Source organism: Myotis lucifugus, unplaced genomic scaffold (genome assembly GCF_000147115.1).
Source record: "Myotis lucifugus unplaced genomic scaffold, Myoluc2.0 scaffold_171, whole genome shotgun sequence".
NCBI classification, from domain to species: domain Eukaryota; kingdom Metazoa; phylum Chordata; class Mammalia; order Chiroptera; family Vespertilionidae; genus Myotis; species Myotis lucifugus.
In genome coordinates, this window is record NW_005871219.1 from 65,766 (window position 1) to 183,382 (window position 117,617).

General features: G+C 42.1%; 3 protein-coding genes and 2 pseudogenes across 6 annotated transcripts in view; 1 reads left to right on the plus strand and 4 right to left on the minus strand.

The window, feature by feature from the left end:
• LOC102425570 overlaps positions 1-1,605 on the minus strand; it is a 13,579-nt pseudogene extending 11,974 nt beyond the window's left edge.
• An 8,900-nt stretch (positions 1,606-10,505) lies between these two features.
• Positions 10,506-53,163, minus strand: LOC102425884 (annotated as a pseudogene).
• On the minus strand, positions 53,008-70,624 carry LOC102419318 (cytochrome c oxidase assembly factor 1 homolog). Its single transcript, XM_006096213.3, has 6 exons — positions 70,563-70,624; positions 66,412-66,464; positions 64,363-64,465; positions 58,105-58,253; positions 54,377-54,453; positions 53,008-53,289 (listed from the first exon to the last, which is right to left on the minus strand). Exons 3-6 carry the CDS (start codon positions 64,448-64,450, stop codon positions 53,190-53,192), a joined length of 414 nt encoding a protein of 137 aa, XP_006096275.1. The 5' UTR covers positions 64,451-64,465; positions 66,412-66,464; positions 70,563-70,624; the 3' UTR covers positions 53,008-53,189.
• Positions 70,625-90,198: 19,574 nt separating this feature from the next.
• The window catches only part of BLVRA (biliverdin reductase A), a 50,269-nt gene continuing 22,850 nt past the window's right edge, over positions 90,199-117,617 (plus strand). The window contains exons 1-5 of one of the 4 annotated variants that reach the window (XM_014462156.2): positions 90,243-90,337; positions 96,000-96,065; positions 102,460-102,491; positions 108,967-109,088; positions 111,749-111,868. In XM_014462156.2, coding sequence (XP_014317642.1) covers positions 96,062-96,065; positions 102,460-102,491; positions 108,967-109,088; positions 111,749-111,868 — 278 coding nt within the window. In that variant the 5' untranslated portion in view covers positions 90,243-90,337; positions 96,000-96,061. Of the gene's footprint in view, positions 90,338-95,999; positions 96,066-102,459; positions 102,492-108,966; positions 109,089-111,748; positions 111,869-117,617 lie in introns of all 4 variants that reach the window. The other 3 variants (XM_006096218.3, XM_006096219.3, XM_014462157.2) reach the window with 3 other exon arrangements.
• Positions 103,860-104,743, minus strand: LOC102420045 (small ubiquitin-related modifier 2). The gene has a single exon (XM_006096216.3). The coding sequence runs from the start codon at positions 104,728-104,730 to the stop codon at positions 104,344-104,346; it is 387 nt and encodes a 128-aa protein (XP_006096278.2). The 5' UTR covers positions 104,731-104,743; the 3' UTR covers positions 103,860-104,343.

A 117,617-nucleotide genomic window follows, 5' to 3' on the forward strand; every position in this document is an offset into this window, starting at 1 on the left:
TTGTGTGAACTAATATAAATTCAAAGTAAACATCATTACATAAAAGGGTACGGTCTTTTTTTTTTTAGTTTTATTCATTTCAAACGGGCCAGATCCGGCCCGCGGCCGGTAGTTTGCCCACGGTTGTCCTAGAGCCACATATGTGCAGAGACTAGAACAGCGCCTCTCTGCCAGGGGGTTTAACCCGGGGTTGTTCCTTTGGTATTTTTCCTGTTACTACCATCAGTCTGAATACTGAGTACTGACTAAAGTCCCAGCTCTGTGATCAGCTCATCTGTGTTTAGGTCAAACTTACTTTCGGGCTAATTACTCAAAATCACTACCTGTTCAAACAAACGAATGGTTGCTAAATGGGAGGACATTGGGGAGATGGGTGAAAAGGGTGAAGGGATTAAAAAGTGCAAATTGGCACCCAGCTGGTGTGGCTCAGTGGTGAAGCATCGAACTATGAACCAGGAGGTCACGGTTCAATTCCCTGTCAGTTCAATCCCCAGTAGGGAGCATGCAGGAGGCAGCCAATCAATGATTCTCTCTCATCATTGATGTTTCTATCTCTCTGTCCCTCTCCCTTCCTCTCTGAAATCAATAAAAATGTATTTTAAAATAAATATATATGGAGGAGAACCAAGATGGCGGCATAGGTAAACACCGGAGACTGCTGCCGCAAACAACCACTTCAAAAATACAACTAAAAGACGGAACAGACATCACCCAGAACCACAGGAAAGCTGGCTGAGGAGAGACTCTTCAACTAGAAGGAAAGAGAACAGCAAACCGAGGCTCAGAGGAGGCGCAGTGTGGAAAATACAAAGGTGTGGTGGGCTGTTTCTGTTTCCCGCGACCCGCACGGGAAAATGACAGGTTCTTGAGCGGAGGAGCTGGGGATTAAGAAATTAAAGAAAAAACGAGATGCAGAAATAGATTTTAAGCTGGGGCCAGGTGGGCGCCATCCTCTCTGATGGAGAGGCGGCAAAGCGGCCTGAGACACACAGCAGGTTTATTTTAAAGGCCTAGATTTACATATCTAGTTCCGCCCCTGCCTGATTAACATGTCCAGCCTTATTGGGGAAGCATGTTCCCAGGGTGTGGCTCTGCCTAAGCTCTGAGTTCAGCTGATAATAATTATAAGAAAATGCCTAGGTGCCTCCCAGGCGGCCCTCTACATCTCCCCCGTTTTTGTTTTTTAAGCTACTATGATAAAAGTAAAATTTTAAACATTAATAGTAGGGCTCTAGAATTAAAACAATTGTAAACAATGCAAATGCAAAAACTAAACTACATACATGTTATCATTTTCAAAATTTGAACGTTAAGAACAAAACTGGCTATTAAATAACAAAACAATGCCAATGCAAAACAACAATATGAGAAATCAGAACTATGGACATATTAACATTTTTGCTACTAAATGAATAAAAAGTCTGTTTTGCTGCTGGTGTATATTTACTCAGAGTCCTTGGACTTGGCCGCGCAAGGCTTTGCAGAAGACTGGCAGATAACAGATGCTAGCATGAGCAGGAACATGGTTGAAGAAGTAGCTTCAACTTCTTGCTTTTCCACAATCTGTTGTGCTTCAGTCGTTAACTTCTTCAGATGACTCCACATTGGCACAACAGTCCCTTGCGTCTTTCAGTTTTCTTCTTCCCCTTTGCTGTCATTAGGGCAGTACTTAGTCCTTTCGAGTGAATGGACACAGGAGCTTGTCTGAGTCCATTGTGGTGACGGATGTAACGCTCTGGTACCCGAATTGGCTGCATTTCTCCTTCTTCCTTGCTCTTGGTCCTGGGCAACCTGCAGCAATGCACAGGGGCTGACTGCTATCATGACAAGGCGTCTTCACCACTTCCATCTTTGAACTGTCTCTCCTGTCTTTGTGGCTGGAGCAATCTGGTCAGTTGGGATCTGTTGTTGCAGGAATCCACATGGTCTGGGAGCTGTTCTTCTAAAAATATACAAACATATTCTCGACCAAAGGTTAAAGGGAAAAACTTACTTGGGGTCTTTTCTTTAAAATGATCTTCTCCTGGCTTTCCCTGACATCATGTGTTTTTTCTGGGTGTCTCGCTGTTAGCATTAAATGAAAAATTTTATCTAAATGTAATTTAGTTATAGGATATTTTTCTTTACATGGTATTTTTCCACTATCCCCCCTTTTTTATTTAATTATTAGGAGGATTTTTGGAAAATTTACAATGCAGTCTAGATAACTTTAAATTCCAACTTTTTGCACAAAAATATGACTGCTTTAGGTTCATAGCATGTTAAGCAATTTTATCACGAAATGAAAATTTTGGTTAATACCTTTTGAATAATTACTTATTTCAAATTAGCCAAATTTAATTTGAAAACTTGACAACTATTTTACTGTCAAATTTAATATTTTAACAATAATCTTAATTTGCACTGTGAATATAATTGAAAGGATCACTTTACGTCTTTGAGGAGGCTTAAGCATTCCTGTTGTTAGGCTAGATTTAAATTTAGAGTCTGTTAACTAAGCCTTCGTTTTTCTGGATACCATTTTCAGCTGGACCAAGTCTCTTCTGTTATTTGGTTCCTGATCTGGGCTGGGCATGGGAAGCAAGAAGCAGCCATGGGGACAGGAGACCTTCCTCAGAAGGGGCGAGTGTTCAAGCCCCTACACCATTGGGGGGGTGAGGATCTGTGCCCCACCTCTGTTGAACCCCAAGTTTTCTCCTACTGGCCCCCTGACTGTGCCTGTCTTAGGTCGCCCCACCCTGTGGGGTCTTACCCGTCTTTGACTACCAGCCGTACTCTCTGGGCCAAGTAGGGTTATGTGAGGTTCAGTTCTGTCTCCTTGTTAACCTATGTCCCTCTGGCCTCCATGCCCAGCTACTGCCTTTGGATCCCCTTGCCTGCTGGCGGGGCCCCGGCATTGATCATAGGGAACCCAGGTTTCTTCTCCAGAGAGGGCCCAGCTTACACCATTGGGCAAGAGACAGATCCATGGTACCAGCTTTTCATGATCTCAGCTTGAATGGAGAGCTCAGATAACAGCTGTAGACAATTGGAATCCTCTTGGCAAAAAAAAATTCAAGAGAGGTCAATACAGAATGTTTAAGTGCCTTCCCAGGAGGGAATAAATCCTTTCATGTAGAATTGATTTGTAAGTTTGTTTGGGATAAATGCACAATATACTGTTTTAAAGCATCAAAATTATTAATGAAACTTGTAGAATAATACCATGTAAGAATATTCTTTGCTCTAGGTCATGACAACTTTAATTTTCTAAACTGGCTGTCTCAAGGTTTGGAATGAGGAACCTAGTTTTGCAAAAAAAAGGGCAATTTACAGCCAAATTACAGTTTTGGGTAAACACATTATCTAGAGTCCTTGGGTAACTTAGGTTAAACTTAGGCATGTTATCTAAATTACAGTTTTGGGTCTAGAACCCTTGGGTGACCTGGGTTAAACTTAGGCATGTTATCTAAATTACAGTTTTGGGTCTCCAGAACACTGTTGACACGTTAACTGGAGCCCTCTGACCTTGGGGTAGCTGTGCTGTCCTTCCCAGGTAAAGGAAAAATGTACCTTTTACTAGGATTCAATTGCTTACAAGGATAGTAATTTAAGTATTATTTTTTTAAAGGCAAAGCAAGTACATTTAGTGTTTAGTATACTTCTGAGTCACAAGGGGCAAATGCTGCCCCACCTCCAGCCTAATTTTAAAATGCAGTAGCAAGGAGCTTTTGTTATTGCAAATTACATCTTAAAATTCCACTGCTGTATTTTAAGAAATATTAAACAAAATAACTTGTTTTGCCCTTTCTCAGAGGCAAAAACTTAAAATATATATTTATTAATTTTTATTTGATAAAGCTTTCCATGTGATTTCAAGTATATTAAATTTGGTTAAATTAAAAAATCCTTTAAAAAGAGAGAATAAACTTTTGAAAACATTTCAGGGCCAGTGAAATTTCTTAAAGTCATTCCTTGGTTATAGTTTTGAAATCCAACTTAAAAAGACCATCAAATATATATATATATATACTTCTTATAATTATTAAGAGATATCAATTAAATTTAAACTGGTTTTAAAATTTCGGTTGGGATCACAGAAATTGGATTACTGCTATCAGTCCCTTTGAAATACTTTGACATAAGCTATTTAACTTTTGTTTAGGGAGGGAACGTATAACCTTTAATTGTCCTTAGTTTAAGGAAAGTAGGGTTTTCTAGATTTAAGAGATTAGAAAAATGACTTAGCCTTTTAAAGGAATACAAGCTCTATAGTCCGCCCTTATAGAGTCAACTGCTTAAAACATTGGTCTATCATATCACTTAAATTATATTAAGACCGTGATTGCTAACTTTATTAAGCATTAAAAATATCTTCTTAAAAATAGTATTAAATAAATCCGAGAGGCAAGCAGACTTTCTTCCCCATCCACATTTCTGTAGTAAAACTCCACCCCTGAAATCCCATCCTGCTTCAGTGAGCAGACACTCCTTCTGTGATTGACTAAATCAGAGGGAGGGGCCTTTGCTGTTTCAAGATGGCGGCCCCCAGGGGAGCGAGCGGCAGGCCATGTGGCTGACATGGCAGCTGCAAAGTCATGCAGCCCAAAATGGTGGCTGTCTACACTGTTCTTTGACAGAGCAAACCAAAATCCCTAAAAGATAGATGACCAACATTATATTGTAGACAAACAGAAATCTCATTAGCTGTTTATACCCTTTATAATTATCTTAAAAAATATCAATCAAATTTAAACTGGTTTTTGTATTAAAAATTTTCAGTTGAGATTATAAAATTAATCTTTTTTAAATCAGACCAAGAAGTAACATATTTTGAATTTCTAATTATTTAAGAGAATACACGTTTTATTTTTTCAAAAACAAGTTATACTTTAGATATTTAATTAATTTCTCCCAATTCAATTTGCACTTTAAACTTTCAGAGCTTACAAGTCAAATATTAGCAGTTCTTTGATTAACTGCACTTTTATATTTTTAAGAATAAATTTTAAAATCTAATAATTAACTTTAAACCATGTTTTTTCTGCCCAGGGAAACTGAGAAGCAAACTTGTATTAAAAAATGACTACTGGTGGAAAGCTGATTTCAAAGGTACCAACTTTTGGCCGCTTGACCTTTGCTGGGAAGGTCTGATAGCAAAAGTTGTAGCCATTGAAATGCAAATTTAGCATTCCTAAAGATGGCTGCTGGTGGGAATTGTATTACCTGCATGCTAAAGGAAGGGCGTGTCTACCCCTCCCTCCACCAAAAAAGGGTGTAGCTTTAAACTTTTTTAATGGCAAGAGACCTTAAACTTTCAGAGCTTTAAATCTTAGGTAGCAAATTAAATACTTAGCATTTTTCAGATCAATACTTTTACATTTAAGGATACATTTCAAATAAAATATAAGGCATTTTCAATTAATAGATTAACTTCTATCATTTAGACTTCATACTAGGCATACTCAGATCAACATTTCAGTATTATAAATCTCAATACTTTTAGATGATTTAAACTTAAAAGTTTTTAAGTTTCCAGCCAATAAGCCTGGCATAACTGCTAAGTTTCAAAATGGTCACAATTTTCCTGCTGGGGAAGTCAAGAAGTAAATCCAAAAGGTGTAGCCATTGAAATGCAAATTTAGCATTCCTAAAGATGGCTGCTGGCGGGAATTGGATTACCTGAATCGCCTTGGGAAACCAGCCTGTATTTCTCAGGTTCATCTCCGCCATTTTTAAGGCCAAAACAGTCTCGGTTTTTATTCTGTACACAGCAAAAGTTCAAGTTCAGCTCAAAACTATGCGCACTCGTTTTTAAACTGGCCTTTTCCCTTTACATGTGCACAGAAATCCCAGAAGCATTTATGAATTTGTAAAAGCTTTAAGTCATTAGCTGGAAAAAAAGATAAAGATGGCAAAGATGAAGAGAAGAAGTGGCTTTCTTGGGGAGTGGCGTCCATATTGGATGGCCACGTGGCTTCCCCCACCTCCTTGTTTCTTAGGGGGAAGATTCAGTAATGGTCTGGCATTTACTCTTTTTATTTTATTTATTTTTCAATTTTTATTTATTTTTAAAGGAAAGAAAAGATTTTTAAAGATAAAGAATCATTGGCAGTTGCTGAGAAATTCCTTTAATCCTTTTCTACTTGGTTACAAGTAGTTTACACGTGGAGGCAGAGGAGGTGCAGATGGTATTCTTAGAGACTCGCACCCTTCCACTCCAGGCTGTAAGGCCGTGGCTGCACCCCACTTAGACATTCATAAACTCTCCTGTGCTGAATCAAGGCCATCGCCAATTAAAATAGGAATTTTCTCTGGACTTTTTGCTGAGTATTGGTCACACAACTGCTTTCTAACCTTTTCCCAGGTTTCATCAACAAAGCTTAAGAAAGAAATCAAGAATATGACTACAATTAACAGAGCATAGTTTAAAGCATACTTATAAGTATTTGAGAGTAGAGATCTCTTTCCCGAGACTCTGAATTACCCATATTTTACACCCGGTTGATTCAATTCACACAATACACTCCTTACCTTCAATCTGTCGCGTGCGCACTTCTAGGAGCGATCCCCTCGCTTTCTTCTCTTGCCTCCTTAAACAATCCCTGTTCGGCGCGCCAAATGTGGTGGGCTGTTTCTGTTTCCCGCGACCCGCATGGGAAAACGACAGGTTCTTGAGCGGAGGAGCTGGGGATTAAGAAATTAAAGAAAGATCAAGATGCAGAAATAGATTTTAAGCTGGGGCCAGGTGGGCGCCATCCTCTCTGATGGAGAGGTGGCAAAGCGGCTGAGCCACACAGCAGGTTTATTTTAAAGGCCTAGATTTACATATCTAGTTCCGCCCCTGCCTGATTAACATGTCCAGCCTTATTGGGGAAGCATGTTCCCAGGGCGTGGCTGCCTATGCTCTGAGTTCAGCTGACAATAATAAGAAAATGCCTAGGTGCCTCCCAGGCAGCCCTCTACAATATATATATACACTAGTGGCCCAGTGCATGAAATTCATGCACAGGAGGGGTGGGGGAAAGGTGTACCTCAGTCTGGTCTGCACCCTCTCCTATCTGGGACCCCTCGAGGGATGTCTGACTAAACCAGCAATCAGACATCCCTCTCGCAATCTGGGACTGCTGGCTCCTAACCACTCACCTGCCTGCCTGCCTGATTGCTCCTAACCACTCTGCATGCCAGCCTGCTTGCACCCAACTGGCCCCGCACTGGCCTGATTACCCCAAACTGCCCTCTGTGCCAGCCTGATCACCCCCAACTGCCCCCCTGCTGGCCTGCTCACCCTAACTGCCCCTCACCCTCGCTGGCCTGATCACCCACAACTGCCATCCCATCCTGGTCTGATCACCCACAACTGCCCTCCCCTTGTGGCCCCTAAGCACCTCTACCTCGGCCCCGCCACCATGGCTTTGTCCAGAAGGTCTCCTGGAAGGTCTCCCAGTCTAATTAGCATATTACCCTTTTATTAGTATAGCTAGAGGCTTGGTGCATGGGTGAGGGCCGACTGGTTTTCCCTGAAGGGTGTCCCGGATCATGGTGGGGGGTTCCCTTTGGGGGAAAGCGGCCTGGGAAGAGGGGCTGTTGTGGTTTGCAGGCCAGCAACGCCCCCATTGGGGTGGGGGTCCCCACTGGGGCTGGTGCTAGCCTGGGTGAGGGGCTGAGGGCTGTTTTCAATCTGGCGACACCCCACAGCAGGGACCCTCATCCCATGGGGGTGTGGCCAGCCTGGGTAAGGGGCTGGGGGCCATTTTCAGTCTGGCCACACACCCTTCAGGGTGGAGTGTCTGCTGGGGTGCCTGGCTAGCCTGGGTGAGGGGCTGATGGCTGTTTGCAGGCTAGCCATGCCCCCCAGCAGGGACCCTCACCCCATGGGAATGTGGCCAGCCTGGGTAAGGGGCTAAGGACCTTTTTCAGTCTTTCCATGCCCCCCAGAAGGGACCCTTACTTTGATGGTGGCATGGCCAGCCTGTGTGAGGGCTGAGGGCCGGTCACAGGCCCCTCCCTCAGCAGCCTGCCCTGATGACCCAAGCCTCCCAGGCCCACAGGTCCCTCATTAAGCCTCCAGCCAGGGCAGGAGGGAAGCTTGGGTTGCCCCTGGCAACCCAGGCCTCCCTGAACTCTGGTCTGCTCCGTGGATGCTGCCTAGACGCCCCTCCTTAGGTGCCAGCCCAGGCAAGTGGGAAGCTTGGCTTCCTTTGTCGCTGGGGTGACCCAAGCCTCCTGCCTGCTCTGGCTGGCTCCTTGGACTCAGCCATCCTTGTCTCATTAATTTCCATACTCACTCCTGATTGGCTGGTGGGTGAGGCTTGTGGGCATCAGGGGGCAATAGTTAATTTGCATGTTTCTCTTTTATTAGTGTAGAGATAGAGATAGAGATAGAGATAGAGATAGAGATAGAGATAGATAGAGATAGAGATAGAGATAGATAGAGATGGAGATAGAGATAGATACATTGTTAAGTCCACACTGAGAGAAAATTTGCCAGGAGGTTTAAGAAATAGATACTGGGGAGAATTCCTCTCAACACCAAACCCCACATATCCCTGAATCTCCCCACAACATACATACAAACACCCATCTTCCTTTACATGGAAAATCTGGGTCCTATTCCCTTCTGTAAATGTGAAGTCAATGCTAAGCTGAGGATATTGAGGAAGAAAAGGAAAGAGGAAGTTAGGGGAGAAGCTGCACAAACTTGCTCATGTAAGAGATGGGTCCACCTTACTATCTAAAACAAATTTCTTTTTGTTGACCTTCGCCCAGACTTTGTGCTGGTGGATTCCATCATTTGTGCACAGCTTGGCCCCTTCCACACATACTCAGGCCAAGTAGAGCCAGTAAAAAACTAGTTTGTTTCATAGTTCCAAACAGGTGGCCCAGGATTGGTCACAGTCAGGTAATGATATTGGCCTATACCAAAGTGCCCCCCCTTCAATAAGTCTGAGAGCTCACACACCTGGTTGTGAGATTTACAACATATCAGAGTATGACCCAATGAACCCACAAGCAATACACCCAGAGGGAGATCTTGGTAGGCACCAGACCATGATGGGGGAAATTCTGCTTTATTGGGTCAGACCCCTCATAGCAGCTTGTACACTGTGGTTGATGTTTATTCTCATAGCCAGCATGAGGGTGAACTCCACCCATGGATGGGACAATATCAATCAAGACTCAACTACAATAGGATGGCTCACATATTCCACACATGGAATATTCCTGGGACACCTAGATCAAGTGACCAGGGAGATTGTGTGACTGAACCACAAAGGTATGCTGACCTAATATTCAGGCAAGTATACCAAGACTGGAGACATTGCAGATCTGCCTAATACACAGACACAAATATAAGGAGGCAGCCACACTGGGGAGACAAAGAAACAAGCTCCAAACAAAAGAACAGGAGAAATCACAAGAAAAAGGAGTAAATGAAATGGAGGCAAGCCATCTAACTGATACAAAGTTCAAAACAACGATTATAAGGATGATGAAGGAACTTAGTGAGAACTTCAACAGAGAGATAGCAAGCATAAAAAAGGACATACTGGTAGAAACCATAAAGAAGAACCAGTCAGAAATGAAGAATACAATATCTGTGATGAAGAATACACCAGGATGAACCAACAGGAGATTTGGTGAAGCAAATAATCAAATCAGCAATTTAGAAGACATGATAGTGGAAATCATCAAATCAAAGCAGCAAAAAGAAAAAATAATTTTTAAAAGTGAGAATAATCTTAGGTATTTCTGGAACAATATGAAGCATAAAAACATTCCCATCATAAGGACACCAGGAGAAAAGAGAGAGCAAGAGATTAATAACCTATTTTTAAAAATAATGACTGAAAACTTTTCTAATTTGGTGAAGAAAAAAGACACACAAGTCCAGGAAGTGCAGAGAGTCCCTGACAAGATGAACCCCAAATGGCCCACACCAATGTGCATCATCATTTAAATGGCAAAGCATAGAAACGAAGAGTGGATCTTAAAAAATAGCAACAAAAAGACCTATAAGGGAGCTCCCATAACACTACCAGTTAATTTCTCAATAGAAACTTTCAAGGCCCGAAGAGATTGGTATGAATTATGCAACTCCGTGAAAAGTAAGGCCCTACAAGCATGATTACTCTACCTAGAAAAGTTATCATTTAAAATTGAAGGAGAGATAAAAGGCTTCCAAGGCAAGAAAAAGCTCAAGGAGATCATCACCACTAAACTAGTGTTAGAAGAAAAATTTAAGGAACTTCTCAAAGAAGCAACAATTAAATAAAGGAACATAGGTGTAAATTTAAAAAATGTCAATAAATACATCCTTATCAATAATCAATTTAAATGTATGAAATTGATAAATGGATGAACGGCTCCAATCAAAGGGCATAAGGTAGCTGAATAGATGACAAAACAAGACTGATATATATTCTGTATACAAGACACTCCCCACAGAATGAAAGACAGACAGAGACTGAAAGTAAATGGATGAAAAATATATTTCATGAAATGAAAATGAAAAAAGAGAAAAGCTAAGATAGCACATTTATATCAGGCAAAATACACTTTTTAACTCTGTGCACTGCCTTGAATGCCCAGTGACTCCCAGTCTCCTTCAGGTCTTGCTTTTGCTCTTCAATGTGCTCTTGAACTGTGGCCAAGTAGCACCTGTGCTCTTCTACTAGGGTGCTGTCCCCTCCCTGGGGCACCTGTGCATTGCAGAAGAGGTCATTTGTGTAGTAGTTACCTTGGTTATCCCTCTCCAAGTTCTCAACCACAGCCATCAGCTTCTCCAGCTGCTCCCTCTGCTCCTCCCCTGTGGCCTGGTTGTTGAGGCCACAGTATCTATTTTCACACTCATGGACCAGGATCTGCAGGTTGTGGTTGTCTGTTTTGACTACATACTCATCCAAGGACATGTCCCCTAAGTCCTCCTTGTGGGTGAAGAGGACCACCACATGTCTCATGGCTCCTTCCCCAATGACCTCCTTCACCCGACTCACTGCCACTGTGTCCCGGGCAGTGAAGCGCCCCAGCTGTGTCACCAGCAGAAGCACATGGGGCCCCTGGGGCTGAGAGCACATAGCAGTCCCCGATGTGCTTGTACATCTCTTGGTCCTGGGTCTTGGGTCAAAGATGGAGGGCATGTCAACCACTAGGATGTTCCTTCCATTCCACATGCCTGTGGCCAACTGGCACGTCCCAGCCACGGCCTGGGCCCCCAGCCTGGACACAAACACAGGCTGACAGAGTATGCTGTTCCCAGTGGCACTTTTTCCACAACCAGATTTGCCCACCAGGATGAGTCTCAGTGAGGAAGATGATGCAAACTGGTTATCTTCTACACTGCCTGAATAAGAAAAAAAAATTGTGTGTCTTATTAAGCTAGGGTTGCTTCCGATTTTTCAGTCATGGACACTCATGGGATCTCATTAAAGCTGTTAATCTCCCTCCCAGGAATCTATCATATCTAAATACATACACAAATTTCCAACAACTTTAGGAGGTTCTCAGGTCATAGGAAGTCTACATAGGAAGTCGACTTTGGACCCATAGCCAACAGTATGAACTACTACACTGAGGAGGTTGCTCCAAGTCCTTCATCAAGTCCAGGGGAAGACAGTTTTTCTGAAAGAAAAGTGGTCCCTGTGTTTCTGCAGGGATGGTGCCTGGCCCAGTTTCATGTTAAATAAATGTGAGATTAGAAGGATACAAAGGGTGAGAAGTCACAAGTGGGAAAATATTACTACCTCTTTTCACTCAAAAAATAACCAGAAACACTTGTGTAGAAGTAAGTGCTCAACATATTTATTCACCTAAACCTTGGGAGAAAAGGAAGTGTCAGCTTTGACCTTCCACCAAGGACGAGCTGAGGTCCCTGGGTCTCTGTTCTTTGGGTGGGGAGTTCTCTGCTTGAAATTGAAACAACAGAAAGGTCATAGATACTGTCAAAGGCAAAGCCTGAGAGATGACTCAGGATGGGTGGTTGAAGAGGATGGAAGTTAAAACCATTAGTAGTACATGGGATGGAAAGGTCACCTACTTGGCTGATTGATTACAGGAAGTTAACAAAAGTGGTGTTGGAGAGGGTGACACTGAGCCAGGAGCTAAAACCTTCAAGGGACCAAGAAGGCTGAGAACCTGAGGAGTTCTAGAATTCTATGAGCCCAAATGGATTCCAAGTTCATTGCAGTGTTTTAAAATCTATTATTTTATTTCTTCTACTCTGTGTTGGCTCTTCCTTTTCTGCAGTGTTCTGGGATGTTTTGTAGCATGCATGATTAGTAAATCTTTCTGGGAGATATTTCCGTTTTCTGCTCAAAGTGGACAAGGAAAGAGAACATTTATTCACAATTCAGTTCAAAACCCTGCAACTTCTGACCTGAAGTTTCATTTCCACATTTTCCACACATCATGTGCACAGAGAGCATTATACTGAAGGGGTCAGGTGGAGATGAGGGTGAAGGTGGTTGGGAAGGTAAAGAAGAAATGAGGACCTACTTTTTCTTCTTCAGTTTAAAACACTGGGTTTCTGTCACTGTGTTTGAGGTGAGGAAACAGTGCCTCTTGCAGGCTTTCTTACCTTCAGCCTTAGTTCCATATCTGCTCTTCGGAAGTCGTTCCATCCTCTTCCAGAATAAAAACAGGAAAAGAATAAAAAGTAAGTGTCCACATTGAGCTGGTAAGGCCTGAAGTCACCTCAAGTTCAGACTCCAAAGAATAATTCTCCATCGAGGAACCATTTCCATTGCTAGTTTCCTAACTCAAATTATGCCCTCAAAAGTCTACACATAACTTTAAGCGAACCTGGTGATGCTAACACAATGCACTGTGAACACAATGCTTGGTCCCTTTTTTTTCTTCTGTCTCAGCTTACAGGAAAGCAGGAAGTATTTTAAAACCAATCCATGGCTTACGTCCCTCCAACTGGAAAAGGCATGAAGTGAAAAAGGCATTCCTTATGGAAGAAGGAGGGGAACATTATCTTATTTTGTGTTTTGGAATCCTAATAGGCTTTCTGGAAACAGTACTCCCTCTCATGTCAGTCCTTGAAGGACTCATGTCCCAGATCCAACCGTCTCCAGGGAAGGTGCACTGTACTTTTCCTGTTGGCCACTGCATACCCATGTGACACAAAGCATGTTGGGCACTGGAAATTCTCATTACTTCAAACAAGCCAATGTCATTTACAGCATGGTAATTTTTTTCCTCTGTTATAGTAAGTTTGTTGTTAGCCCCCTGAGCAGCTGGTGGAGAGAATGGGGTGCCATATCCAAAGAGAAAGAATCAGCACTGAGCACAAATTTAAGAAAAACTCACTTCTTGCTCAGTGTTTAATCAAATGTTTTTCCTGGCTGGCTCTGAGGTCCTTGTCTCCCAGTGATCACCATTTTGTGTCCCAGTAGATTTAAACAGAAATTGGCACAACCATTGGCATGAATTGGCATAAATGTCTCATTCAAATGAGGCATAATATTGCGTCACTCATTTTTGTGTTAGAAAAGACAAGATGTTACATACCTAAGATGAGGTTATATTTACTTATTCAGTTTTAAGTATTAAGCAGTTGTGAAACAAGTTTTTAAGTGAACTTATGAAAAAATAAAACCACAATTTGCAATGAACAAATGTAAGTACTTTGGCAGTTTTACTGCAGATATTCTATTTGATTAAAAAGTTAACACATTACACATGAATTTCATTTATGTTTTTCTCCCTCCCTCTGCCCTTCAGAGGCAACCAATATTCTGAGCTTTTTGTGTATCATCTCATGTGAGTATTTACACTCCTACATTCACATGTATCTGTAGATAATATCTAATACTGATTTTGTATCTTAAGCTTTTACATAAAAGATGTTATTTGTATAAAATTGTATCCAATTTTTTATTAACAAACTTTTAATCTGTTCCAAAATATATGCTTCCTGCAAAAATAATCCCCACATACTGCATATCTCTGTGCAACAATTGATGGATGGCTTTCATCTGACTAGATATTGTCAATATGACTTGAGACCCCTATGCCAATTCTCATTGACACAAGCCATGTGTGAGAAGTCCCCAAATCTGCACTTGCACTTGGTGATATTCCACTGTTAATTTTTTATCACCTTACGGACATACATAATGATGTCTTCGTCCATTTACAAATCCATTTTACTGATTACCATTGAATTTAAAAGTGGTTTTCATAGTTTGTTTGCTATTCAGGTTGCTTCTGTTATATAGAAATGTTTGCACACTTTTCTATTAATTTAGTGGGATTTTTTTTTTTGGCCCTCCATAGGTAAACCTCAGATGGGTTCTGGCAGCTGGAATCTGTCAGCTAACTGCAAACTTAATTTTCTTTTCTTCTCTTGCTTTTTTATGCTGTACATTAGATTGCTAGAACGACACAAACTACTGAAGGTGACTCAAGCCAAAATAAAATTGAAAAGAGGTTAAATTAAAATAAAAACCTACAACCGAAGAAAAGCCCAGTACCAGATGGCTTCACTAGTGAATTCATTAAACATTTAAAGAATTAACACCAATACATTACAGACACTTTCAAAAACCAGGAGAGGAGGAAGTACTTCATCATTCACTCCATGAGGTCAGTATCCTTCAAAGATACTGCAAGAAAAAAAACTACACACCAATATCCTTTATGAATATAGACATAAGAATCCTCACCAAAATAGTAGCAAATTGAATGAGGCAACTTACAAATACAAGTACATATGTGAGAAGTATGTACTATATATAAGTATAGATATCTGGGATTTATACTATAGTTTACTTATTGAATTACACCCCAATATCCACTATGTCCAAGGCCCTCAACTATTTGTTAGTCATATGTCAGTTGAGTGTCCCCCACTCCTTGATGACTTGGTGAAATTGGTCCAAACTACCATTACACAGCATGGAAGACTTCACAGTCCTCCCCTCTGTTTCTAAGAGTTCCCCTTTGTTTTCTTCAGCCTCTCCTGTTGCCTCATTCCTATGACATTGTACCCTGTTTTTACTTCAGGCTGTGACTCTGAAGACCCCACGTGCACCATTTTTACTGTTTCTTAAAACACACTAGTATTTATGCAGAACTATTCATATTCAGCTATTTCGTTTTTAGTTTTAGAAACTTTACTGGAAATGCTACAGAATACAAGATTCAGCACACATTCTTTCTCATTCTGATGACTCTCTTCTCTTTGCTCTTCCCTCTTTTTCCCCCTCTAATTTTTAAGACGCTTTTATTTGTGTATATGAGATTCTGTCCCTTAGTGGATAAAAATCATGTCTCTTTTAGACACTCCAGCTTTGGTTTAGAGAGCAACAAACCAAAACACCTCCCCTCCCTGCTCCCCACTTTATGTTGAAAGGCAGGAATTAGTCAATTTAACAAACATTTTTAAATCTTCCACATATTCAAAATACTGGATAAATTATAGGCAAATATCAAGTGTGGACCAAACGACATTCAGGTTACTCCCATCCCATTTAAAAGAAGACATGTGTGTGATTATTTCTGGTATCCATTTGTTTTCTTGGACTTTTAAGACTCCTTTCAAATCTCCTAGCTGCTGGAAAAGGGCTGTCTGCTTTTGAATTTTCCCCAACTGGTTTTCCTATCAGTTTGCTGGCTGCTGCTAGTTATTTTAGTTGTTTGGTTGCTTTCTCTTTCTTTTTCATTCTTGATTTTCTTTACAGTCTCAAGATGTTGGCTGAGAAAAGCGGTTTTGTGCTGTGCTTCCTGTTTTGCAATTCTGGCCTCATTGTCCTTTGTTTTCTAGGTGACTGGGTTTGAGATTGGCTTATACTTTGCTCTTGTGGTTTCACACTCTGGGTGGCTTCTGGTGCAGCTTGAGACCAGGCACTTGTTTTTTGCTCAGAGCTGGAGTTCTAAAGGTCCTTAAAATATGGGTTCCTCGCTGGGCACTTCACTAACATCTGCCGGATAAGTCACCAAGTCCATTGGAAATACTTGGTCTGAAAATTTCTGCAGGGAAAAGCCACCATAATGCAGAACCTTGTGCCCATTATTCACACATATTCTGGCTCCACCTGTAACAGTTACATTGAGCTCCTCCAATCTGGACACCAAGAAAAGTATGTAAAATTAGAGGCCACTGTTTTGGAAATAAATTGGTGTTTTTTAACACTTCACCCCAACCTTTGTCTTAAATTTAGGATCACATAGCAAAAAGCAACAAGCAAGATGTTACTTTGAGAAGAGTTTGGCTACAAGGCCAAACTCATCATAAAGGGGTCATTTTAGTCATTGAACTATAGCATTTTCTTCATTTGTTGCAAGTAGAAGAGTGTTTGTTTTCCACAGCAGGAAACTATTGTTTGGTTGACATCTGTACTAGTTATTGTTAACTGACCAGCAACTCTTAGATCCTATATCTTCTAACCTGTCTTGGACTTAGTCACTTTGTGGCTAAATTTTCCTGATGTTACTCAAGGCTTTCATGCTTGGATCCTCTATTTAAGCACAAAACATGGTTTAAGCAAGGTAGTTTTATTTTCTTCATCAAGTAAAGGAGATGGAGGATTCACAGACAAAGCTCTGTCTCCCCAAAAGGAGTGCTTTTATACACTATCTGGTTAATTAAACATTGATTTCTTTCCTTTTTTTATTTTTTTTTATTGATTAAAGTATTACATATGTGTCCTTATCGGCCGATTGCCCACTGCCCCTCCCACTCATGCCCTCACCCCCCTGTTGTCTGTGTCCATTGGTTAGGCTTATATGCAAGTATACAAGTCCTTTGGTTGATCTCTCCCTTTACCCCCATCTTCCCCTAACTTCCCTCTGAGATTTGACAGTCTGATCGATGCTTCTTTGTCTCTGGATCCGTTTTTGTTCATCAGTTTATGTTGTACATTATATTCCATAAATGAGTGAGATCATGTGATATTTATCTTTCTCTGACTGGCTTATTTTGCTTAGCATGATGCTCTCCAGTTCCAACCATGCTGTTGCAAATGGTAAGAACTCCTCCTTTTTTACCGAAGTGTAGTATTCCATCGTGTAGATATACCACAGTTTTTTAATCCACTCATCTGCTGATGGGCACTTAGGCTGTTTCCAAATCTTAGCTATGGTGAATTGTGCTGCTATGAACATAGTGGTGCATATATCCTTTCTGATTGGTGTTTCTAGTTTCTTGGGATACATACCTAGAAGTGGGATTACTGGGTCAAATGGGAGTTCCATTTTTTGTTTTTTGAGAAAACTCCATACTGTTCTTACCTGCATATCAACTTACACCACACACAAAAATAAACTCAAAATGGATAAGTACTTAAACATAAGACGAAAAACCATAAAAATACTAGAGGAGTCCATAGGCAGCAAAATCTCAGACATATGACAAAGCAATTTCTTCACCAATACAGCTCCCAGGGCAATGGAAACTAAAGAGAAAATAAACAAATGGGTCCACATCAAAATAAAAACCTGTTGCACAGCAAAAGAGACTATCAGCAAAACAACAAGAAAGCTCTCTGCATGGGAGAACATATTTGCCAATGTTATCACCAATAAGGGTTTAATTTCCAACATGTACAGGGAACTCACACAACTTAACAAAAGGAAGATAAATAACCCAATCAAAAAAATGTGCAACAGACCTAAATAGACACTTTTCAAATGACGATTAAAGAAGGCCAAGAGACATATGAAAACATGCTCAAAGTCACAAATCATCCATGAGATGCAAATCTAAACATTGATTTCTTCTTTGCGGTTGGCTACAATTGTGGGATTGGGTTGGGTTTCTGTCAAGCTCATCTTGCTTCCCGCTATGCCTACAAAATACTGTGCTACATTTAAACACTTGGCAAGATGCTTTTAGTAAGAGCTTCCATACCTTAAGATTCTTGTCCTAACTAACAATGATATCCACCATAGCATGGTACAGGTTTACTCTAATAACAGGAAATTCACCCTTATTGAAATCCCACTTGAGGGTAGCCTATGATCCTTTTAATGTGCCCTTGATTTCTGTTTGATAATCTTTTGTGGAGGGTTTTTGCATTTATATTTATCAGGGAGATTGGCCTGTAGTTTTTGTGGGGTTTTTTTCTCATGTAGTGCCCTTGTCTGGTTTTGATATCATAGTTATTCTGGCCTCATAAAATGAGTTTGGAAGTTTTCCTTCCTCTGCCTTTTTGGGAGAGTTTGCAAAGGATGTGTAATAATTGTCCTTCAAATGTTTGCTACAATTCACTTGTGAAACTGTTTGGTGTGGGCTTTTCTTTGTAGGGAGATGTTTTATTCCTGCTTCAATCTCCTTACTCATTACTTGCCTGTTCATATTTTTCGTTTCTTTATGACTCAGTCTTGGTAGGTTTTATGCTTCTAGGAATTTTATCCATTTCCTCTAGTTTATCCATTTCTTGGCACATGACTATTCACAGTAGTCTCTTATGATCCTTGAAATTTTTTATATCAATTGTAATGTCTCCTTTTTCATTTATGATTTTATTTATTTGAGCCTTCTTTATTTGAAAATTTTAGTCTAGTTAAATGTTTGTACATTTTGATTATCTTTTTAAAATACAGCTCCTAGGGTTTTTTTGTTGTTGTTGTTTGATTGTTTTTTAATCTTTTCTATTGTTTTTCTTATCTCTGTTTCCTTCCTCTGTTGACTTTAGGTTGGTTTGTTCTCTTTTCTTCTGAGTCCTCAAGGTAAAGTTAAGTTGTTTATTTGAGATCTTTCTTCTTTCTTAATGTTGCGTCTATCATTACACCTTCCTCTTAGAATTGTTTCTGCTGAATTTCATGTTTTTATATGTGTGTTTCCATTTTTATTTCAAAATATTTTTATTTCCTTTCTGACTTCTTTCTTGTATCCATGGGTTGTTCAGGAGTGTATTGTTCAATTTTCATGTTTTTGTGAGTTTTTCCATTTTTCTCCTGTTAGTGACTTCTCTAGTTGAATAATAGTGTAGTCAGAAAAGATATTTAGTGTTTTTTCAATACTCTTAAATTTGCTAAGACTCATTTATAAATATACTATGTCAAGTCACTGAAAAACTGGCTGCTCAGGACTGATTCAAACATTGGTCAGGTATGTAGAAAATAAAAATGGGTGACAACTGGCACCTCAACAAAGGATGGAGCCACCTAAAATCGTGAATAGGTGGATAAACTGAAAATATTTTTATCAATTAAAAATGTCTGCAAAAGCCAATTGATTGTTGAAAGCAAAATAATAATATATGGTTGAGTTTATATTTTCTGTAAATATATAATGTATAACAATAATGCAGAAGGTGGGAAGAGACCTTACAACATATATGATGTGATATAACATTCGCTGAAAGTAGAATATGGTAAGTTAAAGTTGTATATTGTAAACTGTGGAGCAATGAATAAGAAAATCAAATGAGATATAGAATAACGCGAGAGTTGAAATAAAACAGAATTTGAAAAATTCACAAAAAAGCAGAAAAAGGCAAATAAAGGATAGATGGGACAAGCTGAAACAAATAGCAAGAGGATGAATTTAAACACAACCTTATCAATAATCATATTAGATGTAAATTATCCCAATGCTCTAATTGGACAGTCAGATTGGATTTTGAAAAAGCAAGACCCAAATGAATGCTGTCTAAAGGAAATCCCACTTTAAATATAGGGACACAGACAGAGTAAAGGAAAAGAATTCAAAAAGATATACCATGAAAGGGATACACCATGCCCAGATTAGGCACATGAAACCTGCAGGGTCTGTATTAATATCAGACAAAGCAGGCTTCAGAATGATACCATATTTATACCCTGGATACAGAAGGACATTTCATAATGATAAATAGGTTACTTCATCAATAAGACAATAATACTGAATTTTCATGTACCTCATAAATAACTGAGCTTCAAAAAAAATAAAAAGAGAGAGAGCTTCAAAATTCAAGAAGTAAATGCTGACAAAAACAAATGGAGAAATAGTCAAATGCACATTTACAGTTGGAGATTTCAACACTCCTCTGAATTATTTTCCTTTTTTCCTAAATTGAGCACAGACAAGGGAAGAGAAACTGGGTTTTCTAGTTCAGATATCTCCCCACCCAACTCTGACTTGTGGTTTCATTACCACATTTTCCACAGTCTTATCTGAAGAGTTACCTGAGGGACAGAGGAACTCTAAGACTTAGATTTGCTTCCTGATCTCTGGGCAGTGTGTGCCTTGGTGTGTGCCATCTACTCTTTCTAGGCTGCTTTTTCCTCCTTTGTCAGAAATAGACAGCAGCCTCTCCAGTTTAAAGATCTCCTGAAACCACTGTGAGTGGACTGAGGAGGAGACTGTTCACAGTGGTGGTGTTGACAGTGTTCTGTGAGGATGATTGTCAACTCAGCTGGGAACATGTCTTCCCTGACCAGGCTGCTGCTCTCAGAACCTGTATGAAGAGGCTAAATTACACCAGGCCGATCATGCTCACAGAGCTAGCATACCATAAATGATGGGGAAGGGCTGTCCAAGGGTGAGCAGAGACTGAAGTTGTCCCTTCTTGAGCAAGGTCATCTGTCCTCTTAGTGTAAAGGGGGTGAGTGAGTTTTGGGACCAGGAAATGGACTTGGGGTGGAGAACATCAACCGCTGTTTTCAACAAGGGAGATTTGCTTCAGCAAAAACTGGGGGAAATGACTATTTATCCCTTACGTTCCATCCTTCAGTGATAGTGTGGTGTGTGTCTTCCAAGCTCAGAAAACTCCATATTCAGAGGTAGAAATTGACCTTGTAGGACCATCATCAAGGTCTTTTTCTAGATTCTGATGACCATTGAGATTCATGACACTGCTGATAGGGCAGTGAAGAAAATATTTCTGCTACCTTTCCATTATGGAGTTCCAGCTCAATTCCATTGTGGTCTGAGAACATATTCCATATGATTTCAATTCTCTTCAACATTGTGAGATTTTTTATGGCACAGGATATGGCCTGTCTTGGTATATGTTCCATGTGCACCTGAAAAAATATGTCCTCAGCAAATATAAACTTCTACAAACCTCAATAGATGCATTCATTGGGGGTGTTATGGAATTCTTCTAATCCTGGTTCTATGTAGCTCTTCTGTCAATTGTTGAGGGGGTGGTGGAGTTTCTAACTATAATTGTGGATTTGTCTGTTTCTCCTTTCAGTTGTCAGTTTCTGCTGCACATATTTCACATCTCTGTTGTTTGGGAAATACATTTAGGATTGCTCTGTCTTCTTGGAGGAATCGCCTATTTATCATTATATAATGTTCCCCTCTGTTTCTGGTAATTTTCTTTGTTCTGAGGTCTAATTTATTTGCTATCAACACAGCCATTCCTTCTTCCTTTTACATGAGTAATACTTCCACCACTGATCTTTTCCATCCTTTAATTTTCAGCCTGTTTCTATGATAATATTCGAATGGACTTTTCTGCAAGCAGCATATGGTTGAGTCATGAGTTTTAAATCTCTGTCTTTTCATTGATGTGTAGACAGCAAAAATGCTCTCTTCCCCAGTGGCCTGGATTACAGCCATAGTGGGTGTGCACGTCCCCTGTAACTTCTGGGTGCCCCTTCCTAGATTTCCACCAGCTCAATCAATGCTCCTTGGGGACTCTCTGAGCTCCACTCCTCCCAACCAAACAGCAATAATCAAGTATTTCATCACACTGGACATTTGCCATTATTTTTTTCTCTTTTATTTTCATCAGTGACCATCTCCTTCCTCAGCAAAGTGACAATGGTAGAATTTTCTTGCAAAAGGATATTAACAAGTGGACAAGACCAAACTCAAGATTCCTATCAGTGCTTCTGCTGGGATCTGTGCACAACCCTTGAACCGCAATACCCTTTGGCAGCAGAGGGAATAACAAGTCTCAGCATTTGGCACGGATGGTTTCATTCTTGTTCCCAATAGTTTCCAGGGCTTGTGGGTCTTGCTCCAATATTCATTCAACTGTTGCAGATAATTTTCTGTTTTTACATGTTTCTTTAGTGATGTAAGGATATCAGTGACCTGGGAATCTCTGTCGATGAAGGCACCAGGTGGAGGATGCTGTGACGAAGTGTCCTAAAATTACCCAACAGTATTAGAGGTGGCATTGAGTTTGTGTGTGGAGGTGGAAATGCTGGGGACAGAGCAAGTGTGGGTGGCCAGATGAGCCAAGGTCTCAGTGGCTCCTAGAGACTCAAGTCTCTGGTTAAAATTTTCTTGGACTTGTACAAGCCCTACATTCAAGCTGCTAAGGAGTCTGAATAGAGACCCGGAGGAGGCTTAACACCTTTTGTCTTTAATCTTTTTCTACAAAATGGCCTCTTGAGAGCCACCTTCCCTGGGACAGTGCCACCAAGGTGGTCCTGGTGCCAGGAATCATCTGCAAAGTCTCCTGGTTCTCAAAGGAAATGAAGGCCTTTTCACTATTAAAAATGGGAGAACAGGGAGAGGATGAACACTTTCCTTCAGGGCTTACTCTAGGCATCTCTGTAGGGCTCTCCCACCAGAGGGTCATGAGAAATGTAAGGAAAATAGTCAGTCAGTGCCTGGAGGGAGGGAGGGGGGCTACAACAGGATTATGCTGATAGGGGACCTGACCTGGTTAGGTCATTAACAAGGATGTGGCCATGCCTAACTCACTCACACTCTATGGAGTTGACTTTGCCCATATATAGTGAGGGGTTTCACTTAATGTGACTAATGGGCTGGGGTCTGATTTTCACCCATTCATGCCAGCTCCTTATCTCTAGTGAAGAACGCAATTGCCACTAGCTCCACCTAGTTTTCCCCCAGCTTTATTGAGAGGTAATTGACATTTAACTTTGTGAAAATTTAAAGTATACGATATGTTGATTTGACACACTTATATATTGGAAAAAATGATCACCAACTTAGCATTTGCTAACACCTGCATCATGTTCCATATTTGCTATACTTGTATCTTTTCTGTGGTGAGAACATTTAAACCAGCCAAAGGAACAACACTTCACTTTTTCATTTTTATTTTATTATGTTTTATTATTATTTTGTTATCTCTTTTTTCTTTTTTTCTTTTCCTTTTTTAATTTGTTTATTTTTATTTCTTTTCACATTATTTTTCATCCTTCTAAATTGTTTATTTTTATTTGTTTTATCCTATTTTTAATCAATTTTAAAAAAATTTTAATTATTACTATTTTCTTCTCTTTCTCTTTCTTCTTATCCACTCATCCACTTTCTACTTCCACTATACTGAACTGAGGTCTTCTCACATTCATCCAATTCTTAACCTTACTTTCTGTATATAAGATTCTGCCCCCACCCTCTTTACTGGGAATTTGGTGTTTGTATGGTTTGCTTTACCTGTTTGCTCTCTGGTGTTTTCTCCATATAGATCCGTTCCTATGGTGCGACGTAACAAGATTTTTGCCGTCAGAACCCACCTACATATGTACCTACATCACTCACATGGAGCACATACACAGCAGTACGTAGTGAAGCAGAAAAAAAAATTTAAAAGAAAGATAATGATTCCTGACCTTTACTTGTGGTAAATAAATAATAAAAAACATAAAGCACATATGTTTCAACATATGTACATACATTGAAATAATGGAACTTATTTTTTATAAATAAACTAGTGGCCCAGTGCACGAAATTCATGCACGGGGGTCGGGGGGCAGATGTCCCTCAGCCCGGCCTGCACTCTCTCCAATCTGGGACCCCTGGAAGGATGTCCTACTGCTGGTTTACAGGGATTGGGCCTAAACTGGCAGTCAGACATCCCTCTCACAATCCAGGACTGCTGGCTCCTAACTGCTTACCTGCCTGCCTGCCCAATTGCCCCTAACCACTCTGCCTGCCAGCAGCTCGCCCCCAACTGTCCCTCACCGCTGGACTGCTCACCCCCAACTGACCCCTGCCAGCCTGCTAACCCCAAACTGGGCCCCCTGCTAGTCTGCTCACCCCTAACTTCCCCCCCCCCACTGGCCTGATCACCCTCAATGGTCCCCCCCACCAGCCTAATCACCCACAACTGCCATCCCATCCTGGCCTGATCACCCACAACTGCCCTCCCCTCTTGGCCTCTAACCGCCTCTACCTCGGCCCCGCCACCATGGCTTTGTCCAGAAGAAAGTCCAGAAGGTCTCCTGAAATGTCTCCCAGTCTAATTAGCATATTACCCTTTTATTAGTATAGAGGCCTGGTGCACGGGTGGGGGCCGGCTGGTTTGCCCTGAAGGGTGTCTCGGATCAGGGTGGGGTTCCCTTGGGGCATGGGGTGGCTGGGGCAAGGGGCCTGTGGTGGTTTGCAGGCCAGCCACACCCCCATGGGGTGAGGGTCCCCGCTGGGGGGGGTGTGGCCAGCCTGGGTGAGGGGCGAGGGCTTTTTTCAAGCTGGCCACACCCCCTTCAGGGTGGGGGTTTCCGCTGGGGAGCCTGGCCAGCCTGGGTGAGGGGCTGATGGCTGTTTGCAGGCAGGCCATGCCCCCCAGCAGGGACCCTCACCCCATGGGGGCATGGACAACCTGGGTGAGGGGCTGAGGGCTGTTTTCAGGCTGGCCATACTCCCTTCAGGGTGGGGGTCCCTGCTGGGGTGCCTGGCCAGCCTGGGTGAGCAGATTATGGCTGTTTGCAGGCTGGCCAAGCCCCCCAACGGGGAGTCTTACTCCATGGGGGTGTGGCCAAACCTGGGTAAGGAGCTGAGGGCCATTTTCAGGCTGGCCAGAGACCCTTCAGGTTGGGGAGTCCCACTGGGGTGCCTGGCCAGCCTGGGTGAGGAGCTCAGGGCCGTTTTCAGGCTGGCCACCACCCCCGGCAACCCAGGCTCCCAGCCACTCCTTCAGTGGCAGCCAGGGAGGGCAGGAAGCTTGGCTTCCTCCATTGCCAGGGGCAACCCAAGCCTCCAGCTCCATGGATGCCACCATCTTTGTTGGGTCAATTTGCATACTCACCCTGATTGGCTGGTGGGCATAGCGGAGGGATTGTCAATTTGCATGTTTCCCTTTTATTAGTGTAGATGGGAGATGGTGATGTAACCACAAAACGACGTACGTCAAGTCCAATGTAACCCGAGGTCTGCCTGTATATGTTTGTGTGTGTGTGGGTGTGTGTGTGTGTATACACATATACATATATATATATACATATATATATATGTATATATATATATACATATATATATGTATATATATATATGTGTATATATATATATCCTATATAATAAAAGCCTAATATGCTAAGTGTCCAGTCAACCAATCAAATCGTAAAATGCTAATGATATGCTAAGGCCACTCAATAGCTCGCTAAGACATGCACTGACCACCAGGGGGCATAACAGTCGACGAGTCAAACAGTTGCTATGACATGCACTGACCACAAGGGGGCAGACAGTCGACCAGTTGACCAGTCGCTATTATGTGCACTGACCACCAGGGGGCAGATGCTCCAACCGGTAGGTTAGCTTGCTGCTGTGGTCCAGCCCATTAGGACTGAGTGGGACAGGCCAGACAAGCCCTGGAGCCTTCCCCAGCTGGCCAACCTCCTGCATCCCTCCCCAGCCCCGATTGTGCACTGGTGGTGTCCCTCAGCCTGGCTTGCACCCTCTCGCAATCCAGGCTGAGGGAGCCCCCCCCCCCACCCAGAATGCATGAATTTCATGCATCAGGTCTCTAATATATATATATATATATATAATTTTCCTTTTTCTTTCTTTTTCTTGTTTCTTTTCTTTCATACCATTTTTTCTCTCTTTGATATCATTTGTGCTCTCTTTTCTCTCCCCTAATTCTCTTTTCTCTGGTGGTCACTTATATTAGGGTTATCAGTGTTACGAGTACATTTGTGTTTTGTTCTCATGTCGTGTCTTGTCGAGGTGTATTTTATCCTATTTGGCCAGTGTTCTAGAGAACCAGCTACATTACCAGACACCCGGAGAGGAGATTCCATCCACGAATGGATCAATAACACTCCAGACCCAACTACAGAAGCAGGAAGAAGGCAGCAGTGAGGGAGAGAAAGTGAGTGAATGAGGGAGCAAATGAAGAATGTGTGGTCATATGGTGTGTGTGTGTGTGTGTGTGTGTGTGTGTGTGTGTGTGTGTGTCACACTTAGATCCCGCAGGACCCTCAGGGGCAGGCTTACCTAACTAGCCAGCCGCTGCTATCATTGCAAACACCCCCAGAGCAGCCAGTTCTTCCTCAGAGGCCTCACCTTTTTGAAGGGGAGAGCTGCTGTGACTGGAAGCTAAGCCTCACCTCCACCCAGGGTGCCCGCAGATAACACCTGGGACTCTACAGCTACCCCCGCCAGGGACCTACTGCCTCAGCTGTGGTCCCACAGTCACCAAGACTCCAGCCACCCCGGGTGTAGGCTCCTGTGAGTTCTGGAGAGCATTCCCTTCTGACTGGCCCAACACTTTAGCCCAGGGCATGGAGACCACACAAGCCGCAGACATGTGAGCAGCCGCTCCTGTCTGAGGAAAAGCAACCCCAAGAGCAGCCCACCCCAGGCCAAGAAGTGGCAGCCTCACATGGCCTGCCCCCGTTCAAGGAGCAGCAGCAGTGCGAGCGACCCACCCCCCATCCTAGGAGCAGCAGCCGTGCAAGCAGCCTGCCCTCGTCAAAGGAGTAGCAGCCGTGTGCACAGCCCACTGCCATACGAGAAGCAGCAGCTGCTTGAGCAGCCTACCCTGGTCCAAGGAGCAGCCCATCCCCGCTCAAGGAGCAACAGCCACTTGCAGCCCAGACCCACCTGAGGAGTAGCAGCTGCACGAGCAGCTTGCCCCCATTTGAGGAGCAGCAGCTGTGCGAGTGCCCCTCCCCACTATGAGGAGCACCAGCCTCGTGCGCAGCTCACCCCCATCCAAAGAGCAGCAACCTTACGAGCAGCCCACCCCTGTCTGAGGAGCAACAGCTGCACGAGCAGCCTGCCCCCATCACAGGAGCAGTAGCCACACACAGCACGCCCCTGTGTGAGGAGCAGCAGCCTCATGAGCAGCCCACCTCATCTGAGGAGCACCAGCTGCACAAGCAGCCTCCCGCCACCAACCAGAGGAACTGCTGCGAACAGCACCCACCAGAGGAGCTTCTGCCAACTAAGGAGCAGTCTCTGTTTGTGACCACCTGAGAAGCAGCCGCCACCTGAGGAGGCATTGCCACCCAAGGAGCAGCCCCTGCACAACTCTACACCTAGGTCCGCTGGTGAGAGCAAAAATGGGTAGTCAAAGAAACCCCCAAAGGAAAGAAAAGGAGGACTCGCCAGAAAAGCAGCTAAGTGAAATGGAGGCATGCAATATGTCAGAAAAAGAATTCAGAATAAGGGTCATACAGTTCATAAACTGGATGGGTGAAAAAATCAACAAATTATGTAAAAATCAAGAAGAAATAAAGACTGATGTAGCTGCAATAAAAAACACCATGGAAAGTGTCAACAGCAGACTAGGAGAAGCAAAGGATCAAATTAGCGAATTAGATGTCAGGGAAGCAAAACACACCCAAATTGAACTGCATTTGGAGAAAACAATTAAAAGACTGGAAGAGAGTCTAAGGGAGCTTTGGGACAACATGACATGAAGCAACATATGAATAATAGGGGTGCCAGAACAACAGAAAGAAGAACAAGGGTTAGAAAACCTATGTGAAGAAATAATATCATAAAACTTCCCCGATGTGTGGAAGAAAAAAGTCAGACAAGCACAGAGTCCCAAACAAGATGAACTGAAAAGACCCACACCAAGACATGTCATAATTATGATGGTAAATGTTCAAGACAAAGAGAAAATCTTAAAGGCTATAAGAGAGAGACAGAAAGTTACGTACAAGGGATCTCCCATTAGACTATCAAATGATTTCTCAACAGAAACACATCAGGTCAGAAAATAATGGACGGAAATTTACAAAGTGATGCAAAGCAAGGGACTTAATCCAAGAATACTCTGTCTAGCAAGGCTATCATTCAAAATTGAAGGGGAAGAAACCAAGATGGCAGCATAGGTAAACACCGAAGATTGCTGCCTCGCACAACCACTTCAAAAATACAACTACAGAAAGGCTGGCTGAGGGGAAATTCTACAACTAGAAGGAAAGAGAAAAGCATACCGAGACTCAGAGGAGGCGCAGTGCGGAAAATACAAAGGTGCGGAGGTGCATGCGGAGGAGGCTGGTGGCTGAGGGCGCGGTTGTCTATTTCAATCCGGAGGCAGTCTCAGGCTCTGAGCTCCAGTTCCGGGCGAGTCTCTGAGGACCCAGACTCAAATGGGAGAAGCGGGACTGTCTGGCATCGGTCGGAACTCGAGGGCAGCTTTCTCTCTGAGGTTTGCAGCGGTTGCTGGGACTCTGAGAGGCAGAGCCTCTGGGGACAGGACTGAGAGCAGCCATAACTGCTCGCTCGACTCCACCCACCCTGTTGGTCCCCTAGGACCCGCCCTGCCCAAGCCTTGCACAGAGGCATTTGCGGGATAGCCTTAGGCAAAGGCTAGATTAGCACCTCCCTAGAGGACAGAAGTTCTCCCACTGCAGACACAGCTGATTCTTACAGCAACTTGGCCTGGAGGTCAAATCCCCCCCAGTGTTACCTACAACAAACAAGGCTTAAATATAACAACACTGTGCACAAAGACCACAAGGGGGTGCATCAAGAAAGGATAAAAAATGCGGAGACAAGAGAAAAAAAATGGCGGAGGCTTAGAGGGACGTGTTGGTGCTTTGTCCCGGAGCAGATAGGGGCGAGCAGCTGAAACGGGTAACAATCAGCCCGATCAAGCTGGGGAGGTTCAGCTGAGAGACAGTCTGCAGCCAGGAAAGACAGAGAACTCCTAAAAAATGCGGATGGTTAGAGATTGAGGCTGAAACCTCCCCCTGGGTGCCAGCGCAGCGGCGAGACCGCGCCATCTTAGGTAGCTGTTACCGGCATCCAGAGATCGGCTACTAACCCGGCGGCTACTAACCCGGAGGCAACGACTCGCAAGCAACGCGACTGTAAGAGCCCAGAAGAGACCTGCACCCCTCCACGGAAAGCAGATTCAAGCAACAGCGGCCTCCTGATCACCACACGCTCTGCCTGGGGAAGAGTTGCTGTGTGTGAAGCCTCCCTCCACCAGCCAGAAGAGCCACCACAGCTGTGAACAGCACCCACCAGAGGCCCTGCTATCAACAGAGGAGCCGCTGCTACCACAACCGCCCAAGGAGCAACCACAGCCCGAGGAGCCACTGCCACCCAGGGAGCAGCCACTGCCACCCAGGGTCCAGCCACTGAACGACTCAACAACTAGTCATGTCAGTGAGATCAAACATGGGTAGACAAAGAAACCCCCAAAGGAAAGAAAAGGAGGACTCGCCAGAAAAGCAGCTAAGTGAGACAGAGATATGCAACATGACGGAAAAAGAATTCAGAATAAGGTTCCTAGAGTACATGCACCGGATGTTCAAGAAGCAAGAAGAAACAGATGAAAAACTCAACTACTTATGCAAGAAGCTAGAAGAAACAGATGAAAAAATCAACAACTTAAGTAAGTCCCAAGAAGAAATGAAGAGCGACATAGCTTCAATAAAAAACTCCATTGAAAGTATCAACAGTAGACTGGGAGAAGCGGAGGACCGAATTAGTGAATTAGAAGACAAGGAAGCAAAACACACTCAAACTGTACGGCAAATGGAGAAAAAAATTAAAAGACAGGAGGAGAGCCTAAGGGAGCTTTGGGACAACATGAAACGAAACAACATACGAATAATAGGGGTGCCAGAACAACAGAAAGATGAACATGGATTAGAAAACCTATTTGAAGAAATAATATCAGAAAACTTCCCTGAGGTGGGGAAGAAAAAAGTCACACAAGCCCAGAGCGTCCCAAACAAGGTGAACCCGAAAAGACCCACACCAAGACACATCATAATTACCATGGCAAATGTTCAGGATAAAGAGAGAATCTTACAGGCTGCAAGAGAGAGACGGAAAGTAACATACAAGGGATCTCCCATTAGATTATCAAATGATTTCTCAACAGAAACACATCAGGCCAGAAAAGAATGGACGGAAATCTACAAAGTGATGCAAAGCAAAGGACTGAATCCAAGAATACTCTATCCAGCAAGGCTATCATTCAAAATTGAAGGGGAAATAAGAAGCTTCACAGACAAAAAAGGGCTAAGGGAGTTTATCACCACCAAGCCAGCCATGCAAGAAATGCTAAAGGGACTGGTGTAAAAAGAAGAAATATCAAGCTCAGGAAGAAAACAGCCACACACACAAAAAAAAAGAAATGGCTACAAACAAGTACCTTTCAATAATAACTTTAAATGTAAATGGACTAAATGCTCCAACCAAAAGACATCGAGTGGCTGAATGGATAAAAAAACATGACCCATACATCTGCTGTCTACAAGAGACCCACCTCATTAGAAGGGACTCACACACACTGAAAGTGAAGGGATGGAAAAATATCTTTCACGCAAATGGAAAGGAAAAGAAAGCTGGGGTAGCAATACTTATATCTGACAAAATACATCTCAAAGTGAAGGCCATAACCAGAGATAAGGAAGGCCACTTCATAATACTGAAGGGATCAATACAACAAGAAGATATAACCCTGGTAAACATATATGCACCCAATGCAGGAGCACCCAAATACATAAGAAAACTTCTGGAAGATATCAGGGGAGAGATTGACAACAATACAATCATAGTAGGGGACTTTAATACACCACTGACATCACTGGATAAATCCGCTAGACAAAAACTCAGCAAAGAAACAGCAATCCTAAATGACTCACTAGATCAGATGGACTTAATTGACATCTTCAGAACACTTCACCCCACAGCTGCGGAATATACATTCCTCTCAGGTGCTCATGGGACATATTCAAAAATAGACCACATATTGGGTCACAAGCAAAGTCTCCACAAATTCAAGAAGATTGAAATCATAAAAAGCATCTTCGCAGACCAAGATGGCATAATGTTAGAAATAAACTACAATAAAAACAACCCAAAATACTCAAACACTTGGAAGCTGAATAGCATGTTATTAAATATTGATTGGGTTACCAATGACATCAAAGAAGAAATTAAAAACATCCTGGACACTAATGACAATGAAAACACAACAATCCAAAACCTCTGGGACACAATGAAAGCAGTCCTGAGAGGAAAGTTTATAGCTCTACAGGCCTATCTCAAAAAACAAGAAAAAATGGTAGTCAATCATCTAACTCTACAACTCAAAGAATTAGAAAGAGAGCAACAAGAAAACCCCAGAGTGAGCAGAAGGAAGGAGATAATAAAGATTAGAGCAGAAATCAATGAAATAGAGACCAAAAAAACAATACAGAAAATCAATGAAACCAAGAGCTGGTTCTTTGAAAGGATAAACAAGATTGACAAACCCCTAGCCAGGCTCACCAAGAAGCAAAGAGAGAGGTCCCAAATAAACCAAATCAGAAATGATAGAGGCGAAATAACAACAGACCCCACAGAAATACAAATGATTGTTAAACAATACTACGGGCAACTCTACTCCAACAAACTAGACAACCTGGAGGAAATGGACAAATTCCTAGAAAAATACAACATTCCAAAACTCAATCAGGAAGAATCTAAAAACCTCAATAGGCCAATAACTATGGAAGAAATTGAAGCAGTCATCAGAAAGCTTCCAGCAAACAAAAGCCCAGGGCCAGACGGCTTCACAGGGGAGTTTTACCAAACATTCAAGGAAGAACTAAAACCTACCCTCCTCAGACTACTACAAAAAATTCAAGAGGAAGGAACACTTCCAAGCTCATTCTATGAAGCCAGCATCACCCTAATACCAAAACCAGGTAAAGACATCACAATGAAAGAGAATTACAGGCCAATATCCCTCATGAACATAGATGCCAAAATCCTCAACAAAATCTTAGCAAATCGGATCCAGCAGTACATCAGAAGGATCATACACCATGACCAAGTAGGATTTATCCCAGAGATGCAAGGATGGTACAACATCCGTAAATCAATAAATGTGATACATCACATAAACAAATTGAAAGAAAAAAACCACATGGTCATATCAATTGATGCAGAAAAAGCATTCGACAAAATCCAATACCCATTTTTGATAAAAACTCTCAGAAAGGTGGGAATAGAAGGATCATACCTCAACATAATAAAAGCCATATATGACAGGCCCACAGCCAATATCATACTCAATGGACAAAAACTAACACCATTTCCCCTAAGAACAGGAACAAGACAGGGATGCCCACTCTCACCACTCCTGTTCAACATAGTACTGGAAGTATTAGCCATTGCAATTAGGCAAGAAGAAGAAATAAAAGGCATCCAAATTGGAAAAGAGGAAGTAAAACTGTCCTTATTTGCAGATGACATGATATTATACATACAAAACCCTAGAGACTCCATCAAAAAGCTACTAGACTTAATACATGAATTTGGCAATGTAGCAGGATACAAAATTAACCCCAAGAAATCTGAGGCATTTCTATACACCAATAGTGAACTTTCAGAAAGAGAGATTAGAAAAACAATCCCATTTACCATCGCACCAAAAAAATTAAGATACCTAGGAATAAACTTAACTAAAGAGGTTAAAGACCTCTACTCAGAAAACTACAGGACGTTGAAAAAAGAGATAGAGGAAGACATAAACAGATGGAAGAACATACCATGTTCTTGGATTGGTAGAATCAACATCATTAAAATGTCCATACTACCCAAAGCAATCTATACATTCAACGCACTTCCCATTAAAATACCAATGGCCTTCTTCAAAGATCTAGAACGAACTCTCCAAAAATTCATCTGGAATAAAAAAAGACCCCGAATAGCTGCAACAATCCTGAGAAAGAACAAAGTAGGTGGGATCTCAATGCCAGATATCAAGCTGTATTACAAAGCCACTGTTCTCAAAACTGCCTGGTACTGGCACAAGAACAGACATATAGATCAGTGGAATAGAATAGAGAGTCCAGAAATTAGCCCGAACCAATATGCTCAATTAATTTTTGACAAAGGAGGCATGAACATACAATGGAGCCAAGATAGTCTCTTCAATAAATGGTGTTGGGAAAATTGGACAGATATATGCAAGAAAATGAAACTAGACCACCAACTTACACCATACACAAGAATAAACTCAAAATGGATAAAGGACTTAAATGTATGACAGGAAACCATAAAAATTCTAGAAGAATACAAAGGCAACAAAATCTCAGACATATGCCAAAACAATTTCTTCACTGATACAGCTCCTAGGGCAGTTGAAACTAAAGAGAAAATGAACAAATGGGACTACATCAAAATAAAAAGCTTCTGCACAGCAAAAGAAACCATCAACAAAACAACAAGAAAACCCACCTCGTGGGAAAACATATTTGCCAACGTCATATCTGATAAGGGCTTAATCTCCAAAATTTATAGGGAACTCATACAACTTAACAAAAAGAAGATAAACAATCCAATCAAAAAATGGGCAAAGGATCTAAATAGACACCTTTCAAAAGAGGACATTCAGAAAGCCAAGAGACATATGAAAACATGCTCAAAGTCACTAATCATCCGAGAGATGCAAATCAAAACAACAATGAGGTACCATCTCACACCTGTCAGAATGGCCATCATCAACAAATCAACAAACGACAAGTGCTGGAGAGGATGTGGAGAAAAAGGAACACTTGTGCACTGCTGGTGGGAATGCAGACTGGTGCAGCCACTATGGAAGGCAGTATGGAGGTTCCTCAAAAAATTGGAAATGGAACTCCCATTTGACCCTGCGATCCCACTTCTAAGAATATATCCCAAGAAACCAGAAACACCAATCAGAAAGGATATATGCACCCAGATGTTCATAGCAGCACAATTCACCATAGCTAAGATCTGGAAACAGCCTAAGTGCCCATCAGTAGATGAATGGATTAGAAAACCGTGGTACATCTACACGATGGAATACTATGCTGCTGTTAAAAAGAAGGAACTCTTACCATTTGCAACAGCATGGATGGAACTGGAGAGCATTATGCTAAGTGAAACAAGCCAGTCAATGAAGGAAAAATACCACATGATCTCACTCTTTCGTAGATAATTAAGACCATTACAAACTTTCGAACAATAATAAATACAGTGGCAGAGCTGCCTCAAACTGACTGTCGAACTGCAGTGGGAAGGCCAGGGAGGGTTGGGGGACAGGAGGGAGGGGAGTAAGAGATCAACCGAAGGACTTGTATGCATCCATATAACCATAACTAATGGACATAAGACACTGGGGGGTAAGGGAGGGCAGGGGCTTGTCAAGGGTGGGGGGGAAAAAAGGACACTTATGTAATACCCTTTGTAATATTTTTAGCGAAAAAAAAAACACACACACACACACAAAAAAAGAAAAAAGAAAATGTTACATTAAATATTAAAAAAAAAAAAGACATCAGGAGCTTTACAGTATCTTACAACATAAATCCAGAAGAAGCAGTGCTATTTTTATGTTTTTGAAAGGTATTGGGAATGTTTTACATGATGAAGAATATCCACAAATCAACCAATATATCACAACTTACCCTTCCATTTCTTCAAAGTCAGAAGGAATTAAAAAAGGAATTAAAAAATCACTTTCATCAGATGTGGGTAGAATGTTGTGAACACTGAATTTAGACATAAATATGTGGAACACATAACACAGAGCTACCATTTATTCTGAAAATTCTCTTAATTTTTCAAGTCTTACTTGCCCCTAAGAAAAGGGTGACAATAAAATATTATATGCAAAAGTAGTTTTTAAATTATAAAAAAAAAAATGCGGAGACAAAGAAACAGGACAAAAATGACAGAAATAGAGGATATAGAGTTCAAACCACACTTTTAAGGTCTCTCAAGAACTGTCTAGAAGCTGCCGATAAACTTAGTAAGACCCTCGAAAGACTGGTGAGACCGCTGATAAATATAGTGAGATCCTCAAGAAATCTAATGAGACCCTCGATGTTGTGATAAAGGACCAACTAGAAATTAAGCATACACTGACTGAAATAAAGAATATTATACAGAATCCCAACAGCAGACCAAAGGATCTCAAGAATCAAGTCAAAGATTTGAAATGCGAAGAAGCAAAAAACACCCAACCAGAAAAGCAAAATTTAAAAAGAATCCAAAAATACGAAGATAGTGTAAGAAGCCTCTGGGACAGCTTCAAGCATACCAATATCCGAATTACAGGGGTGCCAGAAGATGAGAGAGAGCAAGATATTGAAAACCTATTTGAAGAAATAATGACAGAAAACTTCCCCTACCTGGTGAAAGAAATAGACTTCCAAGTCCAGGAAGCGCAGAGAACCCCAAACAAAAGGAATCCAACGAGGACCACACCAAGACACATCATAATTAAAATGCCAAGAGCAAAAGACAAAGAGAGAATCTTAAAAGCAGCAAGAGAAAGAAACTCAGTTACCTTCAAGGGAATACCCATACGACTGTCAGCTGATTTCTCAACAAAAACTTTGCAAGCCAGAAGGGAGTGGCAAGAAATATTCAAAGTGATGACTACCAAGAACCTACAACCAAGATTACTTTATCCAGCAAAGCTATCATTCAGAAGTGAAGGTCAGATAAAGAGCTTCACAGATAAGGAAAAGCTAAAGGAGTTCATCACCACCAAACCAGTATTATATGAAATGCTGAAAAGTATCCTTTAAGAAGAGGAAGAAGAAGAAAAAGGTAAAGATACAAATTATGAACAACAAATACGCATCTATCAACAAGTGAATCTAAGAATCAAGAGAATAAATAATCTGATGAACAGAATGAACTGGTGATTATAATAGAATCAGGGGCATAGAAAGGGAATGGACTGAGTATTCTTGGGGGGGAAAAGGGTGTGGGAGATGCGGGAAGAGACTGGACATAAATCGTACACCTATGGATGAGGACAGTGGGTGGGGAGTGAGGGCGGAGGGTGGGTGGAACTGGGAGGAGGGGAATTATGGGGGGGGGAAGAGGAACAAATGTAATAATCTGAACAATAAAGATTTAATTTTAAAAAAATTGAAGGGGAAATAAGGAGCTTCACAGACCAAAAAAAAGGCTAAGGGAGTTTATCACTACCAAGCCAACAATGCAAGAAATGCTAAATGGACTGGTGTAAAAAGAAGAAATAAAAAGGGAAGAAGGAACACAGGCACAAAAAATGAAAATGGCTACAAACAAGTACATATCAATAATAACTTTAAACATAAATGGACTAAAAGCTCCAATCAAAAGACATCAAGTGGCAGAATGGATTAAAAAAACATGACCCATATATATGCTGTCTACAAGAGACCCACCTCAGAAGAAGGGACTCACACAGACTGAAAGTGAAGGGATGGAAAAATATCTTTCACGCAAATGGAAATGAAAAAACAAAAGCTGGGGTAGCAATACTTACAGCTGACAAAATAGACTTCAGAGTGAAGGCCATAACAAGAGATAAGGCCACTTCATAATACTAAAGGGATTGATACAACAAGAGGATATAACCCTGATAAACATATATGCTCCCAATGCAGGGGCACCCAAATACATAAAAAAAAACTCCTAGAAGATAAAAAGGGAGAGATCGACAACAATACAATCATAGTAGGGGACTTTAATATACCACTGACATCACTGGATAAATCCTCCAGACAAAAAAAAAAAAAAAATCAGTAAAGAAACAGCAGTCCTAAATGACTCATTAGACCAGATGGACTTAATTGACATCTTCAGAACATTTCACCCCAAATCCATGGAATATACCTTCTTCTCAAGTGCACATGGGACATTTCAAAGATAGACCACATATTGGGTCACAAGCAAAGTCTCTCCAAATTCAAGAAGATTGAAATCATATCAAGCATCTTCTCAGACCACAATGGCATAATATTAGAAATAAACTACAATAAAAACAATAAAAAAATTCAAACACTTGGAAGCTGAATAGCATGATATTAAACAAGGATTGGGTTACCAATGAGATCAAAGAAGAAACTAAAAACATCCTGGAAACTAATGACTATAAAAACACAACAATCCAAAACCTATGGGACACAATGAAAGCAGACCTGAGAGGGAAGATTATAGCTCTACAGGCCTACCTCAAAAAAAACAAAAAAAAAAAAAACAAAAAAAAAACAACAAGAAATAAATAACATAGAGACCAAAAAACAATACAAAAGATCAATGAGAACAAGAGCTGGTTCTTTGAAAGGATAAACAAGATTGATGAACCTCTATCCATGCTTACCAAGAAGCAAAGAGAGAGGACCCAAATAAACAAAATCAGAAATGAAAGAGGCGAGATAACAACAGACCCTACAGAAATACAAAGGATTCTTAAAAAGTCTAAGAACAACTCTACTCCAACAAACTAGACAACCTGGAGGAAATGGACATATTCCTAGAAAAATACAACCTTCCAAAATTCAATCAGGAAGAATCTGAAAATCTCAATAGGCCAATAACTACGGAAGAAATTGAAGCGGTCATCAAAAAGCTTCCAGCAAACAAAAGCCTGGGGCCAGACAGCTTCGCAAGGGAGTTTTTCCAAACATTCAAGGAAGAACTAAAACCTATCCTCCTCAGACTATCCCAAAAAATTCAAGAGGAAGGAACACTTTCAAGGTTATTCTATGAAGCCAGCATTACCCTAATACCAAAACCAGATAAAGACAATACAGTGAAAGAGAATTACAGGCCCTGTGATGGCCTAGGCCAGGAAAGTGGGTGACACAAGGGAATACACCCTTTGATTAAAATATTCATCTTCTTCTTTAGCAGTCAGAGGAATTGTGGCATGAGAGATCCCCTTGAAACATTAATAAGATGATCAACTATAACTCAACAAAGGAGTCCTTGCTCAATATAGAGGCACATCTGAGAGACCTGGGCATTGAAGCACCTGGGGGGGGGAGGGGCATGGGAAGAAAGGGGGAGGCGAGAAAAAAGTAACCTTGGCTACTCTGCAGCCCTGCAGTGGGAGCCCATGGCCAGCTCAGCCTGGTGAGTGGAGTAATCCAGTGGGAGCCAGCGGGTCCTTCCACTGGGTGGTATAGAGAATGTTGGTGGGCACTCCAGCAAGGTGAACAAGGCAAACAGTGGCCGAGCCACCTGAGAGACTGGGCCAAGGACACAGCACAGGGGTTCTGCTGTGGCTGTCCACTGTTGGGTGGTAGGTGTTTCAGACAAAGAAATGGAGCCACAGGGCCCTGCTGCCTCCTTGAACTCCCAAAACTCACCTCCTGTCCCTCTTGGTGTCAGGTTGAGGAGCACATTATCTGCAAACTGAGAGATAATGCAGCAGAGTCACTGTTTCCCTCTGTGACTAATCCTCAGTTGAGGCACATGGGGAGGGAGAACCTGTGGAGGTCCAGGGTCACCATTATGGTGAGGGCAAAAAGAAACCCTACCCCAAGCAGTCTGGCTGTACTGTCTGCTGGCAGCCAAGGAGGCCAAGGGTGAAGGTCGCAGCGGTAAAAAATCTTGTGATCCATTGCCATCTAGTGGAAAATAGTAGCAAGACCTCTTCAGAGAAAGCTGCTAAGAGAAGGGCCAGTTATAAATAGATGCCTGCAAAGAGGAGACCAGCAAATGCCATGAATAATTATGGCAGCGAAGCAGCTCGAAAAGAAAATGAAAAATTTCCTAAAGCAAACTGGAACACATGGAAATATGTGATGTAAATTATGACACAGAATTCAAGACTACAGTTGTATAAAAATCCCATTGATTAGTGTAGTATTCACTTCTGATTGGTTATTTTTTATGGATTCTATGTCTCTTTTTAAGTAGCTGGAGTTCTCACTAAGTTCCTTGAGCAACCTTATAAACATTTTTTTGAACTCTATATTTGATAAATTGTTTGTCTTCCTTTCGTTTAGCTCTTTTCCCAGAGATTTCTCCTGTTATTTCATTTGGGGCATGTTTCTTTGTCTCCCTCTTTCTGTTTGTTTTTATGTATTAGATAGATTTGCCATGTCTCCAGGTCTTGGTAGAGTTGCCTTATGTAGTAAGTGTCTTGTGGGACCCTATGGCACACTCTCTTTGATCACCTAAGCTGGGTGCTCCGAGAACATCCCTTGTGTGGGTTATGTGAACCTTCCTGTTGTAATTGAGTCTTTATTGCTATTGGCTTGTTCATGTGTGAAGAGGACCCTTAGCTTAGGCTGGCTGATTGTGAGGACTGGCTTTCACGGCAGTGTATGAGCTGCTGTGCAAGAGCTGACTACACAGAGCCTATTTCGCCTTTCACAGGGTTTTGTGCCTGCTGAGATCACTCTTTGGATATGCTGCTTGTTAAACTAATTGTATCCTGCTCTGAAGTTTTCTGAAACTGGCAATTGGGTGTGCCGGTTTCAGAGACTTTGGGGAGGGTCTCTGGTGCAGGTCAATGTCAGACGCTATGATTGGCTTTGGAAAACTTGTTTAGACGTACAAAGCAATCCACAGTTTTTGGCTGTCTTTGCTGGGCCTGGGTTATGTGGGAAGAGCAAGCTGTGTGTCAAGTTTTGCTTCCACAGGCACCAGGGGAAGGTGAGCTAGAGGCCCAAGGCCCCCAGCCTGCCTTCATGTGAGGCTCAGTCACTGAAAAAGCCTCTGGCAGTACTCAAGTTGCATGGGGTAGGTTCTCAGTGAGTCACCAGAGAGGGGCAAGTAGTGCTCACCAGATTATTATAGGTTCAAACTTGATCCCAGTGTTGGGTCTGAGGCAACTCTGCCGAATTCCAGGGTACCCCAAGTCTAGCTGCCACCCAGTGTGCCCACAGACCTCCTGGTGGGGTTGGGTCTTAGGGAGTTTTCAGGGAAAGGCCAGCAGAGTTTATCAGCCTCTAACAGACCAAGGTTTGGCCTGAAGGGAGGTTCTGGTTGGATGTTCCACGAAAAAAATAACCCTTGTTCTTGAGCCACACAACTTAAGTCTGTTTCAGATTTTGCTGAATCCTCCTGGAGAGCCAAAGGACGGGGCTAGTGAATCTCCCATGAGAAGGAGGCCTGTCAGGCACACAGGAAGGTGGGGGAATGGCCCCTGCTCCAGAGCCGCAAAGCTCAGTCACTGGTATCCCCTGAGTCTGCCTGACTCCTCCGTAGGGTGTGAGCTTTGCAGGGTGCAGCGACAGGAAATGTGGACAGTGGATTAATGCATCCCCCCAGGCTGATGCCATAAGGAGGGGAGTGCTCTACCCAAGAAAAATGGTGTCTGCAGTGTGGGAAAGGGACTCAGCACAGGGATCCTGGTGATTGTCCCCTCAGCTCTCTTCCTAGTGTCACAAGCCCGTCTCTCCTCACATGACTCTAGCCCACTCAGCCTCCCTCCCTTGGAGACCAGGCTGGATGGCTGCAAATGTAATTTTGTGCACTGGCCCTTTAAGAGGAATCCTGTGCTTCTGTCTCTCCCTGACAGACTGAATTACCACTGATTTTCATGGCCAGATGTTATGTGGGTGCCTTCCTGGGTCTGGTGCTCTGGGATAGGGGGCCCTGCGTAGGGTTGACCCATGATCCTGAAGCTGAGATATCACTCTATAATCTCAGCCACCACCTGTGGGAGTGGGGCCAGCCCTTTTCATGTCTACACCCTTCCTACCAGTCTCAGTGTGGCTTCTGTGAATCCTTGGTTCTAAGACTTCCGTTCCGTTAGTCTTCAATTGGTTATTTTAGTTCATTGTTCTATATTTTAGTCATAATTCCAGTTTGCTCCTGGGAGGAGGTAAGTGTACCTTCCACCTACTTCGCTGCCTTCTTGGATCTCCAATACTCTGTATCTTATTTAAATCTTCTGGTTTCGCAGACTTTCTCTGACACCTGCTGGTCAAAGTGGGGAGATATGTAGTGTGCCTTCTCACTTCTGCCAGGTGGCAGGAAGATTCAGGCTCACCGCTCAGCTTCTGACACCAAGGCAGGGAAAGGGGTACTTCATTACTGTGGGCTCTACTGATACCATGGGGTGGGAGGACTTATTCCTGATTGATAGGTTGGAAGAGTAGGCTCCTCAAGTGGCCTCTACTGACACCATAGTGGGTGGGGTGCACCATCAGGCAGGAATAAAACTCCTTCTCTTTCCCCACCCAAGCAGAGAATCCGAGGAAGCCTCATTACAGCCAAGCAAGGGTGGGTACCATGGTTTCTTTAATGGTATTTGGTTAGAGTAGAAGTTCTTTGCCTTTCTTGGTTGTCCCTTTCCTGGTCCTTTGGCTGAAGAGGGCAGGCTTTTCTTGTCTGTTCCCATTGGTGTTTCTGGGTAGCTTGTTTTGCCAGCACCCAATCTGGGATAAAAGAGGCAAAAGAAAACCCAGGGAACTCACTGCGGTGTTATTATTTGCGTCCCAACGTCCTTAGCCAATTTGCCTGCTACTCTTCATCTTTCAAATTTTTCTTATATTTTATACATTTTCAGGATTTTAGCTGTACTTAGTGGGAAAAAATATGAAATTTGTGTACTCCATCATCCTGCCTACTTTGTTTTAAATAGTGAATTTTCTAAAAATGTGGTCCTTGAAAATGGCTTATTTTGCACATAGTTTGTAAAATGAAAGCATATTTTAAGTATTTTTAACACAGATGAACTTTCATAACATCCCTATTGAGCTCAGGCAAACCACTAAGGACATAGTGTGTAATAACTCCCCCCTAACTACAGCACGAAGTAGCAGTATCAGTTAAGAAGTCATCAGATGTTTTACTCCTTAAGTTTGATATGACAGATATTTTAAATCAAGGCAAAATGAGAATAGAAGTTTTTTAAATCTCTAAATTTAATTTACACAAAATAATCTTTTGGCTAAACTTTTGCAATGATATATTATAGTTCTCTCTAGTGGTCTTTATTTGGGAAAATATAGAGTCCATTAGATAATAAATTTAATGTTAAGACTAAGACTAGGAATTGCACTCAACAAGAGCAACTGCATCACAAAGCCTTAATTCCAAATGTATGTGGAAAGGCAATGCTGTTGAAGTACCGTCAATAAAGCAGATGCTTCACAGTGGTTGTGATTAATTCATGTTCATGTTGCTATCAAGCTCTCGTAGACAACATTTACAAGATGGTAGAATTTGAGAAATGGCTCACTGGTATTTTCTTCAGTACAATGGCAAAGAAAGAAGCTAACTGGGCTATGTAAAAACTAAATCAATAGGGATCACACAAACTGGAATACAAGTGATCAAAAATGCATTACATGTATTACACTAAAGTGATTATTTTCGGACAGAACCTGGCTAGAGAACCCAACCATGCTGATCAACTGAACGCAGTCTCCGTGTCATTCCTTCTTCGCCGACTCTGTCCACACTTTTGGGAACCTCTAGACCTGCTGGGGATGGACCCCAACAAAAGCCCTATCCGGTTTGGCTCAGTGGAGAGAGCATTGGCCCGAGGACTGAAGGGTCCTGGATTTGATTCTGATCAAGGGTGCATACCTCGGTTGCAGGCTCGATCCCCCTGGTCCAGGAGGCAACCAATTGTTGTGTCTCTCTCACACTGATGTTTCTGTTTCTCCCCCCTCACTTCCACTCTATCTAAAAATCAATGGAAAACTATTCTCAGCTGAGGATTAACAAAAAACAAACAAAAAATAAAAACAAAGCCATAAAAAAAAGAGAGAGATTATTTTTTTCCCAATTAAGGGGAATGGCCAAGTAATCTGATACAGTTGACCCTTGAGCAATGTGGGAATCAGCAATGTGATTCCTTATGTAGCTGAAAATTCACATATAACTTTTGACTCCCTGAAAATTTAACAACTAAAAGCCTATTGCTGATCAAAAGATTTAATAATAGTCTATTAACAAATATTTTGTATGCTATATGTATTATATACTGTATTCTAATAATAAAGGAAGCTAAAGAAAATATTAAGAAAATATAATACATTTACAGTACTATACTGTATTTATCAATACTGTAAGTTTACTATAAGATACTTGCCTGTTTACTAGAGGCCCGGTGCACGAGTTCGTGCACAGGTGGGGTACCTAGGCCTGGCAGGCGATCAGGGTCGATCAGGGCCAGGCCAACTGGGGCCTGCCAGCCGGGGGGGGGGGAGGGATGGGGCACGGGAGGTTGGCTGTGGGAGCACACTGACCACTAGGGGGCAGCTCCTGTGTTGAGCGTCTGCCTCCTGATGGTCAGTGCGCATCATAGCCGCTGGTTGACCAGTTGTTCTGGTCATTCAGTCCTAATGGTTGCTTAGGTTTTTATATATATAGACTAGTGGTCTGGTGCACAGATTCGTGCACATTGAAAGGAAATTAATTAGAGGAAATATTTTAGTATCACTATTCGCCCTTTCTCTCTAATAGAAGTGTCAACCAAATTCATGATCAACAATGACAGATGGAAATACATGCGTGTGATTGTACCGCACATGTGGTAGTCAACTTAGCCTTTTATAGAGAACAAACTTGCTTAATTAGACCTGCTTTCTGATGTAGCTAAACTTTTTCCAGCCCAGTGAAGCACCCCAACAGGTAATTGTCAGCAACACAGCAGTAAATATCAACATGAAGCAAATTATTATTGTAGATCACACAGGGAGAACAAAGGGTAAAATACTTAACTGCAGCAGTGTTTGACTATATTCTGTGCATCGAGAAAACCTTAAGTCATTTTCAAGGTCCACCATTTCTTACTTCTTTTCAGTCCTGGCAAGTTTCTAAGCTTTCTAAATCTCCATTTTCCGGCTAATGAAAATAGGATTCCACTGAGTCTCCTATCTACCTACTTCAGGACTTCTATGAGGATCAAATGAGATGAGGCACAGGAAAATGCTTCACAGACATTTGGTTACAGTGTGAAATGTTTCCACCTGGCTATAAAGCAAGTTGTGTTCCTGGGCTGAAGAAACTGCAAGAAGGCTAGTTGCTAGGGAGAGGAAGCCAGGCGTTGCCATGTGATGTCATTACCTGGATGGACACTTAGCATATTAGGCTTTCATATATATACTAGAGGCCCAGTGCACAAAAATGTGTGCACTCGGCGGGGGGGGAGGGGGGTCCCCCAGCCCAGCCTGTGCCCTCTCGCAGTCTGGGACCCCTCAGGAGATAACGACCTGCTGGCTTAGGCCTGCTCCCGGGTGGCAGAGGGCACGCCCAATCCCTAGGTGCAGCCCCTGGTCAGGCTCAGAGCAGGGCTGATTGGGGAGTTGGGGCGCCGCCCCCTGTCATGCACAGAGCAGGGCAGATTGGGAGGTTGCGATGCCACCCTCAGTCATGCTCAGGTTAGGGCCAATTGGGGGGTTGGGGCACCGCCCCGTCACACTCAAAGCAGGGTCGATGGGGAGGTTGCGGCACCACCCCGTCACGCACAGAGCAGGGCCGATCAGGGGGTTGGGGTGCTGCCCCCTGTCACTCACAGAGCAGGGCCAATCAGGGGGTTGGGGCGCTGTCCCCTGTCACTCACAGAGCAGGGCCGATCAGGGGGTTTGGGTGCTGCCCCCTGTCACGCTGATCCTGGTGCTGGGAGGCATATTACCCTTTTACTATATAGAATAGAGGCCTGGTGCACAGGTGGGGGCTGGCTGGTTTTCCCTGAAGGGTGTCCTGGATCAGGGTGGGGTCCCCACTGGGGTGCCTGGCCAGCCTGGCTGAGGGGCTGAGGGCCTTTTTCAGGTTGGCGGGTGACTGAAGCTCCCAACCGCTCCTTTTTTTCTTTTTTTTGTTCTATTCTGGGCTAGCTTTAGCTCTGAGACCTGGCTGCTGAAAGCAGGTTTCTGGCCTTTACCTTCTGTATTTGATACAATGTTGCAGTCCGGCTGGTTGAAGCTCGGCTGACTGAAAGCCGGTTTCTGGGGTTTTGTTTAGCTTCTATATTTGTTACATAGTTGCTTAGAGTTGCAGCTGAGAGGCCGGCAGGTCAGGCAGGGAACGTTGGAGCTCGCCATCACTGGAGCAAGCAAGCCTCCCTGCTCGCTTCAGTGCATGGCTGCCGGCCGCCATCTTGGCTGACAGTTAATTTGCATAAGGATATGCTGATTAGCCAATGGGAAGGGTAGCGGTCATACGCTAATTACCATGTTTCTCTTTTATTAGTGTAGATAAGTATATATATATATAATTTATTATTATTAATTGTATACTTACTAGGTGTACCAGTTAATAATGCAGATTTTTTTTCAATAGATGGAGTTACACATAAGTGCGATTTGATATGTATGCTATTTTGTTGTATTGATAGCAAGCTTCAAAACTTACGTCAAATTTGCTGAAGGTGTTAACATCATAGATATTTTAATGCTTAAAAATGTGAAATTTTGTGCCAAAAAAAGAGCAATTGCGGGAAGTTTTAATTCATTACTTTATTTTGAAGAAAAAGTTATTGTATACTTCAGGAAGCTTATGGTGAATATGCTCCTTCTCAAGATACTTGTGAACGCTGGGTTAAACACTTTAAAAGTGATGATTTCAATGTGAAAGACAAAGAACGTCCAAATCAACCAAAAAAGTTTGAAGACCAACAATTACAAGCATTACTGGATGGAGATGCATGTCAAACTCAAAAACAACTTGCAGAAAGATTAAATGTTGCTCAGTAAACAATTTCGATCATTTACAAGCAATGGGAAAGATTAAAGGAAGGAAAATGGTTGCCAGCCACATCAACTGAACGAAAGCCAAATAGAAAACCAAAAAGTCATCAGGAAAATGTTGCTTCAACGACATGAAAGAAAGTCTTTTTTGCATCAAATTGTGACTGGCGATGAAAAGTGGATTTATTTTGAGAATCCCAAATGCACAAAATCATGGATTGATCCAGGTTAACCATCAACATCGACTGCAAGGCCAAATCGCTTCGGAAAGAAGACAATGGTCTGCATTTGGTGGGATCAGGAAAGTGTGGTGTATTATGAGCCTCTAAAACCAGGTGAAACCATTAATACTGACCGCTACCGACAACAAATAATCAATTTGAACCATGCTTTGATCGTGAAATGACCAGAATGTGCCAGAAGACACGGCAAAGTAATTTTGCTTCATGATGATGCACCATCACACACTTCAAAACCAGTTAAAGACACGTTAAAAGATCTTGCCTGGGAAGTATTACCCTACCCGCTATATTCACCAGACCTTTCTCCTTCAGATTACCGCTTTTCCAATAGATGGCACACGCACTTTCTGAGCAGCACTTCAAAACATACGAAGAAGTGGAAAACTGGGTCTATGAATGGTTTGCCTCAAAACAAGAAAAGTTCTATTGGGACGGTATCCACAAATTACTTGAAAGATGAGGGAAATGTATAGCTAGCAATGAACATTACTTTGAATAAAGCACTTTGGATGTTTCTCTTGAAATTATCATGTTTTCTTTGATTACAAAATCCACCATTATTAACCGGTACACCTAGTATTTATTTATTGGTTTTAAATGATTTTATAACATATTTATTGAGATATAATTTACATGCAATATAATTCACCCTTTTACTAGTAAAGTGTATAATTCAGTGGTTTTTTTAGTACATTCAGAGTATTATACAACCAGCACCTGTAATTCCAGAACATTCCATCATTCCAAGAGAAAACCCATAAGCAGTGACTTTACTGCTCCCCAAGACCCTCAACTACTCACTCACTTTTGGTCTCTGTGGATTTGCCTGTTCTAGACATTTCACATGAATGAAATCACACACTGTGTGTCTTTTTCACCTGAGATGTCCTGATACCTTTTTAACTTATCACTTAAAACCTCAAGGTCTATAAGAATAATTCATGAAGGAGAATAAAGAAGTTTTAGTGGCCTCTTACTCAGCAAAGGAGGCTAACCCTGAACTAACACTATAACATAAAATAAAAATGCTCATTGACTAAAATTCACAAAAGTAAAGAAAACAGTAAAAGAAAACCCCATGTATCCATCAACCAGCTTCAACAATTACAATTTTGTCATCCAAATTCATGAACATTTGGAGTATTTTCAAGCAAATCCCAAGCACCAAAAATAAATTTATGGGGGCAGAGGAAGAGCAGGGGCTTGACTAGAAAAGAGTCCAAGAGAATTTTCTGGAACAATGGGTGAAATAATTGCTATCTTTATAAATCTATGGATTATATGGGTGCAAGCATTTATGGAAATACATAGAGTTGTACACTTTAAGACTGGTGTATTTAAATTTTATGTTTAAAATGCGAAAATATATTGAACTCTAGTTAGTAGGGTTTCTTGCTTTTAAAGTTCGAAATTCTAGAGCTAGAAGATTTCTCTCTGTTGAGAAGGGAGTCACAAATGTAGAGAGAAAGTGTGAGTGTGTGTGTGTGTGTGTGTGTGTGTGTGTGTGTGTACACGCACTAACACTAGACTACTGAATGTAGTTTAAGATTTCTGGGGTTTCTCTTTGCTACGAGAATATATCCCACCAAGGATGTTGAGTCAGAACTGTTTTAAAGTCACTTGAAATATTTATTCTCTATATGGTTTGTTTATTTCAATATTTTAAACATTTTGCTTTGTAATTTAATTTCTCAAAATTAAACACATGATTTCAAAGTCAAAACTAAATAAAAAGGTACATTAGGGGATTATAGCTTCCATCCTGTTTCCTATCTACATCTCCTTGCTGTTTGCTTTCCTTAACTACTTTTATTTATTCCAGTTACTCTTCCATTGTTTCTTTTTCAAAGTGAAACCAGACACAGTGGGTCCCAGGCCCCTTGTCACTACTTGAGCCAAATGAGGCAGGGACTCAGACACATACAGGGAGAAACTGGATTGTCCGGCATCAGGGCAGGAACTCGGAGATGGCTTTCTCCCAGACGGGGTGGCCGGCGGGGGCATAGGGGTCATTATTGCTGCTGGGACCTCCCCTGTTGCAGGGCTGACTGGCAGCCATATCTGAATCTCCATCAGCCTGGAATACACTGCTTGCTTCACCCTGGGGATTCCGAGACCCCCACCCCATCCAATTTTCAGCCCCTTCCAAGCTCTTTGCAGCAGCTTTTCCATATGCATGGCCTGTCCTGACTCAGGCTTCAGACTTTGCTAAAATAAACAAGCTGCAGCATGCCCCAAACCTATCAGTAAAAGGGCCCAAGACCCAGTACTAACACCAACCTGTCTTGCTTCACAGCTGGGCCTTGCCTGGGAACTTCCAATCTCAATACAAATAGCTGGCATCTGTAGATCTCTCAGTAGCTCCTGCCAGGTGGCCTCAGGTAGTGGCTGACTTTGCACCTCCTTGGAGGCCCTAGAGCCAGTGCACCCAGTAGACAGCTTCAGATCATAGCACATTACAACTCTACACATCCACAAGTGACACACTCCAGAGGCAGACTCAGTGAGCACCAAAGCCCCACTGAAGCAAGTCCTGCTCCATAGGGGTATCTCCTGCACAGCTGCTCTTCCACTATAGTTGCAGCTGGTTCTCACAGCCAATTGGCCTAGAGGTCAATTCCTCCCAGTGATGCCAACAACAATCAAGGCTCAACTACAAGACTGTGCACACAGCCAACACAGGGGTACACTTTGGAGAGCTCAGCTCAGGTGACTGAAGAGGCTGAGCCACTAGGCCCTACAGGACACAGACAAAGCAGTTCTACCTAATACATAGAAACAAACTCAGAAAAGCAGCCAAAATGCAGAGACAAAGAAATATGTCAGAAATGAAAGAAATGGAAGCAAGCAAAGTACTGGATACAGAGTTCGAAACCATGCTTACAAGGTTACTCCAGGATCTTGATGAGACTTTCAAGGATCTTAGTGAGAATGTCAAAAACATGCTAAAGTACTGAAATAAAAATAAGTTACAAGGATTCAACAGTAGAGTTGGGGATTCTGAGAATCAAACCAACAATTTGGAATAAGAGGAAGCAAAAAACACCCAATCAGAAGAGCAAAAAGAAAAAAGAATCCAAAAATATGAAGATAGTGTAAGGAGCTTCTGGGACAACTTCAAGCATACCAACATTCCCACTATGGGGGTGCCAGAAGGAGAAGAGAGAGACAAAGATATTGAAAACCTATTTGAAGAAATAATGACAGGAAACTTCTCCTACCTGGTGAAAAAAACAGACTTACAAGTTTGAAAAGCACAGCGAGTCCTAAACAAGAAGAACCCAAAGAGGCCCACACCAAGACACATCATAATTACAAGGCCAAAGATTAAAGACAAGGAGAGAATCTTAAAAGCAGCAAGAGGAAAGCAGTCAGTTACCTACAAGGGAGCACCGGTACTGTCAGCTGATTTCTCAACAGAAATTTTGAAGTTAAGAAGGGAGTGGCAAGAAATATTCAAAGTGATGAATAGTAAGGATCTATCACCAATATTACTCTACCTAGCAAAGCTATTATTTAGAATTGAAGAAAAAGCTAAAGGAGTTCATCATCACCAAATCAGAATTACATAAAATGTTGAAGGGTATTCTTTAAGAAGAGGAAGGGGAAGAGAAAGGAGGAGGAGGAGGAGGAGAAGGAGAGGAAGGAGGGGAAGGAGGAGGAGAAGAAGAACAGTTAAAAATTATGACCTGGCAACAAATACATATCTATCAACAATTGAACCTAAAAATCAAAATAAAAGAACAAGAAATCTAATAAACAAACTAAACTGGTGAATAAAATAAAATCAGAGGCATGGGAGCAAGGAACAGACTGACAAATCTCAGAAGAGGGGAGGAGAAGCAGGAAGAAATTAACCAGAGAGAGAAACCAAGATGGCGGCATAGGTGAACACCGGAAATTGCTGCCTCCGACAACAACTTCAAAAATACAACTAAAAGACAGAACGGTCATCATCCAGAACCACAGGAAGGCTGGCTGAGTGGAAATTCTACAACTAGAAGGAAAGAGAAGAGCACACAGACTCAGAGGAGCTACGAAAGTAAAGTGCAAAGGTACGGAGGCTCCGGCGCACGGGGAAAGGGGCTGGCACCGGAGGACGCGGCTGTCTTTTTGAATCGGGAGGGAGTCACAAGCTCCCGACTGCTCTGAACTCCGGTTCCGGGAAATCTCTGGGGTCCCAGGGCTCATACGGGGAGAAACTGGACGGTCAGGCAGCAGGCAGAACTCGGAACTTGAGGGCGGCTTTCCCTCAGAGGTGCTGGCAGCAATTACCGGGACACTGAGACACGGGGCCCCTTAGGGCAGGGCTGAGAATCAGCCATAGCTGCTTGCTCCGCCCTGTTGATTTCGAGACCCCGCCCCATCCAGGCTGCTGCAAAGGCTTTTGCATATGAATGCCCGGGTCCTTTGCAACCTGAAAATTACCTAACAAATTGCAGCTGGGCCAGACAGACCCAGAACTTCCAAGAGAAGGCCCAAGGCCCCACAGCAGCTTGCATTGCTTCACAGCTGGGCCTCATCTGGGCACCCCCAAACACCCCCCCCCCAAAAAAAAGGAAGGGGAATCTGCATATCTCTTCTTAGCTCCTGCTGGGTAACCTCAGGAAGAGGCTTAATTAGCACCTCCTTAGATCCAAGAGCCAGTGTACCCAGTGGTCAGAGTGGGACCATCCAGATTACAACTCCTCAGATTCATAAGGAACACACTCAGGGGGCAGACTCAGTGAGCACCAAAGCCCCACTGAAGCAAGTCTTGCCCCAGAAGGGTGTCTTCAGCACAGAAGTTCTCCCACTGCAGACACAGCTGATTCTCACTGCCAATTGGCCTGGAGGTCAATTCCTCCCAGTGACACCTAAAACAATCAAGGCATAACTACAACAAGACTGTGCACAAAGCCCACAAGGGGGTGCACCAAGAGTGTCCACCTCAGGTAACTGGGGAGGCTGAGCCACTGGGCCCTGTAGGACACCTAGCACAGAAAGCCACTCTACCAACACAGGGAAGCATAAAAAATGTGGAGACAAAGAAACAGGTCACAAATGACAGAAATGGAGGACAGCAAACGACTGGATATAGAGTTCAAAACCATGTTTCTAAGATTTTTCAAGAATTTTATGGAAACCGCCGATAAATGAAGTGAGATCCTCAAGAAATCTAGTGAGACCCTCGATGTTGTGATAAAGGACCAACTAGAAATTAAGCATACACTGACTGAAATAAAGAATATTATACAGACTCCCAACAGCAGACCAGAGGATCGTAAGAATCAAGTCAAAGATTTGAAATACAAAGAAGCAAAAAACACCCAACTGGAAAAGCAAAATGAAAAAAGAATCCAAAAATATGAAGATAGTGTAAGGAGCCTCTGGGACAACTTCAAGCGTACCAACATCAGAATTACAGGGGTACCAGAAGAAGAGAGAGGGCAAGATATTGAAAACCTATTTGAAGAAATAATGACAGAAAACTTCCCCTACCTGGTGAAAGAAATAGACTTCCATGTCCAGGAAGCGCAGAGAACCCCAAACAAAAGGAATCCAAAGAGGACCACACCAAGACACATCATAATTAAAATGCCAAGAGCAAAAGACAAAGAGAGAATCTTAAAAGCAGCAAGAGAAAAAAAGTCAGTTACCTACAAGGGAGTGCCCATACGACTGTCAGCTGACTTCTCAACAGAAACCATGCAGGCCAGAAGAGAGTGGCAAGAAATATTCAAAGTGATGAATAGCAAGAACCTACAACCAAGATTACTTTATCCAGCAAAGCTATCATTCAGAAATTGAAGGTCAGATAAAGAGCTTCACAGATAAGAAAAAGCTAAAGGAGTTCATCACCACCAAACCGGCATTATATGAAATGCTGAAAGGTATTCTTTAAGAAGAGGAAGAAGAAAAAGGAACTCTTACCATTTGCCACAGCATGGATGGAACTAGAGAGCATTATGCTAAATGAAATAAGCCAGTCAGAGAAGGATAAATACCACATGATCTCACTCATTTGTGGAATATAATGAACATCATAAACTGATGAACAAGGACTGATCCAGAGACGGAGAGGCATTGATTGAACTGTCGGGCCTTGGAGGGAAGGTAGGGGAGGGTGGGGGTAAGGGGAAAAGATCAACCAAAGGACTTACATGCAACCATATAGGTCTAACCAATGGACACGGACAACGGGGGAGTGAGGGCATGAGTGGGGGGGGGGGAGGTAGGGGGTTACGTGGGTATAAGGACACATATGTAATATCTTAATCAATAAAAAAATATATTAAAAAAAATAAAAAGAAAAAAAAGAAATTAACCAAAGATCTTACCTCTGGACACAGACATTAGGGTGATGAAGGCCTAGGGCAGGGCAGGAACTGGGTGGAAGGGGGCAACAGGGGAAAAAAAGGGGGAATATCTGTAATACTTTCAATAATTAAGATTTTAAAAAAAGAAAGAAAAAAAAGAATGTAGGAAAAGAGCTCAAGCATGTCTGTTATTATAGACAATTATAATTGTATGAAGCCTATAATACTAAGAGGGTTAAATTGGCCCTGTGTGTGTTTTTTTTATTTATCTTTATTGTTACAAGTATTAAAGATATCCCACTCCCCATCCTCCACCCCCCACTGAATCCCTCTACTCTGCTCCCATTCTATCCTCAGGCATTCACTGCACTATTGTCTGTGTCCGTGGGTTATATATACATTTATGTTAAGTTCTTTAAAACAAAGGTACCTGACCTCTAGTTTTTGTAGGCTCTGGTGCTCAGAGGGAATGAAGATCTTTGACTTTATAAAACAGTCCCCTTATAAAACTACTAAAAAGCTAAAAGTCTGGTTCTCTAATATGTGGTTAAGTTGTTTGGAAAGCTGAGGATAAGGACCTATTAGTTCTAACTTTCCTATGTTTTACATGTGCTTATGTACTGATACAAATTTTTTAGGCTTTCCAAATGTTTTAAGTAAAGCAGCTATTTTTCAAACCTTTATTTGGGCAAACAGTTGAAACTAAAAAACAAATTAGAAAATAAAACAACAATGAAGCAGTAAGTTACAAAATGAGAATGTCCACAAGCTACTGAACAATATGAATTCAGGGCAGAGTGACTGATACAAAAGGCTGTACTTCCTGAGCATTCCAACATGGACAATTAAAACCCTCTTGAGTAAATCTTCTTCTCACTGACGCAGCAGAAAAGTAGGAGGAGTGCTTGGGGAGAGGAAAAGAAAAGAGATGAGAACCAGCAAATCAACAAACATCTCATTAATACTGATGCCTTTTAGTCTGTGCCTTTGTAGAGAACTTTCAAATAATTACAAACTTATAGTAAACATTTCTGTCTGATTAAATAAAAACTCAATAGTGTTTATTGTGGTCGAATCAGAATTAAAATTACCATAGGCCAGCACATATAATCATCACTCTGGTGGCTGGAAAACTGGCTCGAGGGCATAGAGGGGACATGTTGATGAGGGAAGGCCGTGCTTGGAGGAAGCTGGGTCTTTTTGATCACCTTTACTCCACTTTTACTTCATCACCATTCTCCTGTCTGAGCTTGAACACGGGAATCTGCTGACCATCCTTGAGCTCTAAGAAGACCTCCTGAAGGTGCCACCTGATAGAAACCAAAAGTAATCCAGAAAACACTGGCAAATGACATGGTCAAATGGTCAAATCGGGGGGGAACAGGTGTTTGGAATATTGTCTTAAATTTTGTAAACACTAATTCATGTTATAACGAGGCAACATAACATTTTCACATTTTATTTATTTTTAAAGAGTAATTTATTGATTTTTCAAGCGAGAGGGAGGGAGGGAAAGAGGGTGGGAGGGCAGGAGGGGAGAGAGAGAGAAAATCAATTAGCTGCCTCCTGCACACCCCATACCCAGGGATCAAGCTGCAACCAGGGCATATGCCCTTGACCAGGAATCTAACCAGCAACCTCCTGGGCCAGAATGATGGTTAGGGTGAGCCACACTGGCTAGGGCTTACGTTTGATTATAGGCTCTCATTATTTAACCAGCATCATTTCAAGGCAAGTTACCAGTGAATGACCGATGGGTAAACTGAAGGGGCCTCGGGGAAAAGGAGCACCTTACTCCCCATTTCCTCATTCACTTGGGCCTTCAATTCTGGCTGGAACCTGGCCAGCTCCTCCACTGATCCCAGACTTTGGAGTCGATGTCCTCCAAAGGGGGCGGCATAACGGCGGCCTGCTCATTTTGTGTTGGGGAATTAAAACACATCCTGGCTAAACAGCCAGCATCTCTGAGAGAGCTTCCCTGAGGAAATAAGTGAATACAGCTTTTGGCAACCAGACAAGTAAAGCCAATTAATGGTATGCAAAACTTACATAAAGAGTGTGTTGAATGATTTTGGAATAGGAAGCCATGTCTTTATTTATATGCAATGATTGAGGCAGTAGTGTCAGAAGTGTAAAATTATTGTAGACCTACACTGTAACTGTCAAGTTCTTCATATTCAGCAGAATAAGGAGTAGACAACTTGGTGGATTGCACTGGATGGAATGCCTGGACTAAGAGCCAAAGCACCAGCTTGCTGTCCTGGCTGTAAAGCTTTTCAAGCTTTGAAAACGTAATTCCTATTACCACAGTTACATAACCACAAATGAAGATGGGAGTCAGGATTGGTCCCATCAGGAGGTCCCCTCCCTCCATACCCACCCACTTTCCCATAATACCTTTTAAAGGGGGCCTCCCTGGAGGAGATGACATAGAGATGGCCTGCCGACTTGGATCCAGAGACAGGAATCTTCAACTACAAGTGTAAAATGAGAGATATAACTGGATATGTCGCTGTCTCTCAAGAGATGAAAAAATGATAGAGCTAATCCTATAAAAACCAGTGCTTATCTACAGAATCTGGCTATTTTCTAACTTCAGCCTTCCTGGAGAATCCATCTTGTTTTCTATCTGGCCCCTCCAAATGTCCTGCCCCTCTTTGGATGGTTTGGTGAGGTCAAAGGCAGCCCCCTCTTATTTAGCAAGGAGACCTTATATGCCAAACTCAATACTCTGAGTACCTGCCATGATTATTTAAAAATCCAGTTAGAAAAGAACTACTGATACAAGCAACAATATGGATGAGTATTAACAACATGCTGAGTGAAAAGAGCCTCACCCAACAGGAACTGCATACTCTAGAACAGGCTGAAGTACACTGGGGGGGAATATCAGAGAAGTGATTGCCTCCGCTCGGGCTGGCGGATGTGAGAGGGGACCAACTGGGAGCAGCATGAGTGAACTATCAGGTGTTGGGAACAGTCCACATCTAGAAAGGGGCTTGAAGGGTACTTGTTAAAATTCATCAAATAAGACACTTAAATTGTACTTTTCACAGACTGTAAATTTTACCTAAAAAAGAAAGAGCCATACACAAATATTAAACTCTAGTTAATGATATATATTCTTATGTGTTTAAAGATCAAGTATGTGGATGTTTGAAAATAGTAAGTTGTTCATGGACAAACCTTATTATGGCTAGATGAATAGGTATGGGATAAAGCAAGTAGAGCAAAACACTATTTGTAGAATCCAGGTAGCTAATATGTGGGTTCCGCAGCATACACTCTTTAATTTTTTTCTGTATGTTTAAAACTTTTCACAATAAAGTAGAAGGAGAAAAAAAAAAAAGTCCACTGTTTAAAAGGGGAAACTATTACCAGCAAATTGGCACACATTTTAACCTGGACCATAAAGAACAGGTCTTAAGAAAAATGTAAAGGCTCGTTTGGGAAAGACAAGGAAATCTTGGTTAGTTCATCCTCACCAGTCACCCCCCACAGGCTGGGCTCACCCCACATGGCCAGGTGCTGCCCGGATGCTGCCATGCCCGAGCCTAGGGAGTCAGCCTGGGAACCTCAGAGTGAGCTGGTAGGTGTTTACTAATATGCTACTATTTAAAACATATTGAATGCAATCTTTTGTTTCTCCATGAAAACTAAAGACAATTTGAGCCAAGGGAAGGGGACACAATGTTGTAACAAGGAAACCCATCACAAGGCGCCTCCCAGGGTGCCTTCCTGTGCCCAGGTGATAGGCAAAGGTACTTTCATGGGCTGAGAGATGGTGTGTCTTATCCACAGCAAACTGTCACCGAGAGAAAGAGTACTTGGGTACACATATTAGTGTTTTCCAAAATCCTCTTTCATTTATTTAAATACACTTTAAAGACACAGACTTTGGAATGGTGGCTCCACACCCCAAGTCACTCAGAGTGATTCTTCAGAGTTCTACTTTTGGAATCAAGCCACAGCTCTTCTCAGAGGGTTATACAATTAAGCAACAGAGCATACATTGAGTGTCTCTGCATGCCAAAAGAAAAACAAAAAAAAGGGATGCATGTGTGATAAAAGGGCAGAAGTAGGATTTTGAAGAACAGCAGAGGGATCAGTGTCTGAACTTCAGGCAGTTGTGCCTCTGGGTGTGATGAGGTGCTTTACAGACTGGGTTCTGCACTGCCCAGACTTTGCCAAGAGTAAAGCAGGAGGTCTGATAAGCCAACGTGTTGGTAGTTAGAGACGATTTCACACATATACTTGAGGGGAACACCCTTCAATATGACAGCTCCTTATGAAAAACTGAAACTTCTCACCTCTGAACGAAATAAAGAAACTCCAAGTAGGGATTTGGGGATAAGATGCCCTGTGTTATATAGAGGCAACCTAATAAATAGCCAATTGTAAAGGAAGTGAAGAACCCTGACAGGATGTCACACATACTGTACAAACTGGAAGAGCAAAGGCTGGGTCGAGAGGAGGCTCTGGGGAGCAGGCTTGAACTCCTGTCACTGCTCTCACAGGCTCAGCAGCAGCAGAGGCCAGTGCCCGGCACCACAGCCAACACCGTCTCAGTGCCGCCGAGGGCCTGGGCTGCGGGCGGGAAGAGCCTCTCAGCAGCAGCCGATGTGCTAGAAGACTGGGCCAAAGGAAGAGCTGGGCCTGGCCAGCTTTCAGAGAAGGTTCCCACTAAAACTACCTTGGCGTCCCAGTCACTGGATCACCAGATCAGAGAGCTGATGCTGCATCAACCTGCCTTCAGCAAAGGTGCTTGCAGGTTTCTTGAGCATCGCAGCCAGGCCCTGTGCTGCTCTGAGCTGGGAGACACCCTGAATAGCCAGACCCAATCTCTGGCCGTTCAGAGTCCTTGTGCTTGCAGGGATCCAGCCAAGTGAACAGAGATGGTGAAACACAGAGGAGCCACACCACATAGTGTGAGGAAGTTTAAGATAATGAAAATAAGGCTAGCAGGCACAGAGCAGGCACCCAATACATGTTCACTCTTTTTTCTTTTCTCCTCAGGGTTCCCTCTCTCACTTAATGGCACCACTGTCTTTCCACTCATCCATGCTAAACATTAGAGCATCATCTCTGACACACCTCTCTCCTGCCACAAAACTGTTACCTAGTCCTATCACCTGGCAACCACCATAGCCTTCATATCCAGCTCTCATTCCTCTAGCCCACAGCTCTGAATCATGCCCGCACCACTGTACACCCAGGTGGCCACAATGCTCTCTAAAGGCTCCCAGTCCCTGGGTATTCCCAATCTGAATGAATTCACCTTGCTTTAAAACCAGACCAAATATTTATCAGAATACTTGAGCACAAATTGCTACTATAGCTAAGAAAAAAAAAACACAATAAAACTATTTCCATGAAAAATAAAATAAAAACAATAACAAACAAAAAAACTAGGTCAAAGCATCACACCCTTATTTTCAAAATACTTCAGAGCTCCTGCTGGCCACAGAATCAAGTGTGTGCACCTCACACGGTGAGGTTGCAGCCCTCTAGTTGCCCCCAGTCCACTAACCACTCCACTCACAGCCTTCACTCTAGTATTTGCTTCACCCTGTCTTATTCTGGAATTTTAAACTATAAACTCTCAGAAAGCCTTCCGCATTTCTGTATTCCCCACACAACTTAGAATCACTTTTCTAGCTCAGAATGTACTCAACACAAATGCATTTTATATTCGGCTGAGGTTTAACAGGTAAACTATGAAAGAAGACAAAATAGAGCTGGAAAAAACAGATTGGCATTCCAGACAGTCAATGTAAATAAATAAGCTTCAAAAATAAAATTTAAAGAAGTTGTTTACATTTGAATAAGAGTTAACTGGCTGTAGATATATTTCAAGTTTGAAGCTGAAATATGTGGTGGCCAACTACCACTGGTCATTTCTCTATCAGTTCAAAATGGCACTTGAGCAGAAACACTGCATTCCCTGCCACATCAATTGTCCTAAAAAGAAGAAAAATGCACGAGAATAAATTAATCCCCAATTGTTTTTAAAATGTCCCAAGTAGTACCTCTCCCAAATCCTTACTCCTGCTGCCTCTCAGATTAGGGCAGCCCCTCCTATCCTTCAGTAGGCACCTAGCCTAGTTTGCTGGGGAGCACGTTACCTTGGCATCAGCAATGTCCACAAAGTTGTACTTGTCCATGAGCTGGAGATAGTGAGTGTTGAGAGGAGTGCCCAGAGCTTCCAGGGCCTCAGGGTGGCTATGCAGCTGCTCCAATGCCAACTGGTAATAGGAAGCCCTGGAAAAAGCTTCTAAGTGGGAAAGAGTTGTTACATTTTTGTTGTCTTTATTGAACTTTATTGAACTTGGCAGACTCTGTAGAAAGTTAAATGATACAATTTATGTACAACATGGAAACAGATACAATTATGAAATTTAGAGATGGAAGAATTAGGGAAAATCTACTCTAAACTGTCCATTTTAAAAACTCCAAAATCAAAGCCTACAAAGTCAGGATCTGTGGGGATGTGGCAGACGATGCTGGGCTAAGTACTTAACCTTTCTGTGCCTCAATTTCTTCATCTCTCATTTCCTGACCTCATTTACTACCTCATTTCTTCATCTAAGGGGTTTGATCAGATCTTCTCTCAAACTCCTTTTGGTCCTAGAACCATAATTTTCTCAAAGAGACACAGCTGGTTCAAGTTAGAGCTGGGGCCAGAATCTATGACTGAACTTCCACTAAGATGAAGGTCAGGATAAACCAGCATAAACTAGATCATAACATCATTAACAACAAAACCCTCAGGCCAAGATGATAGAACATTAAAATGCTATTTTTTCAAGTTTACAGATTTATGCTGACATTTCATGTAGGTAAGTTATAACCTGCTCTGTCTCAGGTACCCTTCTTGGCCCAAAGTCTTTGAGGAGCTACACGAAGCACCTCCCTACAATTGCATGGTACTAGGGAGAGAGCCTCCTGGTCACCTGAAAGAATGGTGGCGAGCACACTGTGCTTTGTTCGGCTGCCTGTTGGTGATTCTAACATCCTGGCAAAAAGCAAAAATGCTGTAGAGTGAGGGTGAAGAGCCAAGCTGAGAAGGCATAGAGGAGCTTCAAAGAAAATCATTCTGAAAAGAAAAAATGCTGCTGCTTCACAACCAGTAGCAATTAAATGACCTTAAATGTCTTGGTTACAATAACTATGGCTTGTCTTTACAAATTCACACTTGAATGCAGTGGACTGGAAGCCACACTGTCAAGATTTTGCCATCCTGGACTCTACTTTTACTTCCTGCTCTCACCAGAGAGTCCCTGCTCAAGGTCCCCTCCTCCACTAAACCAACATCAAAGAATGGCAGGACCAACAGGCTGAACACACTGGGGAAATAGAGCCCGTTTTCCCCACCTGTGAACCATCTAGTATCTCTCTATTCTTCACATAATCTCAACCATCTTGGACCTCCTGTGTACACTCTGAAGTGAATGCCCATCTTACTTTTTGCAAGGCTTCTTATGCAGAGAAATCGGGGTGCTTTTGTTAGTATAGGTAGCTACATATTAATAAAGGAAGGGAGCAAAGGGAACCAGACATTAAGAAGCCTAGCAAACTGGGAAGCTGAATCCAATATTGAGCCTGCTTAACTGGAAAGCTATAGCCCCTATTCTCCTATGCCTCGGCCCTGCCACCCTGGCTTTGTCCGGAAGGATGTCCGGAATGATGTCTAGAAGATGCCTGGTCTAAATAGCATATTACCCTTTTATTAGTATAGATATGCCTGTGGGATTGGGCCTAAACCGGCAGTCGAACATCCCTCTTGCAATCTGGAATCGCTGGCTCCTAACCACTCACCTGCCTGCCAGCCTGGTCACCCCTATTCGCCTTTGCCTTGGGCCCACCACCCTAGCTTTATCCGGAAGGACTTCTGGAAGATGTCTGGTCTAATTAGTATATTACCTTTTTATTAGTATAGATTTTGTCAGATATGAGTTTTGCTACCCCAGCTTTTTTTTTTTCCATTTGCCTGGAAAAATGTTGTATCCCTTCACTCTCATCCTGTGTGAGTCATTAGTTCTGAGGTGGGTCTCTTGTAGACAGCATATAATTGGGTCATGTTTTTATATCCATTCAGCTAACCTACTAGTACAGTGATGGCGAACCTTTTGAGCTCAGTGTGTCAGAATTTTGAAAACCCTAACTTAACTCTGGTGCTGTGTCACATATAGAAATTTTTGATATTTGCAACCATAGTAAAACAAAGATTTATATTTTTGATATTTATTTTATATATTGAAATGCCATTTAACAAAGAAAAACCAACCAAAAAATGCGTGTCACAGGTTCGCCATCACTGTACTAGTATGTCTTTTGATTGGACATTTACACTTAAAGTTATTATTGATAGGTACTTATTTATTGCCATTTTAATTCTTTATGCCTATGTTTCTCTCCCTATATATTTCTTCTCATTACAGCAGTCCCTTTAGCATTTCTTGCAGTGCTGGTTTTGTTGGTGTTAAACTCCTTTAGCTTTTTTTTGTTTTTTGTTTTCTGGGAAGCTTTTTATATTACCATCTATTTTGAATGATGGCCTTGCTGGATATAATAATCTTGGTTTCAGATCCTTGGTTTTTATTACTTTGAATACTTCATGCCATTCCCTACTGGCCTGTAGTTTCTGATGAGAAATCAGGTGTCTGTCTTAGGGGAGCTCCTTTGTAAGTAACAAATTGCTTTTCTCTTTCTGCCTTTAAGATTTTCTCTTTAATTTTTGGAATTTTAATTATGATGTGTCTGGGCATGGGCCTGTTTGGGTCCTTCTTGCTTGGGACTCTGCCTCCTGAATTTGTGTGACTTTTCTTCACCATGTTAGGGAAGTTTTCTGCCATTATTTCTTCAAATAAACTCTCTACCTCTTGCTCACTTTCTTCTCCTTCTGACACTTCTATTATGTGAATTTGTTAGGTTTCATGGTATCCCAGCCCCCTTAAGCTGTCCACCTGTTTTTTCCTTGTTTTTTCTTTTTGGTTCTCTGATTGATTTTTTTCTCCCATGTTCTAATTCACTGATCCAATCCTAGGCTTCCCCTAACCCACCGCTTATTCCTTCCACTATGTGCTTTCTTAGTGCTATGTCATTCTTCATAGTTACTATATATATTTTATCATACTGTTGAGCATCTTTGCCATCATTATTCTGAACTCTATGTCTGATAAATTTCTTATCTCCATTTCATTTACCTCTTCTTCTGGAGAATTCTCTTGTTATTTCATTTGGGCCTTGTATTTTTGTCTCCCCATTTTGACTGCTGGTTTGGGTTTGAGTCTCTGTATTAGTGATCTGGTATGAGTCACAATCGCTAGTGCAGGACAATGTCAGATGCTGATACTGTACCTGAGTATTCTGTTTGGAGCTATCAGCAATCAACAGCTGGTGGCTACCTCTGTTGGGCTGGATGCCTTTGGAAAGGACCAAGATGTGCACCAGGGTCTGCTTTTCCTAGCCCTGGATTAGAACAGGCAAAGACCCAAAGCCTGCAGAGACCCACCACTGCCCGCAGTCCCAATGACACTCAGTTTTGATTAGCCTCAGGCTATATACCACAGGGTAGGGCAATAGGTCTTCCAATAGGTGGGGCAACTGCTGCCTTCTTCCAAGGCAAAAACTTCCTGAATAGCAAAGGTTAACCGGAGAAAGATTCCTCTCCAGTGTGAGGGAATGACTGACCAAAGAAAACCAGGGTGGCTGCACTCCAAGCTCCAACCCCAGAGGCCCCAAACCTGGCTTCTGCTCACACAGCTCCAGGCCACTCTGCCCTCCCTCTGCCAGAGCTCAAGTTTTGTGGCTACACATGAAATTTTGTAGGTTGGCCCTTTAAGAGGTACCTGCATTTCCAGTCTTCTCTCCCTGGCAGAAATAAACCCTGCTTCTTTTCAGATTATGACCTGCTTCTTTTCACAACCGGATGTTATGTGCACGCCTTTCTCAGTTCTGGTGCGCTGGCTGGGAAGCCCAACTGGTTTAGACCCCAGAGTTCTCAGTGGGAACCCTCTACAGCTGAGATATCCGTCAGGAACTTCAGCTGCTGTCTGTGGGAGCCTGGCCAGCCCTTGCATGCCTCCACACTTCCTACCAGTCTCTATGCAGTCTCCACTTTCCATCCTTAGTTATCAGGGTTCTCTCCAGTTAGTCTTCATTGACTTTTCAGAGTGGTTTTTCTATACTTTAGTTGCATTTCCGGTTTGTTCCTGGCAGAGTATCAGTGTAGCTTCCACTTACTCCATTGCCATTTTGGAATCTCTCTCTCTTTTTTTTTTTAATTCTCACCCAAGGATACGTTTGTTGGTTGTAGAGAGAGGAAGGGAGAGAGAGAAACATTGATTTCATGCCTCCCGTATGTGCTCCAACTGGGAATCAAAACTGAAACCTATGCCCTTACCAGGAATCACACCTGCAACCTTTTGGTGTATGGGATAACATTCCAACCAACTGAGCTATCTGGCCAGGACTAGAAATCTTTTCTGCTGGCAGTCTTACAGACTCAGAAATTAACTTATGATTAGCAGTGTTCATTAACTGTTATATTTTTTTTTCTTCCTTCTATTTTCATAGCTTATATGTCTATGACATTATTTACCAAATGGTTTGTTCACACAGTATGGGCCTCGCTTTGAAAGCCCATCTCATCACCACATCTGAAAATGAGACTCAGGTTTGGCTGGATTAACTTATTGTCAGGACTAAATTGTTGTGTCAGTGAAGTATAAAGCAGTCCTACCAGATTCACTTGAAACTCTTTCCCTTTTCTGCCCAAGTTGTGCAGACAGAAAAGGCTGCTTCAGAAGGGAAATCTTAGAATGTTCCCTTTAGCCTAATTTCAATTTAAGTATGATAAACAAGAGAGATTCAAACGTGTGACACACCTTTCTCCAGGGAGGCTCCTCCTCCAATTTAATCTGGAACATTCCTTCTATCATCTGGTTCTTACCACTCACCACCCCTTTAGTTGCTATATTTCTCCTCATTTTTGCACTAAGCCTTTTTAACCTTTTTGTCAAATTTGTCACCTCTAGAATAGAATGTCAGCCTGTCCAATAGCGCCATCCTCTAGATATAACATGTGCTGCCTCCCAAGGACAGCAACAGCCTAACCTGGACTTTACAATAACCCCTTTTCCCTGTGTGAGGTCTCCCCGTTTGCTTCTTTCTTTCTTTGGCAGATAGGAAGAATCTCTGGGTCTGTGGACCGGCAGCACTATGCTCTCTGACAACAAGAAGATGTTACAAAGATGAGATCTCCATCCATTTACTACCCTTATAAAGTTGTAAGGCCCAAGATTCTTCAGGGGGGGATATGTTAGTGTAAGTAGCAAGATATTAATAAAGGAAGAGAACAAAGGGAATTAGACATTATGAAGCCTAATAAATTGATAGATTTGAATCCAATGTTGGGCCTGCTTCACTAGAAAGCTATAGCTTCATACATTCCCCAGGGAACAATCGATCCATTTCCCCTGGATTACTAGAGGTGGGACAGAACAATAAAGAAGAAATTCCTCTGCTGGACGCATGCCTAGTAGAAGCCAAGATTGTACAGGGGGAGGTGATTCTACTATGAGGCATGCACAGAAGGACTAAGATTGAAACCATAAAGACCTGTCCTTCTAGCCTGGAAAGAGGATCAGATTGGATAAGGGACACAGCCCCCAGAAAAAAATCTAGGAAATGGATTGGTTAGGGGGATGAAACCAGCAGAAGCAAAAGATTGGGAAAGTTCATTGGTTATTTTAAAAGGGCTTCTTGTCCTTCCCAAGCCCGAGATAATATAACCCAAGCTTATTTAACAAATCTCTTGCGCTCTCTCTCTTGCTTGGCAACACACACCCACAGCAGCCATGCAGCCAGCAGTTGTGCAGACTCCAACCACTGGCAGCATCAGCCAGAGTGCAGCCTGGAACAAACTACGCTAGCTGGATAAGGACAGACATGGCAGAAACTGGACTAAGCTTTGACATGGGACAGAACTTTTGGACACAGGACTTTGTACTGGGCTTAATGAAAATAAGGCTAAATATTTTCATGGCGATGGACAGAGATGAGACACTGGGAACCTGGGGGTTGCCTTCTATTTCTACCCAAATAAATCTTACCACCAGAACTCATCCTCCCACGTGGGTTCATGGAAATGCTATTCTTGTGCAAGGACCATTTCCACCAGCAACACTTTTATTTGCACTTGTGGCTCCTAAAAAACTGGGATTATAGGATAAGAAGTAGGCCACAGGAATGGAATGGCGTACTGGTTTCTAAAAACAGTTCTAATCTGCAGAGAGCATGTGAAGTATTTCCTATGATTGAGGAACAGGGGAAGAGAGCTAGGAAGAGGCCATGCCTCAGGCAGTTTGCTGGATACTTACTTTGTGTAAGGTAATACACAAGGGCACAGCCCCCACTAGTCATCACACTGGTATAAAGGATCACTTTTCCCAGAGGCACTTGCGGCATCCTGCTTCCTAGAGCCTTAAAAACAAAAGATTAAAATTTATTGTTACACTCAGGTTTGCGTGAAGGGCTTTGTTGGTCTAGATTGGGCCCAAAAGGAAAGAAAAGCAAGGAGGAAGCCTATAAGGAGACAAGGCCATCTTTCCTCCTTTGCTTCCTGTCAGAATGCCAGGGCTGGTTCTGGAGCCAAAGCAAGTGTCCTTCTGAGGGTGGCCCCAATCCAGGACCCATGCTATGGGGGTAGTGGCTGAGCACAGAGCAAGCATTAGCCCTGCTGTCTTGACAGACAGAACCCCAACTTGTGTGACAAATGCTGCCCAGCCAAAAATCACAGCTACTTTGAGTCATGGTGGCTCCTTTTGTGGCAATAGGTAATCATATAAGCCGTTGAATGGGTAGCCACTGACTGCTTTTCTTTCGTATCTGGAAAAATGTCCTACCCTGGGGATGAGGAATCTGTGGTCATGACTTTCAGGCTGAATGAACAGACAGAGAAGAGTCAACTCAGCCAATTCAGAGTACCATAGCCAATCCTTGCATAACTCCTGTCCCCTGAAGGTCTGGGTCGGCTAAGAGCAACATGTAGGCCTGATGTGGCCAAACCTCCTCATTCTCAGAGACCATTCAACCAGACTCAAAGCTGTGAAATACTCAACCATAAAACAGAGCAGTGTATGGGTTTACATCAGGGCTTATAATTCAAAAGCCCAAAGGGCTAGAAAATGTCACACAAATGAGAGCAGACATGTGGGCCAAGTCTGAATGAGTCTTCCAATTTTTTCAAGTGGTTTTTCCTGTGAAATTGCCTAAATTCTAAAATTTTATAACCAATTTAAAAAAACAAAATACATCTGTGATTCAGATTCTTTCTGTGGCTTCTAGTTTGCCATGACTGCCCAAGCAGCATGCGGACACCCTTACCCTAGGTGAGAAAAATTTATCTTTGTCTGTCTTGGCTGACATTTTGAGAGAGAGAGAGAGAGAGAGAGAGAGAGAGAGAGATTGATTGATTGATTTTTGAGCTGACATGGAAATTCCAAGTTTAGGTAAAGGAAAAAATGACCATAAGCATTTATGTCCTGAACACTTAACCTTAGATTTTATGAGCTTCTTTAGAAAACAAAGCCTTTATGTGGCCTAATGGAGTGGGAGGCATTACAGTGTAGAACTGGGTATAATGCTGAATCTGTGAGTTAGGGTAAACACATTCTTACTGTCTGCTTCTCTGATTTCTGGAATATGGAGAGTAATAACAACTGTTTACCTATTATTTCCAGAAATGTGACAGTAAATAAATCCATAAGAAGGCCTATTGGAAAAAGTTCCTCAAGTGAATATTCTTTCTGGAAACCAACAATTAAACAGACCCTTAAGTAGTGCTAAAATTGACTAGTTTCATAAAGAATTCTGATCAACTTATAAAATGAGGCAAGGTAAAGTTTTCGCTTATTCATGTATTATACAGTTTTGTTTAACTAAGAAAAGGCAGCTGAAACCTCAAATAAATGTACAAAAACTGCTATAAGAGTTTCAGCTGATGCAATATAGCATGCAAGAATGTTTATGTTTATCAAAGTTTAACATAAAGTCAATTAAAGTAATGTAATCTGGAAATAAACATTTAGTCTAATAATGAAAATGGTCAAAACATCTCCAAAGAATGCATTAGTCAGACCTTGCCTAATTTGAAAGCACCCTCAACAGAGTAGGACAATGAGCAAGAGCTCTGCAGAGTTCCTCACAATATTGTAGTTCCTAAAGTTAGCAGGAGGCATGGAATAAAAGACATCCTGGAATAATGCAGAGAACAGCCACCCCATCCTTCCTGTGAAGTTATATCCACAAGTGAAAATGAATGACCAGAAGAAACCCACAGCTATTCAGGCAGCAATTTTCATCTACTGTCTAACTTCAGGGTACCCTGGAGGATTCTAATGGGGAACCTGGCCAGGAACATTCATTACCTTTTGCCACTGTGTAACACGGCTTTCTTGAAAATCATCAAAGGAAATCTGCCCTGCAATTAGAAAATGATTTTACATTAAAATCACTTTTTCAAATCCAATTCTCTCTGGTGGCTAATTTTATAAAACCAAGATTTATTACTAATCCAAGCCTTAGAACATGAACATGAAGTTAAGTTTAACCTCTAAAACAAGCCTTGTCTATAAAGGGCCCTACTAGTTTTCCTCTTTCTCTTCTGCCCTTAAGGAAGAAAATCCAAAGCCAGCCACCAGAAAACTGATGTGGGTAGGGGAGGGTGCACTGCAGCGGCAGTGGGCGTGTGACCTCAGTGCACACAATCATGGGCCTGTGAGCAGCCCACCGAAACAAGATGCTATCAATATAAGCTGTACACCATGGATTAAAAACAGCTTTTCAGGGTTAAATAGAAATAAATATATACATAGCATTTAATAATATTGATAATAATAGTGAATATTTGTATCTCTTACTTAGGTGCCTGGTATTATTGTAAGCACTGTACATATAATCATTTAATTCTCATAACGATCCCACAAAGTAGGAACCATTGTTATCATCTCCAGAGAGGGTAAGTAACATACCTCACGTCACACAAATAAGCATGTAAGTGGTAGAACTGGGATTCAGACCCAGGTGGTCTATCTCCAGGACTGTGCTTTCAACCATGATATACTGACTTTACAATACCCACTGATTTCAGAAATACTGAAATGTCAAAAAAAAATCATGTGTCTCTGAATTACAATATATTCGTGCAAAAGCCTTGTCAGGTATGCCCTCCCTGCTATTTTTCCAGACAAGAATGTGGCATGTTTATGTACCTTTATTCTTTCTTTTGCTTTTGGTTGTTGCGGGCTTTCAAACAGTGATGAGGGGAATCCCGATAATTCACTATAATTACAACACAGATAGGAACACGAGATACATCTGGGGATGCCACAACCCTACCAGGGTGCCACCGACAGGGTAAACAAGTTAGACTCATATACAAGATGGGGCAAAAAGTAGGTTTACAGTCGTGAGTAGGGGAAACACAGAGTTTACGCTTGTATTATTACTTATTAATGTATTATCTTCCATATGAACAACTGTAAGCCTACTTTTGCCCCACGTATTTATTAAGATGGTTTTCTAACAATTGGAAGTTCTCTGAAGTATCTTGAAGAAGCGGTGGGTGCCTTTTTCTAATTTGCACAAAGGTGCCTAGAGGCAAGCAGAAGCCTGGTTAGTGTGACCAGAGGGTGTACCAGGAGAGGAAGCAACACCAAGGAATTGGTCAGCCCTGTCTGGAGATCAGCAAAGGAAACTGACTCCGAGTAAGAGGAAGGTGAAGGAGTGGGAGAAGGGCTTCAGATCAGTAAAAACAGCAAGCAAAGGCCGCGCGGCAGAAACAAGAGCTGCGGCACTGTGGAGAGCTGGTGGGGAGCCACAGGAAGTGGGCCTGCAAACGGAGGCTGTCACTGCCATGAATGGCCGTCTACCCTGCTGGACTCCACTGTGTATTATTTTGTATTGTATTACTCCTGGCATTGGGCTCTGTCTTACCAGCTGAGTCTATCAAAGTAAATTATTTTCTCTACTCTCCCCCGCCAAATTGCCAAAACCATGGTTCATCTTAATATGCTAGAAGCAGGCACATAGGCAGTTGAAGTAAAGTGTTACCATTGTTAGCTAATTACTATAAGAAAGAGAGCAAAGGGAGGGTCAAACACTGTTACCCACAGTCAGCTGGGAAGCAGAGGCCTGTTTGCTTCACCGCGAAGCTACAGCTTCACACCCCAAGAAATTGTGGGTCACTTTACGATCGTATTTAATCGCCATTGTTACTTCTGTGGAAGCAATACCTTTTGCTGCTGCTTCAGATTGGGCTTCCATTTCTACCTCATGTAGCATCTTGTACGATTTTGTTAATTCATGTATGTCATGCATGAGGTTGTTGATGTTGATCATGAGTCTTTCTGAGCAGCCCTGGTTTTCTGGCACTGCTAATCTTTTACTTGTAGCTTCAGCTGTATCCAAAATATAGAGGTGAGCAAACTTCCGAGAAACACCATCCAAAGGATGTAACGTTCCAGTACGGTGATAAACTTGTCCATGTGTTCTAAAACAGTATGGCACATACCCTGATGGCGATGCAATATTAGCACCCATGGAAGCCAAAGCAAAAGAACTATTTATGGAACGAATATTTTCCATGAAATTTTTACTGTCAGAATCTTCGTTTGTCATTAATCTTTTTAAATATGCCGGGTAATCTGGAAAATGCATCTCATTTGGACAGACTTTCCCTTTGCTACAACATCGAGTAAATTTCCCATCGGATGGTTTTTCATCTGAGAAATTTAGTGATAGGCAAAATTCACATCGAATAGTCATTCCACCACAACTATGTTCGAGAATTGCATTGTCATGTACTCCATTTTCACTGAGAAGGCAGTTCCTACCGGTATTGGTAGTACTTGTTGATGACTGTTCTCTAGACATATTCTGTTGTCGCCACCGCCTTCTTTCAACTTCAAAGGCACGTTGGTCTTTAGACATTTTCTGTCGATCACGCCGGTGATATTCAGCATCAGAGCAATGTTTTTCCAGTAGCTGGTGTTCAGATACATCCTGTTTCAGGCGCCGCCTTCTTTCAAGATCAGACGCACGCTGCTCTGCAGACACTTTCTGTCGATAACGCCGGCATCTTTTGGCTGAAGAGCTACGTTGTATCAACAGTTGTTCTTTAGACATAGTCCCACCTCTCTACTGTCACAGTCTGAGATGCAGGTGAATGAGAGTCCTATCAGGCCGCTGAGAGCTGTCTGACCAATGGCTGATTCTGGCTGATTCTGTGGGGGTGGGACTTCCTCCTCCCTGCTGTCAGTTTCCACAACTGTGATGAGGAAGCTGGGGTGACAGAGGGAGCCGCACCCTCCAAACCACCCTCTCTCTCGCTCTGCTCTATGTCCAGCAGTCTCCTGCTCTGCCAAGTCCTCCAAACCTCCTGCTCTCCGCTGGCAAGGTCCTGGGAGCCCGCGGTGTGGCTAGGTGCGGGCACCTTGCCTCCCTGACCGGCGAAAGTCCCGGGAGCCCGCGGCTGCTGTCGCCTCCTGGGGCACTTGACACCTGCGTATGCAAATTAACCGCCATCTTTGTTGGGTTAATTTGCATAGTCACTCGAATTGGCTTGTGGGTGTGGCTTGAGCATAGCGGAGGGATGGTTAATTTGCATGTTTCTCTTTTATTATATAGGATTTTTATTTGATTGTGTATTGCCTCTCTCAAAAAGCTGGGGTATAAACAGGCTGAGCTGGGTGCTTAACATTTGTGTAATCTTGGTATTGGCAGGATACTAAGCAAGTCACATATAAATCTAAGTTATGTTAAAGTCCCAAGGGTCTGCAGCATTCAAATCCATCTGCGGACCTTTTCAGTGCATTTGTAGATGCCAAATGCTATAAGGTGCCAAGAGCATATATAGGATTCCACTTATATGAGATACCTAGAATAGTCAAACTCACAGAGAAAAAAGTAGAATCATGATTGCCAGGGGCTGGGTAGCAGGGAGACAATGGAGAGTTATTTAATGGATACAGAGTTTTAGTTTTGGAAGATAAAGGTGTGGAGAGAATGGTTCAGAAAGTTGCACAACAATATGAATGTACTTAATGTTACTGAATTGTATGGTTAAAATGCTAAACTTCATGTTATGTACATTTTACCACAACTTAAGCAGTGAAGCAAGAAACACAAAATCCTCCTAACAAATCAGGCCATAGGGAGAACTAGAAATTGTATGTAAAATAAAGATATGCAACTTTTTCTAAAGAGTTGTGGTAATATAACTTTCCTCAGTTTCTCAAAATGTTCGGCGACCTTAAAAATATTTGAATTACAACTATGAAATAAGAAAAATATAAAAATATTTGAGTTAAACCTATGAAATGTGAAAAACAAATATAAAAATGTTAATAAGATTTTATAAAACTGTTATTCCCAGCATGTCCCTATCAATATAGAACCAATATAGTTACATCCAAGCTCTGTACATATTAAATCCTCAAAGGGCCATCACCGGTTTGGCTCAGAGCATTGGCCTGCGGACAAAAGGGTCCCAGATTCATTTCTGGTCAAGGGCACTTACCTTGGTTGCAGGCTCAATCCCCAGTAGAAACAGTGCAGAAGGTAGCCAATCAATGATGTTCCTCTCTCATCGATGTTTCTATCCCTCTCCCTGCTTCTCTCTCTAAAAATAAGTAAAAATATATTTTTTAAAACCTCAAATAAACTTCTATTAACATAAAATAAGTACCACTACTTGATGACAACTGTCCAGTACAGCTCTCACAAATTTAGTACAGTATATTAAACATGAATAAAAAAATAAAGGAGTAACATCTACAAGTCTGTTTGAAATAGAAAATTAAATGAACCAACAAAACTGAAGCAGATTATAGCATATTTTTCAAGGCAGGGAGGTAAGGAGGCAGTGTCTATAATAATAAACACTCTAAGTTAAATATGTACTAGAAATGCATATGTCACACTAACCAGGGAACTATGTTAGTTTCTATAACACATATAATTTAAAGCAGTATCCCAAACTACACCCACAAAAGCCTACAAAAGGAAAACACTGACAGTCCTAACTATACAAAAAATGTAAACATCAGTATAGTAAAAGATACAAAACAAAATATTTTTTTTAAAGCAGTAATTTTTTAAAATATATTTTATTGATTTTTTACAGAGAAGAAGGGAGAGGGATAGAGAGTTAGAAACATCGATCAGCTGCCTCCGGCACACCCCCTACTGGGGATGTACCCACAACCAAGGTACATGCCCTTGACCGGAATGGAACCTGGGACCCTTCAGTCCACAGGCCGACACTCTATCCACTGAGCCAAACGGGTTAGGGCTACAAAACAAAATTTAATAGGCAAATAGACTGAAAATATTTGCCACATATCTAACAGTCAAAATAGGTGAATATCTCTATACAAAGAACTCTTACAAATCAGTAAGGAAAACACAAAACTGAATAGGGAATAAACAAGTTATATAAACTATTTCTTCCGGCTTCATTTTCAAATCTCATAATGCTGTACACATATTCTTTACAGCTCTTTTTCCTGGGCCTGGTCTCCCACACATAGCAGTTGTTATTCGACTTACTCACTGAATTGCCCCCACAGACCTTAACCATGGTCTTCAGAGAGAGTAAATATTAACCTCACGTGCTTTTCATTTAAAGGAACTATAGGATAATCTACAAGTCTTTCATATATCTGATAAGGGACTTACATCTAGAATATATATGCCCAGCCAATGTGGCTCAGTGGTTGCGCATTGACTTATGAACCAGGAGGTCACAGGTTCGATTCCAGTCAGGGCACATGCCAGGGTTGTGGGCTGGATCCCCTGTGGGCAGTGTGCAGGAGGCAGCCAATCAATGATTCTTTCTCATCATTGATGTTTCTATCTCTCTCTCCCTCTCCTTTCCTCTCTGAAATCAATAAAAATATATTTTAAAGAAACATACTAGAATATATAAAGAATTCTTACAACTCGATGAAAAGAATAATAACCTGATTAAAACTGAACGAAGGATATAAACAGACTTTTGTCCAAAGATATACAAATGGACAACAAGCATGTGAAAAGATGTTCAACATCACTAGCTATCAGAGAAATGCACATCAAAACACCAGACACAGTAGGATGGCTAGAATAAAAAAGACAACTACTGACAAGTGTTGACAAGGATGTGGAGAAATCAGAACCAGCATACACTGCTGATGGGAATATAAATGGTGCAGCGGCTCTAGAAAACAGTCTGGCAATTCCTTCAGATGTTAAGAGTTACCCTAAGACCCAGCAATTCTACTCCTAGGTATATACCCAAGAGAAATGAAAACATGATGCTTGCATTAAAACTTATAAACGTTCATAGCAGCATTATTCAAATTAGCCAAAACAATCCTAATGTCCATCAACTGACCCATGGATAAACGGTGGTATATTCATAAAATGAAATATAATCGAGCAATATAAAGGAATTAAGTACTGATACCTGGTACAACATGGTTGACATGAATGTGAAGTGAAAGAAGACAATCAAAAAAGATTACACGCTGTATGATTTCATTTATATAAATTATCCAGAGTAGGCAAATATTTAGACAGTAGATTAGTAGTTCTTAGGGCTAGGAGTGCAGAAGTACTTAGGCCCTAAGTACTGTGGTTCTCAACCTTCCTAATGCCGCGACCCTTTAATACAGTTCCTCATGTTGTGGTGACCCCCAACCATAAAATTATTTTTGTTGCTACTTCCTAACTGTAATTTTGCTACTGTTATGAATCGTAATGTAAATATCTGATATGCTATATGTGTTTTCCGATGGTTGCAACCCACAGGTTGAGAACCGCTGACTTAGGGCTAGGGGTTGGGGAGAAAGTCAGAAGAAACTGCCCATGAGTTCAGGGTTTCTTTCGGGGGTTAAGAAAATGTTTTAAACTTGATCATGGTGTAAATGCAATTGCTATCCCAGAGGAACTGCCTTGTATGTCTTATGCCTCAAATCTTGGAATATTAAAACAGAGCAAAAGAATCTTTAGATGGGGCGGAAAGCAACATTGTGCCCCAAAGGAACTGTCTGCAAAGATAACAAGAAAGCAGATATTATGACTATTGCACTGATGACAACTGAATTGAAAATTTAAAATAGTTTAGAATTAGCATCGCTATGTTAACTTATCTGCACCAACAGAAATAACAGAAATGCCTTCCTTCAGTTCCCCTTCCCTTTCTCATAAATAACCCTGGGCTTCTACCTGAATGCTTTGGTCACAAATAAATGCTGCTTGCCTCTCACTTCGAAAGGTCTTTTATTTTTAGGTTAATAGTGTTGATGGCTTTAGCACTTTGTGAATGTATTTTTAAAATTCAATGTACATTTTATCCTATGGTATGGGAACTATATCACAATTAAGCTGTTTGCTGCTGTTTTTTTTAAGAACCGTGGACTGTATTTTCCCCCAATTATATCCTCAGCTCCTAAAACAGTGTTTGGCAATGTTAGGCATTCAACAAATTCTGACTAAATGAAAGAGTAAATTTCAAAACATGGGTAAACCATGATACAATTCTGTCATATCCAAAGTGATGAGATTACTGCAGGTTGGCATGGGGGGATAGTGTGTCCGTTTAGGGGTGTTTTCCTTGAAGGATGAGACTGAGATGTTCAGCAGACCCAAGACCTTGAAGGGTGTTCAGCCAGGCTAAGGACTTTCCATTCACCTGAGTCAATGGGAGTGCCAGCCAGATTCTGCGCAGAGGAACACGGGCTGCTTGTCAGATGCGCGGTTTAAATAGAGCGTTGCTACTTCTACCCAAAGATAACACCTTGAAGTAGAGCAATGCCCCTCAGGTGAGAATCGGGAGGAGATGGGGAAGACAGACAAGCAAATATCAAAATATAAGATTTTTAAAAATATATATTTTATTGATTTCAGAGAGGAAGGGAGAGGGAGAGAAACATCAATGATGAGAATCATTGATTGGCTGCCTCTTGCACGCCCCCTACTGGGGATCGAGCCGGAAAAGGCATGTGCTTCTGACCAGAATCAAACCTGGGACCCTTCAGTATGCAGGCTGACGCTCTACCCATTGAGGCTAACCAGCCAGGGCAGATTTTTAATAGGTTTTTTAAATTACACTCAGCAGACCGGGCGCGCGCGCACACACACGCACATACACATACATGTACGTGCACCGCGCCCTACACTGAAATCATACCGACAGTCAGCCCCTGGATGGCGCTCACGTGTGGTCGGGCAGAAAGGTACTGTGACCATTGGCCAGAAAACGCTACAATTATCTTGGCAGGGTCCTTCTCCCAGTGCAACTCAGGACCACCACCAAGTGCCCGGTTACACCTCTCGGGGGCCCCAACTCCCCCAACTCTTCACAATGTGCTCCTGGGACCGCACAGCAAGATCAGCTACACACGCTTCACAACTCGGGGGGAGGTCCCCTAGCCGCATCCCCAGGGCGGAGCCCACCGCCTGCCTCCGGAGCCCCGCGCAGCGGAGGGAGCTAGCGACCAGCGGCGGATGACCCTCGAGGGGCCGGGCGCCCTTCAAGAGGCCCGCCCCGCACGCGGACGCGGCCTCCCGGCTGCCAGAACTAACCTTTCGGGGCGCAGGAGAGACCCGGCTCCTTCTCCCTGGGCTGAATCTAACTTGTCCGGGGCAGAAGGAGCAGGTGGCGGAGGCGGAGAGCGGCAGGGCTGCAGCCGCAGGTGAGGAGGGGGCGGGACGAGCCTCTGGGCCGCACGCCCCCTGGAGCAGTCGAGACTTCCGGCGGCGCCTCCTCTGGCGGCTAGAGCGTCAGCTGCGGGACGTGCTTTCCCCACGTGGACTAGAGCGACCCCGCCTGGCGGACGGGCTTCAGCTTCCTAGTGTTGAGGCTCCTGCCAGGAAGGAGGTCGACTCCTCAAAAATCTCCGCTTTTTGTTTTCTGGGTCCAGGCAGGATCGGCTGCCTCCTACATGCCTCCTATTGGGGATGTGCCCTTGGCCGGAGTTGAACCCAGGACCTTTCAGTCCGCAGGCCAACGCTCTATCCATTGAGCCAAACCAGCCAGGGCTCAGCCCGGAGATTTAAGCTGCAGCCTCTCTTGGCTCCTTTCAGGGCTCGCGGGCTTGGCTGACCCCCAAGGACGCAAAGCCACAGGCCACCTGACCCCCGCACTCTGGCCCTGAAATCCATGTTGCTCCTTTCGCTGAGAAAGCTGGCAACAATAAAATTTATCTTATTCACCAATTATTTGCTAAATCCAGGGAATGCACGGGTAAGAAAAAGCTGAAATGGCCCTGGCCGGGTAGCTCAATTGGTTAGAGCGCTGACCCATATGCCAAGGTTGTGGGTTCAGTTTCTGGTCAGGGCACATACAAAAATCAACCAATGAATGCATCTCTCCATCTGTCTATCTAGCTATCTCTATCTCTATCTCTATCAAAAATGAATAAATAAATTTTGAAAAATTAGAAAAAAAGAAAATACTGGAGTGGTCTCTGTTCTCATGGAATTTACTAGTAAAACAGGTAATAGTATTTACCTCAGAGATTTGTAAAGGATGCAAAGTACTTAGAATAGTGCCTGGTGTCTTGTAAGTGCTCAGTAAACATTAGCTGTTATTATTTTCATCTTGATCATTCTGTAACAGAGAATAAAAACTTTATTCTACTCCAACTAACCATGAAACGGAATAAAATGTTTAACAAACTGATAATAGGAACTCACACACTGCAGTTTCCTTATAAGCATATTGCAGGCATCAGCAGTTCCAGTTCCTGCTTGTACAAGACAGGGCCATGACTGTGACTTCGGTTGACCCAGCTCCCCCAACTGCAGGAATTGGCCAGCACTGACCAGTTCCATATGCTGACACTACAGATCCATATTGGGACCAGCAAGGACCTTGCCACTGATCTCTTTGTTCTGCTTTCCCCCTCCCTCCCTATGAAACCTCTGCCTGCACTGAGATGCTGAGATGGGCTTTGTAACAAGAGTCCCCCATCTTGACATATGTAATATTTTCAACAATAAAGAATAATTTTTAGAAAAAAGAGTCCCCCATCTTCTCAGTTGACCAGTACTTGAATAAACCTTTTTCACCAGTATCTGTCTCACAAGTTTGGTTTTCATGGTGCAGGCAGCTAAACCTTGGTTCTGATTACAGTTCCATGATCATCATAATCACCGTTATTATCATTTACTTTTTTAGTGTCAAGCTTGAAGTCCAAATACCTTTTCTCCATGAAGCAATGAGTCTCACGACTGATAGGTCACCTAAATTGTGTTCCAAAACCAAACTAATCCAGTTCACTCTTCAAACCATACACCTATACTAGGAAAAAAATTAGATTGTATACATGTACTCTGTGTGGTGTTGATATATTATGCATACTATAAAACTGTCCTAAGATATAGGACTTTAAAAGCATGAGATAAAAATATGAATAGTTCTATTATTTTCTTCCCATGCAACACATAGGTTTGTCATTCATATATTCCATCACTTTGGAATCTATTGGCTAACTGAGCACATTATCATGGGGGCCTATCATTAAACTATGAATTCCCAGAATAGCTCTTTTACAAAGAATAATATAAACTAATCATATTTGAGCTGCTTGAACATAAGGACTATCTGAATGGTGTCTTACATCAGAGGAAATGAAGAAATAAAATAGGTATACACTGAGTAATCTTCATTGATCCAACATTGGTGACTGACTTCTTAAATTTCCAAAGATTGCAATGCCTTACAACTAAGTTGATATTTTACAGAATAAATAAACTAACCAAAAGCTTATGAGGTTTTGTATAGATGTACTTTATATAGTATTATGAAAATGAACCCCAGATCAATTAGCTCTGGTACCATATCAGAAATAAAAACATACTTACTTTGTAAATAAGAAAGCATAAAATAGGTTTTCCTGACCGTTTGCTTGGAAACTCTTAATTTACATTTCTATCACTGGACTTTAACCTGCCAAAGTTTTATGTACATTTTTAATATGGTTTAAAAAATACCCCATAGTGAATAATGTGTCTACTTAATATTTATTCCCCTCTGACCTCTTTGTAACAAAACCCATTTTTGTTCAGATAGCCACCCTACTCCCAATATCAGAAAATGATACTGATCTCTAAACCAGTCACCATACAGGATTCCTCTGGGAATGACTGGTTATTGGTCAAGGGATAGGCAAGTGATACAATTGGCTTAATCAGACTGAAGGTAAGAACTTCCATTTCATGCTTAGGAGACAGTTTCTAACAGATCCTGTTGACATTGAAATGTCTAGCCTGCACTGCCACCGGAAGCCATCATGCCAACCACAAGGACATAAAGCTGCTTCTGAGGACAACTAAATGAAGTGATGGAGATATTCCAGTCAGAGAAAGACAAGTGCTGTATGATTTCACTTATGTGTGGAATCTAATGAACAAAATAAGCTAACAAAATAGAAACAGACTCATAGTACAGAGAACAGACTGACAACTGTCAGATGGGAGGAGGGTTGGGGGACTGGTGAAAAAGGTGAAGGGATTAAGCAAAGAAAAAAAACCCTCATAGGAGAGAGAAACCAAAGAACTTATATACTTACATGCAAAACCCATGACATGGACAATAGCATGGTGAAGACCTGGGGGAGGGGGCAAGGGGAGGGGGCGGGACTGGGTAGAAAGGGGCAAAATGGGGAGGGAGACATCTGTAATACTGTCAACAATAAACAAAATTAAAATTTTAAAAAGAATAAGAAACTATAAGTGGTAGAAGCAATAGAAGCAAAGTAAGAAATAAGAAATAAAGTATGTTAAAGGACTCAAATTTATAATTAAAAATAAATTAATTGAGATCATGGTCTAGTTGTATATTTTTAAATCTCAAATTTAAATTTTTCTCAAAGACAGAGGAGTAGATAACAAAAGGAAGGCAGGAAAATAAAAATCAGCTTGAGAAGAAACTGAGTTTCAGGGAAAGAGCTGGGGAAGACAATAATCTTTCCAAGTTCTTAATCTATTATAGTGATACCATTGTAATTATCTAATTATTAGTAATAGGAAAAAAACAAAGGAAAGGCTAGGCATTATAGGCATGTTCCCTGCAAAACATTGGGAGAAGGGGACTGGACAAAGGGAAAATAGGCACATGTCCAGTAAAGTTGGAATGACTAGGGAAGGTACTTGACTGTCAATCACACCTGAGGATAGAGATGGTTGGCCAGAATGGCCATGGCCACTGCAATCCCCAGGAAGATCTGGGATACATAATTCCCCGAACAAAGAAGCTTATTCTCTTGTGCTCTTATGCTCTTGGTTCTTTTTGTCTGCGTGGCTCATGGCTCATGCTTGGCTTCCTGGCATTCACCCACATGCAATGGACTAATGGACGGCAACTAGCCTGATGCTATATACTGGACCAGCTCCAACATGGAAAGGAAACTCTAGACATTGGCTTTGCCTCTAGCTCTACTAAACCCCAGCTATATTCTTCTGTGACTGGACTAAGGGAAATGGGACTTTAGAAATACAGGGATTTAATTCCACACAAATCAAAATCACTAGTTCTCCCATAAAAAAAAGAAAACACTCATAGACACAGACAACATTATGGTGATTACATGATTTATTCATCAAGATAGAACATCACCACGCTATGAAACAAATCTCAATAAATTTTAATAGATTGAAATTATGCATAATATGTCTCTAACAATAATAGAATTAAATTAGAAATAACAGAAAAATATAGGGGGAAACCCTGAGTATTTGGAGATATTTAGGAGGTAATTTAGATCTTTAAATATGTGTATTATAAAAAGAATAAAGGTATAAATTATGATCTAAGATTCCACCTTAAAATAAAGTCCAAAAAGGTAGGAGGGAGGAAATAATAAAGAAAAAAGCAGAAATAAATAAAATAGAAAACAAATAATAGGGAATGCTTACAAAACGAAAGATTAGATCTTTGAAATATCAACAATATCCATACATTGCTAGCTAGATTAATAAATAAAGAAAACACAAATTAACAATATGAGCAATGAAAGAGGCGTTATCACTACAGATCCTACATACATTTAAAATTCTGAAGATGGTATGACCATTTCAAGATACCTGAAATGAGGCAAGAGGTTATTGGATGTGGCCACTCTAGTATGGGAACATGACCATTGGTGAGACAGAAGTTCAATTGGGGCAATTGCTGAGGGGAGCTCCTGGTGGAGGAGTGGGGAGTGTGTGTGTTGGGGGTCGGGGAGTAATGAGTTTTTCATTCCAGGGGACCCCATCACCACCATTCACTTATGAGAAGAAAAAAAATGGGGAAGAGTCACATTAGATTTAAGATATATAAATTTCTCAAAAAAAAAGAACAATGAAAAAGTAAATAAGTTAAAGTGGCTAGAAAGATCTCCTAAAATGACAGTATTTAGACAAAGAAAGGGAAGAACATTTCCACCTGAGGAAATACTCTGAGATAAAGCACAAAGTTAAGAAAACAATTTAACAAAAGGAAGAAAACAATACAATTTAAAAATGGTCAAAAGACCTAAATAGATAGTTCTTCAAAGTGGATATACAGAAGGCCAAAAGACATATGAAAAAATGCTCAGTCACTAATGCTGGGGTTCTTGTTCCAGCATCTAGAAAGGTTCAGCAATCTGGAGAAGGCTGTGAGTAGATTAAATAGGAGTCCAGAGACGAAATATAATTTTGAAAGGCATTTAGGGGTCAGAGGAGCCTCGTTTAAAGGAAACTAAGATCTAAGATCTCGTCTCAGGACCCCATGCTTTTTATTAACACAATTTGTCCTGAGGCGAGGCAGAGATATAGACTTCAAAGGGTCAGGGTTTCCTATACAGAGGCATTGTCAGAATGGGGGAATTAGCCTACGGCTGCTCAGGTGTTTGGCCAGTAGGAGGCAATAACATGTAGATTAAGATGCCCTGAGCTGTCTGGCAACCAACAATCAATTTAATGTATCCTATTCAGGTTTGGGTAAATGCCATCAGCCATTCCCAAAGGTGACTACGATGTCCCCAAGTTCCATCAATCTTTCGATGAAACTCTTGCAATTATGACATGCTGGAATTGGCTTCCGGCAACTAATCAACAGAGAGATGCAAATCAAAATGACAATGAGGAACCACCTCACACCTGCCACAATGGCTATCATCAAATAAATCATTATTGAAGTCTATTTTGTCAAATACCAGGTATGAGTATTGCTGCTTTTTTTTTTTCATTTCCATTAGCATGGAAAAAAATTTCCACCCCTTCACTTTCATTTTGTCTGAGTCTTTTGTTCTGAGGTGGGTCTCTTGTGGACAGCATATATATGGGTCATGTTTTCTTATCCATTCAGCTACCCTATGTCTTTTGATTGGATCATTTAATCCATTTATGTTTAAGGTTATTATTGATAGGTACTTATTTATTGCAATTTTTAGTTTTTATGCCTGTATTCCTCTCTCTCTTCCTATTTTTTCTTCTTACACCAGTCCCTTTAGCATTTCTTGCATTCCTGGTTTGGTGATAATAAACTCATTTAGCTATTTATTTATTTATTTATTTATTTATTTATTGTCTATGAAGCTCCTGATTTCACCATCAATTTTGAATGATAGCGTTGGTGGATAGTGAAGTCTTGGATTCAGTCCCTTGCTTTTCATTACTTTACTAGAGGCCTAGTGCATGAAATTCATGCATGGGTAGGGTCCCTAGGCCTGGCCGGCAATCAGGGCTGATTAGGGACTTCCGGCTTCTGGTCGGGGGGGGGGGGGGCCTTCCTTCCTTGGCTGCCAGCTGCTGGCGGGGGCCTTCTTTCATTCCATGCCGCCCCTGGTGGTCAATGCATGTCATAGCAAGCAATCGAACTTCCAGTCTCCTGGTCAAACTCCCAAGGGGACACTTTGCATATTAGCCTTTTATATATATAGATATACTTCATGCCACTCCCTTCTGGACTGATGTGTTTCTATTGAGAAATCAGCTGGTAGTCTATTGGGAGTTCCCTTGTAGGTAACTTTCTGTCTATCTCTTACAGCCTTTAAGATTCTTTCTTTGTCTTTAATGTTTGCCATTTTAATTATGATGTGCCTTGGTGTGGGTCTTTTTTGGGTTCATCTTGATTGGGACTCTGCTTCCTGGACTTGTATGACTTTTTTCTTCCCCAAGTCAGGAAAGTTTTCTGTCATTATTTCTTCAAACAGTTTTTCTATTCCTTGCTCAGTTTCTTTTCCTTCTGGCACCCCTATTATGCAGATGTTGTTTCATTTCATATTGTCCCATAGCTCCCTTAAATTCTCCTCCTGCTTTTTAATTTTTTTCCCCAATTGCTGCTCTGAATGGATGTTTTTTTCTACCTTGTCTTCTAACTTGCTGATTATTTCCTCAGCTTCTTCTGTTCTACTGTTGAATCCTTCCAGGGTAGTCTTCATTTTCTCTGGATTCTTATTCATGTTGGTGTACTTCTCATTCAGTTCCCTTTAATTCTCATTAAGTTGCTTGTAATTCTCACGCAGATGTTTGTGCATCCTTATAAGTGTTACTTTAAATTCTTTATCTGACAAATTACTTGCCTCTGTTTCATTTAGTTCCTTGTGTGGCAATTCCTTTTCTTTCATTTGGGGGTTATTTCTTTGTTTTCCCATTTTAGCAGTCCAGTAGTCTGGAGAGCTGGGTGAGGCAGGTGGGTTTATCATGTTGTTCCATGTGCTCAGAGGTGACTTGTCCCACCAGATCCCAGCAATGTGTCTGATCTTCTGATGGCACCAGGTTAGGTGTGTCCAGTCTTTGTGGCAGGTTCCTGCATCTGGTGTGCCTCAGGTCACAACAACTGGGCAGTGTCAGACAGCAGGGCCATTTGCCCAGGGGCACCACATATGACACAGTGGGTCACAATGACAGGTCCCTGCATCTGGGGGCATTTGGGTCACCCTGGCAGAGCTGGGTGCACCACATTAAGGTGGTGGGACCAGTCATCCAGGGGCACTGGGTCAGGCGTGCTGGTTCAGGGTGGCAGGTCCCTGTATCCAGCCTGGGTACGTGTCAGGGTGGTGGGGTGGGCTGGGTGCTGCTCTGCTGGTGCAGGGGTCAGGCCAGGAGCCCCCCTTGCCTCTATGGTGGGGTGGACTAGTTCCTCTGCTCACAGAGGGCAGAGTCAGGCTGAGCACCCTGATGCTGAGGAGGTGGGACAGTCTTTCTCTCCCCTGTGGAAGAAGTGGCCGCCCAGTTGCTGACTCTGCTCACTGAGGTGTTGGGGCGAGCTGGGCACTCTGCTGCTGAGGAGGAGTTGGGTCGGGTGCCCCATTAGGAAAAATGGCAGGGTCTGCCTGTCGCTCTGCCATGGAGGAGGCTGGGCAGGTTGGGTGCTCCGTTCACCAGGAGCAGGCCCTGCACACTGCCAATAAAGCCAGCCAGCCAGTCCTTCACAGTTCAGGTTAACTGAGCCAGTATGATTGGTGTGTCCAGGGCTTCAGGGCTCAGCTTCAGGGCCTAGGTTCACTCCCCGCAGCCTCCTCCCATGGAGGACCCTGTGGCTCCCTCAAAATGGCAGGCTTCCCCTGAAGTGGAGAGAGGTGCTCGGCCAGCAGCACACCGCTTCTCCTGCCTGAAGCACCCCAGTTGCCTCCCTAAGCTCCTGCTCCCACAAACAGATGCCCTCCCACTCTCACACCCACACACACTCTTCCTCTCCCACACTCACCCATTTCCACACTCACCCTCACTCCAGACCTGCCTGCCACCATGTTCCTATCTTTCACCAACTGTTTTTATAAATAAAGTGTTATTGGAACACGACCACACCCATTCATTTACATATTGCCAATGGTTGTCTTCACCAAACTACATAGAGTTGAACAGTTATGACAGAGCTCATATGGCCCATAAAGCTCTAAATATTTAATATCTGGCCCTTTACAGAAAAAGTACGCTGTCTGCTATCCGAGGATGTTGCAGTTGAGGGAATGCCTTTGTTCTCTAAGGACATGACTTGGAAATTGTACACGTCACTTCAGTTCATGTACTTTCAATTAGGACTTATTCTCATGACCACACCTTGCTGGAAAGATGGCTAGGTAATGCACTCTGTCTAGGCAGCAAGTACTCAGCTAACATTTGGGCACCAAAAGCAGGAGAATAGATATTTGAGTTGATTAGTACTTTCTACCTCAGCATTCTGTTTATAGCTAATTGTGATTATTGGCTGAACATCTACTGCAAACACTCCAAAGGAAAGTGGTAGACAAGTTCCTGTTTTCCAATGCAAGCGACAGCAGATGAATACATTTCCATATGTTACTTTAAAAATTAAGATTTGAGTTTGGCAAGAAAAAAGGTAAGGATAAAAGTTAAATGTTCAAAGTCATGAAAATTATGAAGAGATCAGTACTCTACCACATCCTAATGTCTTAGAAGGGCAACCTTAAAACTTGAAAGAGGCCTGTACTGCAGTGGTGAGTGAGAGTGATTGGCTGATAATAGTCTTAATGACTAAGCACATTGCCAGGCTGTTGGAGAGCAGAAGAACTGGGCCAGAGGAGATTTGCCACACGTTGGTCTGGTAGATTATTTGGGGTCACAGCCACGAATCTGAAAGCAGAAGGAAGAGCAGAGCTGAGTCATGCCAGGAGCATTTGTCCTAATGAAGTTAGTACTTTAACTAGAGCCGAAAAGGAAGTCTGAGTTAGGGGCTAGGGGTGCAGAACACTGAAATGGGGTAGCTAATGCTGATTGTCTAGAAAGCATTATCTTTACAGCTAGTGTATGAACATTTAGTGTTTCTACCTACCCCAAATTCACTCCTCCTGCTTTTGATACTGTTCCATTTTCTCTCAAGAGAACTCCCTCCTCCTACTCAGTCCACATGCTTTATACCTAGTCCTCCCAAATCAAATTACTGCATTCCTTTGGGATAATGATTAACCCAGATAGGTACATAATCTACACAGATTCGAGGACTTCACACGGCTCTGAGAGTAAAGCAAGTACTCTTGGTCACTGTTTTTGAACTTGGGAGGATATGAAAAAATGCCTGTTGTGGCCATCAAAGATACTCTGTTCAAGGATTGAGCCAAGGAGGAGTGGTTGATAGACATAGAGAACCAGGTTCTGGGACTTTACTTGCAGAATTGAGTCCAGCTGTGCCTGAAGCCAACACTACCCCTAGAATTTTGTTAATGTCACAAACCAATAGACGTTCTTTCATTTAACCCTGGTAGATTGAATTTTCTCCCACATTCAACAGAAAAATATTTAATACTGCTAACCACTTTAACTACATTATATCATTTAATTTCAAAGCAATTGTGTGTCATAGGTATTATTATTCTCATCCTAAATGAGATAAATAAAACTTAGAAAAATTTGGTACCTTGCACAGATGCACAGCTCACTGAACAAAGTTTTAAGGTCGTATCTAGTTACAAACACCCCCCACAATGTAGTAAAAGCCCTTTTACTTATGTAATCTGCTTATAAATAATCAATTAACCAAAAAAATCAAGTGGATAATTAATTTAAAATAATATGCACATATCTCACCTTTTCCCTTAAAAAACAAATGTTTATTTGTTTGCCAATCTTTTCTGTAGGTTCAAGGCATTCATTTGAGTGTGTGACTAATGATTAGAGTTTCATGTCATCTTTCTTGCATGAACCATGCCAGGCTTCATGAAAAACTTTTAGGTATTTTTTTTTCTTCAAAGGAGAACTTTAAGATACTTTCAAAGCAATTTGAATGCAGAACCCAATATTTTTTCTTCCAGTAGTTTACAGTTCCTTGCCCATATTTAAGTCAATAGCAAATGGTGTTGTTTTTTGCATTAATTATTTGGTTTATATATTTACTTAAATTAGTTAATTACAAAAACTAATATACTTGGCATTGGCATAACCAGATGTATTAGTGAAACCAGACAACCAATGGGTCTGGGCTGCCTGTCATTACTTGAGCCAATTAAGCAAAGACAGGGTTGAATCATATATGAGTGTTTATTCCAATAATGCCAACAGTATGGGAGAGCAGCAGGACATCCACACAAATCTGCTCTACCCCTCCCCATAAACCAGCTGCTTACATTGGGTAGAAGGACAAAGATTACATGGGAAAGTGGGAATTGCAGGCATGGGGAAGTAGGCAAGGTGGTTACAGGTTATAGGCAATGCGAGTGGGGGTAGCAAAAGGCTGGCAAAGGGTAGGCACCTCTGGAACCAGATTATTTTGACCACATAGTTGTTAATCTTTCCATGATGACAGGCAGTTCTTAGAAAAGGAAGATGGACTGCATTCCGATGTTAGCTCCCATGTCCCGAGACACACAACTCTCAGCCAGGTTAGAATGTGCTTTCTCTAATCAGAACAGAACAATCATGGTTAACAGAGTATGATGAATACTTCTTATAATTATAGCTAGTCCCCACTGTTCTCTTTCCGCCCCTGGCATTAGTTTTGTGTAGCTGCCGTAACAAAGTACCACAAACTGAGTGGCTTGGAAAAACATAAATTTACTGATTCATAGTTATGGCTAGAAGTCTGAAATCAAGGTATCATCAGGGCCACGTTCCCCATAAAACTTGTAGAGGAAGTATTTTTCCTTGTCTCTGACTAGCTTCAGATAGTTTGCCAGAAATCTTTGGTGTTCCTTGGCTTGTAGCTGCAGCACTTTAATTCTCTGTCTTTATATGTCTGTCTTCCCGTCTGTTCAATTATTTTTCCTATAAGAACTCCAGGGATACTTTATTAGAGCCTACTCTAATTAATACCATTGTAATTAATCTAGTTATTAATAACAGGGAAGGAGCAAAGAAAAGGTCAAATATTATAAACATATTATGTAGGCAGCTCCACCAGGAAGCTAAAGCTTTACACTCCCCCAGGAGCTACTGCTCTGTTCCCCGCAGATCCCTGGGGCAAGGGACTGGACAGGGAGGAGACCAGAGGCATGGCCACTGAAGTTGGGGTGACATCAGGAAGGCACTTGTCTGTCAGCCATACCTGGGAACAGGTTATTGGCCAGAATGGGTGTGGCCACCGCAAGGGCATGGATTTGGAGATATCTAATCCTCTAAACCATGGGTGGGGAAACTTTTTTCTGCCAAGGGCCATTTGGATATTTATAATATCATTTGAGGGTTATGCAAAATTATCAACTTAAAAATTAGCCTGCTATATTTGGTCAAACATTTAATTAACACACCCCTAATGCCATGGCAGGGCCAGACCAAATGATTTCGAGAGCCTTATATGGCCTGCAAGCCAGACACTCCCCATCCCTGCAAACCAAGGAGTTCACTCTCTTGGTTCCTCTTATGCTCTTGGGACTCTTATTGATTGGGGTGTTCTCTCCTATATTTGCTCACATGGCCCATGGCCATGTGGACCCCACACACAATGGACTAACTGGACCCGGCTCCAACATGCAAAGGAAACTCTGGACACTAGTTTGTTTCTAGCTCTACTGAAACCCCAGCTGCACTTCTTCTATGACTGGACAAAGGGATATGGGACTTTGGAAACCCAGAAATGTAATTTCATGAAAATAAAGCTTTCCACCATGTCTCATCATCCTATAGGAGCCTCTGAAAATGCTTATTCCAGTGGTACCCCAAGAACCTCTCTCCCTCTCACAGGGATGGAAAGGTAAATGATGAGCAGATAGCTGAATCATTTTTCTGGGTAGGCAACTAACTTAAATAGCCTATTAGATCACTGTGGGGTTTTTTTTTATTTTGTTTTTTATTAAAAGAAGGTTGGTTTTCCTAAGCAGTATTACCTTGTAGGAGTCTCTCCAAATTTTAAAGGGGACCCAGGTGCAGCTCTCTCAGAATGCAAGGATGCTTTCCTGTATAATGAGAATGTGGTAATCCGTTTTCAGCTGTGTACTCCCCGTATTCAAAATTTTAGAATATACAGATATGTTTCTGATGTCCTCAAACTTCTCTGTGTCTATAGACAATGTCACATTTACTCATCCTTTTTTTTTTTTTGAGCTGATCACCCCTACCTTCAGGATATTGTGCAGTGCCCCTTCTTCAGGTAGTGCCACAGAGAGGTTCCTAGACAGGGCAATGCATGCTGGATACTGCAGTCTCCTTATTCCATTAGAGATGATTCCTAAACTACAACACTGTCAAAGCACTGACATCTAGAAATGTTTATTTAACACATTTCCCTAATGCCCTGTACCAGTGCTCATAGTATGTGTTCAATAAATATTTGTAGAATGGTGGACTTTATTTTGCTCTTAGGTGGCAGAGAGAATAATACCTGCTAACCATTCTATGTGGTCGCCTATATTTTTCAAGCTGTCCTGAATTCGATGGAGCCACAGGACTAATTCTAGCGCATAGCAATAAAGCCTCAAAACTGCACTCAGATGTCCTTGTGGAAAGGAGCTGGAGCTTGATCTGCTCTAAAATGAAGTTATCATGGTGGGGCTACGGCTACAGAAACCTTTTTTTAAATTGAGGATGGCATAGAGAAATATAAAACCAAGTAATTTAAATAGAAGTTTTCCATCTTTAACCACCGGGTCATGTGATTTTGCATTTGGTGAGGACCCAGAGGTAGGAGTCATCATCTCTGAGTCTTAAAAATCAAATAGGTCTTGGCATTTGGATGGAACAAAATGCAGGAAAAAAATGTCTGTCAATTAAAAACTTTCTACAGTAAAGCAAAATGAATTTATAAGCAACTTATTGATTCTGTGAAGGAGGGAGATCCTGAAAGCGTTCTGACTGGCAAGGGATAGTAAATGAGGTCTAATCGAACAGTTTCTATTAATTTTGCTCTAAAATTTTCACACTCTTAGGAGATGACCATCACAGAGGACCTCTCTCCAGCAATTGTCTTGCCTTAGGCACATTCACTGTGATTTCTCCCTCAGTCCCTACAAACCTAACTGCCACCTTTAGCTTCTTGCTGAGGGGACCCCTCTGCTCTCCCATAGAGTTATTGGGCTGGACCTAAAAGGACTGTATCTCCTGCCTGGCACACATCTGATCCATGGCAAACACAAATGCCACCCTGTGTGTGTGCTGATCAACTCTTAGTAAAGAGTAAATAGAGGGATCACACCTCAACATAATAAAGCCCATACATGACAAACCCACAGCCAACATCATACTCACTGGGCAAAAATTAAAAGCATTCCTCATAAGAATAGGAACAAGACAGGGATGTCTACTTTCACCAATCTTATTCAGCACTAGAGGCCCAGTGCACAAATTCATGCACCAGTGGGGCCCCTCGGCCTGGCCTGTGGGGATTGGGCTGAAACTGGCTCTCCAACATCTTTTGAGGGGTCCTGGATTGCGAGAGGGTGCAGGCAAGGCCAAGGGACCCCACTGGTGCACAATCCGGGCTGGGAAGGAACCATGAGAAGGCTCCAGGGCGTGTCCGGCCCCATCTCACCCAGACCCAATTGGGGCCAGCTGGGGAGGGATGCAGGAGGTTGGCCAGCTGGGGAGTGGCTGTGGGAGAGCTCCAGGGCATGTTTGGCCCTTCTTGCTCAGTCCTGATCAGCCTGACCCCAGCAGCAAGCTAACCTACCAATTGACTGTCTGACCCTGGTGGTCCGTGCACATCATAGCTAGTGGTTGAGCAGCCTTAGCATATCATTAGCATATTATGTTTTGATTGGTTGAATGGTCGACCAGTCGACCAGACAACCAGACAACTGGACAACCAGATGACCAGACACTTAGCATATTAGGCTTTTATAATATAGGATAGTACTGGAAGTCTTAGCCACAGTGGTCAGTCAAGAAGAAAAAATAAAAGGCATCCAAATTGAAAAAGAGGATGTAAAACTGTCATTATTTGTAGGTGATATAGTGTACATAGAAAACCCTTAAGACTCCACCAAAAAACTACTAAATTTAATAAATGAATTCTACAATGTAGCAGGATACAAAATTAACATCTAGAAATTGATGATATTTTTATACACCAATAATGAACTCTCAGAAGGTGAAACTAAGAAAACAAACCTATTTGCCATCCCAACAACAACAAAAAATGATAACTTGGAAAAAACTTAACCCAAGAGATAAACAACCTGTACTCAGAAAACTATAGGGCACTGAAAAAAGAAATAGAGGAAGGTATAAACAAATGGAAAAGTATACTGTGTTCATGATTGGAAGAATTAACATTATTAAAATGGCCATGCTATCCAAAGCAATCTATAAATTCAACACAACCCCCATTAAAATATCAACGGCATATTTCACAGATCTAGAACAAATACTCCAAAAATGTATATGGAACCAAAAGAGAGAAGCCGCAGCAATCTTGAGAAAGAAGAATAAAGTAGGAGGAAGTACAATACCAGATATCAAATTATACTACAAAGCCATTCTAATCAAAACAGCCTGGCACAAGAACAGGCAGATGCGTCAATGGAACAAAACAGAGAACTCAGAAATTGACCCAAGCCATTACACTCAATTAATATTTGACAAAGGAGGCAAGAACATACAATGGAGTAAAGACACATTAGGGAAGAGAAAGAAATGAAAAGCATCCAGATTGAGAATGAAGAAGTAAAATGGTCACTTTTTGCAGATGACATGATGTTTCATATAGAGAACCCTAAAAACTTCAACAAAAAATTACTAGAAATAAATACAGTAAATTTGCAGGACACCAAAGCAATGTATAAAAATCTATTATGTTCCTATATACTTACAATAACATTTCAATAAACAAAACAAAATGAAAGAAAAATCATTTGCAATTGCAACCAAAAGAATAAAATCTCTAGGTATGAACTAAACAAAGGGGAGAGAGAGAGAGAGAGAGAGAGAGAGAGAGAGATCAGCTGCTTGCCTCCTGCGCACATGCCCTTGACCAGGAATTGAATCCCGTGACCCTTAGCCCTCAGGCCCACATACTAACCACTATGACAAACCGGCCAGGGCAGGACCGGTCCTTTTTCTTTTTTTTTTTTTGTTTTTTTGTTTTTTTGTTTTGCTAGCAATGGCACAACTCTTTCTTTAAAAAAAAACAAAAAAACAAAACCTTTCAGCCTTGGGAGTTAAAATTTTGCTGTTTAACAGCCACTGCCACTCACAGCTGCCCAGCAGGGCGCAGGGAACAGGGCAGCGGCACAGCTAGGAGCAGAGCTCACAGAGTAGCTGCAAGTCCCTGCACAGAGCTGGGCGTGGGCGGGTCCCCTCCTCTCCCGGTTCCCTGCTTTCCCTTCCGCCGGCCCCGGCCCCACCTCCTCCACGCAGCGGCCAATCCCAGTCGGCTCCGGCCAGTTCGCGGGGGCAGCGGCGGACTGAGCCTGGGAGCTGCTGGAAAAGCGGGAGCTTTGCGCCCAGCGACAGGTAAGGCACTTGCAGGGGCGTGGGTCACTCTGTGGCTTTAGAGACCCCCCCGGCCGGGAGCGGGCGGGCCTCGGCCTGGAGCCTCTGGTGCAACCTTGGCACCGCACCCCAGCCCTCGCATGGGCCTGGCAGCCTGGGATCGAGGCGTGCTCCCTGCTCCTAGCGGGTTTGGCTCAGTGGAGAGAGCGTGGGCCTGCGGACTGAAGGGTCCCGGGTTCGATTCCAGCCAAGGGCAAATGCCGGGTTGTGGGCTTCATTCCCAGTCGGGGGCGTGCAGGAGGCAGCCCATCCATGATTCCCTCTCATTGATGTTTCTCTCTCTCCCCTCTCCCTTCCTCTCTGAAATCAATAAAAATATTAAGAAAAAAAATGTGGCTTTCCACATTAGAAACAAAAAAAGAGGTGCTCCCCCAGGGAAGCACTTTCAAAAGTAAACAAAAGACAAACTATTTGAAAAATTAAATCTATATTTCATTTACGAAATGTTTATGGTTTTGTTCTCATGTAGACATAACAAAGCTGCTGTGTCCTTGTATAGCCTAGGATTAGGTAGTCTGGGGGTTGGGTTTGAGAGAGTTGGTTCTATGGGGGCATCTCCAGTTTAGGGTGCCCTGCCCTAAGGTATCCAGCTTCCTCCAAGGAAGGGAAACCCAGCCTGGGGGAAGGGTCATTTTACCTTTAACCTTAGACCTCTCAGGCCAGTACCTGGTCTTCTCTGAGGAAGTCACTCTCTCCCTAATTCTTCTCCATACTTCTGCCAGTGGCCTGGCTTCGGAGCTTTGGGCAATTATGATTGGCCTCTCTGAGGGCATTTTAGAGAGGAAGAAAGTTTGTCATAGCTATGGTTCACTCTGCAAGATGAGTAATCCAGCCTTTCTCAACCTCCGTGTTGCTATTTGGGGTGGACAACTCTTTGTTATGGGGAGTTGTCCTATGCATTATATTAATTTTGTATTCTGCAACTTTACTAAATTTGTTGATGAAGTCTAACAGTTCCTTTTTTTTTTTTGGTGGAGTCTTTAGGGATTTCTATAAATGATATAATCTGCAAATAAGGACAATCTTAATTCCTCCTTTCTGATTTAGAAAGCTTTTATTTCTTTTTCTTGCCTAATTGCTCTGAACAGTGTCAGCATTTTGAAAAACCCTAACTTAACTCTGGTGCCGTGTCACAAATAGAAATGTTTTGATATTTGCAACCATAGTAAAACAAAGATTTATATTTTTGATATTTATTTTACATATTTAAATGCCATTTAACAAAGAAAAATCAACCAAAAAAATGAGTTCACATGTCACCTCTGACACGCGTGTCATAGGTTCTCCATCACTGGACTAGGACTTCCAATATTCTGTTGAATATAGTGGGCGTTCTTTTCTTGTTCCTGATCATAGAGGAAAAGCTTTCAGTGTCTCACCTTTGAGTATGATGTTACCTGTGGGTTTATTTCCTCTATGCCCAGTTTTTATCATGAAAAGATATTGAATTTTGTCAGATGCTCTTTTTGTCCCTATAATTTTTATCCTTCATTTTGTTATTATAGTGTGTTACATTGAGTAATGTGTAGATGTTGAACCATCCTTGGATCCCTGGAATAAATGCCACTTAATCATGGTGTATAATCCTTATAAAGTATTGCTGAATTGGATTTGGTAATACTTTTAAAAATTTATCTTTACTGTCGATAGTATTACAGACATCAGTGTACTAGGGTTCCCTTTTCTCCACATCCTCGCCAACACTTGATGTTTGCTGATTTGTTGATGACAGCCATTCTGACAGGTGTGAGGTGATAATTCATTGTTGTTTTAATTTGCATCTCCCTGATGATTAGTGATTTTGAGCGTTTTTTCACATGTACTAGTATTTTGGCCTTTTGTATATACACTTTGGAGAAGTGTCTATTTAGGTCCCTTGCCCATTTTTTATGGGATTGTTTGTCTTCCTTTTGTTAAGTTATATGAGTTCCTTATATATTTAGGAAGTTAACCCCTTATCAGATGTATCATTGGCAAAGATGTTCTCCCATGCAGTGGGTTCTTTTCACTTTGTTGATGGTTACTTTTGATGTGCAGAAGCTTTTCATTTTGATGTAGCCCATTGGTCTGTTTTCTCCTTGGTTTCCTTTGCTATGGAGTATCTGCAAATATATTGCTATGAGAGATGGCTGAGATTTTGCTTCCTATGTTTTTTTCTAGGATTTTTGTGGTTTCACGACTTACATTTAGGTTTTTTATCCATTTTGAATTTATTCTTGTGTATGGTGTAAGTAGGTGGTCTAGATTCTTTCTTTACTTTTTTTTTTGCATGTACCTGTCCAGTTTTCTCAGCACATTTGTTTAAGAAACTGTCTTGACTCCATTGTATGCTCTTGCCTCCACTGTCAAATATTAATTGAGAATAATATTAATTGAGAATAATAACCCAATTTATGGGTTCTCTGTTCTGTTCAATTGATCTGTATTCCTGTTCTTGTGCCAGTACCAGGCTTTTCTGAGGACAGTGGCTTTGTAATATAGCTTAATATCTGGTAATGTGATCACTCCAACTTTGTTCTTCTTTCTCAGGATTGCTGCGGCTATTTGCAGTTGTTGTTTTTTTTGGTTCCATATAAATTTTTGGAGAGTTTGTTCTAGATCTGTGAAATATGCCATTGGTATTTTAATAGGGATTGCATTGAATCTATAGATTGCTTTGGGTAGAATGGATATTTTAATGATATTAATTCTACCAATCCATGAACATGGTATATTCTTCCACTTGTTTATATCTTCTTCTACCTCTTTTTTTCAATGTGCTGTAGTTTTCTGAGTACAGGGTCTTTTACCTCCTTGATTAAATTTATTCCTAAGTATCTTAATTTTTTTGTTGCAATGATAAATGGGATTTTTTTAGTTTATTTTTCTGAGAGTTCATTATTGGCATATAAAAATGCCATTGATTTCCGGGTATTGATTTTATATCCTGTTATATTGCCAATTCATTTATTAAATCTAGTAGTTTATTGGTGGTCTATTATGTCATCTGTAAATAATGACAGTTTTATGCCCTTCTTTTCAATTTGTGTGCCTTTTATTTTTTCTTCTTGTCTGATTACCATGGCTAGGTTTTCCAGTACTATATTGAATAAGAATGGTGAAAGCAGACATCCTTGTCTTGTTCTTGTTCTTAAGGAAAATGGTTTTAGTTTTTTCTCATTGAGTATCATGATGGCTGTAGGTTTGTCATATAAAGCTTTTATTATGTTGATGTATGATCTCTCTGTTCCCACTTAGAGTTTTTTCAAAAAAGACTGTTGGATTTTGTCAAATGCTTTTTCTGCATCAATTGATATGATCATGTGATTTTAGTCTTCCAATTTGTTAATGTGATATATCACATTCATTGATTTTCGAACATTGTACTAGCCTTGCATCCCTGGAATAAATCCCACTTGGTCATGGTGTATGATCTTTTTAATGTATTGCTGGGTCCGATTTGCTAATATTTTGTTGAGGATTTTAGCATCTGTGTTCATCAGGGATATTGCCATGTAATTCTCTTTCTTTGTAATGTCTTTATCTGGTTTTGGAATTAGGTTAATGTTAGCCTTGAAAAAAGAGCTTGGAAGTGTTCCTTCCTCTTGGATTTTTTGGAATAGTTTGAGGAGGATATGTGTTAGCTCTTTGAATGTTTGGTGAAACTCCCTTGTGAAGCCGTCTGGATCACGGCTTTTATTTCCTCAGAGTGTTTTTTTACTGCTTCAGTTTCATCAGTAGTTATTGGCCTATTCAGGTTTTCTGATTCTTCCTGATTGAGTTTTGGAAGATTGTATTTTTTTAGGAATTTGTTCATTTTGCCCAGGTTGTCCAGCTTGTTGGAATATAGTTGTTCATAGTTTGTTGTTGTTGGTGTTGTTTTTTATGATCCTTTGTATTTCTGTGGGGTCAGCTATTCCTTCCCCTCTTTCTTTTCTGATTTTGTGTATTTGGGTTCTCTTTCTTTGTTTCTTGATGAGTCTGGCTATATGTTCATCCATCTTGTTTATCTTTTTCAAAGAATTAGCTCTTGGTTTTATTGACCTTTTGTATGTTTTGTTTGTTTGTTTGTTTTTTGTCTGTCATTTATTTCCACTTTGATCTTTATTTCCATCCTTTTCCTTACTCTGGGCTTATCTTGTTTTATTTCTAATTCTTTAAGTTGCAGGGTTAGATAATTTATTAGAAGCTTTTCTTATTTTTTTGAGGTAGGCCTGTAATGCTTTGAACTACTCTCTCATTGTGTCCCATAGATTTAGGGTTATTGTGTGTTCATTTTCATTTGTTTCCAAAAAGTTTTTCATTTCTTTCTTGATCTCTTTGGTAACCCACTAATTATTTAATAACATGCTATTTAGCCTCCACGTGTTTGAATGTTTTGGGGTGTTTTTATTGTAGTTGATTTCTAGTTTCATGCCACTGTGATCTGAGAAGATGCTTGATATGATTTCAGTCTTCTTGAACTTGTAGAGACTTAGTTTGTGTCCTAACATGTGGTCTTTTTAAAAAATATATATTTTTATTGATTTCAGAGGAAAAGGGAGAGGGAGAGAGACAGAAATATCAATGATGAGAGAGAATCATTGATCAGCTGCCTCCTGCACACCCCACACTGGGGATCGAGCCCTCAACTTGGGCATATGCCCTGACCGGGAATAGAACGATGACCTCCTGGTTCATAGGTCATGCTTAATCACTGAGCCACACTGTCTGAGCTATCTTTGAAAATGTCCATGTACACTTGAGAAGAATGTGTAATCTATTGCTTTAGGGTGACATGTTCTATAAATGTCAATTAATTCCATCTGATCTAGTATGTCATTTAGGATTACTGTTTCTCTGTTTTTTTGTCTAGAAGATCTATCCACTGATGTCAGTGGGGTGTTGAAGTCTCCTACTATGATTTTTATTGCTATCATCTCTCCTTTAAAATCCTCCAGAAGTTTTAAAATATATTTTGATATATGTTTACCAGAGTTACTATATCCTCTTGTTGTATTGATCCCTTTAGTATTTTGAAGTGGCCTTCATTGACTCTGTGGCCTTCTCTTTGAAGCCTATTTTGTCAGATATGAGTATTTATACCCCAGTGGTTGGTTGGTTTGTTTGTTTTTTCATTTCTATTTGCCTGGAAAATTTTTTTCCATCCCTTCATTTTCATTCTGTATGAGTCTTTGGTTCTGAGGTGAGTTTCTTGTGAACTGCATATTTATGGGTCATGTTTCCTTATCCATTCACCTATTCTATGCCTTTTGATTGGAACATTTAAGCCATTTACATTTAAGGTTATTATTGATAGATACTTATTTGTTGCCATTCTTACTCTTTATATCTTTATACCTGTGTTCTTCTCTTCCTCTCTATTTCTTCTTCTTACACCAGTCCCTTTAGCATTTCTTGCAGGGCTGGTTTGGTGGTGGTAAATTCTTTTAGCCTTTTGTTGTCTGTGAAGCTCTTTGTTTCACCTTAGATTTTTTTAATGATAGCCTGGATGGATAGAGTAGTTTTGGGTTCAATCCCCTGCTTTTCATTACTTTGTATACTCCATGCCACTCCCTTCTGGCTTGAAGTATTGCTATTGAGAAATCAGCTGACATTCTAATGGGAGTTCCCTTGTAGATAACATTGTGTCTCTGTCTTGTAGCCTGGGAAGGTGGGCATCTCCTCTGTATTCAGGTAGCCTTGGTCTCAGGGGACCAACCCTGCATGGGTAAGTGGTGGGTGATAATGTTCCAAATCTATGAAATCCCAGTGCTATCCCTTGCAGCCAGATGCTGTTAGCAGTGCAGCTGGATGGGTGGGGGTTGGGTGAACTGATGGCTATACAGTGCCTTTGTTTTTTTGTTTTCCCAGTAATGGTGACTGGTATTCATCAGTGGCCTCCCCTCTGTATTTCCATCCAATACTGGGCCAGGGGTGGACAAACTTTTTGACTCGAGGGCCACAATGGGTTCTTAAACTGGACCGGAGGGCCGGAACAAAAGCATGGATGGAGTGTTTGTGTGAACTAATATAAATTCAAAGTAAACATCATTACATAAAAGGGTACGGTCTTTTTTTTTTTTTTAGTTTTATTCATTTCAAACGGGCAGGATCCGGCCCGCGGGCCGTAGTTTGCCCATGGCTGGATTAGCCTGTCACTCAGGGAAAAATGTTTCTCTTGTACCAGTTCTTAGGTTTGTAGATAATGTGCTTTGCGACCTGACACACTGATACAGCTTCTGCAGCGGTTCTCAACCTGTGGGTCGCGACCCCTTTGGCGGTTGAATGACCCTTTCACGGGGGTCGCCTAAGACCATCCTGCATATCAGATATTTATATTACGATTCATAACAGTAGCAACATTACAGTCATGAAGTATCAACGAAAATAATTTTATGATTGGGTCACAACATGAGGAACTGTATTTAAAGGGCCAGAAGGTTGAGAACCACTGTTAGGGTCTGCTTCTATCTCTGGGGAGATGAGTGGAGGCGGCTCTAGGAGTGTGAGGGGAGGTGGTCAGGTTCTGTTGCTTTGTTTTCTGTCTGGAATTGACAGATAACCGTGTCCGCATCTCTGTGCTTTGTCCCTGCCTAGTTTACTCGGTTCAGCTGCATAAAGTACTGGCCACTCCCACTGAAATACTCACTATATCAACTCCCAGCTGAAGGGAGAGCCAGTGGCAACCTGACTCCTCTCCTCTCTGAGTGTGTCCTGCAGTGAGCTCCGTGCTGGGAGCTCCAGGCTGCCTCCCTAGTATCATCTCAGCTCTTCTCCCTCCCACCTCCCTAGTTTGCTTCCACTTGCCCAGATGTTTATTTTTTAATTTTTCAGAATTTTTATGCAAAAATGATGAGTTTCAAGTGTATGATCTGCAGGTGGACTGCTCCAGCTGTACTTTGAGTTCACACCCAAAGGCACGTCTCCTTCTCTCCTTCTGTCCCCGTTTATCATCACCTCTTTACCATCTTCTACCTGGTTATTACCCCTTTCCTTCTGGTAATCACCAAACTGTGTCTGTGTTTGTGATTTTTTTACTTAATCCCTTCAGATGTTTCAATGTGACATGTTGTGTATTGAGCAGGGAATTCTTTGTTGAATTATAGCTGTTCAATTTGTTGAAACCTCAAGGAGCGAGCCCATAGGGACCTCATATGCCACTATCCTTCTGACATCCAGTGGTGACTTTTTTTTTTAACTTTTGAGTAAACCACTGCAGACTGACCTGCCATTTGTCATGATGTAATAATTCAGGAAATTACTCAAGATGATTCTCCTCCTCCTCCTTTTCCTCCTCCTCCTCCTTCCTACTTCTTCTTCTTCCCCTTTCCCTTCCCCTTCCCCTTCATCTTCTCCTTCTCCTTCTCCTTCTCCTTCTCCTTCTCCTTCTCCCTTTTTTAAGAGCAGGCTGCTCCTAGAGAGGCATACCATATATTTCTAGATGGGAATAATTATTAATGAATCCTAATTTAATTTATAAATATTATGCTATCATAGGCACAGTCCCAGTGGATTAATTTTGGGATAACATTACAAAAATGTTCCAAAATTAATCTGGAGGTATGAGCAAGCAAAAATAGATAAGAATACTGAACAAGTTAATGAGAGAACTTGAACTACCGGATCTCAAAACATATTTTAAAGCCACAATCATGGAAGTAATATATTAGACCATGGGAATAGCCTAGTTCGGTGACACAGCAGAGGCAGTGAAAAAAGAATAATCATATTCATGATAATTTATTTATGAATCATTGGCAGAAAAGGATGGAATAGTCGATAAATGATTTGGGAACAAGACTATGTTGGGAAAGGTACAGTTAGAGTCTTATGCCATATACCAAAATACAATTTAGATTGATTAAAAAATAAAAATTTAAATAAGTAAAAAGTTAAAAATCTAAAAGCAAATAAAAATGTGCTATAGGTTTTTATAAACATAATACTAAAAGTCAGAAACTTAGAATCTTTTAGTTTTTGACCATTTAAATATTAAACCCTTGAAATCAACAAACAAATCTAAACTTTCTTGTTGTAAGTTTGAGTCTCAGATCTTTCAGAATATTTTAAAATGTAGAATAAGACTCTCCCGGGGTTCTTTTCAAACTTTACTTGACAACAGTGGGAAGATAGGAAGAAAGAGAGGTGGGATGGGCAGGTAGCATATAGAACGGTAGAGCAAGACCTCATCTGGCTTGGGCTTGCTGCCTCCCTTGACAGTGCCATCTTATTATAAGGGGAGTTGAAATATAATAGAAGGGGAAAGAGCATGGAAAAGATTTGGGCAGGATACTGCATTTGAATGTGCTCCCAGGTAGTAGACCACTAATAGTTGATACATTAGAATTTCTAGGTAGATTCTTTCTCATACATGTTTATCTCTCCAAATTGTTTTTTGTTTTCTTTTGTTTTGCTTTTCCCAGATTCTGTTGGAAAGCAGTAAAGTTCATAAGTAATGTTTTGTAGACTATATTTCTTTGGAAAGCTTTCCTGAAAGTTCTCATTAGAAAGAAAAGGCAAGCAGTAGTAATTTTTCTGCAAAGACAAAGGACACAAAGGAATTTAATGATTTCCTCCTTAATGTGTTTTTTTGTTTTGTTTTGGGTTTTGTTTTGTTTTGTTTTGTTTTTTTTTTGGTGCTAGAGACAGAAATAGGCAGGCAGCAGTGGAATTGTTAGGTCAGAGGTTGCATGTATTAGGACTTTAATAGATGTTGCTAAACTGCCCTCAGTAGAGATGGTACCCACCTCTGGGCCCCCAATAATGTCAGAGAGTGTATCTCTCCCCCCACTTTGACCAGCACACTGTGGCACGCATTTTGGTATCTTTCAGTCTGATAGAGCATCTTGGTGAAATAATAATTTGCATTCAGTTATCATAATTAAGGTTGAGCATTGTTCAGCCTATTTAAGAGTCACCTAAATTTCCTATTCTGGGAATTCAAGAACACCTAATAGATGAAATAGACCTTTAACCCTTTTCGGTCCAACATCGAGGCTGACTCGACAGACCAGGCGCTAGGAGCAGGTCCAACGTCGAGGCTGAGGTCGACACCACAAACCGGTTCAACATTCAATCACGTCAATTAATTTGGACTAGACTGTTTGAATTCCAAAAATAAAATTGGACCACAAAGGGTTAAGGTGTAGTCCAATTGCTCAGCCTACAAAAGAGGAACCTGTTTGGCCATGGTCACTTAGCTAGTCTTTGACTGAAGCAGAACCAAACACACCAGGGCTCCTAGTTATTATAAAAGCTCTTTGGGTGACAGTAAGGATTTGTAAAGGTCTCTGTGGCCATCTGGGGTTTGTTTCTAGAATTAGAAAGTCTGGAAATTACAGTGCAATGTCACAATGACTTGCCTGTAAGGACAAGTGAGGTACCCTGAACTTCGGGTACCTCATCTGTAAAATGGAATTAAGGAATTAATACTAGTTTTTTTGTCAAGGTCTCAAGGATTAGGGTTAATGTATATAAAGTAGCTGAAACAAGTAGGCTCACCACTGTTACCACCTTCCTCATATTTGTGCATTTTTTTTGTTTGTTTAAATTAAGGCAGAACAGTTTTTATTTTTTTGTTTTTATTGATTTTACAGAGAGGAAGGGAACAGGATAGAGAGAAACATTGATGAGAGAGAAACATTGATCCTACTGGGGATCGAGCCCGCAACAAAGGTACATGTCCTTAACCATAATCAAACCCGAACCCTCAAGTCTGTGGGCCAACGCTCTATCCACTGAGCCAAACTGGTTAGGGCTATTTGTGCATTTTGCTGCTTGACTTGCCCACTCTCATTTAAGCTCCAAGGGAGACTATAAGTCATCATACCCGTACTGACTCCCAGAGATTTGAGAAGAAAGCTTGCCCACTTTATCACTCTGTTTTTTAGGGTTTGTCTTTCAGCAAGGTCCCTTTTTCAGATTTCCAGGAGACGGCAAAAGCTTCCATATTTCAAAAGGAAAGAGCCATGTGTGGGCCAGGTTTTAACCCACTTTTAAGTAGGAAGGAGAAATGGGAAAAGAAAAGGGAGGGAAATTCCTGAAAACATGTTATTTTAAAAATATATATATTTATTGATTTCAGAGAGAAAGGGAGAGGGAGAGATATAAACATCAATGATAAGAGAGAATCATCTGCCTCCTGCACACCCCACACCGGGGATCGAGCCTGCAACCCAGACATGTGTCCTGACTGGGAATGGAACTGTGACCGCCTGGTTCATAGGTCGACACTCAACCACTGAGCCACACCGGCTGGGCAAAACATGTTATTTTAAACACACAGCCCAGATGATCATCTCAGCTGATATTAGGATTGCCAATAGTCAAGGTTTTTTAAATGGGTGTTATTTCACTCTTATTATCTATACTAATAAAAGGCTAATATGCTAATTAGACTGGACATCCTTCCGGACAAAGCCATGGTGGCAGGGCCAAGGCAGAGGTGGTTAGGGGTGATCAGGCCAGCAGAGGAGAGCAGTTAGGGTGATCAGGCTGGCAGGGGAGAGCAGTTAGAGCAATCAGGCCGGCAGGGGAGAGCAGTTAAGGCGACCAGGCAGGCAGGCAGGTGAGCAGTTAGGAGCCAGTGGTCCTGGATTGCGAGAGGGCTGTCCAAATGCTGGATGGCGAGAGGAATCCCAGATTGGAGAGGATGCCAGCCGGGCTGACCTCCCCCCCCCCCCCCCGTGCATGAATTTCATGCACTGGGCCTCTAGTTCACAATAATAATCACCATGCTTAAGCCTTTTTATATTTTAAAAGAAAATAAGATCAAATGCGGAGCTGGGTCCACAGGGGTTGCCACAGCCTTCCCTTCCCAGATGCCATGGAAGGCCTCTGCCCTCTCCCATAAGCTCTGAGCAGTCGTTTTCATTATCATCTTGGACTTCTCATTCAGATGGAAGAGCTGAAGAGGCATCTTTAGTCCACTTTTGTCACCTCTGGTTACCTCACTCATCCTGCCCTTGCCTGCCCAAGTCTTAGTTAAAATAAAGTGGCATTTCTAACAGTTCTGAAAAATGAAGGGGAAAGTTAATACTTAGGGACCTCTGCTTTACTCTCTAGTATTTTTCCAAGTGTGGCTCTCTGACCATCTGTACCTGATCTCTTGGATGCCTGTTGGAAATGCAGATTCTTAGCCTCCCCTCTCCTATAGACTTACTTTATCTTTTTAAAAATTTATCTTTACAGTTGAAAGTATTACAGATGTCCCACTTTTTTCCCATTGACCCCCTCTATTCCACACCCATCTCTCCCCCCCGGCCCCCACCCAAGCCTTCACCACACTATTGTCTGTGTCCATGAATTATGCATATAAGTTCTTTGGTTAATCTCTCCCCACCCACCTTCTGAGATTCATCAGTCTCTTCTATGCTTCTAAGTCTCTGGATCTGTTTTGTTCATCAGTTTATTTTGTTCATAATGAATCAGGATCTCTTGGGGTAAATCCTAGAAATACCCATTTTCAACAAGCAGTTTCTGGAGTACATTAAAGTTTGGAACCACTGTTATTCCTCACTAGTTTCTTATTTCTTTTCCTTCTTTCTCCTGTTTCCTCTTATCTTCCCCTTTTCTTTTCTCATTCCCTGCACACCTGTTTGCTCCCTTTTTCCACCTTCTTAATGCTAAGGGTTCAGAGTCGCCTGTTGAACTGTTCTTCTAATATAATAACTATAAGTCCTCTGGAAACTCGGCTAGGAGAGGGAGAAATGTATGTATTTCTTACTGCCTTGCTTGTCCCCACAAAAGATGGTTCTATACAAAGCTATCCTCTCTGAGTCCCAGCTTTTGGAAGTGCATCATACTTTCAAGTACACAGAAGTATGATATTCACAGCTATATTCCAGTGTAGGGGATGGTCTTTGGGGATTGGAAATGGTCTTCTTTATAGAAACATCATTGGCATGATGTCCCAGGGAAGTCAGCCACCACCAGCCTCAGAATCATACACTGGTCTAGGTATCTTGCTGGAGGGCACAAGGTAGTAAAGGCATTTGGGGAGTATGTGGTCAACAGGACAGGAAATAGTAGAGAAGGAAGTGGGACTGGCCAAGTGAGCATCTGCATGGAGTTTGGGGCAGGTGCCTCCAGGGTCCTGAACCTCTACTTTTTTGTCTTTATAGCCACTGAAGAAGAGACCAAGATGAATGCAGAGGTGAGTTCTTTAAAAGTGCCAGTTTAAAGAATGTTTTCTTGCAGTGTTCATTTTTCCTTCACAGAGTGTCTTCTCTCCCTTCAGAGCTTTCAGAAACATCAGCACAAACTCGAAAACATTCCCCCTCCAACATGGCTCTGGGTGATATGGAAAGAATTAGGCCCTTCTGCATTCTATTTTTTAAAAATTGATTTTTAGAGAGAGGAAGGGGGAGAGAGCAAGAGAGAGAAACATTGATGTGAGAGAGGAACATCAATCCGTTGCCTCCTACATGCATCCCGACCAAGGATGGAATTCACAACCTGGATATGTGCCTGGATATCGAACCCGCCACCTTTTGGTGTAGGGAATGGCACTTCAATCAACTGGGCACTTTGAGTTTTTTAAGGAATATGACTAATTCATCCAAATTGTTGAATTTCTAGCTATAAAGGTATTCATAATAGTCTCATATTATCCTTTCAATATTTGTGAATTCTGTGGTAGTGTCCTTTTCCTCACTTTTGATATTTTTTCTGAGCTGCCTGGAGAGATGATCTCAAAAAACAATAAATACAGAACAACCATCATTCAGACACCTACTACACAAGGCCATTCTACCAGTTCCAGAAGACATAGTAGCTCTACTTAATACATAGCAGTAAACACAGGGAAGCAGTCAAAATGAGGAGGCAAAGAAACATGTCACAAATGAAAGAAATGGAAATAAGCAAACTACTGAATACAGAGTTTAAAGCCATGGTTATAAGGTTACTCAAGGATCTTCATGAGAGCTTCAAGGGACTTAGTGAGACTTTCAAGGATCTCAGTGAGAATGTCAAAGACAGAAAAATGACCACAGAAATTAAGCATACACTAACTGAAATAAAAATAATTTACAGGGATTCAACAGTAGAGTAGAGAATTCCGAGAATCAAATCAACGATTTAGAATATGAGGATGCAAAAACACTCAATCAGAAGTGTGCCGCGCCAGCACAGCCAGGTTCGGTGAGCCTGAGAGGGGGCAGTGAAAGATTAAGAAAAGACAGACAAGAGAATAAAGCTGGGTCTGCATGGGACACTGCCAAGATGTTTACAGCATTCGCGTGGGTTTCGAATCTACTCAGTTACATGCACCTGATCAAGTTTTGTTTACTAGCTGCACCGCAGGCAGCCCATATCACTTAGCCACCTGGGAGCCGCTCTCCACATCACCGCCCCCCCCCCCCCCCACACACACACACTGTTTAAAAACAGTGTTTTTCTGTTTTTATTTTTTTTTATTTTTTTTTTTCATTTTAAACAACAAGACACTTGACTTGAAGGGAAAACTATCTAGGATTCATTTTTTTAGAGTAATTTATCCCTACTTAAAGACAGATTGCCCTACATGTAACAGCTACGTACAAAAAAGTTATAAAATTGTCCTTGGTTTTACAATGATAAATGAAAAAGATTAAAATTCTCCAATCAAACAAGGTATGCAAGAATTTTTATGTTGTTCTTTTTTTGTTAAACAGTGAGAGCAAAATAACTTACTGGAATATAAAGATAAGAGCTGGATGAGCATGGCACTAATGGAGAAAGGGGGTGTTTTCACAGAACCAGTATTTTTTTTTCCCCATCCCATCTCCATTTGATGTAGCTCAAAACATACCATTGGCCATTTAGTTAAAAAAAATGCAAATGCTTGTGCACATACATCCGTTACTTTATGTACAATAAAGGAATGGGGAAGGGGAAAATGAAAGAATAGAGAAAACTATACTGTAGTAGTCAGATGTGTTGAAACCCAATTGCAGTTTTCTAATTGAGAATGTCTTCTTGGTCTGGAGGCACAGAGTTCTGGAGTAAAGCAGCAGGTTCCCTTTTTAGTAGACCCCTCCTGTCCGCTGCTGGAACACATCAGTTGTATCTTCATCCTCCATTTCCAACTGTGCAGGTGTGTCTGTTTCATTGATTGGCTGCCTGTCAAATCGGAATCTGATCTGCCTCATTGACAAACCCTGTCGTTCACAATAGGCTTTCATTAGTTTACTAAGTGGTGCATGCCTCTTAATCTTAAACTGCACCACAGAACCATCCTGCCCCGCCACCTTCAAATTAATATGATCGTTGTTCTCAGTCTTGACTCCTTCCTTGGGCTTTTCGTCAGCCATGGTGAGCGCCGGAGTCTCCTCAGCTGCCGCTTCACAAAAGAGGTACCAGGTCCGCACCAAACGAGCACACAAGCAGCACCAGGAGCGGCAGAACATCATCAAAAGTTCTAGGCAAATTATGCAGCATAACCAACATATCAAGAACAAACTTCTGGCTATTAACAAAACAATCAAACACAGTAATGTTAATGTAATACAACAACAAGAGAGAACAAAACTCTGGCAATTAATAAAACAATAACAAAACAGTGCTAATGCAACACAGCAATAAAGGAGAAACCAAACTACAGATATGTTAGTTTCTTTTGCTGCTGGTGTATATCTACTCAGAGTCCTCAAATTTGGCTGCACAAGACTTTACAGAAAACTGGCAGCTCACTAACGCTAGCATAGTCAGAAACATGGTTGAGGGAGTAGCTTCCACTCCTTGCTTTTCTACCATCTGCTGGGCCTCAGTTGTTAGCTTCTTCAGCTGATCCCGTGTTGGCACCTCAGTCCCTTGCGTAGCCTTTGTTGTCTTCTTCTTCCGCATTGCTATCATTGGGGCATCTCTCAGTCTTTTGAACAGAGGGACAAGGAGCTTCTCTGGGTCCCCTGCACCTCCTCCAGCTGCCAGTGCCGCTTCTCCATCTCCTCGACGAGGAGGCCCCACAGCTGCCGCAGGGCATTCAGGCTGCTGCTGTCGGTAATGATGCTCTGGCTCCTCTCAAAGATGCCGTCGATACGAAGATGTCGTCGATGCGAAGATGTCGATGTGAAGCTGGTGTCCCTGGATTTTCTTCTGGAGGGTCTGATTTTTCTTTATAGTCAACCACAGACCACAGCAGACAGTCCTTAACAAAATGCCCTGGCCTGGCTCTAAGCATCTCGCTGACCAGGACTTCCTTTGCTTTACAGTTCCTAACAAAACTTAAGAAATTTAAAAATGCTTCACTAAGCATTGTTTTAGGGATCCCCTTCCTAAGATTCTGAATTTCCCATGTTTTACACCCAGTGGCTACCAAACCTTGCTCCCTACCCTACTTTTTTTGCATGTGCCTCAACAGAGCCTCCTTTCACCTTACAATTGCAGTTCCCCCGAACTCAGGCCCCATGTTGGGCGCCATATGTGCCACGCCAGCACAGTTAGGTTCAGTGAGCCTGAGAGGGGTCAGTGAAGGATTAAGAAAAGACAGACAAGAGAATAAAGCTGGGTCTGGGTGAGATGTTGCCCTCTCTGATGGAGAGACAGTGCCATGGCCTGTAAGCTGAATCTTTATTTTATAGCCAGATTCCACGAGGCAAAGTAAGGGCCTGGTCAAGATGTTTACAACATTCTTATGGGTTTTGAAACTACTCAATTACATGCACCTGATCAAGTTTTGTTTACTTGCTGCACCTCAGGCAGCCCATACTTTTCTGGGCCTGGAGCTGAAATGCAACAGAAACCTATCTTTAGGGAGGAGAATGTCAGGGGGTCTAAACCGCCTGATCAGTGAGTGATATGAAAGATAAGGGGTCCAAACCACATGACCAGTGATATGCTAGGGGAGGATAGGCTACCGTGGGGGCCTATCCAGTTTTCCCCAGTATTGCCCCTGGTTAGCATCTGGGGCTTTCTGCCCTGGTGAGTTTCTCTGCTGGCCCATCATCCTTACTCTACCTATGTCTGTCTAACAGGAAATATGCCATATTCACTTTGTTGATTCTTCCAATTAGGAACACAGAATATCTTTATATTTATTTGTGTCTTTTTGAAATCTCTTTTAATAATACTTTGTAGTTTTCATTGTATACATCCTTTGTTAAGTTTATTTGTAGGTATTTTATTCTTTTTGTTGCAATTGCAAAAGGAATTGTTTTTTCCATTTCTTTTTCTGAAATGTCATTGTTAGTAAATAGGAATGAATGGAATTTTGTACATTGATTTTGTATTCTGCAACTCTATTGTTTATTGTTTCTAATAGTTTTGCAGTAGAGTTTTTAGTATTTTCTATATAAAAAATCAAGTCATCTGCAAAAACTGACAATTTTACTTCTTCGTTCCAAATTTGGATGCCTTTTATTTATCTCTTTTGTCTGATTACACTGGCTAAGATTTCCAGTACTACGGTGAATAACAGTGGTGAGAGTGGACAATGAGGTATCACCTCACACCTGCTAGAATGGCTACCATCAATCAATCAATAAACAAGTGTTGGTGAGGATGTGGAGAAAAGTTAACCTTAGTACACTGCTGGTGGGAATGCCGACTGTGCAGCTACTGTGGAAAACAGTATGGGGTTTTGTCAAAAAACTAAAAATGGAACTGCCAGTGATCCCACTTGTGGGACTATAACCTCAGAATCCAGAACAGCAATCAAAAAGAATATATGTTTATAGAGTATTATTTACAGTAGCTAAGATATGGAAACAGCCTAAATGCCCATCTGCAAATGGGTAGATAAAACAAACCTGTAGTACATTCACACAATGGAATACTATGGGGCTGTAAAATAGGAGTTCTTAAACTTTGTGACAGCATGGAGGGACCTGGAGATTATTATACTAAGTGAAGTAAACCAGTTAGAGAAAGACAAATACCACATGGTCTCACTTATATGTGAAATCGAATGAACAAAATAAACTGATGAACATGGATGCATGGAACAGAATGACAGATCTCAGAGGTGGTGGGGAGGAGTGGAGGGGATGGGAAGAAATTAGCCAAAGAACATATATGCATTTATGCATAACCCATGGACACAGACAATAGTGGGGGAAGGCCTGGAGTGGGGCGGGTGTAGTGTGAAGGGAGAAAAAAGGAGCAAAATGGGGGACATCTGTAATACTGTCAACAATATTTTAAAAGATGCAGGATTCCAGAGGGTGGGTGAGCCGGATTCTTGAGGGTGGGGTAATGCTTTTCCCCATGCTGATGGCGCTGGGGGTGATTGCTCCTTGCAAGAAAAATGGCTGCTGTGGTGGGGAGATGGCCCAGCACAGGGATCCTTGCAGCCACTCTGCCAGTCTCTTCCCAAAGCCATTCTTCCCAGTCTCTCCTCAGGTGACTTCAGTCCACATCACCCTCTCTCTGCTGGAGCCCAGGGTGAGTGGCTGGTGACAGTTTTGCTCATTGGCCCTTTAAAAGGGTCTCTTTGTCTCCAGCAGGCCCACCTCCCCTTGGCGGACAGGAACCCCTCAGCCCTTCACAGCTAGATGCTACGTGGGAACTGTTCCCCACGAGGCTGGTGATCCAGGCTGGGAGTGTGGTCTGGGATCTAGGCTTCAGGCCTCACAGGTTAACCTCTTCATTTGAGCTATCCCTTCCCCAACTTTGGCCTGTTTCCTGTGGGATGGAGCCAATCTTACACGTCTAGCCCTTCCTAACAGTCTTGAGGTGACTTCTGCTAGTCTTTGGCATTCAGGTAGTCTTTAGTTGGTAATTCAGGGTGGTTGTTCCCTAATTTAGTTGTGATTTCCAGTTCTGTTCTAGGAGGAGTTGCAAGCAAGATCCACTTACTCCGCTGCCATTTTGAACCCTGCCCATTTTTCAGTTGGATTGTTTATCTTCTTGGTGTTAAGTTGTATGAGTTCCTTATATATTTTGAAAATTAACCCCTTATCAAATGTGCTCTCCCATACAGTGGGTTCCCTTTTCATTTTATTGATGGTTTCTTTTGCTGTGCAGAAGCTTTTGATTTTTTAAAATTTGTTTTTGTCAACACTATTACACATGTCCCCCATTTTTGCCCCCCTTTGCTCACTTCTACCCAACCCCCACCCCCAGCCCCCAGTACCATTTGTTTAATTTTTCTTTGTTTCCATTGCCCTAGGGGATATATTGGCAAAAATATTGCTATGAGAGATGTCTGAGACTTTACTACCTCTGATTTCTTCTAGGATTTTTATTGTTTCCTGACTTTTATCCATTTCGAGTTTATTCTTGTGTATGGTATAATTTGGTCGTATAGTTTCATTTTCTTGCATGCACCTGTTCAAATTTCCCAATATTATTTATTGAAGAGACTGTCTTACTTCATTGTATGCTTCTGTATCAAATATTAATTGTCCAAAGCGGCATGGGTATATTTCTGGGCTCTCTGTTCTGTTCCACTGACCTACATACTTGTTCTTATACCAATATCAGGCTGTTTTGATTACAATGTTCTGTAGTATAGTTTTATTTCAGGTCTTTTGATATCTCCAACATTGTTCTTTCTCAAGATTGCTGCAGCTCTTTGGGATCTTTTTTGGTTCCATATACATTTTTTGAATATTTGACCTAGACCTGTGAAATATGCCATTGGCATTTTAATAGGAATTGTGTTGAACTCTGGACTGTTTTAAACCCCACCTTGGTGTCTTGTGTTTTAGCCTGAGAAGAAGTTTGGCGTGGTGGTGGTGGGCGTTGGCAGAGCCGGCTCTGTGCGGATGAGAGACTTGCGGAGCGCACATGCTTCCTCAGCATTCCTGAACCTGATTGGCTTCGTGTCCAGGTGGCTCACACTCGCTTTTCACCTTGTAATTCATGGGGAGCCCAGTGGGATGGAGAAGGCCTGGGGATACGGAGATTCTCGTGACCCAGGAGAGAGAATCAGCTCCAGAGTTTTCCAGAAAACTTTGCTCAGGGTTAGTCCCACAAGATCTCAGGTTCGGATAGGTCTGGGAACTGAAGCATGCTGGGATGAGCAGTGAACCAGCCTAGAAGGGACGACAAAGGCAAAGGAGGGAAGATGAGCACAGGGCCTATAGTTACACCGCGGGCACAGGGAGCACAGGGAGGGCTGGCCTGAAAGAAGGCTTCAGGTGTGCAGCAGTTAATCACTACATCACTTATCCATGCGGTGGCCCTGAGCTTTCTGAGCCTTACCGACCATTTGACATAGATACCATTACCATTATCAACCCCACCTTAAAGAAACGGAGCCACTTTTTGAAAGGTTGAGTCATTTGCCTGAGGTCGCACAGCTGGAAAGTCTAAGAACTGGATCTGAATGTAGGTCTATTTGAGTCCAAGGCCCGTCTTCAAATACCATGTGTTCTTTTTCCTTTGGTAATTTTGAGCCCCGCTTTTTGGGGGCTTCATTTCTGTCATGTAACCAACCAAAATCAAACTTATCACCATTTATATTATTTATTGCCCCTCTTTTCTCCACCCCTCACTGCTTTCTCACACACATACTGCTCACCAAACTAATGCTATGTAACATCATTTATCAATATTAATTGTGAACTAGCTGCAGGCATTGTGCTGGCTGAGGAAATGTGGTGGTGAGTAAGGTAGGCATGTCTCTACTTTCTAGTGCTTTAGAGAAATCAAATAAATACGTTTAGAAAGCATAATTAACTATTTGATAGTCCATGCAGATTCTTTTATTTATTTAATTTGTTTATTTAAATATATATTTTTATTGATTTTAGAGAGGAAGGGAGAGGGGGAGAGAGAGATAGAAACATCAATGATGAGAGACAATCATTGATTGGTTGCCTCCTGCACACTCCCTACTGGGGATCGAGTCTGCAACCTGGGCATGTGCCCTTGACTGGAATCGAACCCGGGACCCTTTAGTCCACAGGCTGATGCTGTATCCCCTGAGCCAAACCAGCTAGGGCCATGCAGATTCTTTTAATATTTTAATTTATGGGGCCTACTTTCTTCCAGTTTGCCTGTCTCAAAATTTGGCTATTCCTTTAAATATTTAAAGTGGACTTTGGGTCACTAGGGTGACTCAGAAGTGCTGGGAATCTGCGGATGGTCAATCCTCCCTCCCAGTAAGATTCTAAGGGAGCTGCATACAAATGGGAGATCAAAAGTACATACCATTAGCCATACTATAACGCCCGCTGTGCCCCGGTTTGAAGCTCTCATTGAGCATGATAAAGTGAAGCTTCTCCTTTTTGCTTAAGCCTCAATCCTCTGCCAGCCGGCTGCCATGGCTGATGCAGTGGGAATTCCTAAAGTCCCCAGGTTGTGTGGGAAGATGGGCAGCTCATATCCACTGCTTTACTGCACCCTTGCCATTGTCACACTTTTCCCCTGCTCACATACCCTGTTCCTCATGGTCTATGTGCTAAGTCCTACCTTCTCCCCAGGAGGCCTTTTCTGAAACCCTAAACTTGATGTTTCCTGCCCTCCTTGAGTCTCCCACACGAACTCCAGCACCACAGTTCTCATGCTAGACTTGTATTGTTGTTATTGATGTGTATGTGACTTCCTCTCTCTACAAGACTGCGAGCTCAATAGACGCTGAGGACTTTTCGTTTATTCTTTATGATCCTCCCCATGGTGCCTAGCACACAGTAGGCAAACAATAAGTATTGGTCAAATGGAGCAGTGTAGATTGGGCAGCCCCCATAGGAAGAAACCTACCATAATCTCTTTTGGCAGCCAAACTGGCCCAAATGCCCTCTGCCTGCTGCAGCTTCAGTGGAGCTCTGCGATGGGTGGGAGCCCTCTGCTGGCCGCCCCATCTCCTCTGTTACATCCTTCATCAGAGGACTGCTCTGTTGCTCCAGCCTCTGCATGAGGGTAGCGTGCAGAATGCCAGGATCTTCAGATCATCTAAATAAGGAGTTTCTTCTTACCCTGTAAGAGTCAAAAGGCTTAGGGTTCCTGTCCTGCTTCTGCTACTCATTAGTGGCAACTACTGCCCCTCTGGGCTTTGTCAGCTCACCTGTAAAGGAGGCAGTGATACCTGCCTTCCATTGACCATCACAGGCCACTGATGGTTGTGAAGGAGCTTGAAGTCACACAGCAATTTGCACCTCTAAGGTGTTCATATATGGGATTTGAGTTAGGTTTGGTAGCCATAGTGTTTGGCCAGGCACTTGGAGCTGGCAGTGACCATAGGGATTATTCTTCTTGAGGAAAAAGATCAATTCTTTTTATTTTAGATATTAAGTGATGAAAGACTTCCACCTCACACTGGTTGTTAGCAGTAGTATCAGCACTCATTGCCCGGTCCCCTGACTTCAAACCTGAGGCTGTTTTCATTCCATCACGGAAAATGCCCTGAAGTGGGGGGAGGAAGTTAATTTTTTCTCTTCCTAAAGACGATCATCAAGACATTTCTGGGAGGAGGGAGAAAATGATGCTCGTTTATTCTAAGTCGATGTCTGTCTACTTTTAAGTTCCATTTCTGTTATTTTCAAACAGGCGCGAGCTCAAGTGCATTGATGAAGTCCAGCAGATTTCTTTGGAAGATGCTCTTTCTAGCCAAGCGGTTGACGTTGCTTATATCTGCAGTGAAAACACCAGCCATGAGGGCTATATCAGGTGGGTTTCAGTGCAGGCAGTCCTGGCCTTGCACAGTAGTGCAGGACTGTAAAAATGACTGGGCAAGCTGAAGTCTCACCAATGGGTCTTAATAGTCAATGGGGAAAATTACAATGGATCCATCACCTTTAAAAATTGTTGTGTGGCGGGGGATGAGTTGGGTGGAGGAGAGCAAAGAGGGGAGAATGGAGGATATCCTATATAATAAAAACCTAGGTGGTGTCACCCAAGGTGACATCATCATAAGATGGCTGCCACAAGATGGCCGGCAGGGGAGGGAAGTTGGGTATGACCAGGCCAGCAGGGGAGGGCATTTGGGGGCGACCAGTCTGTAGGGGAGGGCAGTTGGGGGCAACCAGGCAGGCATGCAGGGGAGGGCAGTTGGGGGCAACCAGGTAGGCATGCAGGGGAGGGCAGTTGGGGGCGATCAGGCTGGCAGGGGAGCAGTTAGGTGTCAATCAGGTCAGCAGGGGAGCAGTTAGGGGGCGATCAAGCTGGCAGGTAGAAGCGGTTAGGGGCAATCAGGCAGGCAGGCAGGTGAGCGGTTAGGAGTTAGCAGTCCCGGATTGTGAGAGCAATGTCTGACACAGGGATCGGGTCTAAACCAGCAGTCGGACATCCCCCAAGGGGTCCCAGATTGGAGAGGGTGCAGGCCGGGCTGAGGGACAACCCTTCCCCCCGACCCTGGTGCACAAATTTCATGCAGCAGGCTTCTAGTTTGTTATAATGTCAACAATAAAAAGATGATCAAAACTTTAAAAACTTTCCTATTGGTTATAAATGTATAAGGAAATGAAAAAAATAGTAAAGTTAATACTTCTTTAGTACACTATGATTTAAAACATTAGAAATATTAAGAATGAAAGTGTTTTATTTCTTTGTAAAAAAATGTATTGAGAATAGTTTGAACAGTGTTTGCCTTTTTCTCATCATGTAACTTAGGATATAAAACCAGCATCTTTTCCGTGCCTTGGTGAATTGTCATCGTTTTTTCTAAGTTTGGAAAAGCTTAAAAACTTTTATCCTTTGCACTTTCAACATGTGAAATATCTCTGAGAGCTCCTTTAATATGAAGTGGTTCTGCCATGAGATAAGTAAGGAAGTAGTGGTGGCATCAGAGAGGGGAGATGACTGTTTATAAAGCAAGAGAATCGAGGTGTCCCCCTGCCCGACCTTTGAGTGAAAAGCCTAGAGCCCTTCAAGCATTTGGTGGGATCGAGCCTGGAAGGTGGAGCCCAGGAAGGACCTAGCCAGCTGTCTCCCTGAATCTCAGCTTCTCTTCTAGGTCCTTACGTTAAACTGCATCTGCTGTTCCCAGGAGCAAGGTGCTCCCTCTTTATCATGCTGATTGTTGTGTGGACAGAGTGTAGTTAGAAAAACCTTTCTTTGGTTTTCCTTAACCGTTTTTGGTACAAGAGTGGTGTTTTCTTTAAAAAAAAAAGTGATCATATAACTATATGCTTATACAGTTGACCTTTGAACAACAAAGGTTTAAACCGCACAGGTCCACTGACATGTCGATATTTTTAAATAAATATATTTAAATTTTTTTGGAGATTTGAGATAATTTGAAAAAATTTGTAGACAAACCGTGTAGCCTAGAAAATATCAAAAACTTTAATAAAAAGTTAGGTATGTCGTGAATGCATAAAATACATATAGATAATAGTTTATTTTATCATTTACTACCACAAAATATTTACAAATCCTATATAATAAAGAGTTAATATGCTAATTAGACCGAACAGCAGAACAACTGTCCAGACAACGTTCCAGGCGAGGGCCTGCTGAGGCTGCAAGGGGCTGCGAGGGCTGGCCGAGGCAGCCGGGGATGCGAGAGCCAAGCCCCTTGTATGAATTTTGTGCCCCTTGTACGAAGTCTATTATAAAAAGCCAAAATTTATCCAAACTTAATCACACAAGCACAATTGTAAATGGTACCATTCACAGTTGAGAGAAATGTAAATAAATGTAAAGATGAAGTACTAAGTCATAACTGTATAAAATTAACTGTAGTACATACTATATCTATACTAATAAAAGGGTAATAAGCTAATCTTCTGGACATCCTTCAAGACAAAGCCACGGTGGCGGAGGCTGAGGCAGAGGCAGAGGCAGTTAGGGTTGATCAGGCTGGCAGGGGCGAGCAGTTAGGGATGATCAGGCCAGGAGGGAAGAGCACTTAGGGGCAATCAGGCAGGCAGGCAGAGGCAGTTAAGGGTGATCAGGCAGGCAGGCAGAGTGGTTAGGGGTGATCAGGCAGGCAGGCAGGTGAGCAGTTAGGAGCCAGCAGTCCCAGATTGCAAGAGGGATGTCCCAGATTGGAGAGGGTGCAGGCCGGGTTGAAGGATCCCCCCCCCATGCACGAATTTTGTGCACCAGGCCTCTAGTGTGTGTGTGTGTGTGTGTGTGTGTGTGTGTATTTACTTATTTATTTAAAATGTTTATTAAATATATTAATACATATTTAAGATATTTCTCACTCTTCATGCCTTTATTTTTTAAAATCTTTATTGTGGAGAGTATTACAGATGTCCCCCTTTTCCCTCCATTTTCCCCCTCCACCCAGTTTCTGTCCCACCCCAGGCCTTCACCATCTTACTGTCTGTGTCTATAGGTAAGATCTGTAGTTAACCTCTTCCCATCTCTTCTCCCCCTTCCCTCTGAGATTAATCAGTCTGTTTCATGTTTCCATGCCTCTGATTCTATTTTATTCACCAGTTTATTTTGTTCATTAGATTTCTAGTTGTTTTATTTTGATTTTTAGATTCTATTATTGATAGATAGATATTTATTGCCATTTTATTGTTCATATTTTTTATCCTTTTCCTCCTCCTCCTCCTCCTCCTCCTCTTCCTTCTTCTTCTTCTTCTCCTCCTCCTCCTCTTCCTCCTCCTCCTCCTCCTCCTCCTTCTTCTTCCTTCTTCCTTCTTCCTTCTTCCTCGTCTTAAAGAATACCCTTCAACATTTCATGTAATACTGGTTTGGTGGTGGTGAACTCCTTTAGCTTTTTTTTTTTTCCTATGAAGCTCTTTAACTAACCTTCAATTCTAAATGATAGCTTTGTTGGGTAGAGTAATCTTGGTTGTAGGTTCTTGTTATTCATCCAAAGTTTCTGTTGAGAAATCAGCTGATAGTATGGGAGCTCCCTTGTGATAACTAACTGCTTTCTTCTTGCTGCTTTTAAGATTCTCTCTTTGTCTTTAACTTTTAGCATTTTAATTATGATCAGTCATGGTGTAGGCCCTTTATGGTTCCTCTTGTTTGGAACTCTCTGTGCTTCCTGGACTTGTAAGTCTATTTCTTTTACCAGATAGGGGAAGTTTTCTGTCATTATTTCTTCAAATAGGTTTTCAATGTCTTGCTCTCTCTCTCTTCTCCTTCTGGCACCCCCATAATGCGAATGTTGGGACACTTGAAGTTGTCCCAGAGGCTCCTTATACTATCTTCATATTTTTTTATTCGTTTTTTCTTTCTGCTCTTCTGATTGGATGTTTTTTGCTTCCTCATATTCCAGATTGTTGACTTGATTCTCAGAATCCTCTACTCTATTGTTGAATCCCTGTAAATTATTCTTTATTTCAGTTAGTGTATGCTTATTTCTGGTCCTTTCTCCTGTCTTTGATATTCTGACTAAGATCCTTGAAAGTCTCACTAAATCCCGTGAAGCTCTCATAAAGATCATTAAGTAACCATATAACCATGGTTTGAACTCTGTATTCAGTAGTTTGTTTCCATTTCTTTCATTTGTGACATGTTTCTTTGTCTCTGCATTTTGGCTGCTTCCCTGTGTTTGTTTCTATATATTAGGTAGAGTGGCTATTTCTCCTGGAATTGGAAGAGTGGCCTTATATAGTAGATGTCCTGTAGGGCTCATTGGCTCAGCCTCCCCAGTCATTTGAGGTGGATACTCTAGGTCAGGGGTGGGCAACCTTTTTGTGAGTGCATGCCAAAACCAGCAAAATCTCTGACTCAGAATTCTTCTGTGTGCCAACCCTAATTTTTTGAGAACATGTTACGCCTACTTGATATCTCTTAAGGTGTACGTATGTGAAGAACCTTAAAGAATAATAAAATTCATTCAAGTGACAAAAACACAGTATATGATGATGAAAAATACATTTATTTTTTAATGTATACATGTACACTGATAGTCCGACAGAAAATTTATGACTTCGTTTGATATTATCAGTGGGACTTTTGCTGCTGCATCACTGATGACAGAGATTTTACATCAGGTTTATATTTCGTGACCTTCACAAATATGGGCTACTACTTTCATCCGTCAGGCTACTCCTATTATGAGACTTAACAAAATTCATCACTGAGAACAAAGATTCACAATTGTAAATGGAAGATTATAAGAGAGGGTTTCGCGTGCCAGCAAAAGTTACTGGCATACCATGTTTGGCATGCATGCCAGGGCTTGCCCACCCCTGCTCTAGGTATTCCCTTGTGTGGGCTGTTGGTATGCCTGAAGTTTTCCCAGAGGCTCCTTGCACTATCTTCATACGTTTGTATTCTATTTTCCTTTTGTTTTTCCAGTTGGGTGTTTTTTGCTTCTTCGTATTTCAAATCTTTGACTTGATTCTTGGGATCCTCTAGTCTGCTGTAGGATCTCTGTATATTATTCTTTATTTCAGTTAGTGTATGCTTAATTTCTAATTGGTCCTTTTTCTTATCCTTGAGGGTCTCACTATATTTCTCGGAGGTTTCTAGAAGATTCTTTAGTAACCTTATAAATGTGGTTTTGAACTCTATATTCAGTAGTTCACTTTCCTCCATTTCTTTCATTTGTTTCTTTGTTTCCGCATTTTTTATGCTTCCCTGTGTTGATAGAGTGGCTTTGTGTGCTGGGTGTCCTATAGGGCCCAGTGGCTCAGCCTCCCCAGTCATCTGAGGTGGACGCTCTTGGTACACCCCTTTGTGGGCTTTGTGCACAGTCTTGTTGTAGTTAAGCCTTGATTGCTGTTGGTATCAGTGGGAGGAATTGACATCCAGGCCAATTGGCTATGAGGACCAGTTGTGTCTACAATGGGAGAACTTCTGTGCTGGAGACACCCTTATGGGGCAAGGCTTGCTTCAGTGGTGCTTTGGCACTCACTGAGTCAGCCCCCTGAGTGTGTCCCTTATGGATGTGAAGAGTTGTAATCTGGATGGTCTCACTCTGACCACTGGGTATACTGGCTCTTGGATCTCCAAGGGGGTGCAAAGTCCGCCACTGCCCGAGGCCACCCAAAGAGGGCCCTCCTCTTTGTTTGGGGTTTGGAGGTTCCCAGATGAGGCGCAGCTGTGAAGTAATGCAGGCTGCTGACTTAGGCCTTCTTTTGGAAGCTCTGGGGTTTCTGACCCAGCTACAGTTTGACAGGTTTTTAGGCAGAGAAAGGCCAGGCCATTCGTATGCAAAAGCCTCTGTGCACAGCTTGGGTTGGGTTGTAAATTGGGTGGGGCAGGGTCTCAGGGAATCACCAGGGTGGAGCAAACAGCAATGATTGCCCATCAGCCCTGCCCCGGTAGGTCCTGGGGTCTGTGTCCCATGGCCCCATGGAGGAATAATGAATGCTGCAAGCACCTCTGCAAGAAAGCCACCCTCACGTTCCGGCCCGATGCCAGACAGTCCAGTTTCTCTCCGTATGAGTCTGGGTCCCCAAATTCTCACCCAGAACTGGAGTTCAGAGCAGTTGGGAGCTTGTATCTCCCTCCTGATTGAAAAAGACAACAGCATACCCAGCTGCCAGCCCCTTCGTGC

Excerpts from the sequence above, each read along its gene's own strand:
- LOC102419318 (XM_006096213.3), bottom strand. The coding sequence starts at position 64,450 with ATGCCGCAAGTGCCTCTGGGAAAAGTGATCCTTTATACCAGTGTGATG. Across the intron at positions 54,454-58,104 it reads TGGACATTGCTGATGCCAAG|TTGAAGATTCCTGTCTCTGG; the intron begins GTAACGTGCTCC and ends TTACACTTGTAG. Across the intron at positions 53,290-54,376 it reads AGGGAGGCCCCCTTTAAAAG|GTGGCACCTTCAGGAGGTCT; the intron begins GTATTATGGGAA and ends GGTTTCTATCAG.
- LOC102420045 (XM_006096216.3), bottom strand. The coding sequence starts at position 104,730 with ATGATGTTCTGCCGCTCCTGGTGCTGCTTGTGTGCTCGTTTGGTGCGG.